The sequence below is a fragment of the Chiloscyllium punctatum genome, unplaced genomic scaffold (genome assembly GCF_047496795.1).
Source record: "Chiloscyllium punctatum isolate Juve2018m unplaced genomic scaffold, sChiPun1.3 scaffold_54, whole genome shotgun sequence".
NCBI lineage: Eukaryota > Metazoa > Chordata > Chondrichthyes > Orectolobiformes > Hemiscylliidae > Chiloscyllium > Chiloscyllium punctatum.
Window position 1 is genome coordinate 35,182 of NW_027309789.1, and position 133,776 is coordinate 168,957.

Below are 133,776 nucleotides of genomic sequence, written 5' to 3' on the forward strand. Positions count from 1 at the left end.
GAGGGCGAGAAACAGTGGGACTGAAACAGAGGGGCTGAAACAGAGGGTGAGAAACAGAGGGGCTGAAACAGAGGGCGAGAAACTGAGGGGCTGAAACAGAGGGTCTGAAACAGAGGGGCTGAATCAGAGGGGCTGATTCAGAGGGGCTGAAACAGTGGGGCTGAAGCAGAGGGGCTGAAACATAGGGCAAGAAACAGAGGGGCTGAAACAAAGCGGCTGAAACAGTGGGGCTGAAACAGAGGGGCTGAAACAGAGGGCGAGAAACAGAGGGGCTGAAACAGAGGGCGAGAAACAGAGGGGCTGAAACAGAGGGGCTGAAACAGAGGGGCTGAATCAGAGTGGCTGATTCAGAGGGTCTGAAACAGAGGGGCTGAATCAGAGGGGCGGAAACAGAGGGCGAGAAACAGAGGGGCAGAAACAGAGGGCAAGAAACAGAGGGGCTGAAACAGAGGGCGAGAAACAGAGGGGCTGAAACAGAGGGCGAGAAACAGAGGGGCTGAAACAGAGGGCGAGAAACAGACGGGCAGAAACAGAGGGCGAGAAACAGAGGGACTGAAACAAAGGGGCTGAAACAGAGAGCGCGAAACAGAGGGACTGAAACAGAGGGCGAGAAACAGAGGGGCTGAAACAGAGGGCAAGAAACAGAGGGGCTGAAACAGAGGGCGAGAAACAGAGGGGCTGAAACAGAGGGCAAGAAACAGAGGGGCTGAAACAGAGTGGCTGAAACAGAGGGCGAGAAACAGAGGGGCTGAATCAGACAGGCTGAATCAGATGGGCTGAATCAGAGTGGCTGATTCAGAGGGTCTGAAACAGAGGGGCTGAATCAGAGGGGCGGAAACAGAGGGCGAGAAACAGAGGGGCAGAAACAGAGGGCAAGAAACAGAGGGGCTGAAACAGAGGGCAAGAAACAGAGGGGCTGAAACAGAGGGCGAGAAACAGAGGGGCTGAAACAGAGGGCAAGAAACAGAGGGGCTTAAACAGAGTGGCTGAAACAGAGGGCGAGAAACAGAGGGGCTGAAACAGAGGGGCTGAAACAGAGGGGCTGAATCAGAGTGGCTGATTCAGAGGGTCTGAAACAGAGGGGCTGAATCAGAGGGGCGGAAACAGAGGGCGAGAAACAGAGGGGCAGAAACAGAGGGCAAGAAACAGAGGGGCTGAAACAGAGGGCGAGAAACAGACGGGCAGAAACAGAGAGCGAGAAACAGAGGGACTGAAACAGAGGGGCTGAAACAGAGAGCGCGAAACAGAGGGACTGAAACAGAGGGGCTGAAACAGAGGGCGAGAAACAGAGGGGCTGAAACAGAGGGCGAGAAACAGAGGGGCTGAAACAGAGGGCGAGAAACAGACGGGCAGAAACAGAGGGCGAGAAACAGAGGGACTGAAACAAAGGGGCTGAAACAGAGAGCGCGAAACAGAGGGACTGAAACAGAGGGCGAGAAACAGAGGGGCTGAAACAGAGGGCAAGAAACAGAGGGGCTGAAACAGAGGGCGAGAAACAGAGGGGCTGAAACAGAGGGCAAGAAACAGAGGGGCTGAAACAGAGTGGCTGAAACAGAGGGCGAGAAACAGAGGGGCTGAATCAGACAGGCTGAATCAGATGGGCTGAATCAGAGTGGCTGATTCAGAGGGTCTGAAACAGAGGGGCTGAATCAGAGGGGCTGAAACAGAGGGCGAGAAACAGAGGGGCAGAAACAGAGGGCAAGAAACAGAGGGGCTGAAACAGAGTGCAAGAAACAGAGGGGCTGAAACAGAGGGCGAGAAACAGAGGGGCTGAAACAGAGGGCAAGAAACAGAGGGGCTTAAACAGAGTGGCTGAAACAGAGGGCGAGAAACAGAGGGGCTGAAACAGAGGGGCTGAAACAGAGGGGCTGAATCAGAGTGGCTGATTCAGAGGGTCTGAAACAGAGGGGCTGAATCAGAGGGGCGGAAACAGAGGGCGAGAAACAGAGGGGCAGAAACAGAGGGCAAGAAACAGAGGGGCTGAAACAGAGGGCGAGAAACAGACGGGCAGAAACAGAGAGCGAGAAACAGAGGGACTGAAACAGAGGGGCTGAAACAGAGAGCGCGAAACAGAGGGACTGAAACAGGGGGCGAGAAACAGAGGGGCTGAAACAGAGGGCGAGAAACAGAGGGGCTGAAACAGAGGGCGAGAAACAGAGGGGCTGAAACAGAGGGCGAGAAACAGACGGGCAGAAACAGAGGGCGAGAAACAGAGGGACTGAAACAAAGGGGCTGAAACAGAGAGCGCGAAACAGAGGGACTGAAACAGAGGGCGAGAAACAGAGGGGCTGAAACAGAGGGCAAGAAACAGTGGGGCTGAAACAGAGGGCGAGAAACAGAGGGGCTGAAACAGAGGGCATGAAACAGAGGGGCTGAAACAGAGTGGCTGAAACAGAGGGCGAGAAACAGAGGGGCTGAATCAGACAGGCTGAATCAGATGGGCTGAAACATAGGGGCTGAAACAGAGGGCGAGAAACAGAGTGGCTGAAACAGAGGGCGAGAAACAGAGGGCGAGAAACAGAGGGGCTGAAAAAGTGGGGCTGAAACAAAGTGGCTGAAACAAAGCGCCTGATACAGAGGGCGAGAAACAGACGGGCTGAAACAGAGGGCGAGAAACAGAGGGGCTGAAACAGAGGGGCTGAAACAGTGGGGCTGAAACAGAGAGCGCGAAACAGAGGGGCTGAAACAGATGGCGAGAAACAGAGGGGCTGAAACAGAGGGCGAGAAACAGAGGGGCAGAAACTGAGGGCGAGAAACAGAGGGGCTGAAACAGAGGGGCTGAAACAGAGGGGCTGAATCAGAGGGGCTGAAACAGAGGGGCTGAAACAGAGGGCGAGAAACAAAGGGGCTGAAACAGCGGGCGAGAAACAGAGGGCAAGAAACAGAGGGGCTGAAACAGAGGGGCTGAAACAGACGGGCTGAAACAGAGGGCGAGAAACAGAGGGGCTGAATCAGAGGGGCTGAATCAGAAGGGCTGAAACAGAGGGGCTGAATCAGAGGGGCTGAAACAGAAGGCGAGAAACAGAGGGGCTGAAACAGAGGGCGAGAAACTGAGGGGCAGAAACAGAGTGCGAGAAACAGAGGGGCTGAAACAGAGGGGCTGAAACAGAGGGCGAGAAACAGAGGGGCTGAAACAGAGGGCGAGAAACAGAGGGGCAGAAACTGAGGGCGAGAAACAGAGGGGCTGAAACAGAGGGGCTGAAACAGAGGGGCTGAATCAGAGGGGCTGAAACAGAGGGGCTGAAACAGAGGGCGAGAAACAAAGGGGCTGAAACAGCGGGCGAGAAACAGAGGGCAAGAAACAGAGGGGCTGAAACAGAGGGGCTGAAACAGACGGGCTGAAACAGAGAGCCTGAAACAGAGGGGCTGAAACAGAGGGCGAAATACAGAGGGGCTGAAACAGAGGGCGAGAAACAGAGCGGCAGAAACAGAGGGGCAGAATCAGAGGGGCTGAAACAGAGGGCCTGAAACAGAGGGCGAGAAACAGAGGGGCTGAATCAGAGGTGCTGAATCAGAGGGACTGAAACAGCGGGGCTGAAACAGAGGGCGAGAAACAAAGGGGCTGAAACAGCGGGCGAGAAACAGAGGGCGAGAAACAGAGGGGCTGAAACAGAGGGGCTGAAACAGAGGGTGAGAAACAGAGGGTGAGAAACAGAGGGCGAGAAACAGAGTGGATGAAACAGAGGGGCTGAAAGAAAGGGGCTGAAATAGAGGGGCTGAAACAGAGGGGCTGAATCAGAGGGGCTGAAACAGAGTGGCTGAATCAGAGGGGCTGAAACAGAGGGCGAGAAACAGAGGGGCTGAAACAGAGGGCGGGAAACAGAGGGGCTGAAACAGAGGGGCTGAAACAGAGGGGCTGAAACAGAGGGGCTGAATCCGAGGGCAAGAATCAGAGAGGCTGAAACAGAGGGCGAGAAACAGAGGGGCTGAAACAGAGGGGCTGAAACAGAGGGCGAGAAACAGAGGGGCTGAAACAGAGGGCGAGAAACAGAGGGGCTGAAACAGAGGGCGAGAAACAGAGGGCGAGAAACAGAGTGACTGAAAAAGAGGGGCTGAAACAGAGGGGCTGAAACAGATGGCGAGAAACAGAGGGGCTGAAACAGAGGGCGAGAAACAGAGGGGCTGAATCAGAGGAGCTGAAACAGAGGGCGAGAAACAGAGGGGCTGAAACAGAGGGCGAGAAACAGTGGGACTGAAACAGAGGGGCTGAAACAGAGGGTGAGAAACAGAGGGGCTGAAACAGAGGGCGAGAAACTGAGGGGCTGAAACAGAGGGTCTGAAACAGAGGGGCTGAATCAGAGGGGCTGATTCAGAGGGGCTGAAACAGTGGGGCTGAAGCAGAGGGGCTGAAACATAGGGCAAGAAACAGAGGGGCTGAAACAAATGGGCTGAAACAGTGGGGCTGAAACAGAGGGGCTGAAACAGAGGGCGAGAAACAGAGGGGCTGAAACAGAGGGCGAGAAACAGAGGGGCTGAATCAGAGGGGCGGAAACAGAGGGCGAGAAACAGAGGGGCAGAAACAGAGGGCAAGAAACAGAGGGGCTGAAACAGAGGGCGAGAAACAGACGGGCAGAAACAGAGAGCGAGAAACAGAGGGACTGAAACAGAGGGGCTGAAACAGAGAGCGCGAAACAGAGGGACTGAAACAGAGGGCGAGAAACAGAGGGGCTGAAACAGAGGGCGAGAAACAGAGGGGCTGAAACAGAGGGCGAGAAACAGACGGGCAGAAACAGAGGGCGAGAAACAGAGGGACTGAAACAAAGGGGCTGAAACAGAGAGCGCGAAACAGAGGGACTGAAACAGAGGGCGAGAAACAGAGGGGCTGAAACAGAGGGCAAGAAACAGAGGGGCTGAAACAGAGGGCGAGAAACAGAGGGGCTGAAACAGAGGGCAAGAAACAGAGGGGCTGAAACAGAGTGGCTGAAACAGAGGGCGAGAAACAGAGGGGCTGAATCAGACAGGCTGAATCAGATGGGCTGAATCAGAGTGGCTGATTCAGAGGGTCTGAAACAGAGGGGCTGAATCAGAGGGGCGGAAACAGAGGGCGAGAAACAGAGGGGCAGAAACAGAGGGCAAGAAACAGAGGGGCTGAAACAGAGGGCAAGAAACAGAGGGGCTGAAACAGAGGGCGAGAAACAGAGGGGCTGAAACAGAGGGCAAGAAACAGAGGGGCTGAAACAGAGTGGCTGAAACAGAGGGCGAGAAACAGAGGGGCTGAAACAGAGGGGCTGAAACAGAGGGGCTGAATCAGAGTGGCTGATTCAGAGGGTCTGAAACAGAGGGGCTGAATCAGAGGGGCGGAAACAGAGGGCGAGAAACAGAGGGGCAGAAACAGAGGGCAAGAAACAGAGGGGCTGAAACAGAGGGCGAGAAACAGACGGGCAGAAACAGAGAGCGAGAAACAGAGGGACTGAAACAGAGGGGCTGAAACAGAGAGCGCGAAACAGAGGGACTGAAACAGAGGGCGAGAAACAGAGGGGCTGAAACAGAGGGCGAGAAACAGAGGGGCTGAAACAGAGGGCGAGAAACAGAGGGGCTGAAACAGAGGGCAAGAAACAGACGGGCTGAAACAGAGAGCCTGAAACAGAGGGGCTGAAACAGAGGGCGAAATACAGAGGGGCTGAAACAGAGGGCGAAATACAGAGCGGCAGAAACAGAGGGGCAGAAACAGAGGGGCTGAAACAGAGGGCCTGAAACAGAGGGCGAGAAACAGAGGGGCTGAATCAGAGGTGCTGAATCAGAGGGACTGAAACAGCGGGGCTGAAACAGAGGGCGAGAAACAAAGGGGCTGAAACAGCGGGCGAGAAACAGAGGGCGAGAAACAGAGGGGCTGAAACAGAGGGGCTGAAACAGAGGGTGAGAAACAGAGGGGCTGAAACAGAGGGCGAGAAACAGAGGGGCTGAAACAGAGGGCGAGAAACAGAGGGGCTGAAACAGAGGGCGAGAAACAGACGGGCAGAAACAGAGGGCGAGAAACAGAGGGACTGAAACAAAGGGGCTGAAACAGAGAGCGCGAAACAGAGGGACTGAAACAGAGGGCGAGAAACAGAGGGGCTGAAACAGAGGGCAAGAAACAGTGGGGCTGAAACAGAGGGCGAGAAACAGAGGGGCTGAAACAGAGGGCAAGAAACAGAGGGGCTGAAACAGAGTGGCTGAAACAGAGGGCGAGAAACAGAGGGGCTGAATCAGACAGGCTGAATCAGATGGGCTGAAACAGAGGGGCTGAAACAGAGGGCGAGAAACAGAGTGGCTGAAACAGAGGGCGAGAAACAGAGGGCGAGAAACAGAGGGGCTGAAAAAGTGGGGCTGAAACAAAGTGGCTGAAACAAAGCGCCTGATACAGAGGGCGAGAAACAGACGGGCTGAAACAGAGGGCGAGAAACAGAGGGGCTGAAACAGAGGGGCTGAAACAGTGGGGCTGAAACAGAGAGCGCGAAACAGAGGGGCTGAAACAGATGGCGAGAAACAGAGGGGCTGAAACAGAGGGCGAGAAACAGAGGGGCAGAAACTGAGGGCGAGAAACAGAGGGGCTGAAACAGAGGGGCTGAAACAGAGGGGCTGAATCAGAGGGGCTGAAACAGAGGGGCTGAAACAGAGGGCGAGAAACAAAGGGGCTGAAACAGCGGGCGAGAAACAGAGGGCAAGAAACAGAGGGGCTGAAACAGAGGGGCTGACACAGACGGGCTGAAACAGAGGGCGAGAAACAGAGGGGCTGAATCAGAGGGGCTGAATCAGAAGGGCTGAAACAGAGGGGCTGAATCAGAGGGGCTGAAACAGAAGGCGAGAAACAGAGGGGCTGAAACAGAGGGCGAGAAACTGAGGGGCAGAAACAGAGTGCGAGAAACAGAGGGGCTGAAACAGAGGGGCTGAAACAGAGGGCGAGAAACAGAGGGGCTGAAACAGAGGGCGAGAAACAGAGGGGCAGAAACTGAGGGCGAGAAACAGAGGGGCTGAAACAGAGGGGCTGAAACAGAGGGGCTGAATCAGAGGGGCTGAAACAGAGGGGCTGAAACAGAGGGCGAGAAACAAAGGGGCTGAAACAGCGGGCGAGAAACAGAGGGCAAGAAACAGAGGGGCTGAAACAGAGGGGCTGAAACAGACGGGCTGAAACAGAGAGCCTGAAACAGAGGGGCTGAAACAGAGGGCGAAATACAGAGGGGCTGAAACAGAGGGCGAGAAACAGAGCGGCAGAAACAGAGGGGCAGAAACAGAGGGGCTGAAACAGAGGGCCTGAAACAGAGGGCGAGAAACAGAGGGGCTGAATCAGAGGTGCTGAATCAGAGGGACTGAAACAGCGGGGTGAAACAGAGGGCGAGAAACAAAGGGGCTGAAACAGCGGGCGAGAAACAGAGGGCGAGAAACAGAGGGGCTGAAACAGAGGGGCTGAAACAGAGGGTGAGAAACAGAGGGGCTGAAACAGAGGGCGAAGAACAGAGGGGCTGAAACAGAGGGCGAGAAACAGAGGGTGAGAAACAGAGGGCGAGAAACAGAGTGGATGAAACAGAGGGGCTGAAAGAAAGGGGCTGAAATAGAGGGGCTGAAACAGAGGGGCTGAATCAGAGGGGCTGAAACAGAGTGGCTGAATCAGAGGGGCTGAAACAGAGGGCGAGAAACAGAGGGGCTGAAACAGAGGGCGGGAAACAGAGGGGCTGAAACAGAGGGGCTGAAACAGAGGGGCTGAAACAGAGGGGCTGAATCCGAGGGCAAGAATCAGAGAGGCTGAAACAGAGGGCGAGAAACAGAGGGGCTGAAACAGAGGGGCTGAAACAGAGGGCGAGAAACAGAGGGGCTGAAACAGAGGGCGAGAAACAGAGGGGCTGAAACAGAGGGCGAGAAACAGAGGGCGAGAAACAGAGTGACTGAAAAAGAGGGGCTGAAACAGAGGGGCTGAAACAGATGGCGAGAAACAGAGGGGCTGAAACAGAGGGCGAGAAACAGAGGGGCTGAAACAGAGGGGCTGAAACAGTGGGGCTGAAACAGAACGGCTGAAACAGAGGGCGAGAAATAGAGGGGCTGAAACACAGGGCGAGAAATACAGGGGCTGAAACAGAGGGCGAGAAACAGAGGGGCTGAAACAGAGGCGCTGAAACAGAGGGGCTGAAACAGAGGGCGAGAAACAGAGGGGCTGAAAAAGAGGGCGAGAAACAGAGGGGCTGAAACAGAGGGCGAGAAACAGAGGGGCTGAATCAGAGGAGCTGAAACAGAGGGCGAGAAACAGAGGGGCTGAAACAGAGGGCGAGAAACAGTGGGACTGAAACAGAGGGGCTGAAACAGAGGGTGAGAAACAGAGGGGCTGAAACAGAGGGCGAGAAACTGAGGGGCTGAAACAGAGGGTCTGAAACAGAGGGGCTGAATCAGAGGGGCTGATTCAGAGGGGCTGAAACAGTGGGGCTGAAGCAGAGGGGCTGAAACATAGGGCAAGAAACAGAGGGGCTGAAACAGTGGGGCTGAAACAGAGGGGCTGAAACAGAGGGCGAGAAACAGAGGGGCTGAAACAGAGGGCGAGAAACAGAGGGGCTGAATCAGAGGGGCGGAAACAGAGGGCGAGAAACAGAGGGGCAGAAACAGAGGGCAAGAAACAGAGGGGCTGAAACAGAGGGCGAGAAACAGACGGGCAGAAACAGAGAGCGAGAAACAGAGGGACTGAAACAGAGGGGCTGAAACAGAGAGCGCGAAACAGAGGGACTGAAACAGAGGGCGAGAAACAGAGGGGCTGAAACAGAGGGCGAGAAACAGAGGGGCTGAAACAGAGGGCGAGAAACAGAGGGGCTGAAACAGAGGGCGAGAAACAGACGGGCAGAAACAGAGGGCGAGAAACAGAGGGACTGAAACAAAGGGGCTGAAACAGAGAGCGCGAAACAGAGGGACTGAAACAGAGGGCGAGAAACAGAGGGGCTGAAACAGAGGGCAAGAAACAGAGGGGCTGAAACAGAGGGCGAGAAACAGAGTGGCTGAAACAGAGGGCAAGAAACAGAGGGGCTGAAACAGAGTGGCTGAAACAGAGGGCGAGAAACAGAGGGGCTGAATCAGACAGGCTGAATCAGATGGGCTGAATCAGAGTGGCTGATTCAGAGGGTCTGAAACAGAGGGGCTGAATCAGAGGGGCGGAAACAGAGGGCGAGAAACAGAGGGGCAGAAACAGAGGGCAAGAAACAGAGGGGCTGAAACAGAGGGCAAGAAACAGAGGGGCTGAAACAGAGGGCGAGAAACAGAGGGGCTGAAACAGAGGGCAAGAAACAGAGGGGCTGAAACAGAGTGGCTGAAACAGAGGGCGAGAAACAGAGGGGCTGAAACAGAGGGGCTGAAACAGAGGGGCTGAATCAGAGTGGCTGATTCAGAGGGTCTGAAACAGAGGGGCTGAATCAGAGGGGCGGAAACAGAGGGCGAGAAACAGAGGGGCAGAAACAGAGGGCAAGAAACAGAGGGGCTGAAACAGAGGGCGAGAAACAGACGGGCAGAAACAGAGAGCGAGAAACAGAGGGACTGAAACAGTGGGGCTGAAACAGAGAGCGCGAAACAGAGGGACTGAAACAGAGGGCGAGAAACAGAGGGGCTGAAACAGAGGGCGAGAAACAGAGGGGCTGAAACAGAGGGCGAGAAACAGAGGGGCTGAAACAGAGGGCAAGAAACAGACGGGCTGAAACAGAGAGCCTTAAACAGAGGGGCTGAAACAGAGGGCGAAATACAGAGGGGCTGAAACAGAGGGCGAGAAACAGAGCGGCAGAAACAGAGGGGCAGAAACAGAGGGGCTGAAACAGAGGGCCTGAAACAGAGGGCGAGAAACAGAGGGGCTGAATCAGAGGTGCTGAATCAGAGGGACTGAAACAGCGGGGCTGAAACAGAGGGCGAGAAACAAAGGGGCTGAAACAGCGGGCGAGAAACAGAGGGCGAGAAACAGAGGGGCTGAAACAGAGGGGCTGAAACAGAGGGTGAGAAACAGAGGGGCTGAAACAGAGGGCGAAGAACAGAGGGGCTGAAACAGAGGGCGAGAAACAGAGGGTGAGAAACAGAGGGCGAGAAACAGAGTGGATGAAACAGAGGGGCTGAAAGAAAGGGGCTGAAATAGAGGGGCTGAAACAGAGGGGCTGAATCAGAGGGGCTGAAACAGAGTGGCTGAATCAGAGGGGCTGAAACAGAGGGCGAGAAACAGAGGGGCTGAAACAGAGGGCGGGAAACAGAGGGGCTGAAACAGAGGGGCTGAAACAGAGGGGCTGAAACAGAGGGGCTGAATCCGAGGGCAAGAATCAGAGAGGCTGAAACAGAGGGCGAGAAACAGAGGGGCTGAAACAGAGGGGCTGAAACAGAGGGCGAGAAACAGAGGGGCTGAAACAGAGGGCGAGAAACAGAGGGGCTGAAACAGAGGGCGAGAAACAGAGGGCGAGAAACAGAGTGACTGAAAAAGAGGGGCTGAAACAGAGGGGCTGAAACAGATGGCGAGAAACAGAGGGGCTGAAACAGAGGGCGAGAAACAGAGGGGCTGAAACAGAGGGCGAGAAACAGAGGGGCTGAAACAGAGGGGCTGAAACAGTGGGGCTGAAACAGAACGGCTGAAACAGAGGGCGAGAAATAGAGGGGCTGAAACACAGGGCGAGAAATACAGGGGCTGAAACAGTGGGCGAGAAACAGAGGGGCTGAAACAGAGGCGCTGAAACAGAGGGGCAGAAACAGAGGGCGAGAAACAGAGGGGCTGAAAAAGAGGGCGAGAAACAGAGGGGCTGAAACAGAGGGCGAGAAACAGAGGGGCTGAATCAGAGGAGCTGAAACAGAGGGCGAGAAACAGAGGGGCTGAAACAGAGGGCGAGAAACAGTGGGACTGAAACAGAGGGGCTGAAACAGAGGGTGAGAAACAGAGGGGCTGAAACAGAGGGCGAGAAACTGAGGGGCTGAAACAGAGGGTCTGAAACAGAGGGGCTGAATCAGAGGGGCTGATTCAGAGGGGCTGAAACAGTGGGGCTGAAGCAGAGGGGCTGAAACATAGGGCAAGAAACAGAGGGGCTGAAACAAAGGGGCTGAAACAGTGGGGCTGAAACAGAGGGGCTGAAACAGAGGGCGAGAAACAGAGGGGCTGAAACAGAGGGCGAGAAACAGAGGGGCTGAAACAGAGGGGCTGAAACAGAGGGGCTGAATCAGAGTGGCTGATTCAGAGAGTCTGAAACAGAGGGGCTGAATCAGAGGGGCGGAAACAGAGGGCGAGAAACAGAGGGGCAGAAACAGAGGGCAAGAAACAGAGGGGCTGAAACAGAGGGCGAGAAACAGACGGGCAGAAACAGAGAGCGAGAAACAGAGGGACTGAAACAGAGGGGCTGAAACAGAGAGCGCGAAACAGAGGGACTGAAACAGAGGGTGAGAAACAGAGGGGCTGAAACAGAGGGCGAGAAACAGAGGGGCTGAAACAGAGGGCGAGAAACAGAGGGGCTGAAACAGAGGGCGAGAAACAGACGGGCAGAAACAGAGGGCGAGAAACAGAGGGACTGAAACAAAGGGGCTGAAACAGAGAGCGCGAAACAGAGGGACTGAAACAGAGGGCGAGAAACAGAGGGGCTGAAACAGAGGGCAAGAAACAGAGGGGCTGAAACAGAGGGCGAGAAACAGAGGGGCTGAAACAGAGGGCAAGAAACAGAGGGGCTGAAACAGAGTGGCTGAAACAGAGGGCGAGAAACAGAGGGGCTGAATCAGACAGGCTGAATCAGATGGGCTGAATCAGAGTGGCTGATTCAGAGGGTCTGAAACAGAGGGGCTGAATCAGAGGGGCGGAAACAGAGGGCGAGAAACAGAGGGGCAGAAACAGAGGGCAAGAAACAGAGGGGCTGAAACAGAGGGCAAGAAACAGAGGGGCTGAAACAGAGGGCGAGAAACAGAGGGGCTGAAACAGAGGGCAAGAAACAGAGGGGCTGAAACAGAGTGGCTGAAACAGAGGGCGAGAAACAGAGGGGCTGAAACAGAGGGGCTGAAACAGAGGGGCTGAATCAGAGTGGCTGATTCAGAGGGTCTGAAACAGAGGGGCTGAATCAGAGGGGCGGAAACAGAGGGCGAGAAACAGAGGGGCAGAAACAGAGGGCAAGAAACAGAGGGGCTGAAACAGAGGGCGAGAAACAGACGGGCAGAAACAGAGAGCGAGAAACAGAGGGACTGAAACAGAGGGGCTGAAACAGAGAGCGCGAAACAGAGGGACTGAAACAGAGGGCGAGAAACAGAGGGGCTGAAACAGAGGGCGAGAAACAGAGGGGCTGAAACAGAGGGCGAGAAACAGAGGGGCTGAAACAGAGGGCGAGAAACAGACGGGCAGAAACAGAGGGCGAGAAACAGAGGGACTGAAACAAAGGGGCTGAAACAGAGAGCGCGAAACAGAGGGACTGAAACAGAGGGCGAGAAACAGAGGGGCTGAAACAGAGGGCAAGAAACAGAGGGGCTGAAACAGAGGGCGAGAAACAGAGGGGCTGAAACAGAGGGTCTGAAACAGAGGGGCTGAATCAGAGGGGCTGATTCAGAGGGGCTGAAACAGTGGGGCTGAAGCAGAGGGGCTGAAACATAGGGCAAGAAACAGAGGGGCTGAAACAGTGGGGCTGAAACAGAGGGGCTGAAACAGAGGGCGAGAAACAGAGGGGCTGAAACAGAGGGCGAGAAACAGAGGGGCTGAATCAGAGGGGCTGAAACAGAGGGCGAGAAACAGAGGGGCTGAAACAGAGGGCGAGAAACAGAGGGGCTGAAACAGAGGGCGAGAAACAGAGGGGCTGAATCAGAGGGGCGGAAACAGAGGGCGAGAAACAGAGGGGCAGAAACAGAGGGCAAGAAACAGAGGGGCTGAAACAGAGGGCGAGAAACAGACGGGCAGAAACAGAGAGCGAGAAACAGAGGGACTGAAACAGAGGGGCTGAAACAGAGAGCGCGAAACAGAGGGACTGAAACAGAGGGCGAGAAACAGAGGGGCTGAAACAGAGGGCAAGAAACAGAGGGGCTGAAACAGAGGGCGAGAAACAGAGGGGCTGAAACAGAGGGCAAGAAACAGAGGGGCTGAAACAGAGTGGCTGAAACAGAGGGCGAGAAACAGAGGGGCTGAATCAGACAGGCTGAATCAGATGGGCTGAAACAGAGGGGCTGAAACAGAGGGCGAGAAACAGAGTGGCTGAAACAGAGGGCGAGAAACAGAGGGCGAGAAACAGAGGGGCTGAAAAAGTGGGGCTGAAACAAAGTGGCTGAAACAAAGCGCCTGATACAGAGGGCGAGAAACAGAGGGGCTGAAACAGAGGGCGAGAAACAGAGGGGCTGAAACAGAGGGGCTGAAACAGAGAGCGCGAAACAGAGGGACTGAAACAGAGGGCGAGAAACAGAGGGGCTGAAACAGAGGGCGAGAAACAGAGGGGCTGAAACAGAGGGCGAGAAACAGAGGGGCTGAAACAGAGGGCGAGAAACAGACGGGCAGAAACAGAGGGCGAGAAACAGAGGGACTGAAACAAAGGGGCTGAAACAGAGAGCGCGAAACAGAGGGACTGAAACAGAGGGCGAGAAACAGAGGGGCTGAAACAGAGGGCAAGAAACAGAGGGGCTGAAACAGAGGGCGAGAAACAGAGGGGCTGAAACAGAGGGCAAGAAACAGAGGGGCTGAAACAGAGTGGCTGAAACAGAGGGCGAGAAACAGAGGGGCTGAATCAGACAGGCTGAATCAGATGGGCTGAAACAGTGGGGCTGAAACAGAGGGCGAGAAACAGAGTGGCTGAAACAGAGGGCGAGAAACAGAGGGCGAGAAACAGAGGGGCTGAAAAAGTGGGTCTGAAACAAAGTGGCTGAAACAAAGCGCCTGATACAGAGGGCGAGAAACAGAGGGGCTGAAACAGAGGGCGAGAAACAGAGGGGCTGAAACAGAGGGGCTGAAACAGTGGGGCTGAAACAGAGGGCGAGAAACAGAGAGGCTGAAACACAGGGCGAGAAACAGAGGGGCTGAAACAGAGGACGAGAAACAGAGGGGCTGAAACAGAGGGGCTGAAACAGAGGGGCGGAAACAGAGGGGCTGAAACAGAGAGCGAGAAACAGAGGGGCTGAAACAGAGGGCCAGAAACAGAGTGGCTGAAACAGAGGGCGAGAAACAGAGTGGCTGAAACAGAGGGCAAGAAACAGAGGGGCTGAAACAAAGGGCGAGAAACAGAGGGGCTGAAACAGAGGGGCTGAAACAGCGGGGCGGAAACAGAGGGGCTGAAACAGAGAGCGAGAAACAGAGGGGCTGAAACAGAGGGGCGGAAACAGAGGGGCTGAAACAGAGGGCGAGAAAATAGTGGCTGAAACAAAGGGGCTGAAACAGTGGGGCTACAATAGAGGGGCTGAAACAGAGGGCGAGAAATAGAGGGGCTGAAACAGAGGGCGAGAAACCGAGGGGCTGAATCAGAGGGGCTGAAACAGAGGGCGAGAAACAGAGGGGCTGAAACAGAGGGGCTGAAACAGAGGGGCTGAAACAGAGGGCGAGAAACAGAGAGGCTGAAACAGAGGGCGAGAAACAGAGTGGCTGAAACAGAGGGCAAGAAACAGAGGGGCTGAAACAGAGGGCGAGTAACAGAGGGGCTGAAACAGAGGGGCTGAAACAGAGAACGAGAAACAGAGGGGCTGAAACAGAGGGCCAGAAACAGAGGGCGAGAAACAGAGGGACTGAAACAGTGGGGCTGAAACAGAGGGGCTGATACAGAGGGCGAGAAACAGAGCGGCTGAAACAGAGGGCGAGAAACAGAGGGGCTGAAACAAAGGGGGTGAAACAGTGGGGCTAAAACAGAGGGGCTGAAACAGAGGGCGAGAAATAGAGGGGCTGAAACAGAGGGCGAGAAACAGAGGAGCTGAAACAGAGGGCGAGAAACAGCGGGGCTGAAACAGAAGGCGAGAAACAGAGGGGCTGAATCAGAGGGGCTGAAACAGAGGGCGAGAAACAGAGGGGCTGAAACAGAGAGCGAGAAACAGAGGGGCTGAAACAGAGGGTCTGAAACAGAGGGTGAGAAACAGAGGGGCTGAAACAGAGGGCGAGAAACAGAGGGGCTGAAACAGAGGGGCTGAAACAGAGGGGCTGAATCAGAGGGGCTGATTCAGAGGGGCTGAAACAGAGGGGCTTAATCAGAGGGGCTGAAACAGAGGGCGAGAAACAGAGGGGCTGAAACAGAGGGCGAGAAACAGAGGGGCAGAAACAGAGGGCGAGAAACAGAGGAGCTGAAACTGAGGGGCTGAAACAGAGAGCGCGAAACAGAGGGGCTGAAACAGATGGCGAGAAACAGAGGGACTGAAACAGAGGTCGAGAAACAGAGGGGCTGAAACAGAGGGCAAGAAACAGAGGGGCTGAAACAGAGTGGCTGAAACAGAAGGGCTGAAACAGAGGGGCTGAAACAAAGGGCGAGAAACAGAGGGGCTGAATCAGAGGGGCTGAATCAGAAGGGCTGAAACAGAGGGGCTGAATCAGAGGGGCTGAAACAGAAGGCGAGAAACAGAGGGGCTGAAACAGAGGGCGAGAAACAGAGGGGCAGAAACAGAGGGCGAGAAACAGTGGGACTGAAACAGAGGGGCTGAAACAGAGGGCGAGAAACAGAGGGACTGAAACAGAGGGCGAGAAACAGAGGGGCTGAAACAGAGGGCGAGAAACAGACGGGCAGAAACAGAGGGCGAGAAACAGAGGGACTGAAACAAAGGGGCTGAAACAGAGAGCGCGAAACAGAGGGACTGAAACAGAGGGCGAGAAACAGAGGGGCTGAAACAGAGGGCAAGAAACAGAGGGGCTGAAACAGAGGGCGAGAAACAGAGGGGCTGAAACAGAGGGCAAGAAACAGAGGGGCTGAAACAGAGTGGCTGAAACAGAGGGCGAGAAACAGAGGGGCTGAATCAGACAGGCTGAATCAGATGGGCTGAAACAGAGGGGCTGAAACAGAGGGCGAGAAACAGAGTGGCTGAAACAGAGGGCGAGAAACAGAGGGCGAGAAACAGAGGGGCTGAAAAAGTGGGGCTGAAACAAAGTGGCTGAAACAAAGCGCCTGATACAGAGGGCGAGAAACAGAGGGGCTGAAACAGAGGGCGAGAAACAGAGGGGCTGAAACAGAGGGGCTGAAACAGTGGGGCTGAAACAGAGGGCGAGAAACAGAGAGGCTGAAACACAGGGCGAGAAACAGAGGGGCTGAAACAGAGGACGAGAAACAGAGGGGCTGAAACAGAGGGGCTGAAACAGAGGGGCGGAAACAGAGGGGCTGAAACAGAGAGCGAGAAACAGAGGGGCTGAAACAGATGGCCAGAAACAGAGTGGCTGAAACAGAGGGCGAGAAACAGAGTGGCTGAAACAGAGGGCAAGAAACAGAGGGGCTGAAACAAAGGGCGAGAAACAGAGGGGCTGAAACAGAGGGGCTGAAACAGCGGGGCGGAAACAGAGGGGCTGAAACAGAGAGCGAGAAACAGAGGGGCTGAAACAGAGGGGCGGAAACAGAGGGGCTGAAACAGAGGGCGAGAAAATAGTGGCTGAAACAAAGGGGCTGAAACAGTGGGGCTACAATAGAGGGGCTGAAACAGAGGGCGAGAAATAGAGGGGCTGAAACAGAGGGCGAGAAACCGAGGGGCTGAAACAGAGGGGCTGAAACAGAGGGTGAGAAACAGAGGGGCTGAAACAGAGGGGCTGAAACAGAGGGGCTGAAACAGAGGGCGAGAAACAGAGGGGCTGAAACAGAGGGCGAGAAACAGAGGGGCTGAAACAGAGGGCGAGAAACAGAGGGGCTGAAACAGAGGGCGAGAAACAGAGGGGCTGAAACAGAGGGGCTGAAACAGAGGGGCTGAAACAGAGGGCGTGAAACAGAGGGGCTGAATCAGAGGGGCTGAAACAGAGGGCGAGAAACAGAGGGGCTGAAACAGAGGGGCTGAAACAGAGGGGCTGAAACAGAGGGCGAGAAACAGAGAGGCTGAAACAGAGGGCGAGAAACAGAGTGGCTGAAACAGAGGGCAAGAAACAGAGGGGCTGAAACAGAGGGCGAGTAACAGAGGGGCTGAAACAGAGGGGCTGAAACAGAGGGGCTGAAACAGAGAACGAGAAACAGAGGGGCTGAAACAGAGGGCCAGAAACAGAGGGGCTGAAACAGAGAACGAGAAACAGAGGGACTGAAACAGTGGGGCTGAAACAGAGGGGCTGATACACAGGGCGAGAAACAGAGCGGCTGAAACAGTGGGCGAGAAACAGAGGGGCTGAAACAAAGGGGGTGAAACAGTGGGGCTAAAACAGAGGGGCTGAAACAGAGGGCGAGAAATAGAGGGGCTGAAACAGAGGGCGAGAAACAGAGGAGCTGAAACAGAGGGCGAGAAACAGCGGGGCTGAAACAGAAGGCGAGAAACAGAGGGGCTGAATCAGAGGGGCTGAAACAGAGGGCGAGAAACAGAGGGGCTGAAACAGAGAGCGAGAAACAGAGGGGCTGAAACAGAGGGTCTGAAACAGAGGGTGAGAAACAGAGGGGCTGAAACAGAGGGCGAGAAACAGAGGGGCTGAAACAGAGGGGCTGAAACAGAGGGGCTGAATCAGAGGGGCTGATTCAGAGGGGCTGAAACAGAGGGGCTTAATCAGAGGGGCTGAAACAGAGGGCGAGAAACAGAGGGGCTGAAACAGAGGGCGAGAAACAGAGGGGCAGAAACAGAGGGCGGGAAACAGAGGAGCTGAAACAGAGGGGCTGAAACAGAGAGCGCGAAACAGAGGGGCTGAAACAGATGGCGAGAAACAGAGGGACTGAAACAGAGGTCGAGAAACAGAGGGGCTGAAAGAGAGGGCAAGAAACAGAGGGGCTGAAACAGAGTGGCTGAAACAGAAGGGCTGAAACAGAGGGGCTGAAACAGAGGGCGAGAAACAGAGGGGCTGAATCAGAGGGGCTGAATCAGAAGGGCTGAAACAGAGGGGCTGAATCAGAGGGGCTGAAACAGAAGGCGAGAAACAGAGGGGCTGAAACAGAGGGCGAGAAACAGAGGGGCAGAAACAGAGGGCGAGAAACAGTGGGACTGAAACAGAGGGGCTGAAACAGATGGTGAGAAACAGAGGGGCTGAAACAGAGGGCGAGAAACAGAGGGGCTGAAACAGAGGGTCTGAAACAGAGGGGCTGAATCAGAGGGGCTGATTCAGAGGGGCTGAAACAGTGGGGCTGACGCAGAGGGGCTGAAACATAGGGCAAGAATCAGAGGGGCTGAAACAAAGGGGCTGAAACAGTGGGGCTGAAACAGAGGGGCTGAAACAGAGGGCGAGAATCAGAGGGGCTGAAACAGAGGGCGAGAAACAGAGGGGCTGAAACAGAGGGGCTGAATCAGAGTGGCTGATTCAGAGGGTCTGAAACAGAGGGGCTGAATCAGAGGGGCGGAAACAGAGGGCGAGAAACAGAGGGGCAGAAACAGAGGGCAAGAAACAGAGGGGCTGAAACAGAGGGCGAGAAACAGACGGGCAGAAACAGAGAGCGAGAAACAGAGGGACTGAAACAGAGGGGCTGAAACAGAGAGCGCGAAACAGAGGGACTGAAACAGAGGGCGAGAAACAGAGGGGCTGAAACAGAGGGCGAGAAACAGAGGGGCTGAAACAGAGGGCGAGAAACAGAGGGGCTGAAACAGTGGGCGAGAAACAGACGGGCAGAAACAGAGGGCGAGAAACAGAGGGACTGAAACAAAGGGGCTGAAACAGAGAGCGCGAAACAGAGGGACTGAAACAGAGGGCGAGAAACAGAGGGGCTGAAACAGAGGGCAAGAAACAGAGGGGCTGAAACAGAGGGCGAGAAACAGAGGGGCTGAAACAGAGGGCAAGAAACTGAGGGGCTGAAACAGAGTGGCTGAAACAGAGGGCGTGAAACAGAGGGGCTGAATCAGACAGGCTGAATCAGTTGGGCTGAAACAGAGGGGCTGAAACAGAGGGCGAGAAACAGAGTGGCTGAAACAGAGGGCGAGAAACAGAGGGCGAGAAACAGAGGGGCTGAAAAAGTGGGGCTGAAACAGAGGGCGAGAAACAGAGAGGCTGAAACACAGGGCGAGAAACAGAGGGGCTGAAACAGAGGACGAGAAACAGAGGGGCTGAAACAGAGGGGCTGAAACAGAGGGGCGGAAACAGAGGGGCTGAAACAGAGAGCGAGAAACAGAGGGGCTGAAACAGAGGGCCAGAAACAGAGTGGCTGAAACAGAGGGCGAGAAACAGAGTGGCTGAAACAGAGGGCAAGAAACAGAGGGGCTGAAACAGAGGGCGAGAAACAGAGGGGCTGAAACAGAGGGGCTGAAACAGAGGGGCGGAAACAGAGGGGCTGAAACAGAGAGCGAGAAACAGAGGGGCTGAAACAGAGGGGCGGAAACAGAGGGGCTGAAACAGAGGGCGAGAAATAGAGGGGCTGAAACAGAGGGCGAGAAACCGAGGGGCTGAAACAGAGGGGCTGAAACAGAGGGCGAGAAACAGAGGGGCTGAAACAGAGGGGCTGAAACAGAGGGGCTGAAACAGAGGGCGAGAAACAGAGGGGCTGAAACAGAGGGCGAGAAACAGAGGGGCTGAAACAGAGGGCGAGAAACAGAGGGGCTGAAACAGAGGGCGAGAAACAGAGGGGCTGAAACAGAGGGGCTGAAACAGAGGGGCTGAAACAGAGGGCGAGAAACAGAGGGGCTGAAACTGAGGGCGAGAAACAGAGGGGCTGAATCAGAGGGGCTGAAACAGAGGGCGCGAAACAGAGGGGCTGAAACAGAGGGGCTGAAACAGAGGGGCTGAAACAGAGGGGCTGAAACAGAGGGCGAGAAACAGAGAGGCTGAAACAGAGGGCGAGAAACAGAGTGGCTGAAACAGAGGGCAAGAAACAGAGGGGCTGAAACAGAGGGCGAGAAACAGAGGGGCTGAAACAGAGGGGCTGAAACAGAGGGGCTGAAACAGAGAGCGAGAAACAGAGGGGCTGAAACAGAGGGCCAGAAACAGAGGGCGAGAAACAGAGGGACTGAAACAGTGGGGCTGAAACAGAGGGGCTGATACAGAGGGCGAGAAACAGAGCGGCTGAAACAGAGGGCGAGAAACAGAGGGGCTGAAACAAAGGGGCTGAAACAGTGGGGCTAAAACAGAGGGGCTGAAACAGAGGGCGAGAAATAGAGGGGCTGAAACAGAGGGCGAGAAACAGAGGGGCTGAAACAGAGGGCGAGAAACAGAGGGGCTGAAACAGAGGGCAAGAAACAGAGGGGCTGAAACAGAGTGGCTGAAACAGAGGGCGAGAAACAGAGGGGCTGAATCAGACAGGCTGAATCAGATGGGCTGAAACAGAGGGGCTGAAACAGAGGGCGAGAAACAGAGTGGCTGAAACAGAGGGCGAGAAACAGAGGGCGAGAAACAGAGGGGCTGAAACAGAGGGCGAGAAACAGAGGGGCTGAAACAGAGGGGCTGAAACAGTGGGGCTGAAACAGAGGGCGAGAAACAGAGAGGCTGAAACACAGGGCGAGAAACAGAGGGGCTGAAACAGAGGACGAGAAACAGAGGGGCTGAAACAGAGGGGCTGAAACAGAGGGGCGGAAACAGAGGGGCTGAAACAGAGAGCGAGAAACAGAGGGGCTGAAACAGAGGGCCAGAAACAGAGTGGCTGAAACAGAGGGCGAGAAACAGAGTGGCTGAAACAGAGGGCAAGAAACAGTGGGGCTGAAACAGAGGGCGAGAAACAGAGGGGCTGAAACAGAGGGGCTGAAACAGAGGGGCGGAAACAGAGGGGCTGAAACAGAGAGCGAGAAACAGAGGGGCTGAAACAGAGGGGCGGAAACAGAGGGGCTGAAACAGAGGGCGAGAAAATAGTGGCTGAAACAAAGGGGCTGAAACAGTGGGGCTACAATAGAGGGGCTGAAACAGAGGGCGAGAAATAGAGGGGCTGAAACAGAGGGCGAGAAACCGAGGGGCTGAAACAGAGGGGCTGAAACAGAGGGCGAGAAACAGAGGGGCTGAAACAGAGGGGCTGAAACAGAGGGGCTGAAACAGAGGGCGAGAAACAGAGGGGCTGAAACAGAGGGCGAGAAACAGCGGGGCTGAAACAGAGGGCGAGAAACAGAGGGGCTGAAACAGAGGGCGAGAAACAGAGGGGCTGAAACAAAGGGGCTGAAACAGTGGGGCTAAAACAGAGGGGCTGAAACAGAGGGCGAGAAATAGAGGGGCTGAAACAGAGGAGCGAGAAACAGAGAGGCTGAAACAGAGGGCGAGAAACAGAGGGGCTGAAACAGAAGGCGAGAAACAGAGGGGCTGAAACAGAGGGGCTGAAACAGAGGGCGAGAATCAGAGGGGCGGAAACAGAGGGCGAGAAACAGAGGGGCAGAAACAGAGGGCAAGAAACAGAGCGGCTGAAACAGAGGGCGAGAAACAGACGGGCAGAAACAGAGAGCGAGAAACAGAGGGACTGAAACAGAGGGGCTGAAACAGAGAGCGCGAAACAGAGGGACTGAAACAGAGGGCGAGAAACAGAGGGGCTGAAACAGAGGGCGAGAAACAGAGGGGCTGAAACAGAGGGCGAGAAACAGAGGGGCTGAAACAGTGGGCGAGAAACAGACGGGCAGAAACAGAGGGCGAGAAACAGAGGGACTGAAACAAAGGGGCTGAAACAGATAGCGCGAAACAGAGGGACTGAAACAGAGGGCGAGAAACAGAGGGGCTGAAACAGAGGGCAAGAAACAGAGGGGCTGAAACAGAGGGCGAGAAACAGAGGGGCTGAAACAGAGGGCAAGAAACTGAGGGGCTGAAACAGAGTGGCTGAAACAGAGGGCGTGAAACAGAGGGGCTGAATCAGACAGGCTGAATCAGTTGGGCTGAAACAGAGGGGCTGAAACAGAGGGCGAGAAACAGAGTGGCTGAAACAGAGGGCGAGAAACAGAGGGCGAGAAACAGAGGGGCTGAAAAAGTGGGGCTGAAACAAAGTGGCTGAAACAAAGCGCCTGATACAGAGGGCGAGAAACAGAGGGGCTGAAACAGAGGGCGAGAAACAGAGGGGCTGAAACAGAGGGGCTGAAACAGTGGGGCTGAAACAGAGGGCGAGAAACAGAGAGGCTGAAACACAGGGCGAGAAACAGAGGGGCTGAAACAGAGGACGAGAAACAGAGGGGCTGAAACAGAGGGGCTGAAACAGAGGGGCGGAAACAGAGGGGCTGAAACAGAGAGCGAGAAACAGAGGGGCTGAAACAGAGGGCCAGAAACAGAGTGGCTGAAACAGAGGGCGAGAAACAGAGTGGCTGAAACAGAGGGCAAGAAACAGATGGGCTGAAACAGAGGGCGAGAAACAGAGGGGCTGAAACAGAGGGGCGGAAACAGAGGGGCTGAAACAGAGGGCGAGAAATAGAGGGGCTGAAACAGAGGGCGAGAAACCGAGGGGCTGAAACAGAGGGGCTGAAACAGAGGGCGAGAAACAGAGGGGCTGAAACAGAGGGGCTGAAACAGAGGGGCTGAAACAGAGGGCGAGAAACAGAGGGGCTGAAACAGAGGGCGAGAAACAGAGGGGCTGAAACAGAGGGCGAGAAACAGAGGGGCTGAAACAGAGGGCGAGAAACAGAGGGGCTGAAACAGAGGGGCTGAAACAGAGGGGCTGAAACAGAGGGCGAGAAACAGAGGGGCTGAAACTGAGGGCGAGAAACAGAGGGGCTGAATCAGAGGGGCTGAAACAGAGGGCGCGAAACAGAGGGGCTGAAACAGAGGGGCTGAAACAGAGGGGCTGAAACAGAGGGGCTGAAACAGAGGGCGAGAAACAGAGAGGCTGAAACAGAGGGCGAGAAACAGAGTGGCTGAAACAGAGGGCAAGAAACAGAGGGGCTGAAACAGAGGGCGAGAAACAGAGGGGCTGAAACAGAGGGGCTGAAACAGAGGGGCTGAAACAGAGAGCGAGAAACAGAGGGGCTGAAACAGAGGGCCAGAAACAGAGGGCGAGAAACAGAGGGACTGAAACAGTGGGGCTGAAACAGAGGGGCTGATACAGAGGGCGAGAAACAGAGCGGCTGAAACAGAGGGCGAGAAACAGAGGGGCTGAAACAGAGGGGCTGAAACAGAGGGGCTGAAACAGAGGGCGAGAAACAGAGGGGCTGAAACAGAGGGCGAGAAACAGCGGGGCTGAAACAGAGGGCGAGAAACAGAGGGGCTGAAACAGAGGGCGAGAAACAGAGGGGCTGAAACAAAGGGGCTGAAACAGTGGGGCTAAAACAGAGGGGCTGAAACAGAGGGCGAGAAATAGAGGGGCTGAAACAGAGGAGCGAGAAACAGAGAGGCTGAAACAGAGGGCGAGAAACAGAGGGGCTGAAACAGAAGGCGAGAAACAGAGGGGCTGAAACAGAGGGGCTGAAACAGAGGGCGAGAATCAGAGGGGCGGAAACAGAGGGCGAGAAACAGAGGGGCAGAAACAGAGGGCAAGAAACAGAGCGGCTGAAACAGAGGGCGAGAAACAGACGGGCAGAAACAGAGAGCGAGAAACAGAGGGACTGAAACAGAGGGGCTGAAACAGAGAGCGCGAAACAGAGGGACTGAAACAGAGGGCGAGAAACAGAGGGGCTGAAACAGAGGGCGAGAAACAGAGGGGCTGAAACAGAGGGCGAGAAACAGAGGGGCTGAAACAGTGGGCGAGAAACAGACGGGCAGAAACAGAGGGCGAGAAACAGAGGGACTGAAACAAAGGGGCTGAAACAGAGAGCGCGAAACAGAGGGACTGAAACAGAGGGCGAGAAACAGAGGGGCTGAAACAGAGGGCAAGAAACAGAGGGGCTGAAACAGAGGGCGAGAAACAGAGGGGCTGAAACAGAGGGCAAGAAACTGAGGGGTTAATCCGGGTGGCTGAAACAGAGGGCGTGAAACAGAGGGGCTGAATCAGACAGGCTGAATCAGTTGGGCTGAAACAGAGGGGCTGAAACAGAGGGCGAGAAACAGAGTGGCTGAAACAGAGGGCGAGAAACAGAGGGCGTGAAACAGAGGGGCTGAAAAAGTGGGGCTGAAACAAAGTGGCTGAAACAAAGCGCCTGATACAGAGGGCGAGAAACAGAGGGGCTGAAACAGAGGGCGAGAAACAGAGGGGCTGAAACAGAGGGGCTGAAACAGTGGGGCTGAAACAGAGGGGCTGAAACAGAGAGGCTGAAACACAGGGCGAGAAACAGAGGGGCTGAAACAGAGGACGAGAAACAGAGGGGCTGAAACAGAGGGGCTGAAACAGAGGGGCGGAAACAGAGGGGCTGAAACAGAGAGCGAGAAACAGAGGGGCTGAAACAGAGGGCCAGAAACAGAGTGGCTGAAACAGAGGGCGAGAAACAGAGTGGCTGAAACAGAGGGCAAGAAACAGAGGGGCTGAAACAGAGGGCGAGAAACAGAGGGGCAGAAACAGAGGGGCTGAAACAGAGGGGCGGAAACAGAGGGGCTGAAACAGAGAGCGAGAAACAGAGGGGCTGAAACAGAGGGGCGGAAACAGAGGGGCTGAAACAGAGGGCGAGAAATAGAGGGGCTGAAACAGAGGGCGAGAAACCGAGGGGCTGAAACAGAGGGGCTGAAACAGAGGGCGAGAAACAGAGGGGCTGAAACAGAGGGGCTGAAACAGAGGGGCTGAAACAGAGGGCGAGAAACAGAGGGGCTGAAACAGAGGGCGAGAAACAGAGGGGCTGAAACAGAGGGCGAGAAACAGAGGGGCTGAAACAGAGGGCGAGAAACAGAGGGGCTGAAACAGAGGGGCTGAAACAGAGGGGCTGAAACAGAGGGCGAGAAACAGAGGGGCTGAAACTGAGGGCGAGAAACAGAGGGGCTGAATCAGAGGAGCTGAAACAGAGGGCGCGAAACAGAGGGGCTGAAACAGAGGGGCTGAAACAGAGGGGCTGAAACAGAGGGGCTGAAACAGAGTGCGAGAAACAGAGAGGCTGAAACAGAGGGCGAGAAACAGAGTGGCTGAAACAGAGGGCAAGAAACAGAGGGGCTGAAACAGAGGGCGAGAAACAGAGGGGCTGAAACAGAGGGGCTGAAACAGAGGGGCTGAAACAGAGAGCGAGAAACAGAGGGGCTGAAACAGAGGGCCAGAAACAGAGGGCGAGAAACAGAGGGACTGAAACAGTGGGGCTGAAACAGAGGGGCTGATACAGAGGGCGAGAAACAGAGCGGCTGAAACAGAGGGCGAGAAACAGAGGGGCTGAAACAAAGGGGCTGAAACAGTGGGGCTAAAACAGAGGGGCTGAAACAGAGGGCGAGAAATAGAGGGGCTGAAACAGAGGGCGAGAAACAGAGGGGCTGAAACAGAGGGCGAGAAACAGAGGGGCTGAAACAGACGGCGAGAAACAGAGGGGCTGAAACAGAGGGGCTGAAACAGAGGGCGAGAAACAGAGGGGCTGAAACAGAGGGCGAGAAACAGAGGGGCTGAATCAGAGGGGCTGAAACAGAGGGCGAGAAACAGAGGGGCTGAAACAGAGAGCGAGAAACAGAGGGGCTGAAACAGAAGGTCTGAAACAGAGGGTGAGAAACAGAGGGGCTGAAACAGAGGGCGAGAAACAGAGGGGCTGAAACAGAGGGGCTGAAACAGAGGGGCTGAATCAGAGGGGCTGTTTCAGAGGGGCTGAAACAGAGGGGCTTAATCAGAGGGGCTGAAACAGAGGGCGAGAAACAGAGGGGCTGAAACAGAGGGCGAGAAACGGAGGGGCAGAAACAGAGGGCGAGAAACAGAGGAGCTGAAACAGAGGGGCTGAAACAGAGAGCGCGAAACAGAGGGGCTGAAACAGATGGCGAGAAACAGAGGGACTGAAACAGAGGTCGAGAAACAGAGGGGCTGAAACAGAAGGCGAGAAACAGAGGGGCTGAAACAGAGGGCGAGAAACAGAGGGGCAGAAACAGAGGGCGAGAAACAGAGGGGCTGAAACAGAGGGGCTGAAACAGAGGGCGAGAAACAGAGGGGCTGAAACAGAGGGCGAGAAACAGAGGGGCAGAAACTGAGGGCGAGAAACAGAGGGGCTGAAACAGAGGGGCTGAAACAGAGGGGCTGAATCAGAGGGGCTGAAACAGAGGGGCTGAAACAGAGGGCGAGAAACAAATGGGCTGAAACAGCGGGTGAGAAACAGAGGGCAAGAAACAGAGGGGCTGAAACAGAGGGGCTGAAACAGACGGGCTGAAACAGAGAGCCTGAAACAGAGGGGCTGAAACAGAGGGCGAAAAACAGAGGGGCTGAAACAGAGGGCGAGAAACAGAGCGGCTGAAACAGAGGGGCCGAAACAGAGGGGCTGAAACAGAGGGGCAGAAACAGAGGGCGAGAAACAGAGGGGCTGAATCAGAGGGGCTGAATCAGAGGGACTGAAACAGAGGGGCTGAAACAGAGGGCGAGAAACAAAGGGGCTGAAACAGCGGGCGAGAAACAGAGGGCGAGAAACAGAGGGGCTGAAACAGAGGGGCTGAAACAGAGGGCGAGAAACAGAGGGGCTGAAACAGAGAGCGAAAAACAGATGGGCTGAAACAGAGGGCGAGAAACAGAGGGTGAGAAACAGAGGGCGAGAAACAAAGTGGATGAAACAGAGGGGCTGAAAGAAAGGGGCTGAAATAGAGGGGCTGAAACAGAGGGGCTGAATCAGAGGGGCTGAAACAGAGTGGCTGAATCAGAGGGGCTGAAACAGAGTGGCTGAATCAGAGGGGCTGAATCCGAGGGCAAGAAACAGAGAGGCTGAAACAGAGGGCGAGAAACAGAGGGGCTGAAACAGAGGGCAAGAAACAGAGGGGCTGAAACAGAGGGCGAGAAACAGAGGGGCTGAAACAGAGGGGCTGAAACAGAGGGGCTGAAACAGAGGGGCTGAAATAGAGGGCGAGAAACAGAGGGGCTGAAACAGAGGGCGAGAAACAGAGGGGCTGAAACAGAGGGCGAGAAACAGAGGGCGAGAAACAGAGGGACTGAAACAGAGGGGCTGAAACAGAGGGGATGAAACAGATGGCGAGAAACAGAGGGGCTGAAACAGAGGGCGAGAAACAGAGGGGCTTAAACAGAGGGCGAGAAACAGAGGGCCTGAAACAGAGGGACTGAAACAGTGGGGCTGAAACAGAGCGGCTGAAACAGAGGGCGAGAAATAGAGGGGCTGAAACACAGGGCGAGAAATACAGGGGCTGAAACAGATGGCGAGAAACAGAGGGGCTGAAACAGAGGCGCTGAAACAGAGGGGCTGAAACAGAGGGCGAGAAACAGAGGGGCTGAAACAGAGGGCGAGAAACAGTGGGGCTGAAACAGAGGGTGAGAAACAGAGGGGCTGAAACAGAGGGCGAGAAACAGAGGGGCTGAAACAGAGGGTCTGAAACAGAGGGGCTGAATCAGAGGGGCTGATTCAGAGGGGCTGAAACAGTGGGGCTGAATCAGAGGGGCTGAAACAGAGGGCGAGAAACAGAGGGGCTGAAACAAAGGGGCTGAAACAGTGGGGCTGAAACAGAGGGGCTGAAACAGAGGGCGAGAAATAGAGGGGCTGAAACAGAGGGCGAGAAACAGAGGGGCTGAAACAGAGGGCGAGAAACAGAGGGGCTGAAACAGAGGGGCTGAAACAGAGGGGCTGAAACAGAGGGCGAGAAGCAGAGGGGCTGAAACAGATGGCGAGAAACAGAGGGGCTTGAACAGAGGGCGAGAAACAGAGGGGCTGAATCAGAGGGGCTGAAACAGAGGGCGAGAAACAGAGGGGCTGAAACAGAGGGCGAGAAACAGAGGGGCTGAAACAGAGGTGCTGGAACAGAGGGTGAGAAACAGAGGGGCTGAAACAGGGGGCGAGAAACAGAGGGGCTGAAACAGAGGGGCTGAAACAGAGGGGCTGATTCAGAGGGGCTGAAACAGAGGGCGAGAAACAGCGGGGCTGAAACAGAGGGCGAGAAACAGAGGAGCAGAAACAGAGGGCGAGAAACAGAGGGGCTGAAACAGAGGGGCTGAAACAGAGAGTGCGAAACAGAGGGGCTGAAACAAAGGGCGAGAAACAGAGGGGCTGAAACAGAGGGCGAGAAACAGAGGGGCTGAAACAGAGGGCAAGAAACAGAGGGGCTGAAACCGAGTGTCTGAAACAGAAGGGCTGAAACAGAGGGGCTGAAACAGAGGGCGAGAAACAGAGGGGCTGAATCAGAGGGGCTGAATCAGAGGGGCTGAAACAGAGGGGCTGAATCAGAGTGGCTGAAACAGAAGGCGAGAAACAGAGGGGCTGAAACAGAGGGCGAGAAACAGAGGGGCAGAAACAGAGGGCGAGAAACAGAGGGGCTGAAAAAGAGGGGCTGAAACAGAGGGCGAGAAACAGAGGGGCTGAAACAGAGGGGCTGAAACAGAGGGGCTGAAACAGAGAGCGAGAAACAGAGGGGCTGAAACAGAGGGCGACAAACAGAGGGGCTGAAACAAAGTGCGAGAAACAGAGGGGCTGAAACAGAGCGGCTGAAACAGAGGGGCTGAATCAGAGGGGCTGAAACAGAGGGGCTGAAACAGAGGGGCTGAAACAGAGGGCAAGAAACAGAGGGGCTGAAACAGAGGGGCTGAAACAGAGGGGCAGAAACAGAGGGCGAGAAACAGAGGGGCTGAATCAGAGGGGCTGAATCAGAGGGGCTGAAACAGAGGGGCAGAAACAGAGGGCGAGAAACAGACGGGCTGAATCAGAGGGGCTGAATCTGAGGGGCTGAAACAGAGGGGCTGAAACAGAGGGCGAGAAACTAAGGTACTGAATCAGAGGGGCTGAAACAAAGGGGCTGAAACAGAGGGGCTGAAACAGACGGGCTGAAACAGAGACCCTGAAACAGAGGGGCTGAAACAGAGGGGCTGAAACAGAGGGGCTGAAACAGAGGGCGAGAAACAGAGAGGCTGAAACAGAGGGCGAGAAACAGAGTGGCTGACACAGAGGCCAAGAAACAGAGGGGCTGAAACAGAGGGCGAGAAACAGAGTGGCTGAAACAGAGGGGCTGAAACAGAGGGGCTGAAACAGAGAGCGAGAAACAGAGGGGCTGAAACAGAGGGCCAGAAACAGAGGGCGAGAAACAGAGGGACTGAAACAGTGGGGCTGAAACAGAGGGGCTGACACAGAGGGCGAGAAACAGAGGGGCTGAAACAGAGGGCGAGAAACAGAGGGGCTGAAACAAAGGGGCTGAAACAGTGGGGCTAAAACAGAGGGGCTGAAACAGAGGGCGAGAAATAGAGGGGCTGAAACAGAGGAGCGAGAAACAGAGGGGCTGAAACAGAGGGCGAGAAACAGCGGGGCTGAAACAGAAGGCGAGAAACAGAGGGGCTGAAACAGAGGGGCTGAAACAGAGGGCGAGAAACAGAGGGGCTGAAACAGAGGGCGAGAAACAGAGGGGCTGAAACAGAGGGCGAGAAACAGACGGGCAGAAACAGAGGGGCTGAAACAGAGGGCGAGAAACAGAGGGACTGAAACAGAGGGCGAGAAACAGAGGGGCTGAAACAGAGGGCGAGAAACAGAGGGGCTGAAACAGAGGGCGAGAAACAGAGGGGCTGAAACAGAGGGCGAGAAACAGATGGGCTGAAACAGAGGGCGAGAAACAGAGGGGCTGAAACAGAGGGCAAGAAACAGAGGGGCTGAAACAGAGTGGCTGAAACAGAGGGCGAGAAACAGAGGGGCTGAATCAGACAGGCTGAATCAGATGGGCTGAAACAGAGGGGCTGAAACAGAGGGCGAGAAACAGAGTGGCTGAAACAGAGGGCGAGAAACAGAGGGCGAGAAACAGAGGGGCTGAAACAGAGGGCGAGAAACAGAGGGGCTGAAACAGAGGGGCTGAAACAGTGGGGCTGAAACAGAGGGCGAGAAACAGAGAGGCTGAAACACAGGGCGAGAAACAGAGGGGCTGAAACAGAGGACGAGAAACAGAGGGGCTGAAACAGAGGGGCTGAAACAGAGGGGCGGAAACAGAGGGGCTGAAACAGAGAGCGAGAAACAGAGGGGCTGAAACAGAGGGCCAGAAACAGAGTGGCTGAAACAGAGGGCGAGAAACAGAGTGGCTGAAACAGAGGGCAAGAAACAGTGGGGCTGAAACAGAGGGCGAGAAACAGAGGGGCTGAAACAGAGGGGCTGAAACAGAGGGGCGGAAACAGAGGGGCTGAAACAGAGAGCGAGAAACAGAGGGGCTGAAACAGAGGGGCGGAAACAGAGGGGCTGAAACAGAGGGCGAGAAAATAGTGGCTGAAACAAAGGGGCTGAAACAGTGGGGCTACAATAGAGGGGCTGAAACAGAGGGCGAGAAATAGAGGGGCTGAAACAGAGGGCGAGAAACCGAGGGGCTGAAACAGAGGGGCTGAAACAGAGGGCGAGAAACAGAGGGGCTGAAACAGAGGGGCTGAAACAGAGGGGCTGAAACAGAGGGCGAGAAACAGAGGGGCTGAAACAGAGGGCGAGAAACAGAGGGGCTGAAACAGAGGGCGAGAAACAGAGGGGCTGAAACAGAGGGCGAGAAACAGAGGGGCTGAAACAGAGGGGCTGAAACAGAGGGGCTGAAACAGAGGGCGAGAAACAGAGGGGCTGAAACAGAGGGCGAGAAACAGAGGGGCTGAATCAGAGGGGCTGAAACAGAGGGCGAGAAACAGAGGGGCTGAAACAGAGGGGCTGAAACAGAGGGGCTGAAACAGAGGGGCTGAAACAGAGGGCGAGAAACAGAGAGGCTGAAACAGAGGGCGAGAAACAGAGTGGCTGAAACAGAGGGCAAGAAACAGAGGGGCTGAAACAGAGGCCGAGAAACAGAGGGGCTGAAACAGAGGGGCTGAAACAGAGGGGCTGAAACAGAGAGCGAGAAACAGAGGGGCTGAAACAGAGGGCCAGAAACAGAGGGCGAGAAACAGAGGGACTGAAACAGTGGGACTGAAACAGAGGGGCTGATACAGAGGGCGAGAAACAGAGCGGCTGAAACAGAGGGCGAGAAACAGAGAGGCTGAAACAAAGGGGCTGAAACAGTGGGGCTAAAACAGAGGGGCTGAAACAGAGGGCGAGAAATAGAGGGGCTGAAACAGAGGGCGAGAAACAGAGGGGCTGAAACAGAGGGCGAGAAACAGAGGGGCTGAAACAGAAGGCGAGAAACAGAGGGGCTGAAACAGAGGGCGAGAAACAGAGGGGCTGAAACAGAGGGCGAGAAACTGAGGGGCTGAATCAGAGGGGCTGAAACAGAGGGCGAGAAACAGAGGGGCTGAAACAGAGAGCGAGAAACACAGGGGCTGAAACAGAGGGGCTGAAACAGAGGGTGAGAAACAGAGGGGCTGAAACAGAGGGCGAGAAACAGAGGGGCTGAAACAGAGGGGCTGAAACAGAGGGGCTGAATCAGAGGGGCTGATTCAGAGGGGCTGAAACAGAGGGGCTTAATCAGAGGGGCTGAAACAGAGGGCGAGAAACAGAGGGGCTGAAACAGAGGGAGAGAAACAGAGGGGCAGAAACAGAGGGCGAGAATCAGAGGAGCTGAAACAGAGGGGCTGAAACAGAGAGTGCGAAACAGAGGGGCTGAAACAGATGGCGAGAAACAGAGGGACTGAAACAGAGGTCGAGAAACAGAGGGGCTGAAACAGAAGGCGAGAAACAGAGGGGCTGAAACAGAGGGCGAGAAACAGAGGTGCAGATACAGAGGGCGAGAAACAGAGGGGCTGAAACAGAGGGGCTGAAACAGTGGGGCTGAAACAGAGGGGCTGAAACAGAGGGCGAGAAATAGAGGGGCTGAAACAGAGGGCGAGAAACAGAGGGGCTGAAACAGAGGGCGGGAAACAGAGGGGCTGAAACTGAGGGGCTGAAACAGAGGGCGAGAAGCAGAGGGGCTGAAACAGATGGCGAGAAACAGAGGGGCTTGAACAGAGGGCGAGAAACAGAGGGGCTGAATCAGAGGGGCTGAAACAGAGGGCGAGAAACAGAGGGGCTGAAACAGAGTGCGAGAAACAGAGGGGCTGAAACAGAGGTGCTGGAACAGAGGGTGAGAAACAGAGGGGCTGAAACAGGGGGCGAGAAACAGAGGGGCTGAAACTGAGGGGCTGAAACAAAGGGGCTGATTCAGAGGGGCTGAAACAGAGGGGCTGAATCAGAGGGGCTGAAACAGAGGGCGAGAAACAGCGGGGCTGAAGCAGAGGGCGAGAAACAGAGGAGCAGAAACAGAGGGCGAGAAACAGAGGGGCTGAAACAGAGGGGCTGAAACAGAGAGTGCGAAACAGAGGGGCTGAAACAGAGGGCGAGAAACAGAGGGGCTGAAACAGAGGGCGAGAAACAGAGGGGCTGAAACAGAGGGCAAGAAACAGAGGGGCTGAAACCGAGTGTCTGAAACAGAAGGGCTGAAACAGAGGGGCTGAAACAGAGGGCGAGAAACAGAGGGGCTGAATCAGAGGAGCTGAATCAGAGGGGCTGAAACAGAGGGGCTGAATCAGAGGGGCTGAAACAGAAGGCGAGAAACAGAGGGGCTGAAACAGAGGGCGAGAAACAGAGGGGCAGAAACAGAGGGCGAGAAACAGTGTGGCTGAAACAGTGGGGCTGAAACAGAGGGTGAGAAACAGAGGGGCTGAAACAGAGGGCGAGAAACAGAGGGGCTGAAACAGAGGGCGAGAAACAGTGTGGCTGAAACAGTGGGGCTGAAACAGAGGGTGAGAAACAGAGGGGCTGAAACAGAGGGCGAGAAACAGAGGGGCTGAAACAGAGGGTCTGAAACAGAGGGGCTGAATCAGAGGGGCTGATTCAGAGGGGCTGAAACAGTGGGGCTTAATCAGAGGGGCTGAAACAGAGGGCGAGAAACAGAGGGGCTGAAACAAAGGGGCTGAAACAGTGGGGCTGAAACAGAGGGGCTCAAACAGAGGGCGAGAAATAGAGGGGCTGAAACAGAGGGCGAGAAACAGAGGGGCTGAAACAGAGGGCGAGAAACAGAGGGGCTGAAACAGAGGGGCTGAAACAGAGGGGCTGAAACAGAGGGCGAGAAACAGAGGGGCTGAAACAGAGGTGCTGGAACAGAGGGTGAGAAACAGAGTGGCTGAAACAGGGGGCGAGAAACAGAGGGGCTGAAACAGAGGGGCTGAAACAGAGGGGCTGATTCAGAGGGGCTGAAACAGAGGGGCTGAATCAGAGGGGCTGAAACAGAGGGCGAGAAACAGCGGGGCTGAAACAGAGGGCGAGAAACAGAGGAGCAGAAACAGAGGGCGAGAAACAGAGGGGCTGAAACAGAGGGGCTGAAACAGAGAGTGCGAAACAGAGGGGCTGAAACAGAGGGCGAGAAACAGAGGGGCTGAAACAGAGGGCGAGAAACAGAGGGGCTGAAACAGAGGGCAAGAAACAGAGGGGCTGAAACCGAGTGTCTGAAACAGAAGGGCTGAAACAGAGGGGCTGAAACAGAGGGCGAGAAACAGAGGGGCTGAATCAGAGGGGCTGAATCAGAGGGGCTTAAACAGAGGGGCTGAATCAGAGGGGCTGAAACAGAAGGCGAGAAACAGAGGGGCTGAAACAGAGGGCGAGAAACAGAGGGGCAGAAACAGAGGGCGAGAAACAGAGGGGCTGAAACAGAGGGGCTGAAACAGAGGGCAAGAAACAGAGGGGCTGAAACAGAGGGCGAGAAACAGAGGGGCTGAAACAGAGGGGCTGAAACAGAGGGGCTGAAACAGAGGGCGAGAAACAGAGGGGCTGAAACAGAGGGCGACAAACAGAGGGGCTGAAACAAAGTGCGAGAAACAGAGGGGCTGAAACAGAGGGGCTGAAACAGAGGGGCTGAATCAGAGGTGCTGAAACAGAGGGGCTGAAACAGAGGGGCTGAAACAGAGGGCAAGAAACAGAGGGGCTGAAACAGAGGGGCTGAAACAGAGGGGCAGAAACAGAGGGCGAGAAACAGAGGGGCTGAATCAGAGGGGCTGAATCAGAGGGGCTGAAACAGAGGGGCTGAAACTGAGGGCGAGAAACAGAGGGGCTGAATCAGAGGGGCTGAATCAGAGGGGCTGAAACAGAGGGGCTGAAGCAGAGGGGCTGAAACAGAGAGGCTGAAACAGAGGGCGAGAAACAGAGGGGCTGAAACAGAGGGCGAGAAACAGAGGGGCTGAAACAGAGGGGCTGAAACAGAGGGGCTGAAACAGACGGCGAGAAACAGAGGGGCTGAAACAGATGGCGAGAAACAGAGGGGCTGAAACAGAGGGCGAGAAACAGAGGGGCTGAATCAGAGGGGCTGAAACAGAGGGCGAAAAACAGAGGGGCTGAAGCAGAGGTCGAGAAACAGAGGGGCTGAAACAGAGGTGCTGAAACAGAGGGTGAGAAACAGAGGGGCTGAAACAGAGGGCGAGAAACAGAGGGTTCTGAAACAGAGGGGCTGAAACAGAGGGGCTGATTCAGAGGGGCTGAAACAGAGGGGCTGAATCAGAGGGGCTGAAACAGAGGGCGAGAAACAGAGGGGCTGAAACAGAGGGCGAGAAACAGAGGAGCAGAAACAGAGGGCGAGAAACAGAGGGGCTGAAAAAGAGGGGCTGAAACAGAGAGTGCGAAACCGAGGGGCTGAAGCAGAGGGCGAGAAACAGAGGGGCTGAAACAGAGGGCGAGAAACAGAGGGGCTGAAACTCAGGGCAAGAAACAGAGGGGCTGAAACCGAGTGGCTGAAACAGAAGGGCTGAAACAGAGGGGCTGAAACAGAGGGCGAGAAACAGAGGGGCTGAATCAGAGGGGCTGAATCAGAGGGGCTGAAACAGAGGGGCTGAATCAGAGGGTCTGAAACAGATGGCGAGAAACAGAGGGGCTGAAATAGAGGGCGAGAAACAGAGGGGCAGAAACAGAGGGCGAGAAACAGAGGGGCTGAAACAGAGGGGCTGAAACAGAGGGCAAGAAACAGAGGGGCTGAAACAGAGGGCGAGAAACAGAGGGGCTGAAACAGAGGGGCTGAAACAGAGGGGCTGAAACAGAGGGCGAGAAACAGAGGGGCTGAAACAGAGGGCGAGAAACAGAGGGGCTGAAACAGAGGGGCAGAAACAGAGGGGCTGAAACAGAGGGGCTGAATCGGAGGGGCTGAAACAGAGGGGCTGAAACAGAGGGGCTGAAACAGAGAGCAAGAAACAGAGGGGCTGAAACAGAGGGGCTGAAACAGAGGGGCAGTAACAGAGGGCGAGAAACAGAGGGGCTGAATCAGAGGGGCTGAATCAGTGGGCCTGAAACAGAGGGGCTGAAACAGAGGGCGAGAAACAGAGGGGCTGAATCAGAGGGGCTGAAACAGAGGTCGAGAAACTAAGGGACTGAATCAGAGGGGCTGAAACAGTGGGGCTGAAACAGAGGGGCTGAAACAGACGGGCTGAAACAGAGAGCCTGAAACAGAGGGGCTGAAACAGAGGGGCTGAAACAGAGGGCAAGAAACAGAGGGGCTGTAACAGAGGGGCTGAAACAGAGAGGCTGAATCAGAGGGGCTGAAACAGAGGGCGAGAAACAGAGGGGCTGAAACATAGGGGCTGAATCAGAGGGGCTGAAACAGAGGGGCTGAAACAGAGGGCGAGAAACAGAGAGGCTGAAACAGAGGGCGAGAAACAGAGGAGCTGAAACAGAGGGCAAGAAACAGAGGGGCTGAAACAGAGGGCGAGAAACAGAGGGGCTGAAACAGAGGGGCTGAAACAGAGGGGCTGAAACAGAGGGGCTGAAACAGAGGGCGAGAAACAGAGGGCGAGAAACAGAGCGACTGAAACAGAGGATCTGAAACAGAGGGGCTGAAACAGAGGGCGAGAAACAGACGGGCAGAAACAGAGGGTGAGAAACAGAGGGTCTGAAACAGAGGGGCTGAAACAGAGAGCGTGATACAGAGGGACTGAAACAGAGGGCGAGAAACAGAGGGGCTGAAACAGAGGGCGAGAAACAGAGGGGCTGAAACAGAGGGCGAGAAACAGAGGGGCTGAAACAGAGGGCAAGAAACAGAGGGGCTGAAACAGAGGGCCTGAAACAGAGGGGCTGAATCAGAGGGGCTGAATCAGAGGGGCTGAAACAGAGGGGCTGAAACAGAGGGCGAGAAACAGAGGGGCTGAATCAGACGGGCTGAATCAGATGGGCTGAAACAGAGGTGCTGAAACAGAGGGCGAGAAAGAGAGGGGCTGAAACAGAGGGCGTGAAACAGAGGGCGAGAAACAGAGGGGCTGAAAAAGAGGGGCTGAAACAAAGGGTCTGAAACAAAGCGCCTGATACAGAGGGCGAGAAACAGAGGGGCTGAATCAGACGGGCTGAATCAGATGGGCTGAAACAGAGGTGCTGAAACAGAGGGTGAGAAACAGAGGGGCTGAAACAGAGGGCGAGAAACAGAGGGGCTGAAACAGTGGGGCTGAAACAGAGGGGCTGATTCAGAGGGGCTGAAACAGAGGGGCTGAATCAGAGGGGCTGAAACAGAGGGCGAGAAACAGAGGGGCGGAAACAGAGATCAAGAAACAGAGGAGCAGATTCAGAGGGCGAGAAACAGAGGGCGAGAAACAGAGGGGCTGAAACAGAGGGGCTGAAACAGAGAGTGCGAAACCGAGGGGCTGAAACAGAGGGCGAGAAACAGAGGGGCTGAAACAGAGGGAGAGAAACAGAGGGGCTGAAACAGAGGGCAAGAAACAGAGGGGCTGAAACCGAGTGGCTGAAACAGAAGGCTGAAACAGAGGGGCTGAAACAGAGGGCGAGAAACAGAGGGGCTGAATCAGAGGGGCTGAATCAGAGGGGCTGAAACAGAGGGGCTGAATCAGAGGGTCTGAAACAGATGGCGAGAAACAGAGGGGCTGAAACAGAGGGCGAGAAACAGAGGGGCAGAAACAGAGGGCGAGAAACAGACGGGCTGAAACATAGGGGCTGAAACAGAGGGCAAGAAACAGAGGGGCTGAAACAGAGGGCGAGAAACAGAGGGGCTGAAACAGAGGGGCTGAAACAGAGGGGCTGAAACAGAGGGCGAGAAACAGAGGGGCTGAAACAAAGGGCGAGAAACAGAGGGGCTGAAACAGAGGGGCAGAAACAGAGGGGCTGAAACAGAGGGGCTCAATCGGAGGGGCTGAAACAGAGGGGCTGAAACAGAGGCGCTGAAACAGAGGGCAAGAAACAAAGGGGCTGAAAGAGAGGGGCTGAAACAGAGGGGCAGAAACAGAGGGCGAGAAACAGAGGGGCTGAATCAGAGGGGCTGAATCAGAGGGCCTGAAACAGAGGGGCTGAAACAGAGGGCGAGAAACAGAGGGGCTGAATCAGAGCGGCTGAATCAGAGGGGCTGAAACAGAGGGGCTGAAACAGAGGGCGAGAAACTAAGGGACTGAATCAGAGGGGCTGAAACAGTGGGGCTGAAACAGAGGGGCTGAAACAGACGGGCTGAAACAGAGAGCCTGAAACAGAGGGGCTGAAACAGAGGGGCTGAAATAGAGGGGCTGAAACAGAGGGGCTGAATCAGAGGGGCTGAAACAGAGGGGCTGAATCAGAGGGGCTGAAACAGAGGGCGAGAAACAGAGGGGCTGAAACAGAGGGGCTGAATCAGAGGGGCTGAAACAGAGGGTCTGAAACAGAGGGCGAGAAACAGAGAGGCTGAAACAGAGGGCGAGAAACAGAGGGGCTGAAACAGAGGGCCTGAAACAGAGGGGCTGAAACAGAGGGCGAGAAACAGAGGGGCTGAATCAGAGGGGCTGAATCAGAGGGGCTGAAACAGAGGGGCTGAAACAGAGGGCGAGAAACTAAGGGACTGAATCAGAGGGGCTGAAACAGTGGGGCTGAAACAGAGGGGCTGAAACAGACGGGCTGAAACAGAGAGCCTGAAACAGAGGGGCTGAAACAGAGGGGCTGAAATAGAGGGGCTGAAACAGAGGGGCTGAATCAGAGGGGTTGAAACAGAAGGGCTGAATCAGAGGGGCTGAAACAGAGGGCGAGAAACAGAGGGGCTGAAACAGAGGGGATGAATCAGAGGGGCTGAAACAGAGGGGCTGAAACAGAGGGCGAGAAACAGAGAGGCTGAAACAGAGGGCGAGAAACAGAGGGGCTGAAACAGAGGGCAAGAAACAGAGGGGCTGAAACAGAGGGCGAGAAACAGAGGGGCTGAAACAGAGGGGCTGAAACAGAGGGGCTGAAACAGAGGGGCTGAAACAGAGGGCGAGAAACAGAGGGGCTGAAACAGAGGGCGAGAAACAGAGGGCGAGAAACAGAGCGACTGAAACAGAGGATCTGAAACAGAGGGGCTGAAACAGAGGGCGAGAAACAGACGGGCAGAAACAGAGGGTGAGAAACAGAGGGACTGAAACAAAGGGGCTGAAACAGAGAGCGTGATACAGAGTGACTGAATCAGAGGGCGAGAAACAGAGGGGCTGAAACAGAGGGCGAGATACAGAGGGGCTGAAACAGAGGGCGAGAAACAGAGGGGCTGAAACAGAGGGCAAGAAACAGAGGGGCTGAAACAGTGTGGCTGAAACAGAGGGCGAGAAACAGAGGGGCTGAATCAGACGGGCTGAATCGGATGGGCTGAAACAGAGGGGCTGAAACAGAGGGCGAGAAAGAGAGGGGCTGAAACAGAGGGCGTGAAACAGAGGGCGAGAAACAGAGGGGCTGAAAAAGAGGGGCTGAAACAAAGGGGCTGAAACAAAGCGCCTGATACAGAGGGCGAGAAACAGAGGGGCTGAAACAGAGGGCGAGATACAGAGGGGCTGAAACAGAGGGGCTGAAACAGAGGGGCTGAAACAGTGGGGCTGAAACAGAGGGCGAGAAACAGAGAGGCTGAAACACAGGGCGAGAAACAGAGGGGCTGAAACAGAGCGCGAGAAACAGAGGGGCTGAAACAGAGGGACTGAAACAGAGGGGCTGAAACAGAGGGGCTGAAACAGAGGGCGAGAAACAGAGTGGCTAAAACAGAGGGCGAGAAACAGAGCGGCTGAAACAGAGGGCAAGAAACAGAGGGGCTGATACAGAGGGCGAGAAACAGAGGGGCTGAAACAGAGGGGCTGAAACAGAGGGGCGGAAACAGAGGGGCTGAAACAGAGAGTGACAAACAGAGGGGCTGAAACAGAGGGCCAGAAACAGAGCGGCTGAAACAGAGGGCGAGAAACAGAGTGGCTGAAACAAAGGGGCTGAAACAGTGGGGCTAAAATAGAGGGGCTGAAACAGAGGGCGAGAAACAGAGGGGCTGAAACAGAGGGCGAGAAACAGAGGGGCTGAATCAGAGGAGCTGAAACAGAGGGCGAGAAACAGAGGGGCTGAAACAGAGGGCGAGAAACAGTGGGGCTGAAATAGAGGGGCTGAAACAGAGGGTGAGAAACAGAGGGGCAGAAACAGAGGGCGAGAAGCAGAGGGGCTGAAACAGATGGCGAGAAACAGAGGGGCTTGAACAGAGGGCGAGAAACAGAGGGGCTGATTCAGAGGGGCTGAAACAGTGGGGCTGAATCAGAGGGGCTGAAACAGAGGGCGAGAAACAGAGGGGCTGAAACAAAGGGGCTGAAACAGTGGGGCTGAAACAGAGGGGCTGAAACAGAGGGCGAGAAATAGAGGGGCTGAAACAGAGGGCGAGAAACAGAGGGGCTGAAACAGAGGGCGGAAACAGAGGGGCTGAAACAGAGGTGCTGAAACAGAGGGGCTGAAACTAAGGGCGAGAAGCAGAGGGGCTGAAACAGATGGCGAGAAACAGAGGGGCTTGAACAGAGGGCGAGAAAAAGAGGGGCTGAATCAGAGGGGATGAAACAGAGGGCGAGAAACAGAGGGGCTGAAACAGAGGGCGAGAAACAGAGGGGCTGAAACAGAGGTGCTGTAACAGAGGGTGAGAAACAGAGGGGCTGAAACAGAGGGCGAGAAACAGAGGGGCTGAAACAGAGGGGCTGAAACAGAGGGGCCGATTCAGAGGGGCTGAAACAGAGGGGCTAAATCAGAGGGGCTGAAACAGAGGGCGAGAAACAGAGGGGCTGAAACAGAGGGCGAGAAACAGAGGAGCAGAAACAGAGGGCGAGAAACAGAGGGGCTGAAACAGAGGGGCTGAAACAGAGAGTGCGAAACAGAGGGGCTGAAGCAGAGGGCGAGAAACAGAGGGGCTGAAACAGAGGGGCTGAAACAGAGGGGCTGAAACAGAGGGCGAGAAGCAGAGGGGCTGAAACAGATGGCGAGAAACAGAGGGGCTTGAACAGAGGGCGAGAAACAGAGGAGCTGAATCAGAGGGCGAGAAACAGAGGGGCTGAAAAAGAGGGGCTGAAACAGAGGGCAAGAAACAGAGGGGCTGAAAAAGAGGGCGAGAAACAGAGGGGCTGAAACAGTGGGGCTGAAACAGAGGGGCTGAAACAGAGGGCGAGAAACAGAGGGGCTGAAACAGAGGGCGACAAACAGAGGGGCTGAAACAAAGTGCGAGAAACAGAGGGGCTGAAACAGAGGGGCTGAAACAGAGGGGCTGAATCAGAGGGGCTGAAACAGAGGGGCTGAAACAGAGGGGCTGAAACAGAGGGCAAGAAACAGAGGGGCTGAAACAGAGGGGCTGAAACAGAGGGGCAGAAACAGAGGGCGAGAAACAGAGGGGCTGAATCAGAGGGGCTGAATCAGAGGGGCTGAAACAGAGGGGCTGAAACAGAGGGCGAGAAACAGAGGGGCTGAATCAGAGGGGCTGAATCAGAGGGGCTGAAACAGAGGGGCTGAAACAGAGGGCGAGAAACTAAGGTACTGAATCAGAGGGGCTGAAACAAAGGGGCTGAAACAGAGGGGCTGAAACAGACGGGCTGAAACAGAGACCCTGAAACAGAGGAGCTGAAACAGAGGGGCTGAAACAGAGGGGCTGAAACAGAGGGCGAGAAACAGAGAGGCTGAAACAGAGGGCGAGAAACAGAGTGGCTGACACAGAGGCCAAGAAACAGAGGGGCTGAAACAGAGGGCGAGAAACAGAGGGGCTGAAACAGAGGGGCTGAAACAGAGGGGCTGAAACAGAGAGCGAGAAACAGAGGGGCTGAAACAGAGGGCCAGAAACAGTGGGCGAGAAACAGAGGGACTGAAACAGTGGGGCTGAAACAGAGGGGCTGATACAGAGGGCGAGAAACAGAGGGGCTGAAGCAGAGGGCGAGAAACAGATGGGCTGAAACAGATGGCGAGAAACAGAGGGGCTGAAACAGAAGGCGAGAAACAGAGGGGCTGAAACAGAGGGGCTGAAACAGAGGGCGAGAAACAGAGGGGCTGAAACAGAGGGCGAGAAACAGAGGGGCTGAAACAGAGGGCGAGAAACAGAGGGGCTGAAACAGAGGGCAAGAAACAGAGGGGCTGAAACAGTGGGGCTAAAACAGAGGGGCTGAAACAGAGGGCGAGAAATAGAGGGGCTGAAACGGAGGGCGAGAAACAGAGGGGCTGAAACAGAGGGCGAGAAACAGAGGGGCTGAAACAGAAGGCGAGAAACAGAGGGGCTGAAACAGAGGGGCTGAAACAGAGGGCGAGAAACAGAGGGGCTGAAACAGAGGGGCTGAAACCGTGGGGCTGAATCAGAGGGGCTGAAACAGAGGGCGAGAAACAGAGGGGCTGAAACAGAGAGCGAGAAACAGAGGGGCTGAAACAGAGGGTCTGAAACAGAGGGTGAGAAACAGAGGGGCTGAAACAGAGGGCGAGAAACAGAGGGGCTGAAACAGAGGGGCTGAAACAGAGGGGCTGAATCAGAGGGGCTGATTCAGAGGGGCTGAAACAGAGGGGCTTAATCAGAGGGGCTGAAACAGAGGGCGAGAAACAGAGGGGCTGAAACAGAGGGCGAGAAACAGAGGGGCAGAAACAGAGGGCGAGAAACAGAGGAGCTGAAACAGAGGGGCTGAAACAGAGAGCGCGAAACAGAGGGGCTGAAACAGATGGCGAGAAACAGAGGGACTGAAACAGAGGTCGAGAAACAGAGGGGCTGAAACAGAGGGCAAGAAACAGAGGGGCTGAAACAGAGTGGCTGAAACAGAAGGGCTGAAACAGAGGGGCTGAAACAGAGGGCGAGAAACAGAGGGGCTGAATCAGAGGGGCTGAATCAGAAGGGCTGAAACAGAGGGGCTGAATCAGAGGGGCTGAAACAGAAGGCGAGAAACAGAGGGGCTGAAACAGAGGGCGAGAAACAGAGGGGCAGAAACAGAGGCGAGAAACAGAGGGGCTGAAACAGAGGGGCTGAAACAGAGGGCGAGAAACAGAGGGGCTGAAACAGAGGGCGAGAAACAGAGGGGCAGAAACTGAGGGCGAGAAACAGAGGGGCTGAAACAGAGGGGCTGAAACAGAGGCGCTGAATCAGACGGGCTGAAACAGAGGGGCTGAAACAGAGGGAGAGAAACAAAGGGGCTGAAACAGCGGGTGAGAAACAGAGGGCAAGAAACAGAGGGGCTGAATCAGAGGGGCTGAAACAGACGGGCTGAAACAGAGAGCCTGAAACAGAGGGGCTGAAACAGAGGTCGAAAAACAGAGGGGCTGAAACAGAGGGCGAGAAACAGAGCGGCTGAAACAGAGGGGCAGAAACAGAGGGGCTGAAACAGTGGGGCTGAAACAGAGGGCGAGAAACATAGGGGCTGATTCAGAGGGGCTGAATCAGAAGGACTGAAACAGAGGGGCTGAAACAGAGGGCGAGAAACAAAGGGGCTGAAACAGCGGGCGAGAAACAGAGGGCGAGAAACAGAGGGGCTGAAACAGAGGGGCTGAAACAGAGGGCGAGAAACAGAGTGGCTGAAACAGAGGGCGAAAAACAGAGGGGCTGAAACAGAGGGCGAGAAACAGAGGGTGAGAAACAGAGGGCGAGAAACAGAGTGGATGAAACAGAGGGGCTGAAACAAAGGGGCTGAAATAGAGGGGCTGAAACAGAGGGGCTGAATCAGAGGGGCTGAAACAGAGTGGCTGAATCAGAGGGGCTGAAACAGAGGGCGAGAAACAGAGGGGCTGAAACAGAGGGCGAGAAACAGAGGGGCTGAAACAGAGGGGCTGAAACAGAGGGGCTGAAACAGAGGGGCTGAATCCGAGGGCAAGAAACAGAGAGGCTGAAACAGAGGGCGAGAAACAGAGGGGCTGAAACAGAGGGCAAGAAACAGAGGGGCTGAAACAGAGGGCAAGAAACAGAGGGGCTGAAACAGAGGGCGAGAAACAGAGGGGCTGAAACAGAGGGGCTGAAACAGTGTGGCTGAAACAGAGTGGCTGAAATAGAGGGCGAGAAACAGAGGGGCTGAAACAGAGGGCGAGAAACAGAGGGGCTGAAACAGAGGGCGAGAAACAGAGGGCGAGAAACAGACGGACTGAAACAGAGGGGCTGAAACAGAGGGGATGAAACAGATGGCGAGAAACAGAGGGGCTGAAACAGAGGGCGAGAAACAGAGGGGCTTAAACAGAGGGCGAGAAACAGAGGGCCTGAAACAGAGCAACTGAAACAGTGGGGCTGAAACAGAGCGGCTGAAACAGAGGGCGAGAAATAGAGGGGCTGAAACACAGGGCGAGAAATACAGGGGCTGAAACAGAGGGCGAGAAACAGAGGGGCTGAAACAGAGGCGCTGAAACAGAGGGGCTGAAACAGAGGGCGAGAAACAGAGGGGCTGAAAAAGAGGGCGAGAAACAGAGGGGCTGAATCAGAGGAGCTGAAACAGAGGGCGAGCAACAGAGGGGCTGAAACAGAGGGCGAGAAACAGTGGGGCTGAAACAGTGGGGCTGAAACAGAGGGTGAGAAACAGAGGGGCTGAAACAGAGGGCGAGAAACAGAGGGGCTGAAACAGAGGGTCTGAAACAGAGGGGCTGAATCAGAGGGGCTGATTCAGAGGGGCTGAAACAGTGGGGCTGAATCAGAGGGGCTGAAACAGAGGGCGAGAAACAGAGGGGCTGAAACAAAGGGGCTGAAACAGTGGGGCTGAAACAGAGGGGCTGAAACAGAGGGCGAGAAATAGAGGGGCTGAAACAGAGGGCGAGAAACAGAGGGGCTGAAACAGAGGGCGAGAAACAGAGGGGCTGAAACAGAGGGGCTGAAACAGAGGGGCTGAAACAGAGGGCGAGAAACAGAGGGGCTGAAACAGAGGTGCTGGAACAGAGGGTGAGAAACAGAGTGGCTGAAACAGGGGGCGAGAAACAGAGGGGCTGAAACAGAGGGGCTGAAACAGAGGGGCTGATTCAGAGGGGCTGAAACAGAGGGGCTGAATCAGAGGGGCTGAAACAGAGGGCGAGAAACAGAGGAGCAGAAACAGAGGGCGAGAAACAGAGGGGGTGAAACAGAGGGGCTGAAACAGAGAGTGCGAAACAGAGGGGCTGAAACAGAGGGCGAGAAACAGAGGGGCTGAAACAGAGGGCGAGAAACAGAGGGGCTGAAACAGAGGGCAAGAAACAGAGGGGCTGAAACCGAGTGTCTGAAACAGAAGGGCTGAAACAGAGGGGCTGAAACAGAGGGCGAGAAACAGAGGGGCTGAATCAGAGGGGCTGAAACAGACGGGCTGAAACAGAGAGCCTGAAACAGAGGGGCTGAATCAGAGGGGCTGAAACAGACGGGCTGAAACAGAGAGCCTGAAACAGAGGGGCTGAAACAGAGGGGCTGAAATAGAGGGGCTGAAACAGAGGGGCTGAATCAGAGGGGTTGAAACAGAAGGGCTGAATCAGAGGGGCTGAAACAGAGGGCGAGAAACAGAGGGGCTGAAACAGAGGGGATGAATCAGAGGGGCTGAAACAGAGGGGCTGAAACAGAGGGCGAGAAACAGAGAGGCTGAAACAGAGGGCGAGAAACAGAGGGGCTGAAACAGAGGGCAAGAAACAGAGGGGCTGAAACAGAGGGCGAGAAACAGAGGGGCTGAAACAGAGGGGCTGAAACAGAGGGGCTGAAACAGAGGGGCTGAAACAGAGGGCGAGAAACAGAGGGGCTGAAACAGAGGGCGAGAAACAGAGGGCGAGAAACAGAGGGACTGAAACAGAGGATCTGAAACAGAGGGGCTGAAACAGAGGGCGAGAAACAGACGGGCAGAAACAGAGGGTGAGAAACAGAGGGACTGAAACAAAGGGGCTGAAACAGAGAGCGTGATACAGAGGGACTGAATCAGAGGGCGAGAAACAGAGGGGCTGAAACAGAGGGCGAGATACAGAGGGGCTGAAACAGAGGGCGAGAAACAGAGGGGCTGAAACAGAGGGCAAGAAACAGAGGGGCTGAAACAGTGTGGCTGAAACAGAGGGCGAGAAACAGAGGGGCTGAATCAGACGGGCTGAATCAGATGGGCTGAAACAGAGGGGCTGAAACAGAGGGCGAGAAAGAGAGGGGCTGAAACAGAGGGCGTGAAACAGAGGGCGAGAAACAGAGGGGCTGAAAAAGAGGGGCTGAAACAAAGGGGCTGAAACAAAGCGCCTGATACAGAGGGCGAGAAACAGAGGGGCTGAAACAGAGGGCGAGATACAGAGGGGCTGAAACAGAGGGGCTGAAACAGAGGGGCTGAAACAGTGGGGCTGAAACAGAGGGCGAGAAACAGAGAGGCTGAAACACAGGGCGAGAAACAGAGGGGCTGAAACAGAGCGCGAGAAACAGAGGGGCTGAAACAGAGGGACTGAAACAGAGGGGCTGAAACAGAGGGGCTGAAACAGAGGGCGAGAAACAGAGTGGCTAAAACAGAGGGCGAGAAACAGAGTGGCTGAAACAGAGGGCAAGAAACAGAGGGGCTGAAACAGAGGGCGAGAAACAGAGGGGCTGAAACAGAGGGGCTGAAACAGAGGGGCGGAAACAGAGGGGCTGAAACAGAGAGTGACAAACAGAGGGGCTGAAACAGAGGGCCAGAAACAGAGCGGCTGAAACAGAGGGCGAGAAACAGAGTGGCTGAAACAAAGGGGCTGAAACAGTGGGGCTAAAATAGAGGGGCTGAAACAGAGGGCGAGAAACAGAGGGGCTGAAACAGAGGGCGAGAAACAGAGGGGCTGAATCAGAGGAGCTGAAACAGAGGGCGAGAAACAGAGGGGCTGAAACAGCGGTCGAGAAACAGTGGGGCTGAAATAGAGGGGCTGAAACAGAGGGTGAGAAACAGAGGGGCAGAAACAGAGGGCGAGAAGCAGAGGGGCTGAAACAGATGGCGAGAAACAGAGGGGCTTGAACAGAGGGCGAGAAACAGAGGGGCTGATTCAGAGGGGCTGAAACAGTGGGGCTGAATCAGAGGGGCTGAAACAGAGGGCGAGAAACAGAGGGGCTGAAACAAAGGGGCTGAAACAGTGGGGCTGAAACAGAGGGGCTGAAACAGAGGGCGAGAAATAGAGGGGCTGAAACAGAGGGCGAGAAACAGAGGGGCTGAAACAGAGGGCGGAAACAGAGGGGCTGAAACAGAGGGTCTGAAACAGAGGGGCTGAAACAAAGGGCGAGAAGCAGAGGGGCTGAAACAGATGGCGAGAAACAGAGGGGCTTGAACAGAGGGCGAGAAAAAGAGGGGCTGAATCAGAGGGGATGAAACAGAGGGCGAGAAACAGAGGGGCTGAAACAGAGGGCGAGAAACAGAGGGGCTGAAACAGAGGTGCTGTAACAGAGGGTGAGAAACAGAGGGGCTGAAACAGAGGGCGAGAAACAGAGGGGCTGAAACAGAGGGGCTGAAACAGAGGGGCCGATTCAGAGGGGCTGAAACAGAGGGGCTAAATCAGAGGGGCTGAAACAGAGGGCGAGAAACAGAGGGGCTGAAACAGAGGGCGAGAAACAGAGGAGCAGAAACAGAGGGCGAGAAACAGAGGGGCTGAAACAGAGGGGCTGAAACAGAGAGTGCGAAACAGAGGGGCTGAAGCAGAGGGCGAGAAACAGAGGGGCTGAAACAGAGGGGCTGAAACAGAGGGGCTGAAACAGAGGGCGAGAAGCAGAGGGGCTGAAACAGATGGCGAGAAACAGAGGGGCTTGAACAGAGGGCGAGAAACAGAGGGGCTGAATCAGAGGGCGAGAAACAGAGGGGCTGAAAAAGAGGGGCTGAAACAGAGGGGCTGAAACAGAGGGCGAGAAACAGAGGGGCTGAAACAGAGGGCGACAAACAGAGGGGCTGAAACAAAGTGCGAGAAACAGAGGGGCTGAAACAGAGGGGCTGAAACAGAGGGGCTGAATCAGAGGGGCTGAAACAGAGGGGCTGAAACAGAGGGGCTGAAACAGAGGGCAAGAAACAGAGGGGCTGAAACAGAGGGGCTGAAACAGAGGGGCAGAAACAGAGGGCGAGAAATAGAGGGGCTGAATCAGAGGGGCTGAATCAGAGGGGCTGAAACAGAGGGGCTGAAACAGAGGGCGAGAAACAGAGGGGCTGAATCAGAGGGGCTGAATCAGAGGGGCTGAAACAGAGGGGCTGAAACAGAGGGCGAGAAACTAAGGTACTGAATCAGAGGGGCTGAAACAAAGGGGCTGAAACAGAGGGGCTGAAACAGACGGGCTGAAACAGAGACCCTGAAACAGAGGAGCTGAAACAGAGGGGCTGAAACAGAGGGGCTGAAACAGAGGGCGAGAAACAGAGAGGCTGAAACAGAGGGCGAGAAACAGAGTGGCTGACACAGAGGCCAAGAAACAGAGGGGCTGAAACAGAGGGCGAGAAACAGAGGGGCTGAAACAGAGGGGCTGAAACAGAGGGGCTGAAACAGAGAGCGAGAAACAGAGGGGCTGAAACAGTGGGGCTGAAACAGAGGGGCTGATACAGAGGGCGAGAAACAGAGGGGCTGAAGCAGAGGGCGAGAAACAGATGGGCTGAAACAGAGGGCGAGAAACAGAGGGGCTGAAACAGAAGGCGAGAAACAGAGGGGCTGAAACAGAGGGGCTGAAACAGAGGGCGAGAAACAGAGGGGCTGAAACAGAGGGCGAGAAACAGAGGGGCTGAAACAGAGGGCGAGAAACAGAGGGGCTGAAACAGAGGGCAAGAAACAGAGGGGCTGAAACAGTGGGGCTAAAACAGAGGGGCTGAAACAGAGGGCGAGAAATAGAGGGGCTGAAACGGAGGGCGAGAAACAGAGGGGCTGAAACAGAGGGCGAGAAACAGAGGGGCTGAAACAGAAGGCGAGAAACAGAGGGGCTGAAACAGAGGGGCTGAAACAGAGGGCGAGAAACAGAGGGGCTGAAACAGAGGGGCTGAAACCGAGGGGCTGAATCAGAGGGGCTGAAACAGAGGGCGAGAAACAGAGGGGCTGAAACAGAGAGCGAGAAACAGAGGGGCTGAAACAGAGGGTCTGAAACAGAGGTTGAGAAACAGAGGGGCTGAAACAGAGGGCGAGAAACAGAGGGGCTGAAACAGAGGGGCTGAAACAGAGGGGCTGAATCAGAGGGGCTGATTCAGAGGGGCTGAAACAGAGGGGCTTAATCAGAGGGGCTGAAACAGAGGGCGAGAAACAAAGGGGCTGAAACAGAGGGCGAGAAACAGAGGGGCAGAAACAGAGGGCGAGAAACAGAGGAGCTGAAACAGAGGGGCTGAAACAGAGAGCGCGAAACAGAGGGGCTGAAACAGATGGCGAGAAACAGAGGGACTGAAACAGAGGTCGAGAAACAGAGGGGCTGAAACAGAGGGCAAGAAACAGAGGGGCTGAAACAGAGTGGCTGAAACAGAAGGGCTGAAACAGAGGGGCTGAAACAGAGGGCGAGAAACAGAGGGGCTGAATCAGAGGGGCTGAATCAGAAGGGCTGAAACAGAGGGGCTGAATCAGAGGGGCTGAAACAGAAGGCGAGAAACAGAGGGGCTGAAACAGAGGGCGAGAAACAGAGGGGCAGAAACAGAGGGCGAGAAACAGTGGGGCTGAAACAGAGGGGCTGAAACAGAGGGCGAGAAACAGAGGGGCTGAAACACAGGGCGAGAAACAGAGGGGCTGAAACAGAGGGCGAGAAACAGAGGGGCTGAAACAGAGGGACTGAAACAGAGGGGCTGAAACAGAGGGGCTGAAACAGAGGGCGAGAAACAGAGTGGCTGAAACAGAGGGCGAGAAACAGAGTGGCTGAAACAGAGGGCAAGAAAAGAGGGGCTGAAACAGAGGGCGAGAATCAGAGGGGCTGAAACAGAGGGGCTGAAACAGAGGGGCGGAAACAGAGGGGCTGAAACAAAGAGCGAGAAACAGAGGGGCTGAAACAGAGGGCCAGAAACAGAGTGGCTGAAACAGAGGGCGAGAAACAGAGGGGCTGAAACAGAGGGCAAGAAACAGAGGGGCTGAAACAGAGAGCGAGAAACAGAGGGGCTGAAGCAGAGGGGCGGAAACAGAGGGGCTGAAACAGAGCGCGAGAAACATAGTGGCTGAAACAAAGGGGCTGAAACAGTGGGGCTACAATAGAGGGGCTGAAACAGAGGGCGAGAAATAGAGGGGCTGAAACAGAGGGCGAGAAACCGAGGGGCTGAAACAGAGGGGCTGAAACAGAGGGCGAGAAACAGAGGGGCTGAAACAGAGGGGCTGTAACAGAGGGCGAGAAACAGAGCGGCTGAAACAGAGGGCGAGAATCTGAGGGGCTGAAACAGAGGGCGAGAAACAGAGGGGCTGAAACAGAGGGCGAGAAACAGAGGGGCTGAAACAGAGGGGCTGATTCAGAGGGGCTGAAACAGAGGGGCTTAATCAGAGGGGCTGAAACAGAGGGCGAGAAACAGACGGGCAGAAACAGAGGGCGAGAAACAGAGGAGCTGAAACAGAGGGGCTGAAACAGAGGGGCTGAAACAGAGGGCGAGAAACAAAGGGGCTGAAACAGCGGGTGAGAAACAGAGGGGCAGAAACAGAGGGCGAGAAGCAGAGGGGCTGAAACAGATGGCGAGAAACAGAGGGGCTTGAACAGAGGGCGAGAAACAGAGGGGCTGATTCAGAGGGGCTGAAACAGTGGGGCTGAATCAGAAGGCGAGAAACAGAGGGGCTGAAACAGAGGGGCTGAAACAGAGGGGCTGAATCATAGGGGCTGATTCAGAGGGGCTGAAACAGAGGGGCTTAATCAGAGGGGCTGAAACAGAGGGCGAGAAACAAAGGGGCTGAAACAGAGGGCGAGAAACAGAGGGGCAGAAACAGAGGGGCTGAAACAGATGGCGAGAAACAGAGGGGCTTGAACAGAGGGCGAGAAACAGAGGGGCTGTTTCAGCCCCTCTGTTTCAGCACCTCTGATTCAGCCCCTCTGTTTCAGCCCCTCTGTTTCAGCCCCTCTGTTTCTCGCACTTTGTTTCAGCCCCTCTGTTTGTCGCCCTCTGTTTCAGCCCCTCTGTTTCTCGCCCTCTGTTTCAGCCCCTCTGTTTCAGCCCCTCTGTTTCAGCCCCTCTGTTTCTCGCCCTCTGTTTCAGCCCCTCTGTTTCTTGCCCTCTGTTTCAGCCCCTCTGTTTCAGCCCCTCTGTTTCTCGCCCTCTGTTTCTGCCCCTCTGTTTCTCGCCCTCTGTTTCAGCCCCTCTGTTTCTCGCCTTCTGTTTCAGCCCCTCTGATTCAGCCCCTCTGTTTAAGCCCCTCTGATTCAGCCCCTCTGATTCAGACCCTCTGTTTCTCGCCCTCTGTTTCAGCCCCTCTGTTTCAGCCCTTCTGTTTCAGACACTCGGTTTCAGCCCCTCTGTTTCTTGCCCTCTGTTTCAGCCCCTCTGTTTCTCGCCCTCTGTTTCAGCCCCTCTGTTTCTCGCCCTCTGTTTCAGCCCCTCTGTTTCGCACTCTCTGTTTCAGCCCCTCTGTTTCAGCCCCTCTGTTTCTCGCCCTCTGTTTCTGCTCCTCTGTTTCTCGCCCTCTGTTTCAGCCCCTCTGATTCAGCACCTCTGTTTCAGCCCCTCTGAATCAGCCCCTCTGTTTCAGCCCCTCTGTTTCTCGCCCCCTGTTTCAGCCACTCTGTTTCTCACCCTCTGTTCCAGCACCTCTGTTTCAGCCCCTCTGTTTCTCGCCCTCTGTTTCAGCCCCTCTGTTTCAGCCCCTCTGTTTCAGCCCCTCTGTTTCTCGCCCTCTGTTTCAGCCCCTCTGTTTCTCGCCCTCTGTTTCAGCCCCTCTATTTCTCGCCCTCTGTTTCAGCCCCTCTGTTTCAGCCCCACTGTTTCAGCCCCTTTGTTTCAGCCCCTCTGTTTCTCGCCCTCTGTTTCAGCCCCTCTGATTCAGCCCCACTGTTTCAGCCCCTCTGAATCAGCCCCTCTGATTCAGCCCCTCTGTTTCAGACCCTCTGTTTCAGCCCCTCTGTTTCTCGCACTCTGTTTCAGCCCCTCTGTTTCTCACCCTCTGTTTCAGCCCCACTGTTTCAGCCCCACTGTTTCTCGCCCTCTGTTTCAGCCCATCTGTTGCTCGCCCTCTGTTTCAGCTCCTCTGATTCAGCCCCTCTGTTTCTCGCCCTCTGTTTCAGCCCCTCTGTTTCTCGCCCTCTTTTTCAGCCCCTCTGATTCTCGCCCTCTGTTTCAGCCCCTCTGTTTCAGCACCTCTGTTTCAGCCCCTCTGTTTCTCGCCCTCTGTTTCAGCCCCTGTATTTCTCGCCCTGTGTTTCAGCCCCTCTATTTCTCGCCCTCTGTTTCAGCCGCTCTGTTTCAGCCCCACTGTTTCAGTTGCTCTGTTTCAGGCCCTCTGTTTCTCGCCCTCTGTTTAAGCCCCTCTGTTTCTCGCCCTCTGTTTCAGCCCCTCTGTTTCTCGCCATCTGTTTCATCCCCTCTGTTTCAGCCCCTCTGTTTCAGTCCGTCTGTTTCTCGCCCTCTGTTTCTCGCCCTCTGTTTCAGCCCCTCTGTTTCTCGCCCTCTGTTTCAGCCCCTCTGTTTCTCGCCCTCTATTTCAGCCACTCTGTTTCAGCCACTCTGTTTCAGCCCCTCTGTTTCAGCCCCTCTGTTTCTCGCCCTCTGTTTCAGCCCCTCTGTTTCTTGCCCTCTGTTTCAGCCCCTCTGTTTCTTGCCCTCTGTTTCAGCCCCTCTGTTTCTCGCCCTCTGTTTCAGCCTCTCTGTTTCTTGCCCTCGGATTCAGCCCCTCTGTTTCAGCCCCTCTGTTTCAGCCCCTCTGTTTCTCGCCCTCTGTTTCAGCCCCTCTGTTTCTCGCCCTCTGTTTCAGCCCCTCTGATTCAGCCACTCTGTTTCAGCCCCTCTGATTCAGCCACTCTGTTTCAGCCACTCTGTTTCAGTCCGTCTGTTTCTCGCCCTCTGTTTCTCGCCCTCTGTTTCAGCCCCTCTGTTTCTCGCCCTCTGTTTCAGCCCCTCTGTTTCTCGCCCTCTATTTCAGCCACTCTGTTTCAGCCACTCTGTTTCAGCCCCTCTGTTTCAGCCCCTCTGTTTCTCGCCCTCTGTTTCAGCCCCTCTGTTTCTTGCCCTCTGTTTCAGCCCCTCTGTTTCTTGCCCTCTGTTTCAGCCCCTCTGTTTCTCGCCCTCTGTTTCAGCCTCTCTGTTTCTTGCCCTCGGATTCAGCCCCTCTGTTTCAGCCCCTCTGTTTCAGCCCCTCTGTTTCTCGCCCTCTGTTTCAGCCCCTCTGTTTCTCGCCCTCTGTTTCAGCCCCTCTGATTCAGCCACTCTGTTTCAGCCCCTCTGATTCAGCCACTCTGTTTCAGCCCCTCTATTTCAGCCCCTTTGTTTCAGCCCCTCTGTTTCATCCACTCTGTTTCTCGCCCTCTGTTTCTCACCCTCTGTTTCTCGCCCTCTGTTTCAGCCCCTCTGTTTTTCGCCCTCTGTTTCAGCCCCTCTGTTTCTCGCCCTCTGTTTCAGCCCCTCTGTTTCAGCCCCTCTGTTTCTCGCCCTCTGTTTCTCGCCCGCTGTTTCAGCCCCTTTGTTTCTCGCCCTCTGTTTCAGCCCCTCTGTTTCAGTCCTTCTGATTCAGCCCCTCTGAATCAGCCCCTATGTTTCTCGCCCTCTGTTTCAGCCCCTCTGTTTCAGCCCCTCTGTTTCTGCCCCTCTGTTTCAGCCGCTCTGTTTCTCGCCCTCTGTTTCAGCCCCTCTGTTTTTCGACCTCTGTTTCAGCCCCTCTGTTTCAGGCTCTCTGTTTCAGCCCGTCTGTTTCAGCCCCTCTGATTCAGCCCCTCTGTTTCTTGCCCTCTGTTTCTCACCCGCTGTTTCAGCCCCTTTGTTTCTCTCCCTCTGTTTCAGCCCCTCTGTTTCAGCCCCTCTGATTCAGCCCCTCTGTTTCAGCCCCTCTGTTTCAGCCCCTCTGTTTCTCGCCCTCAGTTTCTGCCCCTCTGTTTCTCGCCCTCTGTTTCAGCCCCTCTGTTTCTCGCCCTCTGTTTCAGCCCCTCTGTTTCAGCTCCTCTGTTTCTCGCCCTCTGTTTCTGCCCCTCTGTTTCTCGCCCTCTGTTTCAGCCCCTCTGTTTCTCGCCTTCTGTTTCAGCCCCTCTGATTCAGCCCCTCTGTTTCAGCCCTTCTGATTCAGCCCCTCTGATTCAGCCCCTCTGTTTCTCGCCCTCTGTTTCAGCCCCTCTGTTTCAGCCCTTCTGTTTCAGCCACTCTGTTTCAGCCCCTCTGTTTCTTGCCCTCTGTTTCAGCCCCTCTGTTTCTCGACCTCTGTTTCAGTCCCTCTGTTTCTCGCCATCTGTTTCAGCCCCTCTGTTTCGCGCTCTCTGTTTCAGCCCCTCTGTTTCAGCTCCTCTGTTTCTCGCCCTCTGTTTCTGCCCCTCTGTTTCTCGCCCTCTGTTTCAGCCCCTCTGTTTCTCGCCCTCTGTTTCAGCCCCTCTGATTAAGCCCCTCTGTTTCAGCCCCTCTGAATCAGCCCCTCTGATTCAGCCCCTCTGTTTCAGCCCCTCTGTTTCAGCCCCTCTGTTTCTCGCCCTCTGTTTCAGCCCCTCTGTTTCTCACCCTCTGTTTCAGACCCTCTGTTTCAGCCCCTCTGTTTCTCGCTCTCTGTTTCAGCCCCTCTGTTTCGCGCCCTCTGTTTCAGCCCCTCTGATTCAGCCCCTCGGTTTCAGCCCCTCTGTTTCAGCCCCTCTGTTTCTCACCCTCTGTTTCAGCCCCTCTGTTTCAGCCCCTCTGTTTCTCGCCTTCTGTTTCAGCCCCTCTGTTTCTCGCCCTCTGTTTCAGCCCCTCTGTTTCTCGCCCTCCGTTTCAGCCCCTCTATTTCTCGCCCTCTGTTTCAGCCCCTCTGTTTTAGCCCCACTGTTTCAGCCCCTCTGTTTCTTGCCCTCTGTTTCAGCCCCTCTGTTTCTCGCCCTCTGTTTCAGCCCCTCTGTTTCTCGCCCTCTGTTTCAGCCCCTCTGTTTCTCGCCCTCTGTTTCAGCCCCTCTGTTTCAGCCCCTCTGTTTCTCGCCTTCTGTTTCAGCCCCTCTGTTTCTCGCCCTCTGTTTCAGCCCATCTGTTTCTCGCCCTCTGCTTCAGCCCCTCTGTTTCTCGCCCTCTGTATCAGCCCCTCTGTTTCAGCCCCACTGTTTCAGTCCCTCTGTTTCTCGCCCTCTGTTTCTGGCCCTCTGTTTCAGCCCCTCTGTTTCTCGCTCTCTGTTTCAGCCCCTCTGTTTCAGCCCCTCTGTTTCAGCCCCTCTGTTTCTCGCCCGCTGTTTCAGCCCCTCTGTTTCTTGGCCTCTGTGTCAGCCACTCTGTTTCTCGCCCTCTGTTTCAGCCTCTCTGTTTCTCGCCCTCTGTTTCAGCCCCTCTGTTTCAGCCCCTCTGTTTCAGCTCCTCTGTTTCAGGGTCTCTGTTTCAGCCCGTCTGTTTCAGCCCCTCTGTTTCAGCCCCTTTGTTTCAGCCCCTCTGATTCAGTACCTTAGTTTCTCGCCCTCTGTTTCAGCCCCTCTGTTTCAGCCCCTCTGATTCAGCCCCTCTGATTCAGCCCCTCTGTTTCTCGCCCTCTGTTTCAGCCCCTCTGTTTCAGCCCCTCTGATTCAGCCCCTCTGATTCAGCCCCTCTGTTTCTCGCCCTCTGTTTCTGCCCCTCTGTTTCAGCCCCTCTGTTTCAGCCCCTCTGTTTCTTGCCCTCTGTTTCAGCCCCTCTGTTTCAGCCCCTCTGTTTCAGCCCCTCTGATTCAGCCCCTCTGTTTCAGCCCCTCTGTTTCAGCCCCTCTGTTTCTCGCACTTTGTTTCAGCCCCTCTGTTTGTCGCCCTCTGTTTCAGCCCCTCTGTTTCTCGCCCTCTGTTTCAGCCCCTCTGTTTCAGCCCCACTGTTTCAGCCCCTCTGTTTCTCGCCCTCTTTTTCAGCCCCTCTGTTTCTTGCCCTCTGTTTCAGCCCCTCTGATTCAGCCCCTCTGTTTCTCGCCCTCTGATTCAGCCCCTCTGTTTCTCGCCCTCTGTTCAAGCCCCTCTGTTTCTCGCCATCTGTTTCAGCCCCTCTGCTTCTCGCCCTCTGTTTCAGCCCCTCTGTTTCAGCCCCTCTGTTTCAGCCCCTCTGTTTCTCGCCCTCTGCTTCAGCCCCTCTGTTTCGCACTCTCTGTTTCAGCCCCTCTGTTTCAGCCCCTCTGTTTCTCGCCCTCTGTTTCTGCTCCTCTGTTTCTCGCCCTCTGTTTCAGCCCCTCTGTTTCTCGCCCTCTGTTTCAGCCCCTCTGATTTAGCCCCTCTGTTTCAGCCCCTCTGAATCGGCCCCTCTGTTTCAGCCCCTCTGTTTCAGCCCCTCTGTTTCTCGCCCTCTGTTTCAGCCCCTCTGTTTCTCACCCTCTGTTACAGCACCTCTGTTTCAGCCCCTCTGTTTCTCGCCCTCTGTTTCAGCCCCTCTGTTTCTCGCCCTCTGTTTCATCCCCTCTGATTCAGCCCCTCTTTTTCTCGCCCTCTCTTCAAGCCCCTCTGTTTCTCGCCATCTGTTTCAGCCCCTCTGCTTCTCGCCCTTTGTTTCAGCCCCTCTGTTTCAGCCCCTCTGTTTCAGCCCCTCTGTTTCCGCCCTTTGTTTCAGCTCCTCTGTTTCTCGCCCTCTGTTTCAGCCCCTCTATTTCTCGCCCTCTGTTTCAGCCCCTCTGTTTCAGCCCCACTGTTTCAGCCCCTTTGTTTCAGCCCCTCTGTTTCTCGCCCTCTGTTTCAGCCCCTCTGATTCAGCCCCACTGTTTCAGCCCCTCTGAATCAGCCCCTCTGTTTCTCGCCCTCTGTTCAAGCCCCTCTGTTTCTCGCCATCTGTTTCAGCCCCTCTGCTTCTCGCCCTCTGTTTCTGCCCCTCTGTTTCTCACCCTCTGTTTCAGCCCCTCTATTTCAGCCCCACTGTTTCTCGCCCTCTGTTTCAGCCCCTCTGTTTCTCGCCCTCTGTTTCAGCTCCTCTGATTCAGCCCCTCTGTTTCTCGCCCTCTGTTTCAGCCCCTCTGCTTCTCGCCCTTTGTTTCAGCCCCTCTGTTTCAGCCCCTCTGTTTCAGCCCCTCTGTTTCCGCCCTCTGTTTCAGCCCCTCTGTTTCTCGCCCTCTGTTTCAGTCCCTCTATTTCTCGCCCTCTGTTTCAGCCCCTCTGTTTCAGCCCCACTGTTTCAGCCCCTTTGTGTCAGCCCCTCTGTTTCTCGCCCTCTGTTTCAGCCCCTCTGATTCAGCCCCACTGTTTCAGCCCCTCTGAATCAGCCCCTCTGTTTCTCGCCCTCTGTTCAAGCCCCTCTGTTTCTCGCCATCTGTTTCAGCCCCTCTGCTTCTCGCCCTCTGTTTCTGCCCCTCTGTTTCTCACCCTCTGTTTCAGCCCCTCTATTTCAGCCCCACCGTTTCTCGCCCTCTGTTTCAGCCCCTCTGTTTCTCGCCCTCTGTTTCAGCTCCTCTGATTCAGCCCCTCTGTTTCTCGCCCTCTGTTTCAGCCCCTCTGTTTCTCGCCCTCTGTTTCAGCCCCTCTATTTTAGCCCCACTGTTTCAGCCCCTTTGTTTCAGCCACTCTGTTTCTCGCCCTCTGTTTCAGCCGCTCTGTTTCTGGCCCTCTGTTTCAGCCCCTCTGTTTGTCACTCTCTGTTTCAGCCCCTCTGTTTCCGCCCCTCTGTTTCAGCCCCTCTGTTTCAGCCCCTCTGTTTCTCGCCCTCTGTTTCAGCCCCTCTGTTTCTTGCCCTCTGTTTCAGCCACTCTGTTTCTCGCCCTCTGTTTTAGCCACTCTGTTTCTCGCCCTCTGTTTCAGCCCCTCTGTTTCAGCCCCTCTGTTTCAGTCCCTCTGTTTCAGCCCCTCTGTTTCTCGCGCTCTGTTTCAGCCCCTCTGTTTCTCGCCCTGTGTTTCAGCCTCTCTGTTTCTCGCCCTCTGTTTCAGCCCCACTGTTTCAGCCCCTCTGTTTCAGCCCCTCTGTTTCAGCCCCTCTGTATCTCGCCCTCTGTTTCAGCCCCTCTGTTTCTCGCCCTCTGTATCAGGCGCTTTGTTTCAGCCCCTTTGTTTCAGCCCCTCTTTTTCAGCCCCTCTGTTTCTCGCCCTCTGTTTCACGCCCTCTGTTTCAGCCCCTCTCTTTCTCGCCCTCTGTTTCAGCCCCTCTGTTTCAGCCCATCTGATTCAGCCCGTCTGATTCAGCCCCTCTGTTTCTCGCCCTCTGTTTCAGCCACACTGTTTCAGCCCCTCTGTTTCTTGCCCTCTGTTTCAGCCCCTCTGTTTCTCGCCCTCTGTTTCAGCCCCTCTGTATCTCGCCCTCTGTTTCAGCCCCTCTGTTTCTCGCCCTCTGATTCAGTCCCTCTGTATCACGCTCTCTGTTTCAGCCCCTTTGTTTCAGTCCCTCTGTTTCTCACCCTCTGTTTCTGCCCGTCTGTTTCTCGCCCTCTGTTTCAGCCCCTCTGTTTCAGATCCTCTGTTTCAGTCCCTCTATATCTCGCCCTCTGTTTCTCGCCCTCTGTTTCAGCCCCTCTGTTTCTCGCCCTCTGTTTCAGCCCCTCTGTTTCAGCCCCTCTGTTTCAGCCCCTCTGTTTCAGCCCCTCTGTTTCTCGCCCTCTGTTTCAGCCCCTCTGTTTCTTGCCCTCTGTTTCAGCCCCTCTGTTTCTCGCCCTCTGTTTCAGCCTCTCTGTTTCTCGCCCTCTGTTTCAGCCCCTCTGTTTCAGCCCCTCTGATTCATTCCCTCTGTTTCAGCCCCTCTGTTTCTCGCCCTCTGTTTCAGCCCCTCTGATTCAGCCCTTCTGTTTCAACCCCTCTGATTCAGCCCCTCTGTTTCAGCCCCTCTATTTCAGCCCCTCTGTTTCAGCCCCTCTGTTTCAGGCTCTCTGTTTCAGCCCGTCTGTTTCAGCCCCTCTGTTTCAGCCCCACTGTTTCAGCCCCTCTGATTCAGTCCCTTAGTTTCTCGCCCTCTGTTTCAGCCCCTCTGTTTCAGCCCCTCTGATTCAGCCCCTCTGATTCAGCCCCTCTGTTTCTCGCCCTCTGTTTCAGCCCCTCTGTTTCAGGCCCTCTGTTTCAGCCCCTCTGTTTCTCGCCCTCTGTTTCAGCCTCTCTGTTTCTCGCCCTCTGTTTCAGCCCCTCTGTTTCAGCCCCTCTGATTCAGCCCCTCTGTTTCAGCCCCTCTGTTTCTCGCCCTCTGTTTCAGCCCCTCTGATTCAGCCCCTCTGTTTCAGCCCCTCTGATTCAGCCCCTCTGTTTCAGCCCCTCTATTTCAGCCCCTCTGTTTCAGCCCCTCTGTTTCAGGCTCTCTGTTTCAGCCCGTCTGTTTCAGCCCCTCTGTTTCAGCCCCACTGTTTCAGCCCCTCTGATTCAGTCCCTTAGTTTCTCGCCCTCTGTTTCAGCCCCTCTGTTTCAGCCCCTCTGATTCAGCCGCTCTGATTCAGCCCCTCTGTTTCTCGCCCTCTGTTTCAGCCCCTCTGTTTCAGGCCCTCTGAGTCAGCCCCTCTGATTCAGCCCCTCTGTTTCTCGCCCTCTGTTTCTGCCCCTCTGTTTCATCCCCTCTCTTTCAGCCCCTTTGTTTCTTGCCCTCTGTTTCAGCGCCTCTGTTTCAGCCCCTCTGTTTCAGCCCCTCCGATTCAGCCCCTCTGTTTCAGCCCCTCTGTTTCTGCCCCTCTGTTTCAGCCCCTCTGTTTCTCGCCCTTTGTTTCAGCCCCTCTGTTTCTCGCCCTCTGTTTCAGCCCCTCTGTTTCAGCCCCTCTGTTTCAGCCCCTCTGTTTCTCGCCCTCTGTTTCAGCCCCTCTGTTTCTTGCCCTCTGTTTCAGCCCCTCTGTTTCAGCCCCTCTGTTTCTCGCCCTCTGTTTCTGCCCCTCTGTTTCTCGCCCTCTGTTTCAGCCCCTCTGTTTCTCGCCATCTGTTTCAGACCCTCTGATTCAGCCCCTCTGTTTCAGCCCCTCTGATTCAGCCCCTCTGATTCAGCCCCTCTGTTTCTCGCCCTCTGTTTCAGCCCCTCTGTTTCAGCCTTCTGTTTCAGCCACTCGGTTTCAGCCCCTCTGTTTCTTGCCCTCTGTTTCAGCCCCTCTGTTTCTCTCCCTCTGTTTCAGCCCCTCTGTTTCTCGCCCTCTGTTTCAGCCCCTCGGTTTCGCACTCTCTGTTTCAGCCCCTCTGTTTCAGCCCCTCTGTTTCTCGCCCTCTGTTTCTCGCCCTCTGAATCTGCTCCTCTGTTTCTCGATCTCTGTTTCCGCCCCTCTGTTTCTCGCCCTCTGTTTCAGCCCCTCTGATTCAGCCCCTCTGTTTCAGCCCCTCTGAATCAGCCCCTCTGTTTCAGCCCCACTGTTTCAGCCCCTCTGTTTCTCGCCCTCTGTTTCAGCCCCTCTGTTTCTCACCCTCTGTTTCAGCACCTCTGTTTCAGCCCATCTGATTCAGCCCGTCTGATTCAGCCCCTCTGTTTCTCGCCCTCTGTATCAGGCGCTTTGTTTCAGACCCTTTGTTTCAGCCCCTCTTTTTCAGCCCCTCTGTTTCTCGCCCTCTGTTTCACGCCCTCTGTTTCAGCACCTCTCTTTCTCGCCCTCTGTTTCAGCACCTCTGTTTCAGCCCATCTGATTCAGCCCGTCTGATTCAGCCCCTCTGTTTCTCGCCCTCTGTTTCAGCCCCTCTGTTTCAGCCCCTCTGATTCAGCCCCTCTGATTCAGCCCCTCTGTTTCAGGCCCTCTGTTTCAGCCCCTCTGTTTCTTGCCCTCTGTTTCAGCCCCTCTGTTTCTCGCCCTCTGTTTCAGCCCCTCTGTTTCTCGCCCTCTGTTTCAGCCCCTCTGTTTCTCGCCCTCTGTTTCAGTCCCTCTGTATCACGCTCTCTGTTTCAGCCCCTTTGTTTCAGACCCTCTGTTTCTCACCCTCTGTTTCTGCCCGTCTGTTTCTCGCCCTCTGTTTCAGCCCCTCTTTTTCAGATCCTCTGTTTCAGTCCCTCTGTTTCTCGCCCTCTGTTTCTCGCCCTCTGTTTCAGCCCCTCTGTTTCTCGCCCTCTGTTTCAGCCCCTCTGTTTCAGCCCCTCTGTTTCAGCCCCTCTGTTTCAGCCCCTCTGTTTCTCGCCCTCTGTTTCAGCCCCTCTGTTTCTTGCCCTCTGTTTCAGCTCCTCTGTTTCTCGCCCTCTGTTTCAGCCTCTCTGTTTCTCGCCCTCTGTTTCAGCCCCTCTGTTTCAGCCCCTCTGATTCAGCCCCTATGTTTCAGCCCCTCTGTTTCTCGCCCTCTGTTTCAGCCCCTCTGATTCAGCCTCTCTGTTTCAGCCCCTCTGTTTCAGCCCCTCTGTTTCTTGCCCTCTGTTTCAGCCCCTCTGTTTCAGCCCCTCTGTTTCAGGCTCTCTGTTTCAGCCCGTCTGTTTCAGCCCCTCTGCTTCAGCCCCACTGTTTCAGCCCCTCTGATTCAGTCCCTTAGTTTCTCGACCTCTGTTTCAGCCCCTCTGATTCAGCCCCTCTGTTTCTCGCCCTCTGTTTCAGCCCCTCTGTTTCAGGCCCACTGATTCAGCCCCTCTGATTCAGCCCCTCTGTTTCTCGCCCTCTGTTTCAGCCCCTCTGTTTCAGCCCCTCTGTTTCTTGCTCTCTGTTTCAGCCCCTCTGTTTCAGCCCCTCTGTTTCAGCCCCTCCGATTCAGCCCCTCTGTTTCAGCCCCTCTGTTTCTGCCCCTCTGTTTCAGCCCCTCTGTTTCTCGCCCTCTGTTTCAGCCCCTCTGTTTCTCGCCCTCTGTTTCAGCCCCTCTGTTTCAGCCCCTCTGTTTCAGCCCCTCTGTTTCTCGCCCTCTGTTTCAGCCCCTCTGTTTCTTGCCCTCTGTTTCAGCCCCTCTGTTTCAGCCCCTCTGTTTCTCGCCCTCTGTTTCTGCCCCTCTGTTTCTCGCCCTCTGTTTCAGCCCCTCTGTTTCTCGCCATCTGTTTCAGACCCTCTGATTCAGCCCCTCTGTTTCAGCCCCTCTGATTCAGCCCCTCTGATTCAGCCCCTCTGTTTCTCGCCCTCTGTTTCAGCCCCTCTGTTTCAGCCCTTCTGTTTCAGCCACTCGGTTTCAGCCCCTCTGTTTCTTGCCCTGAGTTTCAGCCCCTCTGTTTCTCGCCCTCTGTTTCAGCCCCTCTGTTTCTCGCCCTCTGCTTCAGCCCCTCGGTTTCGCACTCTCTGTTTCAGCCCCTCTTTTTCAGCCCCTCTGTTTCTCGCCCTCTGTTTCTGCTCCTCTGTTTCTCGCCCTCTGTTTCAGCCCCTCTGTTTCTCGCCCTCTGTTTCAGCCCCTCTGATTCAGCCCCTCTGTTTCAGCCCCTCTGAATCAGCCCCTCTGTTTCAGCCCCTCTGTTTCAGCCCCTCTGTTTCTCGCCCTCTGTTTCAGCCCCTCTGTTTCTCACCCTCTGTTTCAGCACCTCTGTTTCAGCCCCTCTGTTTCTCGACCTCTGCTTCAGCCCCTCTGTTTTTCGCCCTCTGTTTCAGCCCCTCTGATTCAGCCCCTCTGTTTCTCGCCCTCTGTTTCAGCCCCTCTGTTTCTCGCCATCTGTTTCAGCCCCTCTGTTTCTCGCCCTCTGTTTCAGCCCCTCTGTTTCAGCCCCTCTGTTTCAGCCCCTCTGTTTCTCGCCCTCTGTTTCAGCCCCTCTGTTTCTCGCCCTCTGTTTCAGCCTCTCTGTTTCAGCCCCTCTGATTCAGCCCCTCTGTTTCAGCCCCTCTGTTTCTCGCCCTCTGTTTCAGCCCCTCTGATTCAGCCCCTCTGTTTCAGCCCCTCTGATTCAGCCCCTCTGTTTCAGACCGTCTATTTCAGCCCCTCTGTTTCAGCCCCTCTGTTTCAGGGTCTCTGTTTCAGCCTGTCTGTTTCAGCCCCTCTGTTTCAGCCCCTTTGTTTCAGCCCCTCTGATTCAGTACCTTAGTTTCTCGCCCTCTGCTTCAGCCCCTCTGTTTCAGCCCCTCTGATTCAGCCCCTCTGATTCAGCCCCTCTGTTTCTCACCCTCAGTTTCAGCCCCTCTGTTTCAGCCCCTCTGATTCAGCCCCTCTGATTCAGCCCCTCTGTTTCTCGCCCTCTGTTTCTGCCCCTCTGTTTCAGCCCCTCTGTTTCAGCCCCTCTGTTTCTTGCCCTCTGTTTCAGCCCCTCTGTTTCAGCCCCTCTGTTTCAGCACCTCTGATTCAGCCCCTCTGTTTCAGCCCCTCTGTTTCAGCCCCTCTGTTTCTCGCACTTTGTTTCAGCCCCTCTGTTTGTCGCCCTCTGTTTCAGCCCCTCTGTTTCTCGCCCTCTGTTTCAGCCCCTCTGTTTCAGCCCCTCTGTTTCAGCCCCTCTGTTTCTCGCCCTCTGTTTCAGCCCCTCTGTTTCTTGCCCTCTGTTTCAGCCCCTCTGTTTCAGCCCCTCTGTTTCTCGCCCTCTGTTTCTGCCCCTCTGTTTCTCGCCCTCTGTTTCAGCCCCTCTGTTTCTCGCCTTCTGTTTCAGCCCCTCTGATTCAGCCCCTCTGTTTAAGCCCCTCTGATTCAGCCCCTCTGATTCAGCCCCTCTGTTTCTCGCCCTCTGTTTCAGCCCCTCTGTTTCAGCCCTTCTGTTTCAGACACTTGGTTTCAGCCCCTCTGTTTCTTGCCCTCTGTTTCAGCCCCTCTGTTTCTCGCCCTCTGTTTCAGCCCATCTGTTTCTCTCCCTCTGTTTCAGCCCCTCTGTTTCGCACTCTCTGTTTCAGCCCCTCTGTTTCAGCCCCTCTGTTTCTCGCCCTCTGTTTCTGCTCCTCTGTTTCTCGCCCTCTGTTTCAGCCCCGCTGTTTCTCGCCCTCTGTTTCAGCCCCTCTGATTCAGCCCCTCTGTTTCAGCCCCTCTGAATCAGCCCCTCTGTTTCAGCCCCTCTGTTTCAGCCCCTCTGTTTCTCGCCCCCTGTTTCAGCCACTCTGTTTCTCACCCTCTGTTCCAGCACCTCTGTTTCAGCCCCTCTGATTCTCGCCCTCTGTTTCAGCCCCTCTGTTTCAGCCCCTCTGTTTCAGCCCCTCTGTTTCTCGCCCTCTGTTTCAGCCCCTCTGTTTCTCGCCCTCTGTTTCAGCCCCCCTATTTCTCGCCCTCTGTTTCAGCCCCTCTGTTTCAGCCCCACTGTTTCAGCCCCTTTGTTTCAGCCCCTCTGTTTCTCGCCCTCTGTTTCAGCCCCTCTGATTCAGCCCCACTGTTTCAGCCCCTCTGAATCAGCCCCTCTGATTCAGCCCCTCTGTTTCAGACCCTCTGTTTCAGACCCTCTGTTTCTCGCCCTCTGTTTCAGCCCCTCTGTTTCTCACCCTCTGTTTCAGCCCCACTGTTTCAGCCCCACTGTTTCTCGCCCTCTGTTTCAGCCCCTCTGTTGCTCGCCCTCTGTTTCAGCTCCTCTGATTCAGCCCCTCTGTTTCTCGCCCTCTGTTTCAGCCCCTCTGTTTCTCGCCCTCTTTTTCAGCCCCTCTGTTTCTCGCCCTCTGTTTCAGCCCCTCTGTTTCAGCGCCTCTGTTTCAGCCCCTCTGTTTCTCGCCCTCTGTTTCAGCCCCTGTATTTCTCGCCCTCTGTTTCAGCCCCTCTATTTTAGCCCCACTGTTTCAGCCCCTTTGTTTCAGCCACTCTGTTTCTCGCCCTCTGTTTCAGCCGCTCTGTTTCTGGCCCTCTGTTTCAGCCCCTCTGTTTGTCACTCTCTGTTTCAGCCCCTCTGTTTCCGCCCCTCTGTTTCAGCCCCTCTGTTTCAGCCCCTCTGTTTCTCGCCCTCTGTTTTAGCCCCTCTGTTTCTTGCCCTCTGTTTCAGCCACTCTGCTTCTCGCCCTCTGTTTTAGCCACTCTGTTTCTCGCCCTCTGTTTCAGCCCCTCTGTTTCAGCCCCTCTGTTTCAGTCCCTCTGTTTCAGCCCCTCTGTTTCTCGCGCTCTGTTTCAGCCCCTCTGTTTCTCGCCCTGTGTTTCAGCCTCTCTGTTTCTCGCCCTCTGTTTCAGCCCCACTGTTTCAGCCCCTCTGTTTCAGCCCCTCTGTTTCAGCCCCTCTGTATCTCGCCCTCTGTTTCAGCCCCTCTGTTTCTCGCCCTCTGTATCAGGCGCTTTGTTTCAGCCCCTTTGTTTCAGCCCCTCTTTTTCAGCCCCTCTGTTTCTCGCCCTCTGTTTCACGCCCTCTGTTTCAGCCCCTCTCTTTCTCGCCCTCTGTTTCAGCCCCTCTGTTTCAGCCCATCTGATTCAGCCCGTCTGATTCAGCCCCTCTGTTTCTCGCCCTCTGTTTCAGCCACACTGTTTCAGCCCCTCTGTTTCTTGCCCTCTGTTTCAGCCCCTCTGTATCTCGCCCTCTGTTTCAGCCCCTCTGTTTCTCGCCCTCTGATTCAGTCCCTCTGTATCACGCTCTCTGTTTCAGCCCCTTTGTTTCAGTCCCTCTGTTTCTCACCCTCTGTTTCTGCCCGTCTGTTTCTCGCCCTCTGTTTCAGCCCCTCTGTTTCAGATCCTCTGTTTCAGTCCCTCTGTTTCTCGCCCTCTGTTTCTCGCCCTCTGTTTCAGCCCCTCTGTTTCTCGCCCTCTGTTTCAGCCCCTCTGTTTCAGCCCCTCTGTTTAAGCCCCACTGTTTCAGCCCCTCTGTTTCTCGCCCTCTGTTTCAGCCCCTCTGTTTCTTGCCCTCTGTTTCAGCCCCTCTGTTTCTCGCCCTCTGTTTCAGCCTCTCTGTTTCTCGCCCTCTGTTTCAGCCCCTCTGTTTCAGCCCCTCTGATTCATTCCCTCTGTTTCAGCCCCTCTGTTTCTCGCCCTCTGTTTCAGCCCCTCTGATTCAGCCCTTCTGTTTCAACCCCTCTGATTCAGCCCCTCTGTTTCAGCCCCTCTATTTCAGCCCCTCTGTTTCAGCCCCTCTGTTTCAGGCTCTCTGTTTCAGCCCGTCTGTTTCAGCCCCTCTGTTTTAGCCCCACTGTTTCAGCCCCTCTGATTCAGTCCCTTAGTTTCTCGCCCTCTGTTTCAGCCCCTCTGTTTCAGCCCCTCTGATTCAGCCCCTCTGATTCAGCCCCTCTGTTTCTCGCCCTCTGTTTCAGCCCCTCTGTTTCAGGCCCTCTGTTTCAGCCCCTCTGTTTCTCGCCCTCTGTTTCAGCCTCTCTGTTTCTCGCCCTCTGTTTCAGCCCCTCTGTTTCAGCCCCTCTGATTCAGCCCCTCTGTTTCAGCCCCTCTGTTTCTCGCCCTCTGTTTCAGCCCCTCTGATTCAGCCCCTCTGTTTCAGCCCCTCTGATTCAGCCCCTCTGTTTCAGCCCCTCTATTTCAGCCCCTCTGTTTCAGCCCCTCTGTTTCAGGCTCTCTGTTTCAGCCCGTCTGTTTCAGCCCCTCTGTTTCAGCCCCACTGTTTCAGCCCCTCTGATTCAGTCCCTTAGTTTCTCGCCCTCTGTTTCAGCCCCTCTGTTTCAGCCCCTCTGATTCAGCCGCTCTGATTCAGCCCCTCTGTTTCTCGCCCTCTGTTTCAGCCCCTCTGTTTCAGGCCCTCTGATTCAGCCCCTCTGATTCAGCCCCTCTGTTTCTCGCCCTCTGTTTCTGCCCCTCTGTTTCAGCCCCTCTCTTTCAGCCCCTTTGTTTCTTGCCCTCTGTTTCAGCGCCTCTGTTTCAGCCCCTCTGTTTCAGCCCCTCCGATTCAGCCCCTCTGTTTCAGCCCCTCTGTTTCTGCCCCTCTGTTTCAGCCCCTCTGTTTCTCGCCCTTTGTTTCAGCCCCTCTGTTTCTCGCCCTCTGTTTCAGCCCCTCTGTTTCAGCCCCTCTGTTTCAGCCCCTCTGTTTCTCGCCCTCTGTTTCAGCCCCTCTGTTTCTTGCCCTCTGTTTCAGCCCCTCTGTTTCAGCCCGTCTGTTTCTCGCCCTCTGTTTCTGCCCCTCTGTTTCTCGCCCTCTGTTTCAGCCCCTCTGTTTCTCGCCATCTGTTTCAGACCCTCTGATTCAGCCCCTCTGTTTCAGCCCCTCTGATTCAGCCCCTCTGATTCAGCCCCTCTGTTTCTCGCCCTCTGTTTCAGCCCCTCTGTTTCAGCCTTCTGTTTCAGCCACTCGGTTTCAGCCCCTCTGTTTCTTGCCCTCTGTTTCAGCCCCTCTGTTTCTCTCCCTCTGTTTCAGCCCCTCTGTTTCTCGCCCTCTGTTTCAGCCCCTCGGTTTCAGCCCCTCTGTTTCTCGCCCTCTGTTTCTCGCCCTCTGAATCTGCTCCTCTGTTTCTCGATCTCTGTTTCCGCCCCTCTGTTTCTCGCCCTCTGTTTCAGCCCCTCTGATTCAGCCCCTCTGTTTCAGCCCCTCTGAATCAGCCCCTCTGTTTCAGCCCCACTGTTTCAGCCCCTCTGTTTCTCGCCCTCTGTTTCAGCCCCTCTGTTTCTCACCCTCTGTTTCAGCACCTCTGTTTCAGCCCATCTGATTCAGCCCGTCTGATTCAGCCCCTCTGTTTCTCGCCCTCTGTATCAGGCGCTTTGTTTCAGACCCTTTGTTTCAGCCCCTCTTTTTCAGCCCCTCTGTTTCTCGCCCTCTGTTTCACGCCCTCTGTTTCAGCACCTCTCTTTCTCGCCCTCTGTTTCAGCACCTCTGTTTCAGCCCATCTGATTCAGCCCGTCTGATTCAGCCCCTCTGTTTCTCGCCCTCTGTTTCAGCCCCTCTGTTTCAGCCCCTCTGATTCAGCCCCTCTGATTCAGCCCCTCTGTTTCAGGCCCTCTGTTTCAGCCCCTCTGTTTCTTGCCCTCTGTTTCAGCCCCTCTGTTTCTCGCCCTCTGTTTCAGCCCCTCTGTTTCTCGCCCTCTGTTTCAGCCCCTCTGTTTCTCGCCCTCTGTTTCAGTCCCTCTGTATCACGCTCTCTGTTTCAGCCCCTTTGTTTCAGACCCTCTGTTTCTCACCCTCTGTTTCTGCCCGTCTGTTTCTCGCCCTCTGTTTCAGCCCCTCTGTTTCAGATCCTCTGTTTCAGTCCCTCTGTTTCTCGCCCTCTGTTTCTCGCCCTCTGTTTCAGCCCCTCTGTTTCTCGCCCTCTGTTTCAGCCCCTCTGTTTCAGCCCCTCTGTTTCAGCCCCTCTGTTTCAGCCACTCTGTTTCTCGCCCTCTGTTTCAGCCCCTCTGTTTCTTGCCCTCTGTTTCAGCTCCTCTGTTTCTCGCCCTCTGTTTCAGCCTCTCTGTTTCTCGCCCTCTGTTTCAGCCCCTCTGTTTCAGCCCCTCTGATTCAGCCCCTATGTTTCAGCCCCTCTGTTTCTCGCCCTCTGTTTCAGCCCCTCTGATTCAGCCTCTCTGTTTCAGCCCCTCTGTTTCAGCCCCTCTGTTTCTTGCCCTCTGTTTCAGCCCCTCTGTTTCAGCCCCTCTGTTTCAGGCTCTCTGTTTCAGCCCGTCTGTTTCAGCCCCTCTGTTTCAGCCCCACTGTTTCAGCCCCTCTGATTCAGTCCCTTAGTTTCTCGACCTCTGTTTCAGCCCCTCTGATTCAGCCCCTCTGTTTCTCGCCCTCTGTTTCAGCCCCTCTGTTTCAGGCCCACTGATTCAGCCCCTCTGATTCAGCCCCTCTGTTTCTCGCCCTCTGTTACTGCCCCTCTGTTTCAGCCCCTCTGTTTCAGCCCCTCTGTTTCTTGCTCTCTGTTTCAGCCCCTCTGTTTCAGCCCCTCTGTTTCAGCCCCTCCGATTCAGCCCCTCTGTTTCAGCCCCTCTGTTTCTGCCCCTCTGTTTCAGCCCCTCTGTTTCTCGCCCTCTGTTTCAGCCCCTCTGTTTCTCGCCCTCTGTTTCAGCCCCTCTGTTTCAGCCCCTCTGTTTCAGCCCCTCTGTTTCTCGCCCTCTGTTTCAGCCCCTCTGTTTCTTGCCCTCTGTTTCAGCCCCTCTGTTTCAGCCCCTCTGTTTCTCGCCCTCTGTTTCTGCCCCTCTGTTTCTCGCCCTCTGTTTCAGCCCCTCTGTTTCTCGCCATCTGTTTCAGACCCTCTGATTCAGCCCCTCTGTTTCAGCCCCTCTGATTCAGCCCCTCTGATTCAGCCCCTCTGTTTCTCGCCCTCTGTTTCAGCCCCTCTGTTTCAGCCCTTCTGTTTCAGCAACTCGGTTTCAGCCCCTCTGTTTCTTGCCCTGAGTTTCAGCCCCTCTGTTTCTCGCCCTCTGTTTCAGCCCCTCTGTTTCTCGCCCTCTGCTTCAGCCCCTCGGTTTCGCACTCTCTGTTTCAGCCCCTCTTTTTCAGCCCCTCTGTTTCTCGCCCTCTGTTTCTGCTCCTCTGTTTCTCGCCCTCTGTTTCAGCCCCTCTGTTTCTCGCCCTCTGTTTCAGCCCCTCTGATTCAGCCCCTCTGTTTCAGCCCCTCTGAATCAGCCCCTCTGTTTCAGCCCCTCTGTTTCAGCCCCTCTGTTTCTCGCCCTCTGTTTCAGCCCCTCTGTTTCTCACCCTCTGTTTCAGCACCTCTGTTTCAGCCCCTCTGTTTCTCGACCTCTGCTTCAGCCCCTCTGTTTTTCGCCTTCTGTTTCAGCCCCTCTGATTCAGCCCCTCTGTTTCTCGCCCTCTGTTTCAGCCCCTCTGTTTCTCGCCATCTGTTTCAGCCCCTCTGTTTCTCGCCCTCTGTTTCAGCCCCTCTGTTTCAGCCCCTCTGTTTCAGCCCCTCTGTTTCTCGCCCTCTGTTTCAGCCCCTCTGTTTCTCGCCCTCTGTTTCAGCCTCTCTGTTTCAGCCCCTCTGATTCAGCCCCTCTGTTTCAGCCCCTCTGTTTCTCGCCCTCTGTTTCAGCCCCTCTGATTCAGCCCCTCTGTTTCAGCCCCTCTGATTCAGCCCCTCTGTTTCAGACCGTCTATTTCAGCCCCTCTGTTTCAGCCCCTCTGTTTCAGGGTCTCTGTTTCAGCCTGTCTGTTTCAGCCCCTCTGTTTCAGCCCCTTTGTTTCAGCCCCTCTGATTCAGTACCTTAGTTTCTCGCCCTCTGCTTCAGCCCCTCTGTTTCAGCCCCTCTGATTCAGCCCCTCTGATTCAGCCCCTCTGTTTCTCGCCCTCAGTTTCAGCCCCTCTGTTTCAGCCCCTCTGATTCAGCCCATCTGATTCAGCCCCTCTGTTTCTCGCCCTCTGTTTCTGCCCCTCTGTTTCAGCCCCTCTGTTTCAGCCCCTCTGTTTCTTGCCCTCTGTTTCAGCCCCTCTGTTTCAGCCCCTCTGTTTCAGCACCTCTGATTCAGCCCCTCTGTTTCAGCCCCTCTGTTTCAGCCCCTCTGTTTCTCGCACTTTGTTTCAGCCCCTCTGTTTGTCGCCCTCTGTTTCAGCCCCTCTGTTTCTCGCCCTCTGTTTCAGCCCCTCTGTTTCAGCCCCTCTGTTTCAGCCCCTCTGTTTCTCGCCCTCTGTTTCAGCCCCTCTGTTTCTTGCCCTCTGTTTCAGCCCCTCTGTTTCAGCCCCTCTGTTTCTCGCCCTCTGTTTCTGCCCCTCTGTTTCTCGCCCTCTGTTTCAGCCCCTCTGTTTCTCGCCTTCTGTTTCAGCCCCTCTGATTCAGCCCCTCTGTTTAAGCCCCTCTGATTCAGCCCCTCTGATTCAGCCCCTCTGTTTCTCGCCCTCTGTTTCAGCCCCTCTGTTTCAGCCCTTCTGTTTCAGACACTCGGTTTCAGCCCCTCTGTTTCTTGCCCTCTGTTTCAGCCCCTCTGTTTCTCGCCCTCTGTTTCAGCCCATCTGTTTCTCGCCCTCTGTTTCAGCCCCTCTGTTTCGCACTCTCTGTTTCAGCCCCTCTGTTTCAGCCCCTCTGTTTCTCGCCCTCTGTTTCTGCTCCTCTGTTTCTCGCCCTCTGTTTCAGCCCCGCTGTTTCTCGCCCTCTGTTTCAGCCCCTCTGATTCAGCCCCTCTGTTTCAGCCCCTCTGAATCAGCCCCTCTGTTTCAGCCCCTCTGTTTCAGCCCCTCTGTTTCTCGCCCCCTGTTTCAGCCACTCTGTTTCTCACCCTCTGTTCCAGCACCTCTGTTTCAGCCCCTCTGTTTCTCGCCCTCTGTTTCAGCCCCTCTGTTTCAGCCCCTCTGTTTCAGCCCCTCTGTTTCTCGCCCTCTGTTTCAGCCCCTCTGTTTCTCGCCCTCTGTTTCAGCCCCTCTATTTCTCGCCCTCTGTTTCAGCCCCTCTGTTTCAGCCCCACTGTTTCAGCCCCTTTGTTTCAGCCCCTCTGTTTCTCGCCCTCTGTTTCAGCCCCTCTGATTCAGCCCCACTGTTTCAGCCCCTCTGAATCAGCCCCTCTGATTCAGCCCCTCTGTTTCAGACCCTCTGTTTCAGCCCCTCTGTTTCTCGCCCTCTGTTTCAGCCCCTCTGTTTCTCACCCTCTGTTTCAGCCCCACTGTTTCAGCCCCACTGTTTCTCGCCCTCTGTTTCAGCCCCTCTGTTGCTCGCCCTCTGTTTCAGCTCCTCTGATTCAGCCCCTCTGTTTCTCGCCCTCTGTTTCAGCCCCTCTGTTTCTCGCCCTCTTTTTCAGCCCCTCTGTTTCTCGCCCTCTGTTTCAGCCCCTCTGTTTCAGCGCCTCTGTTTCTCGCCCTCTGTTTCAGCCCCTGTATTTCTCGCCCTGTGTTTCAGCCCCTCTATTTCTCGCCCTCTGTTTCAGCCGCTCTGTTTCAGCCCCACTGTTTCAGTTGCTCTGTTTCAGGCCCTCTGTTTCTCGCCCTCTGTTTAAGCCCCTCTGTTTCTCGCCCTCTGTTTCAGCCCCTCTGTTTCTCGCCATCTGTTTCATCCCCTCTGTTTCAGCCCCTCTGTTTCAGTCCGTCTGTTTCTCGCCCTCTGTTTCTCGCCCTCTGTTTCAGCCCCTCTGTTTCTCGCCCTCTGTTTTAGCCCCTCTGTTTCTCGCTCTCTATTTCAGCCACTCTGTTTCAGCCCCACTGTTTCAGCCCCTCTGTTTCAGCCCCTCTGTTTCTCGCCCTCTGTTTCAGCCCCTCTGTTTCTTGCCCTCTGTTTCAGCCCCTCTGTTTCTTGCCCTCTGTTTCAGCCCCTCTGTTTCTCGCCCTCTGTTTCAGCCTCTCTGTTTCTTGCCCTCGGATTCAGCCCCTCTGTTTCAGCCCCTCTGTTTCAGCCCCTCTGTTTCAGCCCCTCTGTTTCTCGCCCTCTGTTTCAGCCCCTCTGTTTCTCGCCCTCTGTTTCAGCCCCTCTGATTCAGCCACTCTGTTTCAGCCCCTCTGATTCAGCCCCTCTGTTTCAGCCCCTCTATTTCAGCCCCTTTGTTTCAGCCCCTCTGTTTCATCCACTCTGTTTCTCGCCCTCTGTTTCTCACCCTCTGTTTCTCGCCCTCTGTTTCAGCCCCTCTGTTTTTCGCCCTCTGTTTCAGCCCCTCTGTTTCTCGCCCTCTGTTTCAGCCCCTCTGTTTCAGCCCCTCTGTTTCTCGCCCTCTGTTTCTCGCCCGCTGTTTCAGCCCCTTTGTTTCTCGCCCTCTGTTTCAGCCCCTCTGTTTCAGTCCTTCTGATTCAGCCCCTCTGATTCAGCCCCTATGTTTCTCGCCCTCTGTTTCAGCCCCTCTGTTTCAGCCCCTCTGTTTCTGCCCCTCTGTTTCAGCCGCTCTGTTTCTCGCCCTCTGTTTCAGCCCCTCTGTTTTTCGACCTCTGTTTCAGCCCCTCTGATTCAGCCCCTCTGTTTCTTGCCCTCTGTTTCTCACCCGCTGTTTCAGCCCCTTTGTTTCTCGCCCTCTGTTTCAGCCCCTCTGTTTCAGCCCCTCTGATTCAGCCACTCTGTTTCAGCCCCTCTGTTTCAGCCCCTCTGTTTCTCGCCCTCAGTTTCTGCCCCTCTGTTTCTCGCCCTCTGTTTCAGCCCCTCTGTTTCTCGCCCTCTGTTTCAGACCCTCTGTTTCAGCCCCTCTGTTTCTCGCCCTCTGTTTCTGCCCCTCTGTTTCTCGCCCTCTGTTTCAGCCCCTCTGTTTCTCGCCTTCTGTTTCAGCCCCTCTGATTCAGCCCCTCTGTTTCAGCCCTTCTGATTCAGCCCCTCTGATTCAGCCCCTCTGTGTCTCGCCCTCTGTTTCAGCCCCTCTGTTTCAGCCCTTCTGTTTCAGACACTCGGTTTCAGCCCCTCTGTTTCTTGCCCTCTGTTTCAGCCCCTCTGTTTCTCGACCTCTGTTTCAGTCCCTCTGTTTCTCGCCATCTGTTTCAGCCCCTCTGTTTCGCGCTCTCTGTTTCAGCCCCTCTGTTTCAGCCCCTCTGATTCAGCCCCTCTGATTCAGCCCCTCTGTTTCAGGCCCTCTGTTTCAGCCCCTCTGTTTCTTGCCCTCTGTTTCAGCCCCTCTGTTTCTCGCCCTCTGTTTCAGCCCCTCTGTTTCTCGCCCTCTGTTTCAGCCCCTCTGTTTCTCGCCCTCTGTTTCAGTCCCTCTGTATCACGCTCTCTGTTTCAGCCCCTTTGTTTCAGACCCTCTGTTTCTCACCCTCTGTTTCTGCCCGTCTGTTTCTCGCCCTCTGTTTCAGCCCCTCTGTTTCAGATCCTCTGTTTCAGTCCCTCTGTTTCTCGCCCTCTGTTTCTCGCCCTCTGTTTCAGCCCCTCTGTTTCTCGCCCTCTGTTTCAGCCCCTCTGTTTCAGCCCCTCTGTTTCAGCCCCTCTGTTTCAGCCCCTCTGTTTCTCGCCCTCTGTTTCAGCCCCTCTGTTTCTTGCCCTCTGTTTCAGCTCCTCTGTTTCTCGCCCTCTGTTTCAGCCTCTCTGTTTCTCGCCCTCTGTTTCAGCCCCTCTGTTTCAGCCCCTCTGATTCAGCCCCTATGTTTCAGCCCCTCTGTTTCTCGCCCTCTGTTTCAGCCCCTCTGATTCAGCCTCTCTGTTTCAGCCCCTCTGTTTCAGCCCCTCTGTTTCTTGCCCTCTGTTTCAGCCCCTCTGTTTCAGCCCCTCTGTTTCAGGCTCTCTGTTTCAGCCCGTCTGTTTCAGCCCCTCTGTTTCAGCCCCACTGTTTCAGCCCCTCTGATTCAGTCCCTTAGTTTCTCGACCTCTGTTTCAGCCCCTCTGATTCAGCCCCTCTGTTTCTCGCCTCTGTTTCAGCCCCTCTGTTTCAGGCCCACTGATTCAGCCCCTCTGATTCAGCCCCTCTGTTTCTCGCCCTCTGTTACTGCCCCTCTGTTTCAGCCCCTCTGTTTCAGCCCCTCTGTTTCTTGCTCTCTGTTTCAGCCCCTCTGTTTCAGCCCCTCTGTTTCAGCCCCTCCGATTCAGCCCCTCTGTTTCAGCCCCTCTGTTTCTGCCCCTCTGTTTCAGCCCCCCTGTTTCTCGCCCTCTGTTTCAGCCCCTCTGTTTCTCGCCCTCTGTTTCAGCCCCTCTGTTTCAGCCCCTCTGTTTCAGCCCCTCTGTTTCTCGCCCTCTGTTTCAGCCCCTGTGTTTCTTGCCCTCTGTTTCAGCCCCTCTGTTTCAGCCCCTCTGTTTCTCGCCCTCTGTTTCTGCCCCTCTGTTTCTCGCCCTCTGTTTCAGCCCCTCTGTTTCTCGCCATCTGTTTCAGACCCTCTGATTCAGCCCCTCTGTTTCAGCCCCTCTGATTCAGCCCCTCTGATTCAGCCCCTCTGTTTCTCGCCCTCTGTTTCAGCCCCTCTGTTTCAGCCCTTCTGTTTCAGCCACTCGGTTTCAGCCCCTCTGTTTCTTGCCCTGAGTTTCAGCCCCTCTGTTTCTCGCCCTCTGTTTCAGCCCCTCTGTTTCTCGCCCTCTGCTTCAGCCCCTCGGTTTCGCACTCTCTGTTTCAGCCCCTCTTTTTCAGCCCCTCTGTTTCTCGCCCTCTGTTTCTGCTCCTCTGTTTCTCGCCCTCTGTTTCAGCCCCTCTGTTTCTCGCCCTCTGTTTCAGCCCCTCTGATTCAGCCCCTCTGTTTCAGCCCCTCTGAATCAGCCCCTCTGTTTCAGCCCCTCTGAATCAGCCCCTCTGTTTCAGCCCCTCTGTTTCAGCCCCTCTGTTTCTCGCCCTCTGTTTCAGCCCCTCTGTTTCTCACCCTCTGTTTCAGCACCTCTGTTTCAGCCCCTCTGTTTCTCGACCTCTGCTTCAGCCCCTCTGTTTTTCGCCCTCTGTTTCAGCCCCTCTGATTCAGCCCCTCTGTTTCTCGCCCTCTGTTTCAGCCCCTCTGTTTCTCGCCATCTGTTTCAGCCCCTCTGTTTCTCGCCCTCTGTTTCAGCCCCTCTGTTTCAGCCCCTCTGTTTCAGCCCCTCTGTTTCTCGCCCTCTGTTTCAGCCCCTCTGTTTCTCGCCCTCTGTTTCAGCCTCTCTGTTTCAGCCCCTCTGATTCAGCCCCTCTGTTTCAGCCCCTCTGTTTCTCGCCCTCTGTTTCAGCCCCTCTGATTCAGCCCCTCTGTTTCAGCCCCTCTGATTCAGCCCCTCTGTTTCAGACCGTCTATTTCAGCCCCTCTGTTTCAGCCCCTCTGTTTCAGGGTCTCTGTTTCAGCCTGTCTGTTTCAGCCCCTCTGTTTCAGCCCCTTTGTTTCAGCCCCTCTGATTCAGTACCTTAGTTTCTCGCCCTCTGCTTCAGCCCCTCTGTTTCAGCCCCTCTGATTCAGCCCCTCTGATTCAGCCCCTCTGTTTCTCGCCCTCAGTTTCAGCCCCTCTGTTTCAGCCCTTCTGTTTCAGACACTCGGTTTCAGCCCCTCTGTTTCTTGCCCTCTGTTTCAGCCCCTCTGTTTCTCGCCCTCTGTTTCAGCCCCTCTGTTTCTCGCCCTCTGTTTCAGCCCCTCTGTTTCGCACTCTCTGTTTCAGCCCCTCTGTTTCAGCCCCTCTGTTTCTCGCCCTCTGTTTCTGCTCCTCTGTTTCTCGCCCTCTGTTTCAGCCCCGCTGTTTCTCGCCCTCTGTTTCAGCCCCTCTGATTCAGCCCCTCTGTTTCAGCCCCTCTGAATCAGCCCCTCTGTTTCAGCCCCTCTGTTTCAGCCCCTCTGTTTCTCGCCCCCTGTTTCAGCCACTCTGTTTCTCACCCTCTGTTCCAGCACCTCTGTTTCAGCCCCTCTGTTTCTCGCCCTCTGTTTCAGCCCCTCTGTTTCAGCCCCTCTGTTTCAGCCCCTCTGTTTCTCGCCCTCTGTTTCAGCCCCTCTGTTTCTCGCCCTCTGTTTCAGCCCCTCTATTTCTCGCCCTCTGTTTCAGCCCCTCTGTTTCAGCCCCACTGTTTCAGCCCCTTTGTTTCAGCCCCTCTGTTTCTCGCCCTCTGTTTCAGCCCCTCTGATTCAGCCCCACTGTTTCAGCCCCTCTGAATCAGCCCCTCTGATTCAGCCCCACTGTTTCAGACCCTCTGTTTCAGCCCCTCTGTTTCTCGCCCTCTGTTTCAGCCCCTCTGTTTCTCACCCTCTGTTTCAGCCCCACTGTTTCAGCCCCACTGTTTCTCGCCCTCTGTTTCAGCCCCTCTGTTGCTCGCCCTCTGTTTCAGCTCCTCTGATTCAGCCCCTCTGTTTCTCGCCCTCTGTTTCAGCCCCTCTGTTTCTCGCCCTCTTTTTCAGCCCCTCTGTTTCTCGCCCTCTGTTTCAGCCCCTCTGTTTCAGCGCCTCTGTTTCAGCCCCTCTGTTTCTCGCCCTCTGTTTCAGCCCCTGTATTTCTCGCCCTGTGTTTCAGCCCCTCTATTTCTCGCCCTCTGTTTCAGCCGCTCTGTTTCAGCCCCACTGTTTCAGTTGCTCTGTTTCAGGCCCTCTGTTTCTCGCCCTCTGTTTAAGCCCCTCTGTTTCTCGCCCTCTGTTTCAGCCCCTCTGTTTCTCGCCATCTGTTTCATCCCCTCTGTTTCAGCCCCTCTGTTTCAGTCCGTCTGTTTCTCGCCCTCTGTTTCAGCCCCTCTGTTTCTCGCCCTCTGTTTCAGCCCCTCTGTTTCTCGCCCTCTATTTCAGCCACTCTGTTTCAGCCCCTCTGTTTCAGCCCCTCTGTTTCAGCCCCTCTGTTTCTCGCCCTCTGTTTCAGCCCCTCTGTTTCTTGCCCTCTGTTTCAGCCCCTCTGTTTCTTGCCCTCTGTTTCAGCCCCTCTGTTTCTCGCCCTCTGTTTCAGCCTCTCTGTTTCTTGCCCTCGGATTCAGCCCCTCTGTTTCAGCCCCTCTGTTTCAGCCCCTCTGTTTCAGCCCCTCTGTTTCTCGCCCTCTGTTTCAGCCCCTCTGATTCAGCCACTCTGTTTCAGCCCCTCTGATTCAGCCCCTCTGTTTCAGCCCCTCTATTTCAGCCCCTTTGTTTCAGCCCCTCTGTTTCATCCACTCTGTTTCTCGCCCTCTGTTTCTCACCCTCTGTTTCTCGCCCTCTGTTTCAGCCCCTCTGTTTTTCGCCCTCTGTTTCAGCCCCTCTGTTTCTCGCCCTCTGTTTCAGCCCCTCTGTTTCAGCCCCTCTGTTTCTCGCCCTCTGTTTCTCGCCCGCTGTTTCAGCCCCTTTGTTTCTCGCCCTCTGTTTCAGCCCCTCTGTTTCAGTCCTTCTGATTCAGCCCCTCTGATTCAGCCCCTATGTTTCTCGCCCTCTGTTTCAGCCCCTCTGTTTCAGCCCCTCTGTTTCTGCCCCTCTGTTTCAGCCGCTCTGTTTCTCGCCCTCTGTTTCAGCCCCTCTGTTTTTCGACCTCTGTTTCAGCCCCTCTGTTTCAGGCTCTCTGTTTCAGCCCGTCTGTTTCAGCCCCTCTGATTCAGCCCCTCTGTTTCTTGCCCTCTGTTTCTCACCCGCTGTTTCAGCCCCTTTGTTTCTCGCCCTCTGTTTCAGCCCCTCTGTTTCAGCCCCTCTGATTCAGCCACTCTGTTTCAGCCCCTCTGTTTCAGCCCCTCTGTTTCTCGCCCTCAGTTTCTGCCCCTCTGTTTCTCGCCCTCTGTTTCAGCCCCTCTGTTTCTCGCCCTCTGTTTCAGACCCTCTGTTTCAGCCCCTCTGTTTCTCGCCCTCTGTTTCTGCCCCTCTGTTTCTCGCCCTCTGTTTCAGCCCCTCTGTTTCTCGCCTTCTGTTTCAGCCCCTCTGATTCAGCCCCTCTGTTTCAGCCCTTCTGATTCAGCCCCTCTGATTCAGCCCCTCTGTTTCTCGCCCTCTGTTTCAGCCCCTCTGTTTCAGCCCTTCTGTTTCAGCCACTCTGTTTCAGCCCCTCTGTTTCTTGCCCTCTGTTTCAGCCCCTCTGTTTCTCGACCTCTGTTTCAGTCCCTCTGTTTCTCGCCATCTGTTTCAGCCCCTCTGTTTCGCGCTCTCTGTTTCAGCCCCTCTGTTTCAGCTCCTCTGTTTCTCGCCCTCTGTTTCTGCCCCTCTGTTTCTCGCCCTCTGTTTCAGCCCCTCTGTTTCTCGCCCTCTGTTTCAGCCCCTCTGATTAAGCCCCTCTGTTTCAGCCCCTCTGAATCAGCCCCTCTGATTCAGCCCCTCTGTTTCAGCCCCTCTGTTTCAGCCCCTCTGTTTCTCGCCCTTTGTTTCAGCCCCTCTGTTTCTCACCCTCTGTTTCAGACCCTCTGTTTCAGCCCCTCTGTTTCTCGCTCTCTGTTTCAGCCCCTCTGTTTCTCGCCCTCTGTTTCAGCCCCTCTGATTCAGCCCCTCGGTTTCAGCCCCTCTGTTTCAGCCCCTCTGTTTCTCGCCCTCTGTTTCAGCCCCTCTGTTTCAGCCCCTCTGTTTCTCGCCTTCTGTTTCAGCCCCTCTGTTTCTCGCCCTCTGTTTCAGCCCCTCTGTTTCTCGCCCTCCGTTTCAGCCCCTCTATTTCTCGCCCTCTGTTTCAGCCCCTCTGTTTTAGCCCCACTGTTTCAGCCCCTCTGTTTCTTGCCCTCTGTTTCAGCCCCTCTGTTTCTCGCCCTCTGTTTCAGCCCCTCTGTTTCTCGCCCTCTGTTTCAGCCCCTCTGTTTCTCGCCCTCTGTTTCAGCCCCTCTGTTTCAGCCCCTCTGTTTCTCGCCTTCTGTTTCAGCCCCTCTGTTTCTCGCCCTCTGTTTCAGCCCCTCTGTTTCTCGCCCTCTGCTTCAGCCCCTCTGTTTCTCGCCCTCTGTATCAGCCCCTCTGTTTCAGCCCCACTGTTTCAGTCCCTCTGTTTCTCGCCCTCTGTTTCTGGCCCTCTGTTTCAGCCCCTCTGTTTCTCGCTCTCTGTTTCAGCCCCTCTGTTTCAGCCCCTCTGTTTCAGCCCCTCTGTTTCTCGCCCTCTGTTTCAGCCCCTCTGTTTCTTGGCCTCTGTGTCAGCCACTCTGTTTCAGCCCCTCTGTTTCAGCCCCTCTGTTTCAGCTCCTCTGTTTCAGGGTCTCTGTTTCAGCCCGTCTGTTTCAGCCCCTCTGTTTCAGCCCCTTTGTTTCAGCCCCTCTGATTCAGTACCTTAGTTTCTCGCCCTCTGTTTCAGCCCCTCTGTTTCAGCCCCTCTGATTCAGCCCCTCTGATTCAGCCCCTCTGTTTCTCGCCCTCTGTTTCAGCCCCTCTGTTTCAGCCCCTCTGATTCAGCCCCTCTGATTAAGCCCCTCTGTTTCTCGCCCTCTGTTTCTGCCCCTCTGTTTCAGCCCCTCTGTTTCAGCCCCTCTGTTTCTTGCCCTCTGTTTCAGCCCCTCTGTTTCAGCCCCTCTGTTTCAGCCCCTCTGTTTCTCGCCCTCTTTTTCAGCCCCTCTGTTTCTTGCCCTCTGTTTCAGCCCCTCTTTTTCAGCCCCTCTGTTTCTCGCCCTCTGTTTCTGCCCCTCTGTTTCTCGCCCTCTGTTTCAGCCCCTCTGTTTCTCGCCTTCTGTTTCAGCCCCTCTGATTCAGCCCCTCTGTTTCAGCCCCTCTGATTCAGCTCCTCTGATTCAGCCCCTCTGTTTCTCGCCCTCTGTTTCAGCCCCTCTGTTTCAGCCCTTCTGTTTCAGACACTCGGTTTCAGCCCCTCTGTTTCTTGCCCTCTGTTTCAGCCCCTCTGTTTCTCGCCCTCTGTTTCAGCCCCTCTGTTTCTCGCCCTCTGTTTCAGCCCCTCTGTTTCGCACTCTCTGTTTCAGCCCCTCTGTTTCAGCCCCTCTGTTTCTCGCCCTCTGTTTCTGCTCCTCTGTTTCTCGCCCTCTGTTTCAGCCCCTCTGTTTCAGCCCTTCTGTTTCAGACACTCGGTTTCAGCCCCTCTGTTTCTTGCCCTCTGTTTCAGCCCCTCTGTTTCTCGCCCTCTGTTTCAGCCCCTCTGTTTCTCGCCCTCTGTTTCAGCCCCTCTGTTTCGCACTCTCTGTTTCAGCCCCTCTGTTTCAGCCCCTCTGTTTCTCGCCCTCTGTTTCTGCTCCTCTGTTTCTCGCCCTCTGTTTCAGCCCCGCTGTTTCTCGCCCTCTGTTTCAGCCCCTCTGATTCAGCCCCTCTGTTTCAGCCCCTCTGAATCAGCCCCTCTGTTTCAGCCCCTCAGTTTCAGCCCCTCTGTTTCTCGCCCCCTGTTTCAGCCCCTCTGTTTCTCACCCTCTGTTCCAGCACCTCTGTTTCAGCCCCTCTGTTTCTCGCACTCTGTTTCAGCCCCTCTGTTTCTCGCCCTCTGTTTCAGCCCCTCTGATTCAGCCCCTCTGTTTCTCGCCCTCTGTTCAAGCCCCTCTGTTTCTCGCCATCTGTTTCAGCCCCTCTGCTTCTCGCCCTCTGTTTCAGCCCCTCTGTTTCAGCCCCTCTGTTTCCCGCCCTCTGTTTCAGCCCCTCTGTTTCTCGCCCTCTGTTTCAGCCCCTCTATTTCTCGCCCTCTGTTTCAGCCCCTCTGTTTCAGCCCCACTGTTTCAGCCCCTCTGTTTCAGCCCCTCTGTTTCTCGCCCTCTGTATCTGCACCTCTGTTTCTCGCCCTCTGTTTCAGCCCCTCTGTTTCTCGCCTTCTGTTTCAGCCCCTCTGTTTCTCGACCTCTGTTTCAGTCCCTCTGTTTCTCGCCATCTGTTTCAGCCCCTCTGTTTCGCGCTCTCTGTTTCAGCCCCTCTGTTTCAGCTCCTCTGATTCTCGCCCTCTGTTTCTGCCCCTCTGTTTCTCGCCCTCTGTTTCAGCCCCTCTGTTTCTCGCCCTCTGTTTCAGCCCCGCTGATTAAGCCCCTCTGTTTCAGCCCCTCTGAATCAGCCCCTCTGATTCAGCCCCTCTGTTTCAGCCCCTCTGTTTCAGCCCCTCTGTTTCTCGCCCTCTGTTTCAGCCCCTCTGTTTCTCACCCTCTGTTTCAGCCCCTCTGTTTCTCGCTCTCTGTTTCAGCCCCTCTGTTTCTCGCCCTCTGTTTCAGCCCCTCTGATTCAGCCCCTCAGTTTCTCACCCTCTGTTTCAGCCCCTCTGTTTCTCGCCCTCTGTTTCAGCCCCTCTGTTTCAGCCCCTCTGTTTCTCGCCTTCTGTTTCAGCCCCTCTGTTTCTCGCCCTCTGTTTCAGCCCCTCTGTTTCTCGCCCTCTGTTTCAGCCCCTCTATTCCTCGCCCTCTGTTTCAGCCCCTCTGTTTTAGCCCCACTGTTTCAGCCCCTTTGTTTCAGCCTCTCTGTTTCTCGCCCTCTGTTTCAGCCGTTCTGTTTCTCGCCCTCTGTATCAGCCCCTCTGTTTCAGTCCCACTGTTTCAGTCCCTCTGTTTCTCGCCCTCTGTTTCTGGCCCTCTGTTTCAGCCCCTCTGTTTCTCGCTCTCTGTTTCAGCCCCTCTGTTTCAGCCCCTCTGTTTCAGCCCCTCTGTTTCTCGCCCTCTGTTTCAGCCCCTCTGTTTCTTGCCCTCTGTTTCAGCCACTCTGTTTCTCGCCCTCTGTTTCAGCCTCTCTGTTTCTCGCCCTCTGTTTCAGCCCCTCTGTTTCAGCCCCTCTGTTTCAGCCCCTCTGTTTCAGCCCCTCTGTTTCTCGCCCTCTGTTTCAGCCCCTCTGATTCAGCCCCTCTGTTTCTCGCCCTCTGTTTCAGCCCCTCTGTTTCTCGCCCTCTGTTTCAGCCCCTCTGTTTCAGCCCCTCTGTTTCAGCCCCTCTGTTTCTCGCCCTCTGTTTCAGCCCCTCTGTTTCTCGCCCTCTGTTTCAGCCCCGCTGTTTCTCGCCCTCTGTTTCAGCCCCTCTGTTTTCGCCCTCTGTTTCAGCCCCTCTGTTTCAGCCCCTCTGTTTCAGCCCCTCTGTTTCTCGCCCTCTGTTTCAGCCCCTCTGTTTCAGCCCCTCGGTTTCTCGCCCTCTGTTTCAGCCCCTCTATTTCTCGCCCTCTGTTTCAGCCCCTCTATTGTAGCCCCACTGTTACAGCCCCTTTGTTTCAGCCACTATTTTCTCGCCCTCTGTTTCAGCCCCTCTGTTTCCGCCCCTCTGTTTCAGCCCCTCTGTTTCTCGCTCTCTGTTTCAGCCCCTCTGTTTCCGCCCCTCTGTTTCAGCCCCTCTGTTTCAGCCCCTCTGTTTCTCGCCCTCTGTTTCAGCCCCTCTGTTTCTTGCCCTCTGTTTCAGCCACTCTGTTTCTCGCCCTCTGTTTCAGCCACTCTGTTTCTGGCCCTCTGTTTCAGCCCCTCTGTTTCTCGCTCTCTGTTTCAGCCCCTCTGTTTCCGCCCCTCTGTTTCAGCCCCTCTGTTTCAGCCCCTCTGTTTCTCGTCCTCTGTTTCAGCCCCTCTGTTTCTCGCCCTGTGTTTCAGCCTCTCTGTTTCTCGCCCTCTGTTTCAGCCCCACTGTTTCAGCCCCTCTGTTTCAGCCCCTCTGTTTCTCGCCCTCTGTTTCAGCCCCTCTGTTTCTCGCCCTCTGTTTCTCGCCCTCTGTTACAGCCACTCTGTTTCTCGCCCTCTGTTTCAGCCCCTCTGTTTCAGCCCATCTGATTCAGCCTGTCTGATTCAGCCCCTCTGTTTCTCGCCCTCTGTTTCAGCCACTCTGTTTCAGCCCCTCTGTTTCTTGCCCTCTGTTTCAGCCCCTCTGTTTCTCGCCCTCTGTTTCAGCCCCTCTGTTTCTTGCCCTCTGTTTCAGCCCCTCTGTTTCTCGCCCTCTGTTTCAGTCCCTCTGTTTCGCGCTCTCTGTTTCAGCCCCTTTGTTTCAGTCCCTCTGTTTCTCGCCCTCTGTTTCTGCCCGTCTGTTTCTCGCCCTCTGTTTCAGCCCCTCTGTTTCTCGCCCTCTGTTTCAGCCCCTCTGTTTCTCGCCCTCTGTTTCAGCCCCTCTGTTTCTCGCCCTCTGTTTCAGTCCCTCTGTTTCTCGCCCTCTGTTTCAGCCCCTCTGTTTCTGCCCGTCTGTTTCTCGCCCTCTGTTTCAGCCCCTCTGTTTCTCGCCCTCTGTTTCAGCCCCTCTGTTTCTCGCCCTCTGTTTCAGCCCCTCTGTTTCTCGCCCTCTGTTTCAGCCCCTCTGTTTCAGCCCCTCTGTTTCTCGCCTTCTGTTTCAGCCCCTCTGTTTCTCGCCCTCTGTTTCAGCCCCTCTGTTTCTCGCTCCTCTGTTTCAGCCCCTCTATTTCTCGCCCTCTGTTTCAGCCCCTCTGTTTTAGCCCCACTGTTTCAGCCCCTTTGTTTCAGCCCCTCTGTTTCTCGCCCTCTGTTTCAGCCCCTCTGTTTCTCGCCCTCTGTATCAGCCCCTCTGTTTCAGCCCCACTGTTTCAGTCCCTCTGTTTCTCGCCCTCTGTTTCTGGCCCTCTGTTTCAGCCCCTCTGTTTCTCGCTCTCTGTTTCAGCCCCTCTGTTTCAGCCCCTCTGTTTCAGCCACTCTGTTTCTCGCCCTCTGTTTCAGCCCCTCTGTTTCTTGGCCTCTGTGTCAGCCACTCTGTTTCTCGCCCTCTGTTTCAGCCTCTCTGTTTCTCGCCCTCTGTTTCAGCCCCTCTGTTTCAGCCCCTCTGTTTCAGCCCCTCTGTTTCAGGGTCTCTGTTTCAGGGTCTCTGTTTCAGCCCGTCTGTTTCAGCCCCTCTGTTTCAGCCCCTTTGTTTCAGCCCCTCTGATTCAGTACCTTAGTTTCTCGCCCTCTGTTTCAGCCCCTCTGTTTCAGCCCCTCTGATTCAGCCCCTCTGATTCAGCCCGTCTGTTTCTCGCCCTCTGTTTCTTCCCCTCTGTTTCAGCCCCTCTGATTCAGCCCCTCTGATTCAGCCCCTCTGTTTCTCGCCCTCTGTTTCTGCCCCTCTGTTTCAGCCCCTCTGTTTCAGCCCCTCTGTTTCTTGCCCTCTGTTTCAGCCCCTCTGTTTCAGCCCCTCTGTTTCAGCCCCTCTGATTCAGCCCCTCTGTTTCAGCCCCTCTGTTTCAGCCCCTCTGTTTCTCGCACTTTGTTTCAGCCCCTCTGTTTGTCGCCCTCTGTTTCAGCCCCTCTGTTTCTCGCTCTCTGTTTCAGCCCCTCTGTTTCAGCCCCTCTGTTTCAGCCCCTCTGTTTCTCGCCCTCTGTTTCAGCCCCTCTTTTTCAGCCCCTCTGTTTCTCGCCCTCTGTTTCTGCCCCTCTGTTTCTCGCCCTCTGTTTCAGCCCCTCTGTTTCTCGCCTTCTGTTTCAGCCACTCTGATTCAGCCCCTCTGTTTCAGCCCCTCTGATTCAGCCCCTCTGATTCAGCCCCTCTGTTTCTCGCCCTCTGTTTCAGCCCCTCTGTTTCAGCCCTTCTGTTTCAGACACTCGGTTTCAGCCCCTCTGTTTCTTGCCCTCTGTTTCAGCCCCTCTGTTTCTCGCCCTCTGTTTCAGCCCCTCTGTTTCTCGCCCTTTGTTTCAGCCCCTCTGTTTCGCACTCTCTGTTTCAGCCCCTCTGTTTCAGCCCCTCTGTTTCTCGCCCTCTGTTTCTGCTCCTCTGTTTCTCGCCCTCTGTTTCAGCCCCGCTGTTTCTCGCCCTCTGTTTCAGCCCCTCTGATTCAGCCCCTCTGTTTCAGCCCCTCTGAATCAGCCCCTCTGTTTCAGCCCCTCTGTTTCAGCCCCTCTGTTTCTCGCCCCCTGTTTCAGCCCCTCTGTTTCTCACCCTCTGTTCCAGCACCTCTGTTTCAGCCCCTCTGTTTCTCGCCCTCTGTTTCAGCCCCTCTGTTTCTCGCCCTCTGTTTCAGCCCCTCTGATTCAGCCCCTCTGTTTCTCGCCCTCTGTTCAAGCCCCTCTGTTTCTCGCCATCTGTTTCAGCCCCTCTGCTTCTCGCCCTCTGTTTCAGCCCCTCTGTTTCAGCCCCTCTGTTTTAGCCCCTCTGTTTCTCGCCCTCTGTTTCAGCCCCTCTGTTTCTCGCCCTCTGTTTCAGCCCCTCTATTTCTCGCCCTCTGTTTCAGCCCCTCTGTTTCAGCCCCACTGTTTCAGCCCCTTTGTTTCAGCCCCTCTGTTTCTCGCCCTCTGTTTCAGCCCCTCTGATTCAGCCCCACTGTTTCAGCCCCTCTGAATCAGCCCCTCTGATTCAGCCCCTCTGTTTCAGACCCTCTGTTTCAGCCCCTCTGTTTCTCGCCCTCTGTTTCAGCCCCTCTGCTTCTCGCCCTCTGTTTCAGCCCCTTTGTTTCAGCCCCTCTGTTTTAGCCCCTCTGTTTCTCGCCCTCTGTTTCAGCCCCTCTGTTTCTCGCCCTCTGTTTCAGCCCCTCTATTTCTCGCCCTCTGTTTCAGCCCCTCTGTTTCAGCCCCACTGTTTCAGCCCCTTTGTTTCAGCCCCTCTGTTTCTCGCCCTCTGTTTCAGCCCCTCTGATTCAGCCCCACTGTTTCAGCCCCTCTGAATCAGCCCCTCTGATTCAGCCCCTCTGTTTCAGACCCTCTGTTTCAGCCCCTCTGTTTCTCGCCCTCTGTTTCAGCCCCTCTGTTTCTCACCCTCTGTTTCAGCCCCACTGTTTCTCGCCCTCTGTTTCAGCCCCTCTGTTTCTCGCCCTCTGTTTCAGCTCCTCTGATTCAGCCCCTCTGTTTCTCGCCCTCTGTTTCAGCCCCTCTGTTTCTCGCCCTCTTTTTCAGCCCCTCTGTTTCTCGCCCTCTGTTTCAGCCCCTCTGTTTCAGCGCCTCTGTTTCAGCCCCTCTGTTTCTCGCCATCTGTTTCAGCCCCTGTATTTCTCGCCCTGTGTTTCAGCCCCTCTATTTCTCGCCCTCTGTTTCAGCCGCTCTGTTTCAGCCCCACTGTTTCAGTCCCTCTGTTTCAGGCCCTCTGTTTCTCGCCCTCTGTTTAAGCCCCTCTGTTTCTCGCCCTCTGTTTCAGCCCCTCTGTTTCTCGCCATCTGTTTCATCCCCTCTGTTTCAGCCCCTCTGTTTCAGTCCCTCTGTTTCTCGCCCTCTGTTTCTCGCCCTCTGTTTCAGCCCCTCTGGTTCTCGCCCTCTGTTTCAGCCCCTCTGTTTCTCGCCCTCTATTTCAGCCCCTCTGTTTCAGCCCCTCTGTTTCAGCCCCTCTGTTTCAGCCCCTCTGTTTCTCGCCCTCTGTTTCAGCCCCTCTGTTTCTTGCCCTCTGTTTCAGCCCTTCTGTTTCTCGCCCTCTGTTTCAGCCTCTCTGTTTCTTGCCCTCGGATTCAGCCCCTCTGTTTCAGCCCCTCTGTTTCAGCCCCTCTGATTCAGCCCCTCTGTTTCTCGCCCTCTGTTTCAGCCCCTCTGTTTCTCGCTCTCTGTTTCAGCCCCTCTGATTCAGCCACTCTGTTTCAGCGCCTCTGATTCAGCCCCTCTGTTTCAGCCCCTCTATTTCAGCCCCTTTCTTTCAGCCCCTCTGTTTCATCCACTTTGTTTCTCGCCCTCTGTTTCTCACCCTCTGTTTCTCGCCCTCTGTTTCAGCCCCTCTGTTTTTCGCTCTCTGTTTCAGCCCCTCTGTTTCTCGCCCTCTGTTTCAGCCCCTCTGTTTCAGCCTCTCTGTTTCTCGCCCTCTGTTTCTCGCCCGCTGTTTCAGCCCCTTTGTTTCTCGCCCTCTGTTTCAGCCCCTCTGTTTCAGTCCCTCTGATTCAGCCCCTCTGATTCAGCCCCTCTGTTTCTCGCCCTCTGTTTCTGCCCCTCTGTTTCAGCCCCTCTGTTTCTGCCCCTCTGTTTCAGCCGCTCTGTTTCTCGCCCTCTGTTTCAGCCCCTCTGTTTTTCGCCCTCTGTTTCAGCCCCTCTGTTTCAGGCTCTCTGTTTCAGCCCGTCTGTTTCAGCCCCTCTGTTTCAGCCCCTCTGTTTCTTGCCCTCTGTTTCTCACCCGCTGTTTCAGCCCCTTTGTTTCTCGCCCTCTGTTTCAGCCCCTCTGTTTCAGCCCCTCTGATTCAGCCCCTCTGTTTCAGCCCCTCTGTTTCAGCCCCTCTGTTTCTCGCCCTCAGTTTCTGCCCCTCTGTTTCTCGCCCTCTGTTTCAGCCCCTCTGTTTCTCGCCCTCTGTTTCAGCCCCTCTGTTTCAGCTCCTCTGATTCAGCCCCTCTGATTCAGCCCCTCTGTTTCTCGCCCTCTGTTTCAGCCCCTCTGTTTCAGCCCTTCTGTTTCAGCCACTCAGTTTCAGCCCCTCTGTTTCTTGCCCTCTGTTTCAGCCCCTCTGAATCAGTCCCTCTGATTCAGCCCCTCTATTTCAGCCCCTCTGTTTCTCGCCCTCTGTTTAATCCCCTCTGTTTCTCACCATCTGTTTCAGCCCCTCTGTTTCAGCCCCTCTGTTTCTCGCCCTCTGTTTCAGTCTTTCTGTTTCTCGCCCTCTGTTTCAGCCCCTCTGATTCAGCCCCTCTGTTTCTCGCACTCTTTTTCAGCCCCTCTGTTTCTCGCCCTCTGTTTCTGCCCCTCTGTTTCTCGCCCTCTGTTTCAGCCCCTCTGTTTCTCGCCTTCTGTTTCAGCCACTCTGATTCAGCCCCTCTGTTTCAGCCCCTCTGATTCAGCCCCTCTGATTCAGCCCCTCTGTTTCTCGCCCTCTGTTTCAGCCCCTCTGTTTCAGCCCTTCTGTTTCAGACACTCGGTTTCAGCCCCTCTGTTTCTTGCCCTCTGTTTCAGCCCCTCTGTTTCTCGCCCTCTGTTTCAGCCCCTCTGTTTCTCGCCCTTTGTTTCAGCCCCTCTGTTTCGCACTCTCTGTTTCAGCCCCTCTGTTTCAGCCCCTCTGTTTCTCGCCCTCTGTTTCTGCTCCTCTGTTTCTCGCCCTCTGTTTCAGCCCCGCTGTTTCTCGCCCTCTGTTTCAGCCCCTCTGATTCAGCCCCTCTGTTTCAGCCCCTCTGAATCAGCCCCTCTGTTTCAGCCCCTCTGTTTCAGCCCCTCTGTTTCTCGCCCCCTGTTTCAGCCCCTCTGTTTCTCACCCTCTGTTCCAGCACCTCTGTTTCAGCCCCTCTGTTTCTCGCCCCCTGTTTTAGCCCCTCTGTTTCTCGCCCTCTGTTTCAGCCCCTCTGATTCAGCCCCTCTGTTTCTCGCCCTCTGTTCAAGCCCCTCTGTTTCTCGCCATCTGTTTCAGCCCCTCTGCTTCTCGCCCTCTGTTTCAGCCCCTCTGTTTCAGCCCCTCTGTTTTAGCCCCTCTGTTTCTCGCCCTCTGTTTCAGCCCCTCTGTTTCTCGCCCTCTGTTTCAGCCCCTCTATTTCTCGCCCTCTGTTTCAGCCCCTCTGTTTCAGCCCCACTGTTTCAGCCCCTTTGTTTCAGCCCCTCTGTTTCTCGCCCTCTGTTTCAGCCCCTCTGATTCAGCCCCACTGTTTCAGCCCCTCTGAATCAGCCCCTCTGATTCAGCCCCTCTGTTTCAGACCCTCTGTTTCAGCCCCTCTGTTTCTCGCCCTCTGTTTCAGCCCCTCTGCTTCTCGCCCTCTGTTTCAGCCCCTTTGTTTCAGCCCCTCTGTTTTAGCCCCTCTGTTTCTCGCCCTCTGTTTCAGCCCCTCTGTTTCTCGCCCTCTGTTTCAGCCCCTCTATTTCTCGCCCTCTGTTTCAGCCCCTCTGTTTCAGCCCCACTGTTTCAGCCCCTTTGTTTCAGCCCCTCTGTTTCTCGCCCTCTGTTTCAGCCCCTCTGATTCAGCCCCACTGTTTCAGCCCCTCTGAATCAGCCCCTCTGATTCAGCCCCTCTGTTTCAGACCCTCTGTTTCAGCCCCTCTGTTTCTCGCCCTCTGTTTCAGCCCCTCTGTTTCTCACCCTCTGTTTCAGCCCCACTGTTTCTCGCCCTCTGTTTCAGCCCCTCTGTTTCTCGCCCTCTGTTTCAGCTCCTCTGATTCAGCCCCTCTGTTTCTCACCCTCTGTTTCAGCCCCTCTGTTTCTCGCCCTCTTTTTCAGCCCCTCTGTTTCTCGCCCTCTGTTTCAGCCCCTCTGTTTCAGCGCCTCTGTTTCAGCCCCTCTGTTTCTCGCCATCTGTTTCAGCCCCTGTATTTCTCGCCCTGTGTTTCAGCCCCTCTATTTCTCGCCCTCTGTTTCAGCCGCTCTGTTTCAGCCCCACTGTTTCAGTCCCTCTGTTTCAGGCCCTCTGTTTCTCGCCCTCTGTTTAAGCCCCTCTGTTTCTCGCCCTCTGTTTCAGCCCCTCTGTTTCTCGCCATCTGTTTCATCCCCTCTGTTTCAGCCCCTCTGTTTCAGTCCCTCTGTTTCTCGCCCTCTGTTTCTCGCCCTCTGTTTCAGCCCCTCTGGTTCTCGCCCTCTGTTTCAGCCCCTCTGTTTCTCGCCCTCTATTTCAGCCCCTCTGTTTCAGCCCCTCTGTTTCAGCCCCTCTGTTTCAGCCCCTCTGTTTCTCGCCCTCTGTTTCAGCCCCTCTGTTTCTTGCCCTCTGTTTCAGCCCTTCTGTTTCTCGCCCTCTGTTTCAGCCTCTCTGTTTCTTGCCCTCGGATTCAGCCCCTCTGTTTCAGCCCCTCTGTTTCAGCCCCTCTGATTCAGCCCCTCTGTTTCTCGCCCTCTGTTTCAGCCCCTCTGTTTCTCGCTCTCTGTTTCAGCCCCTCTGATTCAGCCACTCTGTTTCAGCGCCTCTGATTCAGCCCCTCTGTTTCAGCCCCTCTATTTCAGCCCCTTTCTTTCAGCCCCTCTGTTTCATCCACTTTGTTTCTCGCCCTCTGTTTCTCACCCTCTGTTTCTCGCCCTCTGTTTCAGCCCCTCTGTTTTTCGCTCTCTGTTTCAGCCCCTCTGTTTCTCGCCCTCTGTTTCAGCCCCTCTGTTTCAGCCTCTCTGTTTCTCGCCCTCTGTTTCTCGCCCGCTGTTTCAGCCCCTTTGTTTCTCGCCCTCTGTTTCAGCCCCTCTGTTTCAGTCCCTCTGATTCAGCCCCTCTGATTCAGCCCCTCTGTTTCTCGCCCTCTGTTTCTGCCCCTCTGTTTCAGCCCCTCTGTTTCTGCCCCTCTGTTTCAGCCGCTCTGTTTCTCGCCCTCTGTTTCAGCCCCTCTGTTTTTCGCCCTCTGTTTCAGCCCCTCTGTTTCAGGCTCTCTGTTTCAGCCCGTCTGTTTCAGCCCCTCTGTTTCAGCCCCTCTGTTTCTTGCCCTCTGTTTCTCACCCGCTGTTTCAGCCCCTTTGTTTCTCGCCCTCTGTTTCAGCCCCTCTGTTTCAGCCCCTCTGATTCAGCCCCTCTGTTTCAGCCCCTCTGTTTCAGCCCCTCTGTTTCTCGCCCTCAGTTTCTGCCCCTCTGTTTCTCGCCCTCTGTTTCAGCCCCTCTGTTTCTCGCCCTCTGTTTCAGCCCCTCTGTTTCAGCCCCTCTGTTTCTCGCCCTCTGTTTCTGCCCCTCTGTTTCTCGCCCTCTGTTTCAGCCCCTCTGTTTCTCGCCTTCTGTTTCAGCCCCTCTGTTTCTCGACCTCTGTTTCAGTCCCTCTGTTTCTCGCCATCTGTTTCAGCCCCTCTGTTTCGCGCTCTCTGTTTCAGCCCCTCTGTTTCAGCTCCTCTGTTTCTCGCCCTCTGTTTCTGCCCCTCCGTTTCTCGCCCTCTGTTTCAGCCCCTCTGTTTCTCGCCCTCTGTTTCAGCCCCTCTGATTAAGCCCCTCTGTTTCAGCCCCTCTGAATCAGCCCCTCTGATTCAGCCCCTCTGTTTCAGCCCCTCTGTTTCAGCCCCTCTGTTTCTCGCCCTCTGTTTCAGCCCCTCTGTTTCTCACCCTCTGTTTCAGACCCTCTGTTTCAGCCCCTCTGTTTCTCGCTCTCTGTTTCAGCCCCTCTGTTTCTCGCCCTCTGTTTCAGCCCCTCTGATTCAGCCCCTCTGTTTCTCGCCCTCTGTTTCAGCCCCTCTGTTTCTCGCCCTCTGTTTCAGCCCCTCTGTTTCAGCCCCTCTGTTTCTCGCCGTCTGTTTCAGCCCCACTGTTTCTCGCCCTCTGTTTCAGACCCTCTGTTTCTCGCCCTCTGTTTCAGCCCCTCTATTTCTCGCCCTCTGTTTCAGCCCGTCTGTTTTAGCCCCACTGTTTCAGCCCCTTTGTTTCAGCCCCTCTGTTTCTCGCCCTCTGTTTCAGCCGCTCTGTTTCTCGCCCTCTGTATCAGCCCCTCTGTTTCAGCCCCACTGTTTCAGTCCCTCTGTTTCTCACCCTCTGTTTCTGGCCCTCTGTTTCAGCCCCTCTGTTTCTCGCTCTCTGTTTCAGCCCCTCTGTTTCAGCCCCTCTGTTTCAGCCCCTCTGTTTCTCGCCCTCTGTTTCAGCCCCTCTGTTTCTTGCCCTCTGTTTCAGCCCCTCTGTTTCTCGCCCTCTGTTTCAGCCCCTCTGTTTCTCACCCTCTGTTTCAGCCCCTCTGTTTCAGCCCCTCTGTTTCTCGCTCTCTGTTTCAGCCCCTCTGTTTCTCGCCCTCTGTTTCAGCCCCTCTGATTCAGCCCCTCAGTTTCTCGCCCTCTGTTTCAGCCCCTCTGTTTCTCGCCCTCTGTTTCAGCCCCTCTGTTTCAGCCCCTCTGTTTCTCGCCTTCTGTTTCAGCCCCTCTGTTTCTCGCCCTCTGTTTCAGCCCCTCTGTTTCTCGCCCTCTGTTTCAGCCCCTCTATTCCTCGCCCTCTGTTTCAGCCCCTCTGTTTTAGCCCCACTGTTTCAGCCCCTTTGTTTCAGCCTCTCTGTTTCTCGCCCTCTGTTTCAGCCGTTCTGTTTCTCGCCCTCTGTATCAGCCCCTCTGTTTCAGTCCCACTGTTTCAGTCCCTCTGTTTCTCGCCCTCTGTTTCTGGCCCTCTGTTTCAGCCCCTCTGTTTCTCGCTCTCTGTTTCAGCCCCTCTGTTTCAGCCCCTCTGTTTCAGCCCCTCTGTTTCTCGCCCTCTGTTTCAGCCCCTCTGTTTCTTGCCCTCTGTTTCAGCCACTCTGTTTCTCGCCCTCTGTTTCAGCCTCTCTGTTTCTCGCCCTCTGTTTCAGCCCCTCTGTTTCAGCCCCTCTGTTTCAGCCCCTCTGTTTCAGCCCCTCTGTTTCTCGCCCTCTGTTTCAGCCCCTCTGATTCAGCCCCTCTGTTTCTCGCCCTCTGTTTCAGCCCCTCTGTTTCTCGCCCTCTGTTTCAGCCCCTCTGTTTCAGCCCCTCTGTTTCAGCCCCTCTGTTTCTCGCCCTCTGTTTCAGCCCCTCTGTTTCTCGCCCTCTGTTTCAGCCCCGCTGTTTCTCGCCCTCTGTTTCAGCCCCTCTGTTTTCGCCCTCTGTTTCAGCCCCTCTGTTTCAGCCCCTCTGTTTCAGCCCCTCTGTTTCTCGCCCTCTGTTTCAGCCCCTCTGTTTCAGCCCCTCGGTTTCTCGCCCTCTGTTTCAGACCCTCTATTTCTCGCCCTCTGTTTCAGCCCCTCTATTGTAGCCCCACTGTTTCAGCCCCTTTGTTTCAGCCACTATTTTCTCGCCCTCTGTTTCAGCCCCTCTGTTTCCGCCCCTCTGTTTCAGCCCCTCTGTTTCTCGCTCTCTGTTTCAGCCCCTCTGTTTCCGCCCCTCTGTTTCAGCCCCTCTGTTTCAGCCCCTCTGTTTCTCGCCCTCTGTTTCAGCCCCTCTGTTTCTTGCCCTCTGTTTCAGCCACTCTGTTTCTCGCCCTCTGTTTCAGCCACTCTGTTTCTGGCCCTCTGTTTCAGCCCCTCTGTTTCTCGCTCTCTGTTTCAGCCCCTCTGTTTCCGCCCCTCTGTTTCAGCCCCTCTGTTTCAGCCCCTCTGTTTCTCGTCCTCTGTTTCAGCCCCTCTGTTTCTCGCCCTGTGTTTCAGCCTCTCTGTTTCTCGCCCTCTGTTTCAGCCCCACTGTTTCAGCCCCTCTGTTTCAGCCCCTCTGTTTCTCGCCCTCTGTTTCAGCCCCTCTGTTTCTCGCCCTCTGTTTCTCGCCCTCTGTTTCAGCCACTCTGTTTCTCGCCCTCTGTTTCAGCCCCTCTGTTTCAGCCCATCTGATTCAGCCTGTCTGATTCAGCCCCTCTGTTTCTCGCCCTCTGTTTCAGCCACTCTGTTTCAGCCCCTCTGTTTCTTGCCCTCTGTTTCAGCCCCTCTGTTTCTCGCCCTCTGTTTCAGCCCCTCTGTTTCTTGCCCTCTGTTTCAGCCCCTCTGTTTCTCGCCCTCTGTTTCAGTCCCTCTGTTTCGCGCTCTCTGTTTCAGCCCCTTTGTTTCAGTCCCTCTGTTTCTCGCCCTCTGTTTCTGCCCGTCTGTTTCTCGCCCTCTGTTTCAGCCCCTCTGTTTCTCGCCCTCTGTTTCAGCCCCTCTGTTTCTCGCCCTCTGTTTCAGCCCCTCTGTTTCTCGCCCTCTGTTTCAGTCCCTCTGTTTCTCGCCCTCTGTTTCAGCCCCTCTGTTTCTGCCCGTCTGTTTCTCGCCCTCTGTTTCAGCCCCTCTGTTTCTCGCCCTCTGTTTCAGCCCCTCTGTTTCTCGCCCTCTGTTTCAGCCCCTCTGTTTCTCGCCCTCTGTTTCAGCCCCTCTGTTTCAGCCCCTCTGTTTCTCGCCTTCTGTTTCAGCCCCTCTGTTTCTCGCCCTCTGTTTCAGCCCCTCTGTTTCTCGCTCCTCTGTTTCAGCCCCTCTATTTCTCGCCCTCTGTTTCAGCCCCTCTGTTTTAGCCCCACTGTTTCAGCCCCTTTGTTTCAGCCCCTCTGTTTCTCGCCCTCTGTTTCAGCCCCTCTGTTTCTCGCCCTCTGTATCAGCCCCTCTGTTTCAGCCCCACTGTTTCAGTCCCTCTGTTTCTCGCCCTCTGTTTCTGGCCCTCTGTTTCAGCCCCTCTGTTTCTCGCTCTCTGTTTCAGCCCCTCTGTTTCAGCCCCTCTGTTTCAGCCACTCTGTTTCTCGCCCTCTGTTTCAGCCCCTCTGTTTCTTGGCCTCTGTGTCAGCCACTCTGTTTCTCGCCCTCTGTTTCAGCCTCTCTGTTTCTCGCCCTCTGTTTCAGCCCCTCTGTTTCAGCCCCTCTGTTTCAGCCCCTCTGTTTCAGGGTCTCTGTTTCAGCCCGTCTGTTTCAGCCCCTCTGTTTCAGCCCCTTTGTTTCAGCCCCTCTGATTCAGTACCTTAGTTTCTCGCCCTCTGTTTCAGCCCCTCTGTTTCAGCCCCTCTGATTCAGCCCCTCTGATTCAGCCCGTCTGTTTCTCGCCCTCTGTTTCTGCCCCTCTGTTTCAGCCCCTCTGATTCAGCCCCTCTGATTCAGCCCCTCTGTTTCTCGCCCTCTGTTTCTGCCCCTCTGTTTCAGCCCCTCTGTTTCAGCCCCTCTGTTTCTTGCCCTCTGTTTCAGCCCCTCTGTTTCAGCCCCTCTGTTTCAGCCCCTCTGATTCAGCCCCTCTGTTTCAGCCCCTCTGTTTCAGCCCCTCTGTTTCAGCCCCTCTGTTTCTCGCACTTTGTTTCAGCCCCTCTGTTTGTCGCCCTCTGTTTCAGCCCCTCTGTTTCTCGCTCTCGGTTTCAGCCCCTCTGTTTCAGCCCCTCTGTTTCAGCCCCTCTGTTTCTCGCCCTCTGTTTCAGCCCCTCTTTTTCAGCCCCTCTGTTTCTCGCCCTCTGTTTCTGCCCCTCTGTTTCTCGCCCTCTGTTTCAGCCCCTCTGTTTCTCGCCTTCTGTTTCAGCCACTCTGATTCAGCCCCTTTGTTTCAGCCCCTCTGATTCAGCCCCTCTGATTCAGCCCCTCTGTTTCGCGCCCTCTGTTTCAGCCCCTCTGTTTCAGCCCTTCTGTTTCAGACACTCGGTTTCAGCCCCTCTGTTTCTTGCCCTCTGTTTCAGCCCCACTGTTTCTCGCACTCTGTTTCAGCCCCTCTGTTTCTCGCCCTTTGTTTCAGCCCCTCTGTTTCGCACTCTCTGTTTCAGCCCCTCTGTTTCAGCCCCTCTGTTTCTCGCCCTCTGTTTCTGCTCCTCTGTTTCTCGCCCTCTGTTTCAGCCCCGCTGTTTCTCGCCCTCTGTTTCAGCCCCTCTGATTCAGCCCCTCTGTTTCAGCCCCTCTGAATCAGCCCCTCTGTTTCAGCCCCTCTGTTTCAGCCCCTCTGTTTCTCGCCCCCTGTTTCAGCCCCTCTGTTTCTCACCCTCTGTTCCAGCACCTCTGTTTCAGCCCCTCTGTTTCTCGCCCTCTGTTTCAGCCCCTCTGTTTCTCGCCCTCTGTTTCAGCCCCTCTGATTCAGCCCCTCTGTTTCTCGCCCTGTGTTCAAGCCCCTCTGTTTCTCGCCATCTGTTTCAGCCCCTCTGCTTCTCGCCCTCTGTTTCAGCCCCTCTGTTTCAGCCCCTCTGTTTTAGCCCCTCTGTTTCTCGCCCTCTGTTTCAGCCCCTCTGTTTCTCGCCCTCTGTTTCAGCCCCTCTATTTCTCGCCCTCTGTTTCAGCCCCTCTGTTTCAGCCCCACTGTTTCAGCCCCTTTGTTTCAGCCCCTCTGTTTCTCGCCCTCTGTTTCAGCCCCTCTGATTCAGCCCCACTGTTTCAGCCCCTCTGAATCAGCCCCTCTGATTCAGCCCCTCTGTTTCAGACCCTCTGTTTCAGCCCCTCTGTTTCTCGCCCTCTGTTTCAGCCCCTCTGTTTCTCACCCTCTGTTTCAGCCCCACTGTTTCTCGCCCTCTGTTTCAGCCCCTCTGTTTCTCGCCCTCTGTTTCAGCTCCTCTGATTCAGCCCCTCTGTTTCTCGCCCTCTGTTTCAGCCCCTCTGTTTCTCGCCCTCTTTTTCAGCCCCTCTGTTTCTCGCCCTCTGTTTCAGCCCCTCTGTTTCAGCGCCTCTGTTTCAGCCCCTCTGTTTCTCGCCATCTGTTTCAGCCCCTGTATTTCTCGCCCTGTGTTTCAGCCCCTCTATTTCTCGCCCTCTGTTTCAGCCGCTCTGTTTCAGCCCCACTGTTTCAGTCCCTCTGTTTCAGGCCCTCTGTTTCTCGCCCTCTGTTTAAGCCCCTCTGTTTCTCGCCCTCTGTTTCAGCCCCTCTGTTTCTCGCCATCTGTTTCATCCCCTCTGTTTCAGCCCCTCTGTTTCAGTCCCTCTGTTTCTCGCCCTCTGTTTCAGCCCCTCTGGTTCTCGCCCTCTGTTTCAGCCCCTCTGTTTCTCGCCCTCTATTTCAGCCCCTCTGTTTCAGCCCCTCTGTTTCAGCCCCTCTGTTTCAGCCCCTCTGTTTCTCGCCCTCTGTTTCAGCCCCTCTGTTTCTTGCCCTCTGTTTCAGCCCCTCTGTTTCTCGCCCTCTGTTTCAGCCTCTCTGTTTCTTGCCCTCGGATTCAGCCCCTCTGTTTCAGCCCCTCTGTTTCAGCCCCTCTGTTTCAGCCCCTCTGTTTCTCGCCCTCTGTTTCAGCCCCTCTGTTTCTCGCTCTCTGTTTCAGCCCCTCTGATTCAGCCACTCTGTTTCAGCCCCTCTGATTCAGCCCCTCTGTTTCAGCCCCTCTATTTCAGCCCCTTTCTTTCAGCCCCTCTGTTTCATCCACTTTGTTTCTCGCCCTCTGTTTCTCACCCTCTGTTTCTCGCCCTCTGTTTCAGCCCCTCTGTTTTTCGCTCTCTGTTTCAGCCCCTCTGTTTCTCGCCCTCTGTTTCAGCCCCTCTGTTTCAGCCCCTCTGTTTCTCGCCCTCTGTTTCTCGCCCGCTGTTTCAGCCCCTTTGTTTCTCGCCCTCTGTTTCAGCCCCTCTGTTTCAGTCCCTCTGATTCAGCCCCTCTGATTCAGCCCCTCTGTTTCTCGCCCTCTGTTTCTGCCCCTCTGTTTCAGCCCCTCTGTTTCTGCCCCTCTGTTTCAGCCGCTCTGTTTCTCGCCCTCTGTTTCAGCCCCTCTGTTTTTCGCCCTCTGTTTCAGCCCCTCTGTTTCAGGCTCTCTGTTTCAGCCCGTCTGTTTCAGCCCCTCTGTTTCAGCCCCTCTGTTTCTTGCCCTCTGTTTCTCACCCGCTGTTTCAGCCCCTTTGTTTCTCGCCCTCTGTTTCAGCCCCTCTGTTTCAGCCCCTCTGATTCAGCCCCTCTGTTTCAGCCCCTCTGTTTCAGCCCCTCTGTTTCTTGCCCTCTGTTTCAGCCCCTCTGTTTCTCGCCCTCTGTTTCAGCCCCTCTGTTTCAGCCCCTCTGTTTCTCGCCCTCTGTTTCTGCCCCTCTGTTTCTCGCCCTCTGTTTCAGCCCCTCTGTTTCTCGCCTTCTGTTTCAGCCCCTCTGTTTCTCGACCTCTGTTTCAGTCCCTCTGTTTCTCGCCATCTGTTTCAGCCCCTCTGTTTCGCGCTCTCTGTTTCAGCCCCTCTGTTTCTCGCCCTCTTTTTCAGCCCCTCTGTTTCTCGCCCTCTGTTTCAGCCCCTCTGTTTCAGCGCCTCTGTTTCAGCCCCTCTGTTTCTCGCCATCTGTTTCAGCCCCTGTATTTCTCGCCCTGTGTTTCAGCCCCTCTATTTCTCGCCCTCTGTTTCAGCCGCTCTGTTTCAGCCCCACTGTTTCAGTCCCTCTGTTTCAGGCCCTCTGTTTCTCGCCCTCTGTTTAAGCCCCTCTGTTTCTCGCCCTCTGTTTCAGCCCCTCTGTTTCTCGCCATCTGTTTCATCCCCTCTGTTTCAGCCCCTCTGTTTCAGTCCCTCTGTTTCTCGCCCTCTGTTTCTCGCCCTCTGTTTCAGCCCCTCTGGTTCTCGCCCTCTGTTTCAGCCCCTCTGTTTCTCGCCCTCTATTTCAGCCCCTCTGTTTCAGCCCCTCTGTTTCAGCCCCTCTGTTTCAGCCCCTCTGTTTCTCGCCCTCTGTTTCAGCCCCTCTGTTTCTTGCCCTCTGTTTCAGCCCCTCTGTTTCTCGCCCTCTGTTTCAGCCTCTCTGTTTCTTGCCCTCGGATTCAGCCCCTCTGTTTCAGCCCCTCTGTTTCAGCCCCTCTGTTTCAGCCCCTCTGTTTCTCGCCCTCTGTTTCAGCCCCTCTGTTTCTCGCTCTCTGTTTCAGCCCCTCTGATTCAGCCACTCTGTTTCAGCCCCTCTGATTCAGCCCCTCTGTTTCAGCCCCTCTATTTCAGCCCCTTTCTTTCAGCCCCTCTGTTTCATCCACTTTGTTTCTCGCCCTCTGTTTCTCACCCTCTGTTTCTCGCCCTCTGTTTCAGCCCCTCTGTTTTTCGCTCTCTGTTTCAGCCCCTCTGTTTCTCGCCCTCTGTTTCAGCCCCTCTGTTTCAGCCTCTCTGTTTCTCGCCCTCTGTTTCTCGCCCGCTGTTTCAGCCCCTTTGTTTCTCGCCCTCTGTTTCAGCCCCTCTGTTTCAGTCCCTCTGATTCAGCCCCTCTGATTCAGCCCCTCTGTTTCTCGCCCTCTGTTTCTGCCCCTCTGTTTCAGCCCCTCTGTTTCTGCCCCTCTGTTTCAGCCGCTCTGTTTCTCGCCCTCTGTTTCAGCCCCTCTGTTTTTCGCCCTCTGTTTCAGCTCCTCTGTTTCAGGCTCTCTGTTTCAGCCCGTCTGTTTCAGCCCCTCTGTTTCAGCCCCTCTGTTTCTTGCCCTCTGTTTCTCACCCGCTGTTTCAGCCCCTTTGTTTCTCGCCCTCTGTTTCAGCCCCTCTGTTTCAGCCCCTCTGATTCAGCCCCTCTGTTTCAGCCCCTCTGTTTCAGCCCCTCTGTTTCTTGCCCTCTGTTTCAGCCCCTCTGTTTCTCGCCCTCTGTTTCAGCCCCTCTGTTTCAGCCCCTCTGTTTCTCGCCCTCTGTTTCTGCCCCTCTGTTTCTCGCCCTCTGTTTCAGCCCCTCTGTTTCTCGCCTTCTGTTTCAGCCCCTCTGTTTCTCGACCTCTGTTTCAGTCCCTCTGTTTCTCGCCATCTGTTTCAGCCCCTCTGTTTCGCGCTCTCTGTTTCAGCCCCTCTGTTTCAGCTCCTCTGTTTCTCGCCCTCTGTTTCTGCCCCTCCGTTTCTCGCCCTATGTTTCAGCCCCTCTGTTTCTCGCCCTCTGTTTCAGCCCCTCTGATTAAGCCCCTCTGTTTCAGCCCCTCTGAATCAGCCCCTCTGATTCAGCCCCTCTGTTTCAGCCCCTCTGATTCAGCCCCTCTGTTTCTCGCCCTCTGTTTCAGCCCCTCTGTTTCTCGCCCTCTGTTTCAGCCCCTCTGTTTCAGCCCCTCTGTTTCAGCCCCTCTGTTTCTCGCCCTCTGTTTCAGCCCCTCTGTTTCTCGCCCTCTGTTTCAGCCCCGCTGTTTCTCGCCCTCTGTTTCAGCCCCTCTGTTTCTCGCCCTCTGTTTCAGCCCCTCTGTTTCAGCCCCTCTGTTTCAGCCCCTCTGTTTCTCGCGCTCTTTTTCAGCCCCTCTGTTTCAGCCCCTCGGTTTCTCGCCCTCTGTTTCAGCCCCTCTATTTCTCGCCCTCTGTTTCAGCCCCTCTATTGTAGCCCCACTGTTTCAGCCCCTTTGTTTCAGCCACTATTTTCTCGCCCTCTGTTTCAGCCCCTCTGTTTCCGCCCCTCTGTTTCAGCCCCTCTGTTTCTCGCTCTCTGTTTCAGCCCCTCTGTTTCCGCCCCTCTGTTTCAGCCCCTCTGTTTCAGCCCCTCTGTTTCTCGCCCTCTGTTTCAGCCCCTCTGTTTCTTGCCCTCTGTTTCAGCCACTCTGTTTCTCGCCCTCTGTTTCAGCCACTCTGTTTCTGGCCCTCTGTTTCAGCCCCTCTGTTTCTCGCTCTCTGTTTCAGCCCCTCTGTTTCCGCCCCTCTGTTTCAGCCCCTCTGTTTCAGCCCCTCTGTTTCTCGTCCTCTGTTTCAGCCCCTCTGTTTCTCGCCCTGTGTTTCAGCCTCTCTGTTTCTCGCCCTCTGTTTCAGCACCACTGTTTCAGCCCCTCTGTTTCAGCCCCTCTGTTTCTCGCCCTCTGTTTCAGCCCCTCTGTTTCTCGCCCTCTGTTTCTCGCCCTCTGTTTCAGCCACTCTGTTTCTCGCCCTCTGTTTCAGCCCCTCTGTTTCAGCCCATCTGATTCAGCCTGTCTGATTCAGCCCCTCTGTTTCTCGCCCTCTGTTTCAGCCACTCTGTTTCAGCCCCTCTGTTTCTTGCCCTCTGTTTCAGCCCCTCTGTTTCTCGCCCTCTGTTTCAGCCCCTCTGTTTCTTGCCCTCTGTTTCAGCCCCTCTGTTTCTCGCCCTCTGTTTCAGTCCCTCTGTTTCGCGCTCTCTGTTTCAGCCCCTTTGTTTCAGTCCCTCTGTTTCTCGCCCTCTGTTTCTGCCCGTCTGTTTCTCGCCCTCTGTTTCAGCCCCTCTGTTTCTCGCCCTCTGTTTCAGCCCCTCTGTTTCTCGCCCTCTGTTTCAGCCCCTCTGTTTCTCGCCCTCTGTTTCAGTCCCTCTGTTTCTCGCCCTCTGTTTCAGCCCCTCTGTTTCTGCCCGTCTGTTTCTCACCCTCTGTTTCAGCCCCTCTGTTTCTCGCCCTCTGTTTCAGCCCCTCTGTTTCTCGCCCTCTGTTTCAGCCCCTCTGTTTCTCGCCCTCTGTTTCAGCCCCTCTGTTTCAGCCCCTCTGTTTCTCGCCTTCTGTTTCAGCCCCTCTGTTTCTCGCCCTCTGTTTCAGCCCCTCTGTTTCTCGCTCCTCTGTTTCAGCCCCTCTATTTCTCGCCCTCTGTTTCAGCCCCTCTGTTTTAGCCCCACTGTTTCAGCCCCTTTGTTTCAGCCCCTCTGTTTCTCGCCCTCTGTTTCAGCCCCTCTGTTTCTCGCCCTCTGTATCAGCCCCTCTGTTTCAGCCCCACTGTTTCAGTCCCTCTGTTTCTCGCCCTCTGTTTCTGGCCCTCTGTTTCAGCCCCTCTGTTTCTCGCTCTCTGTTTCAGCCCCTCTGTTTCAGCCCCTCTGTTTCAGCCACTCTGTTTCTCGCCCTCTGTTTCAGCCCCTCTGTTTCTTGGCCTCTGTGTCAGCCACTCTGTTTCTCGCCCTCTGTTTCAGCCTCTCTGTTTCTCGCCCTCTGTTTCAGCCCCTCTGTTTCAGCCCCTCTGTTTCAGCCCCTCTGTTTCAGGGTCTCTGTTTCAGCCCGTCTGTTTCAGCCCCTCTGTTTCAGCCCCTTTGTTTCAGCCCCTCTGATTCAGTACCTTAGATTCTCGCCCTCTGTTTCAGCCCCTCTGTTTCAGCCCCTCTGATTCAGCCCCTCTGATTCAGCCCGTCTGTTTCTCGCCCTCTGTTTCTGCCCCTCTGTTTCAGCCCCTCTGATTCAGCCCCTCTGATTCAGCCCCTCTGTTTCTCGCCCTCTGTTTCTGCCCCTCTGTTTCAGCCCCTCTGTTTCAGCCCCTCTGTTTCTTGCCCTCTGTTTCAGCCCCTCTGTTTCAGCCCCTCTGTTTCAGCCCCTCTGATTCAGCCCCTCTGTTTCAGCACCTCTGTTTCAGCCCCTCTGTTTCAGCCCCTCTGTTTCTCGCACTTTGTTTCAGCCCCTCTGTTTGTCGCCCTCTGTTTCAGCCCCTCTGTTTCTCGCTCTCTGTTTCAGCCCCTCTGTTTCAGCCCCTCTGTTTCAGCCCCTCTGTTTCTCGCCCTCTGTTTCAGCCCCTCTTTTTCAGCCCCTCTGTTTCTCGCCCTCTGTTTCTGCCCCTCTGTTTCTCGCCCTCTGTTTCAGCCCCTCTGTTTCTCGCCTTCTGTTTCAGCCACTCTGATTCAGCCCCTCTGTTTCAGCCCCTCTGATTCAGCCCCTCTGATTCAGCCCCTCTGTTTCGCGCCCTCTGTTTCAGCCCCTCTGTTTCAGCCCTTCTGTTTCAGACACTCGGTTTCAGCCCCTCTGTTTCTTGCCCTCTGTTTCAGCCCCACTGTTTCTCGCACTCTGTTTCAGCCCCTCTGTTTCTCGCCCTTTGTTTCAGCCCCTCTGTTTCGCACTCTCTGTTTCAGCCCCTCTGTTTCAGCCCCTCTGTTTCTCGCCCTCTGTTTCTGCTCCTCTGTTTCTCGCCCTCTGTTTCAGCCCCGCTGTTTCTCGCCCTCTGTTTCAGCCCCTCTGATTCAGCCCCTCTGTTTCAGCCCCTCTGAATCAGCCCCTCTGTTTCAGCCCCTCTGTTTCAGCCCCTCTGTTTCTCGCCCCCTGTTTCAGCCCCTCTGTTTCTCACCCTCTGTTCCAGCACCTCTGTTTCAGCCCCTCTGTTTCTCGCCCTCTGTTTCAGCCCCTCTGTTTCTCGCCCTCTGTTTCAGCCCCTCTGATTCAGCCCCTCTGTTTCTCGCCCTGTGTTCAAGCCCCTCTGTTTCTCGCCATCTGTTTCAGCCCCTCTGCTTCTCGCCCTCTGTTTCAGCCCCTCTGTTTCAGCCCCTCTGTTTTAGCCCCTCTGTTTCTCGCCCTCTGTTTCAGCCCCTCTGTTTCTCGCCCTCTGTTTCAGCCCCTCTATTTCTCGCCCTCTGTTTCAGCCCCTCTGTTTCAGCCCCACTGTTTCAGCCCTTTGTTTCAGCCCCTCTGTTTCTCGCCCTCTGTTTCAGCCCCTCTGATTCAGCCCCACTGTTTCAGCCCCTCTGAATCAGCCCCTCTGATTCAGCCCCTCTGTTTCAGACCCTCTGTTTCAGCCCCTCTGTTTCTCGCCCTCTGTTTCAGCCCCTCTGTTTCTCACCCTCTGTTTCAGCCCCACTGTTTCTCGCCCTCTGTTTCAGCCCCTCTGTTTCTCGCCCTCTGTTTCAGCTCCTCTGATTCAGCCCCTCTGTTTCTCGCCCTCTGTTTCAGCCCCTCTGTTTCTCGCCCTCTTTTTCAGCCCCTCTGTTTCTCGCCCTCTGTTTCAGCCCCTCTGTTTCAGCGCCTCTGTTTCAGCCCCTCTGTTTCTCGCCATCTGTTTCAGCCCCTGTATTTCTCGCCCTGTGTTTCAGCCCCTCTATTTCTCGCCCTCTGTTTCAGCCGCTCTGTTTCAGCCCCACTGTTTCAGTCCCTCTGTTTCAGGCCCTCTGTTTCTCGCCCTCTGTTTAAGCCCCTCTGTTTCTCGCCCTCTGTTTCAGCCCCTCTGTTTCTCGCCATCTGTTTCATCCCCTCTGTTTCAGCCCCTCTGTTTCAGTCCCTCTGTTTCTCGCCCTCTGTTTCAGCCCCTCTGGTTCTCGCCCTCTGTTTCAGCCCCTCTGTTTCTCGCCCTCTATTTCAGCCCCTCTGTTTCAGCCCCTCTGTTTCAGCCCCTCTGTTTCAGCCCCTCTGTTTCTCGCCCTCTGTTTCAGCCCCTCTGTTTCTTGCCCTCTGTTTCAGCCCCTCTGTTTCTCGCCCTCTGTTTCAGCCTCTCTGTTTCTTGCCCTCGGATTCAGCCCCTCTGTTTCAGCCCCTCTGTTTCAGCCCCTCTGTTTCAGCCCCTCTGTTTCTCGCCCTCTGTTTCAGCCCCTCTGTTTCTCGCTCTCTGTTTCAGCCCCTCTGATTCAGCCACTCTGTTTCAGCCCCTCTGATTCAGCCCCTCTGTTTCAGCCCCTCTATTTCAGCCCCTTTCTTTCAGCCCCTCTGTTTCATCCACTTTGTTTCTCGCCCTCTGTTTCTCACCCTCTGTTTCTCGCCCTCTGTTTCAGCCCCTCTGTTTTTCGCTCTCTGTTTCAGCCCCTCTGTTTCTCGCCCTCTGTTTCAGCACCTCTGTTTCAGCCTCTCTGTTTCTCGCCCTCTGTTTCTCGCCCGCTGTTTCAGCCCCTTTGTTTCTCGCCCTCTGTTTCAGCCCCTCTGTTTCAGTCCCTCTGATTCAGCCCCTCTGATTCAGCCCCTCTGTTTCTCGCCCTCTGTTTCTGCCCCTCTGTTTCAGCCCCTCTGTTTCTGCCCCTCTGTTTCAGCCGCTCTGTTTCTCGCCCTCTGTTTCAGCCCCTCTGTTTTTCGCCCTCTGTTTCAGCCCCTCTGTTTCAGGCTCTCTGTTTCAGCCCGTCTGTTTCAGCCCCTCTGTTTCAGCCCCTCTGTTTCTTGCCCTCTGTTTCTCACCCGCTGTTTCAGCCCCTTTGTTTCTCGCCCTCTGTTTCAGCCCCTCTGTTTCAGCCCCTCTGATTCAGCCCCTCTGTTTCAGCCCCTCTGTTTCAGCCCCTCTGTTTCTTGCCCTCTGTTTCAGCCCCTCTGTTTCTCGCCCTCTGTTTCAGCCCCTCTGTTTCAGCCCCTCTGTTTCTCGCCCTCTGTTTCTGCCCCTCTGTTTCTCGCCCTCTGTTTCAGCCCCTCTGTTTCTCGCCTTCTGTTTCAGCCCCTCTGTTTCTCGACCTCTGTTTCAGTCCCTCTGTTTCTCGCCATCTGTTTCAGCCCCTCTGTTTCGCGCTCTCTGTTTCAGCCCCTCTGTTTCTCGCCCTCTTTTTCAGCCCCTCTGTTTCTCGCCCTCTGTTTCAGCCCCTCTGTTTCAGCGCCTCTGTTTCAGCCCCTCTGTTTCTCGCCATCTGTTTCAGCCCCTGTATTTCTCGCCCTGTGTTTCAGCCCCTCTATTTCTCGCCCTCTGTTTCAGCCGCTCTGTTTCAGCCCCACTGTTTCAGTCCCTCTGTTTCAGGCCCTCTGTTTCTCGCCCTCTGTTTAAGCCCCTCTGTTTCTCGCCCTCTGTTTCAGCCCCTCTGTTTCTCGCCATCTGTTTCATCCCCTCTGTTTCAGCCCCTCTGTTTCAGTCCCTCTGTTTCTCGCCCTCTGTTTCTCGCCCTCTGTTTCAGCCCCTCTGGTTCTCGCCCTCTGTTTCAGCCCCTCTGTTTCTCGCCCTCTATTTCAGCCCCTCTGTTTCAGCCCCTCTGTTTCAGCCCCTCTGTTTCAGCCCCTCTGTTTCTCGCCCTCTGTTTCAGCCCCTCTGTTTCTTGCCCTCTGTTTCTGCCCCTCTGTTTCTCGCCCTCTGTTTCAGCCTCTCTGTTTCTTGCCCTCGGATTCAGCCCCTCTGTTTCAGCCCCTCTGTTTCAGCCCCTCTGTTTCAGCCCCTCTGTTTCTCGCCCTCTGTTTCAGCCCCTCTGTTTCTCGCTCTCTGTTTCAGCCCCTCTGATTCAGCCACTCTGTTTCAGCCCCTCTGATTCAGCCCCTCTGTTTCAGCCCCTCTATTTCAGCCCCTTTCTTTCAGCCCCTCTGTTTCATCCACTTTGTTTCTCGCCCTCTGTTTCTCACCCTCTGTTTCTCGCCCTCTGTTTCAGCCCCTCTGTTTTTCGCTCTCTGTTTCAGCCCCTCTGTTTCTCGCCCTCTGTTTCAGCCCCTCTGTTTCAGCCTCTCTGTTTCTCGCCCTCTGTTTCTCGCCCTCTGTTTCAGCCCCTCTGTTTCAGCCTCTCTGTTTCTCGCCCTCTGTTTCTCGCCTGCTGTTTCAGCCCCTTTGTTTCTCGCCCTCTGTTTCAGCCCCTCTGTTTCAGTCCCTCTGATTCAGCCCCTCTGATTCAGCCCCTCTGTTTCTCGCCCTCTGTTTCTGCCCCTCTGTTTCAGCCCCTCTGTTTCTGCCCCTCTGTTTCAGCCGCTCTGTTTCTCGCCCTCTGTTTCAGCCCCTCTGTTTTTCGCCCTCTGTTTCAGCCCCTCTGTTTCAGGCTCTCTGTTTCAGCCCGTCTGTTTCAGCCCCTCTGTTTCAGCCCCTCTGTTTCTTGCCCTCTGTTTCTCACCCGCTGTTTCAGCCCCTTTGTTTCTCGCCCTCTGTTTCAGCCCCTCTGTTTCAGCCCCTCTGATTCAGCCCCTCTGTTTCAGCCCCTCTGATCAGCCCCTCTGTTTCTTGCCCTCTGTTTCAGCCCCTCTGTTTCTCGCCCTCTGTTTCAGCCCCTCTGTTTCAGCCCCTCTGTTTCTCGCCCTCTGTTTCTGCCCCTCTGTTTCTCGCCCTCTGTTTCAGCCCCTCTGTTTCTCGCCTTCTGTTTCAGCCCCTCTGTTTCTCGACCTCTGTTTCAGTCCCTCTGTTTCTCGCCATCTGTTTCAGCCCCTCTGTTTCGCGCTCTCTGTTTCAGCCCCTCTGTTTCTCGCCCTCTTTTTCAGCCCCTCTGTTTCTCGCCCTCTGTTTCAGCCCCTCTGTTTCAGCGCCTCTGTTTCAGCCCCTCTGTTTCTCGCCATCTGTTTCAGCCCCTGTATTTCTCGCCCTGTGTTTCAGCCCCTCTATTTCTCGCCCTCTGTTTCAGCCGCTCTGTTTCAGCCCCACTGTTTCAGTCCCTCTGTTTCAGGCCCTCTGTTTCTCGCCCTCTGTTTAAGCCCCTCTGTTTCTCGCCCTCTGTTTCAGCCCCTCTGTTTCTCGCCATCTGTTTCATCCCCTCTGTTTCAGCCCCTCTGTTTCAGTCCCTCTGTTTCTCGCCCTCTGTTTCTCGCCCTCTGTTTCAGCCCCTCTGGTTCTCGCCCTCTGTTTCAGCCCCTCTGTTTCTCGCCCTCTATTTCAGCCCCTCTGTTTCAGCCCCTCTGTTTCAGCCCCTCTGTTTCAGCCCCTCTGTTTCTCGCCCTCTGTTTCAGCCCCTCTGTTTCTTGCCCTCTGTTTCAGCCCCTCTGTTTCTCGCCCTCTGTTTCAGCCTCTCTGTTTCTTGCCCTCGGATTCAGCCCCTCTGTTTCAGCCCCTCTGTTTCAGCCCCTCTGTTTCAGCCCCTCTGTTTCTCGCCCTCTGTTTCAGCCCCTCTGTTTCTCGCTCTCTGTTTCAGCCCCTCTGATTCAGCCACTCTGTTTCAGCCCCTCTGATTCAGCCCCTCAGTTTCAGCCCCTCTATTTCAGCCCCTTTCTTTCAGCCCCTCTGTTTCATCCACTTTGTTTCTCGCCCTCTGTTTCTCACCCTCTGTTTCTCGCCCTCTGTTTCAGCCCCTCTGTTTTTCGCTCTCTGTTTCAGCCCCTCTGTTTCTCGCCCTCTGTTTCAGCCCCTCTGTTTCAGCCTCTCTGTTTCTCGCCCTCTGTTTCTCGCCCGCTGTTTCAGCCCCTTTGTTTCTCGCCCTCTGTTTCAGCCCCTCTGTTTCAGTCCCTCTGATTCAGCCCCTCTGATTCAGCCCCTCTGTTTCTCGCCCTCTGTTTCTGCCCCTCTGTTTCAGCCCCTCTGTTTCTGCCCCTCTGTTTCAGCCGCTCTGTTTCTCGCCCTCTGTTTCAGCCCCTCTGTTTTTCGCCCTCTGTTTCAGCCCCTCTGTTTCAGGCTCTCTGTTTCAGCCCGTCTGTTTCAGCCCCTCTGTTTCAGCCCCTCTGTTTCTTGCCCTCTGTTTCTCACCCGCTGTTTCAGCCCCTTTGTTTCTCGCCCTCTGTTTCAGCCCCTCTGTTTCAGCCCCTCTGATTCAGCCCCTCTGTTTCAGCCCCTCTGTTTCAGCCCCTCTGTTTCTTGCCCTCTGTTTCAGCCCCTCTGTTTCTCGCCCTCTGTTTCAGCCCCTCTGTTTCAGCCCCTCTGTTTCTCGCCCTCTGTTTCTGCCCCTCTGTTTCTCGCCCTCTGTTTCAGCCCCTCTGTTTCTCGCCTTCTGTTTCAGCCCCTCTGTTTCTCGACCTCTGTTTCAGTCCCTCTGTTTCTCGCCATCTGTTTCAGCCCCTCTGTTTCGCGCTCTCTGTTTCAGCCCCTCTGTTTCAGCTCCTCTGTTTCTCGCCCTCTGTTTCTGCCCCTCCGTTTCTCGCCCTCTGTTTCAGCCCCTCTGCTTCTCGCCCTCTGTTTCAGCCCCTCTGATTAAGCCCCTCTGTTTCAGCCCCTCTGAATCAGCCCCTCTGATTCAGCCCCTCTGTTTCAGCCCCTCTGTTTCAGCCCCTCTGTTTCTCGCCCTCTGTTTCAGCCCCTCTGTTTCTCACCCTCTGTTTCAGACCCTCTGTTTCAGCCCCTCTGTTTCTCGCTCTCTGTTTCAGCCCCTCTGTTTCTCGCCCTCTGTTTCAGCCCCTCTGATTCAGCCCCTCTGTTTCTCGCCCTCTGTTTCAGCCCCTCTGTTTCTCGCCCTCTGTTTCAGCCCCTCTGTTTCAGCCCCTCTGTTTCTCGCCGTCTGTTTCAGCCCCTCTGTTTCTCGCCCTCTGTTTCAGCCCCTCTGTTTCTCGCCCTCTGTTTCAGCCCCTCTATTTCTCGCCCTCTGTTTCAGCCCGTCTGTTTTAGCCCCACTGTTTCAGCCCCTTTGTTTCAGCCCCTCTGTTTCTCGCCCTCTGTTTCAGCCGCTCTGTTTCTCGCCCTCTGTATCAGCCCCTCTGTTTCAGCCCCACTGTTTCAGTCCCTCTGTTTCTCGCCCTCTGTTTCTGGCCCTCTGTTTCAGCCCCTCTGTTTCTCGCTCTCTGTTTCAGCCCCTCTGTTTCAGCCCCTCTGTTTCAGCCCCTCTGTTTCTCGCCCTCTGTTTCAGCCCCTCTGTTTCTTGCCCTCTGTTTCAGCCACTCTGTTTCTCGCCCTCTGTTTCAGCCTCTCTGTTTCTCGCCCTCTGTTTCAGCCCCTCTGTTGCAGCCCCTCTGTTTCAGCCCCTCTGTTTCAGCCCCTCTGTTTCTCGCCCTCTGTTTCAGCCCCTCTGATTCAGCCCCTCTGTTTCTCGCCCTCAGTTTCAGCCCCTCTGTTTCTCGCCCTCTGTTTCAGCCCCTCAGTTTCAGCCCCTCTGTTTCAGCCCCTCTGTTTCTCGCCCTCTGTTTCAGCCCCTCTGTTTCTCGCCCTCTGTTTCAGCCCCTCTGTTTCTCGCCCTCTGTTTCAGCCCCTCTGTTTCTCGCCCTCTGTTTCAGCCCCTCTGTTTCAGCCCCTCTGTTTCAGCCCCTCTGTTTCTCGCCCTCTGTTTCAGCCCCTCTGTTTCAGCCCCTCGGTTTCTCGCCCTCTGTTTCAGCCCCTCTATTTCTCGCCCTCTGTTTCAGCCCCTCTGTTTCCGCCCCTCTGTTTCAGCCCCTCTGTTTCTCGCTCTCTGTTTCAGCCCCTCTGTTTCCGCCCCTCTGTTTCAGCCCCTCTGTTTCAGCCCCTCTGTTTCTCGCCCTCTGTTTCAGCCCCTCTGTTTCTTGCCCTCTGTTTCAGCCACTCTGTTTCTCGCCCTCTGTTTCAGCCACTCTGTTTCTGGCCCTCTGTTTCAGCCCCTCTGTTTCTCGCTCTCTGTTTCAGCCCCTCTGTTTCCGCCCCTCTGTTTCAGCCCCTCTGTTTCAGCCCCTCTGTTTCTCGTCCTCTGTTTCAGCCCCTCTGTTTCTCGCCCTGTGTTTCAGCCTCTCTGTTTCTCGCCCTCTGTTTCAGCCCCACTGTTTCAGCCCCTCTGTTTCAGCCCCTCTGTTTCTCGCCCTCTGTTTCAGCCCCTCTGTTTCTCGCCCTCTGTATCAGGCGCTTTGTTTCAGCCACTTTGTTTCAGCCCCACTTTTTCAGCCCCTCTGTTTCTCGCCCTCTGTTTCTCGCCCTCTGTTTCAGCCACTCTGTTTCTCGCCCTCTGTTTCAGCCCCTCTGTTTCAGCCCAACTGATTCAGCCTGTCTGATTCAGCCCCTCTGTTTCACGCCCTCTGTTTCAGCCACTCTGTTTCAGCCCCTCAGTTTCTTGCCCTCTGTTTCAGCCCCTCTGTTTCTCGCCCTCTGTTTCAGCCCCTCTGTTTCTTGCCCTCTGTTTCAGCCCCTCTGTTTCTCGCCCTCTGTTTCAGCCCCTCTGTTTCAGCCCCTCTGTTTTAGCCCCTCTGTTTCTCGCCCTCTGTTTCAGCCCCTCTGTTTCTCGCCCTCTGTTTCAGCCCCTCTATTTCTCGCCCTCTGTTTCAGCCCCTCTGTTTCAGCCCAACTGTTTCAGCCCCTTTGTTTCAGCCCCTCTGTTTCTCGCCCTCTGTTTCAGCCCCTCTGATTCAGCCCCACTGTTTCAGCCCCTCTGAATCAGCCCCTCTGATTCAGCCCCTCTGTTTCAGACCCTCTGTTTCAGCCCCTCTGTTTCTCGCTCTCTGTTTCAGCCCCTCTGTTTCTCACCCTCTGTTTCAGCCCCACTGTTTCTCGCCCTCTGTTTCAGCCCCTCTGTTTCTCGCCCTCTGTTTCAGCTCCTCTGATTCAGCCCCTCTGTTTCTCGCCCTCTGTTTCAGCCCCTCTGTTTCTCGCCCTCTTTTTCAGCCCCTCTGTTTCTCGCCCTCTGTTTCAGCCCCTCTGTTTCAGCGCCTCTGTTTCAGCCCCTCTGTTTCTCGCCATCTGTTTCAGCCCCTGTATTTCTCGCCCTGTGTTTCAGCCCCTCTATTTCTCGCCCTCTGTTTCAGCCGCTCTGTTTCAGCCCCACTGTTTCAGTCCCTCTGTTTCAGGCCCTCTGTTTCTCGCCCTCTGTTTAAGCCCCTCTGTTTCTCGCCCTCTGTTTCAGCCCCTCTGTTTCTCGCCATCTGTTTCATCCCCTCTGTTTCAGCCCCTCTGTTTCAGTCCCTCTGTTTCTCGCCCTCTGTTTCTCGCCCTCTGTTTCAGCCCCTCTGGTTCTCGCCCTCTGTTTCAGCCCCTCTGTTTCTCGCCCTCTATTTCAGCCCCTCTGTTTCAGCCCCTCTGTTTCAGCCCCTCTGTTTCAGCCCCTCTGTTTCTCGCCCTCTGTTTCAGCCCCTCTGTTTCTTGCCCTCTGTTTCAGCCCCTCTGTTTCTCGCCCTCTGTTTCAGCCTCTCTGTTTCTTGCCCTCGGATTCAGCCCCTCTGTTTCAGCCCCTCTGTTTCAGCCCCTCTGTTTCAGCCCCTCTGTTTCTCGCCCTCTGTTTCAGCCCCTCTGTTTCTCGCTCTCTGTTTCAGCCCCTCTGATTCAGCCACTCTGTTTCAGCCCCTCTGATTCAGCCCCTCTGTTTCAGCCCCTCTATTTCAGCCCCTTTCTTTCAGCCCCTCTGTTTCATCCACTTTGTTTCTCGCCCTCTGTTTCTCACCCTCTGTTTCTCGCCCTCTGTTTCAGCCCCTCTGTTTTTCGCTCTCTGTTTCAGCCCCTCTGTTTCTCGCCCTCTGTTTCAGCCCCTCTGTTTCAGCCTCTCTGTTTCTCGCCCTCTGTTTCTCGCCCGCTGTTTCAGCCCCTTTGTTTCTCGCCCTCTGTTTCAGCCCCTCTGTTTCAGTCCCTCTGATTCAGCCCCTCTGATTCAGCCCCTCTGTTTCTCGCCCTCTGTTTCTGCCCCTCTGTTTCAGCCCCTCTGTTTCTGCCCCTCTGTTTCAGCCGCTCTGTTTCTCGCCCTCTGTTTCAGCCCCTCTGTTTTTCGCCCTCTGTTTCAGCCCCTCTGTTTCAGGCTCTCTGTTTCAGCCCGTCTGTTTCAGCCCCTCTGTTTCAGCCCCTCTGTTTCTTGCCCTCTGTTTCTCACCCGCTGTTTCAGCCCCTTTGTTTCTCGCCCTCTGTTTCAGCCCCTCTGTTTCAGCCCCTCTGATTCAGCCCCTCTGTTTCAGCCCCTCTGTTTCAGCCCCTCTGTTTCTCGCCCTCAGTTTCTGCCCCTCTGTTTCTCGCCCTCTGTTTCAGTCCCTCTGTTTCTCGCCCTCTGTTTCAGCCCCTCTGTTTCAGCCCCTCTGTTTCTCGCCCTCTGTTTCTGCCCCTCTGTTTCTCGCCCTCTGTTTCAGCCCCTCTGTTTCTCGCCTTCTGTTTCAGCCCCTCTGTTTCTCGACCTCTGTTTCAGTCCCTCTGTTTCTCGCCATCTGTTTCAGCCCCTCTGTTTCGCGCTCTCTGTTTCAGCCCCTCTGTTTCAGCTCCTCTGTTTCTCGCCCTCTGTTTCTGCCCCTCCGTTTCTCGCCCTCTGTTTCAGCCCCTCTGTTTCTCGCCCTCTGTTTCAGCCCCTCTGATTAAGCCCCTCTGTTTCAGCCCCTCTGAATCAGCCCCTCTGATTCAGCCCCTCTGTTTCAGCCCCTCTGTTTCAGCCCCTCTGTTTCAGCCCCTCTGTTTCTCGCCCTCTGTTTCTGCCCCTCTGTTTCTCGCCCTCTGTTTCAGCCCCTCTGTTTCTCGCCTTCTGTTTCAGCCCCTCTGTTTCTCACCCTCTGTTTCAAACCCTCTGTTTCAGCCCCTCTGTTTCTCGCTCTCTGTTTCAGCCCCTCTGTTTCTCGCCCTCTGTTTCAGCCCCTCTGATTCAGCCCCTCTGTTTCTCGCCCTCTGTTTCAGCCCCTCTGTTTCTCGCCCTCTGTTTCAGCCCCTCTGTTTCAGCCCCTCTGTTTCTCGCCGTCTGTTTCAGCCCCTCTGTTTCTCGCCCTCTGTTTCAGCCCCTCTGTTTCTCGCCCTCTGTTTCAGCCCCTCTATTTCTCGCCCTCTGTTTCAGCCCGTCTGTTTTAGCCCCACTGTTTCAGCCCCTTTGTTTCAGCCCCTCTGTTTCTCGCCCTCTGTTTCAGCCGCTCTGTTTCTCGCCCTCTGTATCAGCCCCTCTGTTTCAGCCCCACTGTTTCAGTCCCTCTGTTTCTCGCCCTCTGTTTCTGGCCCTCTGTTTCAGCCCCTCTGTTTCTCGCTCTCTGTTTCAGCCCCTCTGTTTCAGCCCCTCTGTTTCAGCCCCTCTGTTTCTCGCCCTCTGTTTCAGCCCCTCTGTTTCTTGCCCTCTGTTTCAGCCACTCTGTTTCTCGCCCTCTGTTTCAGCCTCTCTGTTTCTCGCCCTCTGTTTCAGCCCCTCTGTTTCAGACCCTCTGTTTCAGCCCCTCTTTTTCAGCCCCTCTGTTTCTCGCCCTCTGTTTCAGCCCCTCTGATTCAGCCCCTCTGTTTCTCGCCCTCAGTTTCAGCCCCTCTGTTTCTCGCCCTCTGTTTCAGCCCCTCAGTTTCAGCCCCTCTGTTTCTCGCCCTCTGTTTCAGCCCCTCTGTTTCTCGCCCTCTGTTTCAGCCCCTCTGTTTCTCGCCCTCTGTTTCAGCCCCTCTGTTTCTCGCCCTCTGTTTCAGCCCCTCTGTTTCAGCCCCTCTGTTTCAGCCCCTCTGTTTCTCGCCCTCTGTTTCAGCCCCTCTGTTTCAGCCCCTCGGTTTCTCGCCCTCTGTTTCAGCCCCTCTATTTCTCGCCCTCTGTTTCAGCCCCTCTGTTTCCGCCCCTCTGTTTCAGCCCCTCTGTTTCTCGCTCTCTGTTTCAGCCCCTCTGTTTCCGCCCCTCTGTTTCAGCCCCTCTGTTTCAGCCCCTCTGTTTCTCGCCCTCTGTTTCAGCCCCTCTGTTTCTTGCCCTCTGTTTCAGCCACTCTGTTTCTCGCCCTCTGTTTCAGCCACTCTGTTTCTGGCCCTCTGTTTCAGCCCCTCTGTTTCTCGCTCTCTGTTTCAGCCCCTCTGTTTCCGCCCCTCTGTTTCAGCCCCTCTGTTTCAGCCCCTCTGTTTCTCGCCCTCTGTTTCAGCCCCTCTGTTTCTTGCCCTCTGTTTCAGCCACTCTGTTTCTCGCCCTCTGTTTCAGCCACTCTGATTCTTGCCCTATGTTTCAGCCCCTCTGCTTCAGCCCCACTGTTTCAGCCCCTCTGAATCAGCCCCTCTGATTCAGCCCCTCTGTTTCAGACCCTCTGTTTCAGCCCCTCTGTTTCTCGCCCTCTGTTTCAGCCCCTCTGTTTCTCACCATCTGTTTCAGCCCCTCTGTTTCAGTCCCACTGTTTCTCGCCCTCTGTTTCTGCCCCTCTGTTTCTCGCCCTCTGTTTCAGCCCCTCTGTTTCTCGCCTTCTGTTTCAGCCCCTCTGATTCAGCCCCTCTGTTTCAGCCCTTCTGATTCAGCCCCTCTGATTCAGCCCCTCTGTTTCTCGCCCTCTGTTTCAGCCCCTCTGTTTCAGCCCTTCTGTTTCAGCCACTCTGTTTCAGCCCCTCTGTTTCTTGCCCTCTGTTTCAGCCCCTCTGTTTCTCGACCTCTGTTTCAGTCCCTCTGTTTCTCGCCATCTGTTTCAGCCCCTCTGTTTCGCGCTCTCTGTTTCAGCCCCTCTGTTTCAGCTCCTCTGTTTCTCGCCCTCTGTTTCTGCCCCTCTGTTTCTCGCCCTCTGTTTCAGCCCCTCTGTTTCTCGCCCTCTGTTTCAGCCCCTCTGATTAAGCCCCTCTGTTTCAGCCCCTCTGAATCAGCCCCTCTGATTCAGCCCCTCTGTTTCAGCCCCTCTGTTTCAGCCCCTCTGTTTCTCGCCCTCTGTTTCAGCCCCTCTGTTTCTCACCCTCTGTTTCAGACCCTCTGTTTCAGCCCCTCTGTTTCTCGCTCTCTGTTTCAGCCCCTCTGTTTCTCGCCCTCTGTTTCAGCCCCTCAGATTCAGCCCCTCTGTTTCTCGCCTTCTGTTTCAGCCCCGCTGTTTCTCGCCCTCTGTTTCAGCTCCTCTGTTTCTCGCCCTCTGTTTCAGCCCCTCTATTTCTCGCCCTCTGTTTCAGCCCCTCTGTTTTAGCCCCACTGTTTCACCCCCTTTGTTTCAGCCCCTCTGTTTCTCGCCCTCTGTTTCAGCCGCTCTGTTTCTCGCCCTCTGTATCAGCCCCTCTGTTTCAGCCCCACTGTTTCAGTCCCTCTGTTTCTCGCCCTCTGTTTCTGGCCCTCTGTTTCAGCCCCTCTGTTTCTCGTTCTCTGTTTCAGCCCCTCTGTTTCAGCCCCTCTGTTTCAGCCCCTCTGTTACTCGCCCTCTGTTTCAGCCCCTCTGTTTCTTGCCCTCTGTTTCAGCCACTCTGTTTCTCGCCCTCTGTTTCAGCCTCTCTGTTTCTCGCCCTCTGTTTCAGCCCCTCTGTTTCAGCCCCTCTGTTTCAGCCCCTCTGTTTCAGCCCCTCTGTTTCTCGCCCTCTGTTTCAGCCCCTCTGATTCAGCCCCTCTGTTTCTCGCCCTCTGTTTCAGCCCCTCTGTTTCTCGCCCTCTGTTTCAGCCCCTCTGTTTCTCGCCCTCTGTTTCAGCCCCTCTGTTTCAGCCCCTCTGTTTCAGCCCCTCTGTTTCTCGCCCTCTGTTTCAGCCCCTCGGTTTCAGCCCCTCGGTTTCTCGCCCTCTGTTTCAGCCCCTCTATTTCTCGCCCTCTGTTTCAGCCCCTCTGTTTCCGCCCCTCTGTTTCAGCCCCTCTGTTTCTCGCTCTCTGTTTCAGCCCCTCTGTTTCCGCCCCTCTGTTTCAGCCCCTCTGTTTCAGCCCCACTGTTTCTCGCCCTCTGTTTCAGCCCCTCTGTTTCTTGCCCTCTGTTTCAGCCACTCTGTTTCTCGCCCTCTGTTTCAGCCACTCTGTTTCTGGCCCTCTGTTTCAGCCCCTCTGTTTCTCGCTCTCTGTTTCAGCCCCTCTGTTTCCGCCCCTCTGTTTCAGCCCCTCTGTTTCAGCCCCTCTGTTTCTCGTCCTCTGTTTCAGCCCCTCTGTTTCTCGCCCTGTGTTTCAGCCTCTCTGTTTCTCGCCCTCTGATTCAGCCCCACTGTTTCAGCCCCTCTGTTTCAGCCCCTCTGTTTCTCGCCCTCTGTTTCAGCCCCTCTGTTTCTCGCCCTCTGTATCAGGCGCTTTGTTTCAGCCACTTTGTTTCATGCCCACTTTTTCAGCCCCTCTGTTTCTCGCCCTCTGTTTCTCGCCCTCTGTTTCAGCCACTCTGTTTCTCGCTCTCTGTTTCAGCCCCTCTGTTTCAGCCCAACTGATTCAGCCTGTCTGATTCAGCCCCTCTGTTTCACGCCCTCTGTTTCAGCCACTCTGTTTCAGCCCCTCAGTTTCTTGCCCTCTGTTTCAGCCCCTCTGTTTCTCGCCCTCTGTTTCAGCCCCTCTGTTTCTTGCCCTCTGTTTCAGCCCCTCTGTTTCTCGCCCTCTGTTTCAGTCCCTCTGTTTCGCGCTCTCTGTTTCAGCCCCTTTGTTTCAGTCCCTCTGTTTCTCGCCCTCTGTTTCTGCCCGTCTGTTTCTCGCCCTCTGTTTCAGCCCCTCTGTTTCTCGCCCTCTGTTTCAGCCCCTCTGTTTCTCGCCCTCTGTTTCAGCCCCTCTGTTTCTCGCCCTCTGTTTCAGTCCCTCTGTTTCGCGCTCTCTGTTTCAGCCCCTCTGTTTCAGTCCCTCTGTTTCTCGCTCTCTGTTTCTGCCCGTCTGTTTCTCGCCCTCTGTTTCAGCCCCTCTGTTTCTTGCCCTCTGTTTCTGCCCCTCTGTTTCTCGCCCTCTGTTTCCGCCCCTCTGATTCAGCCCCTCTGTTTCAGACCCTCTGAATCAGCCACTCTGATTCAGCCCCTCTGTTTCAGCCCCTCTGTTTCTCGCCCTCTGTTTCAGCCCCTCTGATTCTCGCCCTCTGTTTCAGCCCCTCTGTTCCAGCCCCACTGTTTCAGCCCCTTTGTTTCAGCCCCTCTGATTCTTGCCCTATGTTTCAGCCCCTCTGCTTCAGCCCCACTGTTTCAGCCCCTCTGAATCAGCCCCTCTGATTCAGCCCCTCTGTTTCAGACCCTCTGTTTCAGCCCCTCTGTTTCTCGCCCTCTGTTTCAGCCCCTCTGTTTCTCACCATCTGTTTCAGCCCCTCTGTTTCAGTCCCACTGTTTCTCGCCCTCTGTTTCTGCCCCTCTGTTTCTCGCCCTCTGTTTCAGCCCCTCTGTTTCTCGCCTTCTGTTTCAGCCCCTCTGATTCAGCCCCTCTGTTTCAGCCCTTCTGATTCAGCCCCTCTGATTCAGCCCCTTTGTTTCTCGCCCTCTGTTTCAGCCCCTCTGTTTCAGCCCTTCTGTTTCAGCCACTCTGTTTCAGCCCCTCTGTTTCTTGCCCTCTGTTTCAGCCCCTCTGTTTCTCGACCTCTGTTTCAGTCCCTCTGTTTCTCGCCATCTGTTTCAGCCCCTCTGTTTCGCGCTCTCTGTTTCAGCCCCTCTGTTTCAGCTCCTCTGTTTCTCGCCCTCTGTTTCTGCCCCTCTGTTTCTCGCCCTCTGTTTCAGCCCCTCTGTTTCTCGCCCTCTGTTTCAGCCCCTCTGATTAAGCCCCTCTGTTTCAGCCCCTCTGAATCAGCCCCTCTGATTCAGCCCCTCTGTTTCAGCCCCTCTGTTTCAGCCCCTGTGTTTCTCGCCCTCTGTTTCAGCCCCTCTGTTTCTCACCCTCTGTTTCAGACCCTCTGTTTCAGCCCCTCTGTTTCTCGCTCTCTGTTTCAGCCCCTCTGTTTCTCGCCCTCTGTTTCAGCCCCTCTGATTCAGCCCCTCTGTTTCTCGCCTTCTGTTTCAGCCCCGCTGTTTCTCGCCCTCTGTTTCAGCTCCTCTGTTTCTCGCCCTCTGTTTCAGCCCCTCTATTTCTCGCCCTCTGTTTCAGCCCCTCTGTTTTAGCCCCACTGTTTCACCCCCTTTGTTTCAGCCCCTCTGTTTCTCGCCCTCTGTTTCAGCCGCTCTGTTTCTCGCCCTCTGTATCAGCCCCTCTGTTTCAGCCCCACTGTTTCAGTCCCTCTGTTTCTCGCCCTCTGTTTCTGGCCCTCTGTTTCAGCCCCTCTGTTTCTCGTTCTCTGTTTCAGCCCCTCTGTTTCAGCCCCTCTGTTTCAGCCCCTCTGTTACTCGCCCTCTGTTTCAGCCCTCTGTTTCTTGCCCTCTGTTTCAGCCACTCTGTTTCTCGCCCTCTGTTTCAGCCTCTCTGTTTCTCGCCTTCTGTTTCAGCCCCGCTGTTTCTCGCCCTCTGTTTCAGCTCCTCTGTTTCTCGCCCTCTGTTTCAGCCCCTCTATTTCTCGCCCTCTGTTTCAGCCCCTCTGTTTTAGCCCCACTGTTTCACCCCCTTTGTTTCAGCCCCTCTGTTTGTCGCCCTCTGTTTCAGCCGCTCTGTTTCTCGCCCTCTGTATCAGCCCCTCTGTTTCAGCCCCACTGTTTCAGTCCCTCTGTTTCTCGCCCTCTGTTTCTGGCCCTCTGTTTCAGCCCCTCTGTTTCTCGTTCTCTGTTTCAGCCCCTCTGTTTCAGCCCCTCTGTTTCAGCCCCTCTGTTACTCGCCCTCTGTTTCAGCCCCTCTGTTTCTTGCCCTCTGTTTCAGCCACTCTGTTTCTCGCCCTCTGTTTCAGCCTCTCTGTTTCTCGCCCTCTGTTTCAGCCCCTCTGTTTCAGCCCCTCTGTTTCAGCCCCTCTGTTTCAGCCCCTCTGTGTCTCGCCCTCTGTTTCAGCCCCTCTGATTCAGCCCCTCTGTTTCTCGCCCTCTGTTTCAGCCCCTCTGTTTCAGCCCCTCTGTTTCAGCCCCTCTGTTTCTCGCCCTCTGTTTCAGCCCCTCTGTTTCTCGCCCTCTGTTTCAGCCCCTCTGTTTCTCGCCCTCTGTTTCAGCCCCTCTGTTTCTCGCCCTCTGTTTCAGCCCCTCTGTTTCAGCCCCTCTGTTTCAGCCCCTCTGTTTCTCACCCTCTGTTTCAGCCCCTCGGTTTCTCGCCCTCTGTTTCAGCCCCTCTATTTCTCGCCCTCTGTTTCAGCCCCTCTATTGTAGCCCCACTGTTTCAGCCCCTTTGTTTCAGCCACTATTTTCTCGCCCTCTGTTTCAGCCCCTCTGTTTCCGCCCCTCTGTTTCAGCCCCTCTGTTTCTCGCTCTCTGTTTCAGCCCCTCTGTTTCCGCCCCGCTGTTTCAGCCCCTCTGTTTCAGCCCCTCTGTTTCTCGCCCTTTGTTTCAGCCCCTCTGTTTCTTGCCCTCTGTTTCAGCCACTCTGTTTCTCGCCCTCTGTTTCAGCCACTCTGTTTCTGGCCCTCTGTTTCAGCCCCTCTGTTTCTCGCTCTCTGTTTCAGCCCCTCTGTTTCCGCCCCTCTGTTTCAGCCCCTCTGTTTCAGCCCCTTTGTTTCTCGTCCTCTGTTTCAGCCCCTCTGTTTCTCGCCCTGTGTTTCAGCCTCTCTGTTTCTCGCCCTCTGTTTCAGCCCCACTGTTTCAGCCCCTCTGTTTCAGCCCCTCTGTTTCTCGCCCTCTGTTTCAGCCCCTCTGTTTCTCGCCCTCTGTATCAGGCGCTTTGTTTCAGCCACTTTGTTTCAGCCCCACTTTTTCAGCCCCTCTGTTTCTCGCCCTCTGTTTCTCGCCCTCTGTTTCAGCCACTCTGTTTCTCGCCCTCTGTTTCAGCCCCTCTGTTTCAGCCCATCTGATTCAGCCTGTCTGATTCAGCCCCTCTGTTTCTCGCCCTCTGTTTCAGCCACTCTGTTTCAGCCCCTCTGTTTCTTGCCCTCTGTTTCAGCCCCTCTGTTTCTCGCCCTCTGTTTCAGCCCCTCTGTTTCTTGCCCTCTGTTTCAGCCCCTCTGTTTCTCGCCCTCTGTTTCAGTCCCTCTGTTTCGCGCTCTCTGTTTCAGCCCCTTTGTTTCAGTCCCTCTGTTTCTCGCCCTCTGTTTCTGCCCGTCTGTTTCTCGCCCTCTGTTTCAGCCCCTCTGTTTCTCGCCCTCTGTTTCAGCCCCTCTGTTTCTCGCCCTCTGTTTCAGCCCCTCTGTTTCTCGCCCTCTGTTTCAGTCCCTCTGTTTCGCGCTCTCTGTTTCAGCCCCTCTGTTTCAGCCCCTCTGTTTCTCGCCCTCTGTTTCAGCCCCTCTGTTTCTCGCCCTCTGTATCAGGCGCATTGTTTCAGCCACTTTGTTTCAGCCCCACTTTTTCAGCCCCTCTGTTTCTCGCCCTCTGTTTCTCGCCCTCTGTTTCAGCCACTCTGTTTCTCGCCCTCTGTTTCAGCCCCTCTGTTTCAGCCCATCTGATTCAGCCTGTCTGATTCAGCCCCTCTGTTTCTCGCCCTCTGTTTCAGCCACTCTGTTTCAGCCCCTCTGTTTCTTGCCCTCTGTTTCAGCCCCTCTGTTTCTCGCCCTCTGTTTCAGCCCCTCTGTTTCTTGCCCTCTGTTTCAGCCCCTCTGTTTCTCGCCCTCTGTTTCAGTCCCTCTGTTTCGCGCTATCTGTTTCAGCCCCTTTGTTTCAGTCCCTCTGTTTCTCGCCCTCTGTTTCTGCCCGTCTGTTTCTCGCCCTCTGTTTCAGTCCCTCTGTTTCTCGCCCTCTGTTTCAGCCCCTCTGTTTCTCGCCCTCTGTTTCAGCCCCTCTGTTTCTCGCCCTCTGTTTCAGTCCCTCTGTTTCGCGCTCTCTGTTTCAGCCCCTCTGTTTCAGTCCCTCTGTTTCTCGCTCTCTGTTTCTGCCCGTCTGTTTCTCGCCCTCTGTTTCAGCCCCTCTGTTTCTTGCCCTCTGTTTCTGCCCCTCTGTTTCTCGCCCTCTGTTTCCGCCCCTCTGATTCAGCCCCTCTGTTTCAGACCCTCTGAATCAGCCACTCTGATTCAGCCCCTCTGTTTCAGCCCCTCTGTTTCAGCCCCTCTGTTTCTCGCCCTCTGTTTCAGCCACTCTGTTTCAGCCCCTCTGTTTCTTGCCCTCTGTTTCAGCCCCTCTGTTTCTCGCCCTCTGTTTCAGCCCCTCTGTTTCTTGCCCTCTGTTTCTGCCCCTCTGTTTCTCGCCCTCTGTTTCCGCCCCTCTGATTCAGCCCCTCTGCTTCAGACCCTCTGAATCAGCCACTCTGATTCAGCCCATCTGATTCAGCCTGTCTGATTCAGCCCCTCTGTTTCTCGCCCTCTGTTTCAGCCACTCTGTTTCAGCCCCTCTGTTTCTTGCCCTCTGTTTCAGCCCCTCTGTTTCTCGCCCTCTGTTTCAGCCCCTCTGTTTCTTGCCCTCTGTTTCAGCCCCTCTGTTTCTCGCCCTCTGTTTCAGTCCCTCTGTTTCGCGCTCTCTGTTTCAGCCCCTTTGTTTCAGTCCCTCTGTTTCTCGCCCTCTGTTTCTGCCCGTCTGTTTCTCGCCCTCTGTTTCAGCCCCTCTGTTTCTCGCCCTCTGTTTCAGCCCCTCTGTTTCTCGCCCTCTGTTTCAGCCCCTCTGTTTCTCGCCCTCTGTTTCAGTCCCTCTGTTTCGCGCTCTCTGTTTCAGCCCCTCTGTTTCAGTCCCTCTGTTTCTCGCTCTCTGTTTCTGCCCGTCTGTTTCTCGCCCTCTGTTTCAGCCCCTCTGTTTCTTGCCCTCTGTTTCTGCCCCTCTGTTTCTCGCCCTCTGTTTCTGCCCCTCTGATTCAGCCCCTCTGTTTCAGACCCTCTGAATCAGCCACTCTGATTCAGCCCCTCTGTTTCAGCCCCTCTGTTTCAGCCCCTCTGTTTCTCGCCCTCTGTTTCAGCCCCTCTGTTTCTCGCCCTCTGTTTCAGCCCCTCTGTTTCAGCCCCACTGTTTCAGCCCCTTTGTTTCAGCCCCTCTGTTTCTTGCCCTATGTTTCAGCCCCTCTGCTTCAGCCCCACTGTTTCAGCCCCTCTGAATCAGCCCCTCTGATTCAGCCCCTCTGTTTCAGACCCTCAGTTTCAGCCCCTCAGTTTCTCGCCCTCTGTTTCAGCCCCTCTGTTTCTCACCCTCTGTTTCAGCCCCTCTGTTTCAGTCCCACTGTTTCTCGCCCTCTGTTTCAGCCCCTCTGTTTCTCGCCCTCTGTTTCAGCTCCTCTGATTCAGCCCCTCTGTTTCTCGCCCTCTGTTTCAGCCCCTCTGTTTCTCGCCCTCTTTTTCAGCCCCTCTGTTTCTCGCCCTCTGTTTCAGCCCCTCTGTTTCAGCGCCTCTGTTTCAGCCCCTCTGTTTCTCGCCCTCTGTTTCAGCCCCTGTATTTCTCGCCCTGTGTTTCAGCCCCTCTATTTCTCGCCCTCTGTTTCAGCCGTTCTGTTTCAGCCCCACTGTTTCAGCCCCTCTGTTTCAGCCCCTCTGTTTCTCGCCCTCTGTTTCAGCCCCTCTGTTTCTCGCCATCTGTTTCAGCCCCTCTGTTTCAGCCCCTCTTTTTCAGTCACTCTGTTTCTCGCCCTCTGTTTCAGCCCCTCTGTTTCAGCCCCTCTGTTTCTCGCCCTCTGTTTCAGCCCCTCTGTTTCTCACCCTCTGTTTCAGACCCTCTGTTTCAGCCCCTCTGTTTCTCGCTCTCTGTTTCAGCCCCTCTGTTTCTCGCCCTCTGTTTCAGCCCCTCTGATTCAGCCCCTCTGTTTCTCGCCTTCTGTTTCAGCCCCGCTGTTTCTCGCCCTCTGTTTCAGCTCCTCTGTTTCTCGCCCTCTGTTTCAGCCCCTCTATTTCTCGCCCTCTGTTTCAGCCCCTCTGTTTTAGCCCCACTGTTTCACCTCCTTTGTTTCAGCCCCTCTGTTTCTCGCCCTCTGTTTCAGCCGCTCTGTTTCTCGCCCTCTGCATCAGCCCCTCTGTTTCAGCCCCACTGTTTCAGTCCCTCTGTTTCTCGCCCTCTGTTTCTGGCCCTCTGTTTCAGCCCCTCTGTTTCTCGTTCTCTGTTTCAGCCCCTCTGTTTCAGCCCCTCTGTTTCAGCCCCTCTGTTACTCGCCCTCTGTTTCAGCCCCTCTGTTTCTTGCCGTCTGTTTCAGCCACTCTGTTTCTCGCCCTCTGTTTCAGCCTCTCTGTTTCTCGCCCTCTGTTTCAGCCCCTCTGTTTCAGCCCCTCTGTTTCAGCCCCTCTGTTTCAGCCCCTCTGTTTCTCGCCCTCTGTTTCAGCCCCTCTGATTCAGCCCCTCTGTTTCTCGCCCTCTGTTTCAGCCCCTCTGTTTCAGCCCCTCTGTTTCAGCCCCTCTGTTTCTCGCCCTCTGTTTCAGCCCCTCTGTTTCTCGCCCTCTGTTTCAGCCCCTCTGTTTCTCGCCCTCTGTTTCAGCCCCTCTGTTTCAGCCCCTCTGTTTCAGCCCCTCTGTTTCTCACCCTCTGTTTCAGCCCCTCTGTTTCAGCCCCTCGGTTTCTCGCCCTCTGTTTCAGCCCCTCTATTTCTCGCCCTCTGTTTCAGCCCCTCTATTGTAGCCCCACTGTTTCAGCCCCTTTGTTTCAGCCACTATTTTCTCGCCCTCTGTTTCAGCCCCTCTGTTTCCGCCCCTCTGTTTCAGCCCCTCTGTTTCTCGCTCTCTGTTTCAGCCCCTCTGTTTCCGCCCCACTGTTTCAGCCCCTCTGTTTCAGCCCCTCTGTTTCTCGCCCTTTGTTTCAGCCCCTCTGTTTCTTGCCCTCTGTTTCAGCCACTCTGTTTCTCGCCCTCTGTTTCAGCCACTCTGTTTCTGGCCCTCTGTTTCAGCCCCTCTGTTTCTCGCTCTCTGTTTCAGCCCCTCTGTTTCCGCCCCTCTGTTTCAGCCCCTCTGTTTCAGCCCCTCTGTTTCTCGTCCTCTGTTTCAGCCCCTCTGTTTCTCACCCTGTGTTTCAGCCTCTCTGTTTCTCGCCCTCTGTTTCAGCCCCACTGTTTCAGCCCCTCTGTTTCAGCCCCTCTGTTTCTCGCCCTCTGTTTCAGCCCCTCTGTTTCTCGCCCTCTGTATCAGGCGCTTTGTTTCAGCCACTTTGTTTCAGCCCCACTTTTTCAGCCCCTCTGTTTCTCGCCCTCTGTTTCTCGCCCTCTGTTTCAGCCACTCTGTTTCTCGACCTCTGTTTCAGCCCCTCTGTTTCAGCCCATCTGATTCAGCCTGTCTGATTCAGCCCCTCTGTTTCTCGCCCTCTGTTTCAGCCACTCTGTTTCAGCCCCTCTGTTTCTTGCCCTCTGTTTCAGCCCCTCTGTTTCTCGCCCTCTGTTTCAGCCCCTCTGTTTCTTGCCCTCTGTTTCAGCCCCTCTGTTTCAGTCCCTCTGTTTCGCGCTCTCTGTTTCAGCCCCTCTGTTTCAGTCCCTCTGTTTCTCGCTCTCTGTTTCTGCCCGTCTGTTTCTCGCCCTCTGTTTCAGCCCCTCTGTTTCTTGCCCTCTGTTTCTGCCCCTCTGTTTCTCGCCCTCTGTTTCCGCCCCTCTGATTCAGCCCCTCTGTTTCAGACCCTCTGAATCAGCCACTCTGATTCAGCCCCTCTGTTTCAGCCCCTCTGTTTCAGCCCCTCTGTTTCTCGCCCTCAGTTTCAGCCACTCTGTTTCAGCCCCTCTGTTTCTTGCCCTCTGTTTCAGCCCCTCTGTTTCTCGCCCTCTGTTTCAGCCCCTCTGTTTCTTGCCCTCTGTTTCAGCCCCTCTGTTTCTTGCCCTCTGTTTCTGCCCCTCTGTTTCTCGCCCTCTGTTTCCGCCCCTCTGATTCAGCCCCTCTGTTTCAGACCCTCTGAATCAGCCACTCTGATTCAGCCCATCTGATTCAGCCTGTCTGATTCAGCCCCTCTGTTTCTCGCCCTCTGTTTCAGCCACTCTGTTTCAGCCCCTCTGTTTCTTGCCCTCTGTTTCAGCCCCTCTGTTTCTCGCCCTCTGTTTCAGCCCCTCTGTTTCTTGCCCTCTGTTTCAGCCCCTCTGTTTCTCGCCCTCTGTTTCAGTCCCTCTGTTTCGCGCTCTCTGTTTCAGCCCCTTTGTTTCAGTCCCTCTGTTTCTCGCCCTCTGTTTCTGCCCATCTGTTTCTCGCCCTCTGTTTCAGCCCCTCTGTTTCTCGCCCTCTGTTTCAGCCCCTCTGTTTCTCGCCCTCTGTTTCAGCCCCTCTGTTTCTCGCCCTCTGTTTCAGTCCCTCTGTTTCGCGCTCTCTGTTTCAGCCCCTCTGTTTCAGTCCCTCTGTTTCTCGTTCTCTGTTTCTGCCCGTCTGTTTCTCGCCCTCTGTTTCAGCCCCTCTGTTTCTTGCCCTCTGTTTCTGCCCCTCTGTTTCTCGCCCTCTGTTTCCGCCCCTCTGATTCAGCCCCTCTGTTTCAGACCCTCTGAATCAGCCACTCTGATTCAGCCCCTCTGTTTCAGCCCCTCTGTTTCAGCCCCTCTGTTTCTCGCCCTCTGTTTCAGCCCCTCTGTTTCTCGCCCTCTGTTTCAGCCCCTCTGTTTCAGCCCCACTGTTTCTCGCCCTCTGTTTCAGCCTCTCTGATTCTTGCCCTCGGATTCAGCCCCTCTGTTTCAGCCCCTCTGTTTCAGCCCCTCTGTTTCAGCCCCTCTGTTTCCCGCCCTCTGTTTCAGCCCCTCTGTTTCTCGCCCTCTGTTTCAGCCCCTCTGATTCAGCCACTCTGTTTCAGCCCCTCTGATTCAGCCCCTCTGTTTCAGCCCCTCTATTTCAGCCCCTTTCTTTCAGCCCCTCTGTTTCATCCACTCTGTTTCTCGCCCTCTGTTTCTCACCCTCTGTTTCTCGCCCTCTGTTTCAGCCCCTCTGTTCTTCGCCCTCTGTTTCAGCCCCTCTGTTTCTCACCCTCTGTTTCAGCCCCTCTGTTTCAGCCCCTCTGTTTCTCGCCCTCTGTTTCTCGCCCGCTGTTTCAGCCCCTTTGTTTCTCGCCCTCTGTTTCAGCCCCGCTGTTTCAGTCCCTCTGATTCAGCACCTCTGATTCAGCCCCTCTGTTTCTCGCCCTCTGTTTCAGGCGCTCTGTTTCAGCCCCTCTGTTTCTGCCCCTCTGTTTCTGCCGCTCTGTTTCTCGCCCTCTGTTTCAGCCCCTCTGTATTTCGCCCTCTGTTTCAGCCCCTCTGTTTCAGGCTCTCTGTTTCAGCCCGTCTGTTTCTTGCCCTCTGTTTCAGCCCCTCTGTTTCTCGCCCTCTGTTTCAGCCCCTCTGTTTCTCGCCCTCTGTTTCAGCCCCTCTGTTTCTCGCCCTCTGTTTCAGTCCCTCTGTTTTGCGCTCTCTATTTCAGCCCCTCTGTTTCAGTCCCTCTGTTTCTCGCTCTCTGTTTCTGCCCGTCTGTTTCTCGCCCTCTGTTTCAGCCCCTCTGTTTCTTGCCCTCTGTTTCTGCCCCTCTGTTTCTCGCCCTCTGTTTCCGCCCCTCTGATTCAGCCCCTCTGTTTCAGACCCTCTGAATCAGCCACTCTGATTCAGCCCCTCTGTTTCAGCCCCTCTGTTTCTCGCCCTCTGTTTCAGCCACTCTGTTTCAGCCCCTCTGTTTCTTGCCCTCTGTTTCAGCCCCTCTGTTTCTCGCCCTCTGTTTCAGCCCCTCTGTTTCTTGCCCTCTGTTTCAGCCCCTCTGTTTCTTGCCCTCTGTTTCTGCCCCTCTGTTTCTCGCCCTCTGTTTCCGCCCCTCTGATTCAGCCCCTCTGTTTCAGACCCTCTGAATCAGCCACTCTGATTCAGCCCATCTGATTCAGCCTGTCTGATTCAGCCCCTCTGTTTCTCGCCCTCTGTTTCAGCCACTCTGTTTCAGCCCCTCTGTTTCTTGCCCTCTGTTTCAGCCCCTCTGTTTCTCGCCCTCTGTTTCAGCCCCTCTGTTTCTTGCCCTCTGTTTCTCATCCTCTGTTTCAGCCCCTCTGTTTCTCGCCCTGTGTTTCAGCCTCTCTGTTTCTCGCCCTTTGTTTCAGCCCCTCTGTTTCTCGCCCTCTGTTTCCGCCCCTCTGATTCAGCCCCTCTGTTTCAGACCCTCTGAATCAGCCACTCTGATTCAGCCCATCTGATTCAGCCTGTCTGATTCAGCCCCTCTGTTTCTCGCCCTCTGTTTCAGCCACTCTGTTTCAGCCCCTCTGTTTCTTGCCCTCTGTTTCAGCCCCTCTGTTTCTCGCCCTCTGTTTCAGCCCCTCTGTTTCTTGCCCTCTGTTTCTCGTCCTCTGTTTCAGCCCCTCTGTTTCTCGCCCTGTGTTTCAGCCTCTCTGTTTCTCGCCCTTTGTTTCAGCCCCTCTGTTTCAGCCCCTCTGTTTCTCGCCCTTTGTTTCAGCCCCTCTGTTTCTTGCCCTCTGTTTCAGCCACTCTGTTTCTCGCCCTCTGTTTCAGCCACTCTATTTCTGGCCCTCTGTTTCAGCCCCTCTGTTTCTCGCTCTCTGTTTCAGCCCCTCTGTTTCCGCCCCTCTGTTTCAGCCCCTCTGTTTCAGCCCCTCTGTTTCTCGTCCTCTGTTTCAGCCCCTCTGTTTCTCGCCCTGTGTTTCAGCCTCTCTGTTTCTCGCCCTCTGTTTCAGCCCCACTGTTTCAGCCCCTCTGTTTCAGACCCTCTGTTTCTCGCCCTCTGTTTCAGCCCCTCTGTTTCTCGCCCTCTGTATCAGGCGCTTTGTTTCAGCCACTTTGTTTCAGCCCCTCTGTTTCAGCCCATCTGATTCAGCCTGTCTGATTCAGCCCCTCTGTTTCTCGCCCTCTGTTTCAGCCTCTCTGTTTCAGCCCCTCTGTTTCTTGCCCTCTGTTTCAGCCCCTCTGTTTCTCGCCCTCTGTTTCCGCCCCTCTGATTCAGCCCCTCTGTTTCAGCCACTCTGTTTCTCGCCCTCTGTTTCAGCCCCTCTGTTTCAGCCCATCTGATTCAGCCTGTCTGATTCAGCCCCTCTGTTTCTCGCCCTCTGTTTCAGCCACTCTGTTTCAGCCCCTCTGTTTCTTGCCCTCTGTTTCTGCCCCTCTGTTTCTCGCCCTCTGTTTCCGCCCCTCTGATTCAGCCCCTCTGTTTCAGACCCTCTGAATCAGCCACTCTGATTCAGCCCATCTGATTCAGCCTGTCTGATTCAGCCCCTCTGTTTCTCGCCCTCTGTTTCAGCCACTCTGTTTCAGCCCCTCTGTTTCTTGCCCTCTGTTTCAGCCCCTCTGTTTCTCGCCCTCTGTTTCAGCCCCTCTGTTTCTTGCCCTCTGTTTCAGCCCCTCTGTTTCTCGCCCTCTGTTTCAGTCCCTCTGTTTCGCGCTCTCTGTTTCAGCCCCTTTGTTTCAGTCCCTCTGTTTCTCGCCCTCTGTTTCTGCCCGTCTGTTTCTCGCCCTCTGTTTCAGCCCCTCTGTTTCTCGCCCTCTGTTTCAGCCCCTCTGTTTCTCGCCCTCTGTTTCAGCCCCTCTGTTTCTCGCCCTCTGTTTCAGTCCCTCTGTTTCGCGCTCTCTGTTTCAGCCCCTCTGTTTCAGTCCCTCTGTTTCTCGCTCTCTGTTTCTGCCCGTCTGTTTCTCGCCCTCTGTTGCAGCCCCTCTGTTTCTTGCCCTCTGTTTCTGCCCCTCTGTTTCTCGCCCTCTGTTTCCGCCCCTCTGATTCAGCCCCTCTGTTTCAGACCCTCTGAATCAGCCACTCTGATTCAGCCCCTCTGTTTCAGCCCCTCTGTTTCAGCCCCTCTGTTTCTCGCCCTCTGTTTCAGCCCCTCTGTTTCTCGCCCTCTGTTTCAGCCCCTCTGTTTCAGCCCCACTGTTTCAGCCCCTTTGTTTCAGCCCCTCTGTTTCTTGCCCTATGTTTCAGCCCCTCTGCTTCAGCCCCACTGTTTCAGCCTCTCTGAATCAGCCCCTCTGATTCAGCCCCTCTGTTTCAGACCCTCTGTTTCAGCCCCTCAGTTTCTCGCCCTCTGTTTCAGCCCCTCTGTTTCTCACCCTCTGTTTCAGCCCCTCTGTTTCAGTCCCACTGTTTCTCGCCCTCTGTTTCAGCCCCTCTGTTTCTCGCCCTCTGTTTCAGCTCCTCTGATTCAGCCCCTCTGTTTCTCGCCCTCTGTTTCAGCCCCTCTGTTTCTCGCCCTCTTTTTCAGCCCCTCTGTTTCTCGCCCTCTGTTTCAGCCCCTCTGTTTCAGCGCCTCTGTTTCAGCCCCTCTGTTTCTCGCCCTCTGTTTCAGCCCCTGTATTTCTCGCCCTGTGTTTCAGCCCCTCTATTTCTCGCCCTCTGTTTCAGCCATTCTGTTTCAGCCCCACTGTTTCAGCCCCTCTGTTTCAGCCCCTCTGTTTCTCGCCCTCTGTTTCAGCCCCTCTGTTTCTCGCCCTCTGTTTCAGCCCCTCTGTTTCTCGCCATCTGTTTCAGCCCCTCTGTTTCAGCCCCTCTTTTTCAGTCACTCTGTTTCTCGCCCTCTGTTTCTCGCCCTCTGTTTCAGCCCCTCTGTTTCTCGCCCTCTGTTTCAGCCCCACTGTTTCTCGCCCTCTGTTTCAGCCCCTCTGTTTCAGCCCCTCTGCTTCTCGCCCTCTGTTTCAGCCTCTCTGATTCTTGCCCTCGGATTCAGCCCCTCTGTTTCAGCCCCTCTGTTTCAGCCCCTCTGTTTCAGCCCCTCTGTTTCCCGCCCTCTGTTTCAGCCCCTCTGTTTCTCGCCCTCTGTTTCAGCCCCTCTGATTCAGCCACTCTGTTTCAGCCCCTCTGATTCAGCCCCTCTGTTTCAGCCCCTCTATTTCAGCCCCTTTCTTTCAGCCCCTCTGTTTCATCCACTCTGTTTCTCGCCCTCCGTTTCTCACCCTCTGTTTCTCGCCCTCTTTTTCAGCCCCTCTGTTTCTCGCCCTCTGTTTCAGCCCCTCTGTTTCTCGCCCTCTGTTTCAGCCCCTGTGTTTCTCGCCCTCTGTTTCAGCCCCTCTGTTATTCGCCCTCTGTTTCAGCCCCTCTGTTTCAGCCCCTCTGTTTCAGCCCCTCTGTTTCTCACCCTCTGTTTCAGCCCCTCTGTTTCAGCCCCTCGGTTTCTCGCCCTCTGTTTCAGCCCCTCTATTTCTCGCCCTCTGTTTCAGACCCTCTATTGTAGCCCCACTGTTTCAGCCCCTTTGTTTCAGCCACTATTTTCTCGCCCTCTGTTTCAGCCCCTCTGTTTCCGCCCATCTGTTTCAGCCCCTCTGTTTCTCGCTCTCTGTTTCAGCCCCTCTGTTTCCGCCCCGCTGTTTCAGCCCCTCTGTTTCAGCCCCTCTGTTTCTCGCCCTTTGTTTCAGCCCCTCTGTTTCTTGCCCTCTGTTTCAGCCACTCTGTTTCTCGCCCTCTGTTTCAGCCACTCTGTTTCTGGCCCTCTGTTTCAGCCCCTCTGTTTCTCGCTCTCTGTTTCAGCCCCTCTGTTTCCGCCCCTCTGTTTCAGCCCCTCTGTTTCAGCCCCTCTGTTTCTCGTCCTCTGTTTCAGCCCCTCTGTTTCTCGCCCTGTGTTTCAGCCTCTCTGTTTCTCGCCCTCTGTTTCAGCCCCACTGTTTCAGCCCCTCTGTTTCAGCCCCTCTGTTTCTCGCCCTCTGTTTCAGCCCCTCTGTTTCTCGCCCTCTGTATCAGGCGCTTTGTTTCAGCCACTTTGTTTCAGCCCCACTTTTTCAGCCCCTCTGTTTCTCGCCCTCTGTTTCTCGCCCTCTGTTTCAGCCACTCTGTTTCTCGCCCTCTGTTTCAGCCCCTCTGTTTCAGCCCATCTGATTCAGCCTGTCTGATTCAGCCCCTCTGTTTCTCGCCCTCTGTTTCAGCCACTCTGTTTCAGCCCCTCTGTTTCTTGCCCTCTGTTTCAGCCCCTCTGTTTCTCGCCCTCTGTTTCAGCCCCTCTGTTTCTTGCCCTCTGTTTCAGCCCCTCTGTTTCTCGCCCTCTGTTTCAGTCCCTCTGTTTCGCGCTCTCTGTTTCAGCCCCTTTGTTTCAGTCCCTCTGTTTCTCGCCCTCTGTTTCTGCCCGTCTGTTTCTCGCCCTCTGTTTCAGCCCCTCTGTTTCTCGCCCTCTGTTTCAGCCCCTCTGTTTCTCGCCCTCTGTTTCGCGCTCTCTGTTTCAGCCCCTCTGTTTCAGTCCCTCTGTTTCTCGCTCTCTGTTTCTGCCCGTCTGTTTCTCGCCCTCTGTTTCAGCCCCTCTGTTTCTGGCCCTCTGTTTCTGCCCCTCTGTTTCGTGCTCTCTGTTTCAGCCCCTCTGTTTCATCCACTCTGTTTCTCGCCCTCCGTTTCTCACCCTCTGTTTCTCGCCCTCTGTTTCAGCCCCTCTGTTTCTCGCCCTCTGTTTCAGCCCCTCTGTTTCTCGCCCTCTGTTTCAGCCCCTGTGTTTCTCGCCCTCTGTTTCAGCCCCTCTGTTATTCGCCCTCTGTTTCAGCCCCTCTGTTTCAGCCCCTCTGTTTCAGCCCCTCTGTTTCTCACCCTCTGTTTCAGCCCCTCTGTTTCAGCCCCTCGGTTTCTCGCCCTCTGTTTCAGCCCCTCTATTTCTCGCCCTCTGTTTCAGCCCCTCTATTGTAGCCCCACTGTTTCAGCCCCTTTGTTTCAGCCACTATTTTCTCGCCCTCTGTTTCAGCCCCTCTGTTTCCGCCCCTCTGTTTCAGCCCCTCTGTTTCTCGCTCTCTGTTTCAGCCCCTCTGTTTCCGCCCCGCTGTTTCAGCCCCTCTGTTTCAGCCCCTCTGTTTCTCGCCCTTTGTTTCAGCCCCTCTGTTTCTTGCCCTCTGTTTCAGCCACTCTGTTTCTCGCCCTCTGTTTCAGCCACTCTGTTTCTGGCCCTCTGTTTCAGCCCCTCTGTTTCTCGCTCTCTGTTTCAGCCCCTCTGTTTCCGCCCCTCTGTTTCAGCCCCTCTGTTTCAGCCCCTCTGTTTCTCGTCCTCTGTTTCAGCCCCTCTGTTTCTCGCCCTGTGTTTCAGCCTCTCTGTTTCTCGCCCTCTGTTTCAGCCCCACTGTTTCAGCCCCTCTGTTTCAGCCCCTCTGTTTCTCGCCCTCTGTTTCAGCCCCTCTGTTTCTCGCCCTCTGTATCAGGCGCTTTGTTTCAGCCACTTTGTTTCAGCCCCACTTTTTCAGCCCCTCTGTTTCTCGCCCTCTGTTTCTCGCCCTCTGTTTCAGCCACTCTGTTTCTCGCCCTCTGTTTCAGCCCCTCTGTTTCAGCCCATCTGATTCAGCCTGTCTGATTCAGCCCCTCTGTTTCTCGCCCTCTGTTTCAGCCACTCTGTTTCAGCCCCTCTGTTTCTTGCCCTCTGTTTCAGCCCCTCTGTTTCTCGCCCTCTGTTTCAGCCCCTCTGTTTCTTGCCCTCTGTTTCAGCCCCTCTGTTTCTCGCCCTCTGTTTCAGTCCCTCTGTTTCACGCTCTCTGTTTCAGCCCCTTTGTTTCAGTCCCTCTGTTTCTCGCCCTCTGTTTCTGCCCGTCTGTTTCTCGCCCTCTGTTTCAGCCCCTCTGTTTCTCGCCCTCTGTTTCAGCCCCTCTGTTTCTCGCCCTCTGTTTCAGCCCCTCTGTTTCTCGCCCTCTGTTTCGCGCTCTCTGTTTCAGCCCCTCTGTTTCAGTCCCTCTGTTTCTCGCTCTCTGTTTCTGCCCGTCTGTTTCTCGCCCTCTGTTTCAGCCCCTCTGTTTCTGGCCCTCTGTTTCTGCCCCTCTGTTTCTCGCCCTCTGTTTCCGCCCCTCTGATTCAGCCCCTCTGTTTCAGACCCTCTGAATCAGCCACTCTGATTCAGCCCCTCTGTTTCAGCCCCTCTGTTTCAGCCCCTCTGTTTCTCGCCCTCTGTTTCAGCCACTCTGTTTCAGCCCCTCTGTTTCTTGCCCTCTGTTTCAGCCCCTCTGTTTCTCGCCCTCTGTTTCAGCCCCTCTGTTTCTTGCCCTCTGTTTCAGCCCCTCTGTTTCTTGCCCTCTGTTTCTGCCCCTCTGTTTCTCGCCCTCTGTTTCCGCCCCTCTGATTCAGCCCCTCTGTTTCAGACCCTCTGAATCAGCCACTCTGATTCAGCCCCTCTGTTTCAGCCCCTCTGTTTCAGCCCCTCTGTTTCTCGCCCTCTGTTTCAGCCACTCTGTTTCAGCCCCTCTGTTTCTTGCCCTCTGTTTCAGCCCCTCTGTTTCTCGCCCTCTGTTTCAGCCCCTCTGTTTCTTGCCCTCTGTTTCAGCCCCTCTGTTTCTTGCCCTCTGTTTCAGCCCCTCTGTTTCTCGCCCTCTGTTTCAGCCCCTCTGTTTCTTGCCCTCTGTTTCTCGCCCTCTGTTTCAGCCACTCTGTTTCTCGCCCTCTGTTTCAGCCCCTCTGTTTCAGCCCATCTGATTCAGCCTGTCTGATTCAGCCCCTCTGTTTCTCGCCCTCTGTTTCAGCCACTCTGTTTCAGCCCCTCTGTTTCTTGCCCTCTGTTTCAGCCCCTCTGTTTCTCGCCCTCTGTTTCAGCCCCTCTGTTTCTTGCCCTCTGTTTCAGCCCCTCTGTTTCTCGCCCTCTGTTTAAGTCCCTCTGTTTCTCGCTCTCTGTTTCTGCCCCTTTGTTTCAGTCCCTCTGTTTCTCGCCCTCTGTTTCTGCCCGTCTGTTTCTCGCCCTCTGTTTCAGCCCCTCTGTTTCTCGCCCTCTGTTTCAGCCCCTCTGTTTCTCGCCCTCTGTTTCAGCCCCTCTGTTTCTCGCCCTCTGTTTCAGTCCCTCTGTTTCGCGCTCTCTGTTTCAGCCCCTCTGTTTCAGTCCCTCTGTTTCTCGCTCTCTGTTTCTGCCCGTCTGTTTCTCGCCCTCTGTTTCAGCCCCTCTGTTTCTTGCCCTCTGTTTCTGCCCCTCTGTTTCTCGCCCTCTGTTTCCGCCCCTCTGATTCAGCCCCTCTGTTTCAGACCCTCTGAATCAGCCACTCTGATTCAGCCCCTCTGTTTCAGCCCCTCTGTTTCAGCCCCTCTGTTTCTCGCCCTCTGTTTCAGCCCCTCTGTTTCTCGCCCTCTGTTTCAGCCCCTCTGTTTCAGCCCCACTGTTTCAGCCCCTTTGTTTCAGCCCCTCTGTTTCTTGCCCTATGTTTCAGCCCCTCTGCTTCAGCCCCACTGTTTCAGCCCCTCTGAATCAGCCCCTCTGATTCAGCCCCTCTGTTTCAGACCCTCTGTTTCAGCCCCTCAGTTTCTCGCCCTGTGTTTCAGCCCCTCTGTTTCAGCTCCTCTGATTCAGCCCCTCTGTTTCTCGCCCTCTGTTTCAGCCCCTCTGTTTCTCGCCCTCTTTTTCAGCCCCTCTGTTTCTCGCCCTCTGTTTCAGCCCCTCTGTTTCAGCGCCTCTGTTTCAGCCCCTCTGTTTCTCGCCCTCTGTTTCAGCCCCTGTACTTCTCGCCCTGTGTTTCAGCCCCTCTATTTCTCGCCCTCTGTTTCAGCCGTTCTGTTTCAGCCCCACTGTTTCAGCCCCTCTGTTTCAGCCCCTCTGTTTCTCGCCCTCTGTTTCAGCCCCTCTGTTTCTCGCCATCTGTTTCAGCCCCTCTGTTTCAGCCCCTCTTTTTCAGTCACTCTGTTTCTCGCCCTCTGTTTCAGCCCCTCTGTTTCAGCCCCTCTGTTTCTCGCCCTCTGTTTCAGCCCCTCTGTTTCTCACCCTCTGTTTCAGACCCTCTGTTTCAGCCCCTCTGTTTCTCGCTCTCTGTTTCAGCCCCTCTGTTTCTCGCCCTCTGTTTCAGCCCCTCTGATTCAGCCCCTCTGTTTCTCGCCTTCTGTTTCAGCCCCGCTGTTTCTCGCCCTCTGTTTCAGCTCCTCTGTTTCTCGCCCTCTGTTTCAGCCCCTCTATTTCTCGCCCTCTGTTTCAGCCCCTCTGTTTTAGCCCCACTGTTTCACCCCCTTTGTTTCAGCCCCTCTGTTTCTCGCCCTCTGTTTCAGCCGCTCTGTTTCTCGCCCTCTGTATCAGCCCCTCTGTTTCAGCCCCACTGTTTCAGTCCCTCTGTTTCTCGCCCTCTGTTTCTGGCCCTCTGTTTCAGCCCCTCTGTTTCTCGTTCTCTGTTTCAGCCCCTCTGTTTCAGCCCCTCTGTTTCAGCCCCTCTGTTACTCGCCCTCTGTTTCAGCCCCTCTGTTTCTTGCCGTCTGTTTCAGCCACTCTGTTTCTCGCCCTCTGTTTCAGCCTCTCTGTTTCTCGCCCTCTGTTTCAGCCCCTCTGTTTCAGCCCCTCTGTTTCAGCCCCTCTGTTTCAGCCCCTCTGTTTCTCGCCCTCTGTTTCAGCCCCTCTGATTCAGCCCCTCTGTTTCTCGCCCTCTGTTTCAGCCCCTCTGTTTCAGCCCCTCTGTTTCAGCCCCTCTGTTTCTCGCCCTCTGTTTCAGCCCCTCTGTTTCTCGCCCTCTGTTTCAGCCCCTCTGTTTCTCGCCCTCTGTTTCAGCCCCTCTGTTTCTCGCCCTCTGTTTCAGCCCCTCTGTTTCAGCCCCTCTGTTTCAGCCCCTCTGTTTCTCACCCTCTGTTTCAGCCCCTCTGTTTCAGCCCCTCGGTTTCTCGCCCTCTGTTTCAGCCCCTCTATTTCTCGCCCTCTGTTTCAGCCCCTCTATTGTAGCCCCACTGTTTCAGCCCCTTTGTTTCAGCCACTATTTTCTCGCCCTCTGTTTCAGCCCCTCTGTTTCAGCCCCTCTGTTTCAGCCCCTCTGTTTCTCGCTCTCTGTTTCAGCCCCTCTGTTTCCGCCGCGCTGTTTCAGCCCCTCTGTTTCAGCCCCTCTGTTTCTCGCCCTTTGTTTCAGCCACTCTGTTTCTTGCCCTCTGTTTCAGCCACTCTGTTTCTCGCCCTCTGTTTCAGCCACTCTGTTTCTGGCCCTCTGTTTCAGCCCCTCTGTTTCTCGCTCTCTGTTTCAGCCCCTCTGTTTCCGCCCCTCTGTTTCAGCCCCTCTGTTTCAGCCCCTCTGTTTCTCGTCCTCTGTTTCAGCCCCTCTGTTTCTCGCCCTGTGTTTCAGCCTCTCTGTTTCTCGCCCTCTGTTTCAGCCCCACTGTTTCAGCCCCTCTGTTTCAGCCCCTCTGTTTCTCGCCCTCTGTTTCAGCCCCTCTGTTTCTCGCCCTCTGTATCAGGCGCTTTGTTTCAGCCACTTTGTTTCAGCCCCACTTTTTCAGCCCCTCTGTTTCTCGCCCTCTGTTTCTCGCCCTCTGTTTCAGCCACTCTGTTTCTCGCCCTCTGTTTCAGCCCCTCTGTTTCAGCCCATCTGATTCAGCCTGTCTGATTCAGCCCCTCTGTTTCTCGCCCTCTGTTTCAGCCACTCTGTTTCAGCCCCTCTGTTTCTTGCCCTCTGTTTCAGCCCCTCTGTTTCTCGCCCTCTGTTTCAGCCCCTCTGTTTCTTGCCCTCTGTTTCAGCCCCTCTGTTTCTCGCCCTCTGTTTCAGTCCCTCTGTTTCGCGCTCTCTGTTTCAGCCCCTCTGTTTCAGTCCCTCTGTTTCTCGCTCTCTGTTTCTGCCCGTCTGTTTCTCGCCCTCTGTTTCAGCCCCTCTGTTTCTTGCCCTCTGTTTCTGCCCCTCTGTTTCTCGCCCTCTGTTTCCGCCCCTCTGATTCAGCCCCTCTGTTTCAGACCCTCTGAATCAGCCACTCTGATTCAGCCCCTCTGTTTCAGCCCCTCTGTTTCAGCCCCTCTGTTTCTCGCCCTCAGTTTCAGCCACTCTGTTTCAGCCCCTCTGTTTCTTGCCCTCTGTTTCAGCCCCTCTGTTACTCGCCCTCTGTTTCAGCCCCTCTGTTTCTTGCCCTCTGTTTCAGCCCCTCTGTTTCTTGCCCTCTGTTTCTGCCCCTCTGTTTCTCGCCCTCTGTTTCCGCCCCTCTGATTCAGCCCCTCTGTTTCAGACCCTCTGAATCAGCCACTCTGATTCAGCCCATCTGATTCAGCCTGTCTGATTCAGCCCCTCTGTTTCTCGCCCTCTGTTTCAGCCACTCTGTTTCAGCCCCTCTGTTTCTTGCCCTCTGTTTCAGCCCCTCTGTTTCTCGCCCTCTGTTTCAGCCCCTCTGTTTCTTGCCCTCTGTTTCA